This window comes from Falco rusticolus, chromosome Z (assembly GCF_015220075.1).
Source record: "Falco rusticolus isolate bFalRus1 chromosome Z, bFalRus1.pri, whole genome shotgun sequence".
Taxonomy (NCBI): domain Eukaryota; kingdom Metazoa; phylum Chordata; class Aves; order Falconiformes; family Falconidae; genus Falco; species Falco rusticolus.
The window spans coordinates 66,460,187-66,604,365 of NC_051210.1; the positions used below are offsets into that span (position 1 = coordinate 66,460,187).

At 37.8% G+C, this 144,179-nt stretch overlaps 2 protein-coding genes and 2 long non-coding RNA genes across 5 annotated transcripts; 2 read left to right on the plus strand and 2 right to left on the minus strand.

The window, feature by feature from the left end:
• Positions 1-547: 547 nt before the first annotated feature.
• On the minus strand, positions 548-81,279 carry ITGA1 (integrin subunit alpha 1). 2 transcript variants are annotated; one of them, XM_037374610.1, is made up of 30 exons: positions 81,069-81,278; positions 52,258-52,378; positions 49,284-49,396; positions 48,250-48,338; positions 48,043-48,157; positions 47,261-47,388; positions 40,398-40,546; positions 34,227-34,377; positions 32,484-32,649; positions 28,360-28,433; positions 25,830-25,974; positions 24,513-24,655; positions 23,102-23,245; positions 21,529-21,783; positions 20,966-21,096; positions 19,375-19,538; positions 19,048-19,184; positions 17,942-18,052; positions 17,314-17,399; positions 16,974-17,109; positions 15,906-15,986; positions 14,300-14,376; positions 13,501-13,590; positions 12,380-12,482; positions 10,780-10,893; positions 8,981-9,085; positions 7,740-7,844; positions 6,781-6,873; positions 5,176-5,292; positions 548-4,414 (listed from the first exon to the last, which is right to left on the minus strand). In XM_037374610.1, exons 1-30 carry the CDS (start codon positions 81,094-81,096, stop codon positions 4,370-4,372), a joined length of 3,516 nt encoding a protein of 1,171 aa, XP_037230507.1. In that variant the 5' UTR covers positions 81,097-81,278; the 3' UTR covers positions 548-4,369. The 2 variants fall into 2 exon arrangements, with proteins under 2 accessions (XP_037230507.1, XP_037230508.1); XM_037374611.1 differs by lacking the exons at positions 548-4,414; positions 5,176-5,292; positions 6,781-6,873; positions 7,740-7,844; positions 8,981-9,085 and adding an exon at positions 9,624-10,416 and having other exon boundaries at positions 81,069-81,279.
• PELO (pelota mRNA surveillance and ribosome rescue factor) lies at positions 71,822-75,526 on the minus strand. Its single transcript, XM_037374612.1, has 2 exons — positions 74,646-75,526; positions 71,822-73,450 (listed from the first exon to the last, which is right to left on the minus strand). Exons 1-2 carry the CDS (start codon positions 75,369-75,371, stop codon positions 73,019-73,021), a joined length of 1,158 nt encoding a protein of 385 aa, XP_037230509.1. The 5' UTR covers positions 75,372-75,526; the 3' UTR covers positions 71,822-73,018.
• Positions 75,659-80,198, plus strand: LOC119141915. The gene is made up of 2 exons (XR_005102084.1): positions 75,659-78,922; positions 80,033-80,198. It is a non-coding gene; the product is annotated as an uncharacterized LOC119141915 (long non-coding RNA).
• An 11,317-nt stretch (positions 81,280-92,596) lies between the features above and the next one.
• Positions 92,597-136,695, plus strand: LOC119141840. Its single transcript, XR_005102055.1, has 3 exons — positions 92,597-92,943; positions 132,585-133,095; positions 134,412-136,695. It is a non-coding gene; the product is annotated as an uncharacterized LOC119141840 (long non-coding RNA).
• Positions 136,696-144,179: the final 7,484 nt, after the last annotated feature.

The following is a 144,179-nucleotide window of genomic DNA, read 5'->3' on the forward strand; positions in this document are numbered from 1 at the left end:
ACTACAGAAGTCAACTGACTGTTTGGGTCATAGGAGTAAGTTGTACAGAAAAGTCCCTGGATAGGAACAACAGTTAGATGAAAGAATGTGTCTTCAACTTTTATGTACGTAATGTCATGAAAACAAATCTGTGTCAGAAAGTTATATGGCCCTCTGAAAAGCTTTTGAATGTGGCTCTAAGTACAGAATCCATACAATTAATGGCAATGTAGTTCTGACAGCTTGACCACACCCAAGCTTTCCTTGACCTTAGGCTGTGCAAGAATGCTTATTTCTACTACAGCTTTCTATTGACAGGCAGATGGATTTGAGATGCCTTTATATTATTCTTATTTCAATGAAAAGCAAACAATCGACAAAGGAAGCTCGCTAGACTTTGATTTTTTTTTTCTTTTTATTCAATAAAACACATAGAATCATTTTACAGGAAAAAGAAAATACTGTGCACAGTGCTATGATTTTCTTAAAAAGGATGCAAATTTCCTCTTATTCCTGTTAAGTGGTATAATTAACAAGGGTACGTTCTCATCCTCTTGCTCTGCTTTTATTTTTGAACGGGATCATCATCTATACAATAGTTAATTCCAGAAGTTAAAACAATTAGACTATGTGGAATTCATTAGATGAGTGTGACCCTAACTCCAGCATCTTGGTGCCAGGTGAGATGAAAACCCTTGGCTCCAGTTGAAGGTGGATTCCCCTGACTAAAGCTGTGCAGGAAAAGGAACACCATGCTCAAAATGACTCAGCACAGGGCTCAGGTAAGGAAGGGTCAGGACAGGTGGGTTGTGTCTGTGGTAAGGGCTCATAGTACAGACCTAGAGTGACACCAGACAAGCACAGGAACGTAAGCAGCAGCCCAGGGAGATTGCTCTACTGTAGGTGCTGTTTTCTAATATATTCTAGCTACAGGATCAAGAAACTCTAGAACAGCCTCAAACTGAAGCAGGACTGATGGTTTAAAGCTCTTGCTCCTTACTGGAAAAGTTCTATGTTATAGAAATATAGCTTGTCCATTCCCTCAAAGACTAGCGACTTTCAGCGCTGAAGTTGGGAACTGAGCAGGGCCAGACTCCCTCTGTTGCTTAAGCTTTCATTATACACCAAATTATTTTTTTTTACAGGCTTGTATTTGAATGAAAAATATTTTACTTGTTAGTTATTAAAATCATATTACAACCCTAATGTGTCTTTTTATAGGAACGAAACAGATTGTGTGCTGTACTGATATTTCTGTGCCTGCCAAATTTCAGTGAGATGTTCCTGATGTTAACAATATTGCTTTCAGTAGGCTTTTCTGTGGTGTATAGTGAAAAGCAGTAAAAGACTGCTCTTGCAGGGCTGTGTGGAAAGGCTCTTACAGATAAAAAATAGTGATTTTACTAATCTAGCTTGTGTAAGAATAATGTGCTCTAGTGGTATTTCCTTTACATATATTTTAAATAGATATTATAACTGAAAATCTGGTACTGGGACAAACATGAAAAGGGACAAAGCATTGTGACAAAGAGGAAAGCAGTGTGGTTATGTAAAGCTTATTACTGTTTTCACAGTGCAAAGCAAGTCTAAAAAGAATGGCATGCTGATCTCAAACACACTTTGCATTGACAAAATACATATTTTTGCATAGTCTATCTAGGGAGATAGACTGTTCTATTGACTTATATTTTTTCAGTTAGGCTGTTGCTTTAAAATAAGACATGAAATGTCATTAGAAAATTAAAAACCTCTGATTAACAGCTTATTATAACTAAAAAGTGAAACACTTAAAAGTATGCTGGGTAAGAATGATGTGTGGCTTGCACAACTTGTGAGTAATTTTATGAAGCCAGGAAAAATTACCTCACGGTTAACAAACTGGCTGAATAATAATAAATATAAGTATTCCCTCTGCTACCACAGACTTTCTATATGTGCATAGGTGAGTCACAATTCCTTCCTAATTCTGTTCCTTTACAAAACTGTAATAGGATAACAGTACTGTCTATGCCTTTACATAGACAGCATAAGGAAAAACCCCTCACATTTACAATTCTCAGGCATTCAGATGCCATGGTGACAAGTGCCGTTTAAATCTCTCAAACAAACTGGCAAAATCATGCATCTTTGTAAAATAAAACCCGCATCTCACATGGGACTAAAAACACCTCAGCACATATTAATTTCTTTACTGTACAACAAATGGGCTTTTGCGTTCCTTTGAGGACTGTTTAACTTGCACGACAAATGAAGCAGGGATTCTATCCGCAACTCCTCTACGTCATTTTCTTGCTTCCATTCAAGGCTGCCTTTTGTGCTCAGGAACACGGCAACTCACCTCATACCCTTTCAGACAGGGTGCACTTGCAGGCGTGCAGACAAGCACAGCAAGCAAGTCCACCAACTCGGTGGCTCTCCCAGGCTCCACAAAGCACAGCCACACACAGCGTTCCCACAGCTGGCTTTGCCCTCTCCTCTGAGTCATGCTGCTACCTTCAGCAGACTGCTGTTATGAAAAAAAACACCTTTCCCACAGACACAAGGGGAAACTGCAAACACTTTCAAACTTAATACTACTTGCTTCATTCACACAAGTCTCAGCCTTTCCCAATAACTTTCTAATTTAAGAAGTAAAGAGAAGGGACTTGATAGTGACAGCATCTTTCAAACAATAAAGCACCTTTTGGCACACTTACAGATCTGTGCTCGCCAGCATATTCAACCCAATCTATGGTCTCTTCTTAAAGGTAAAAAAAAAAGTCTTTATAAAATATCTTACTGCTTTTTACATTATTATTATAAAGCCAGTGCAAAGTTAAAACCTTTTGGAAAACTTCAATGATTTTTTTTTTTTTTTTTTTTTTTTCACTTCAGCAACATTTATACCAAGAGGAACAAAAAATTTCCTGGCTTCCTCGGCAAGGCAAAGCTGTTCTGCAAACTAGTATGTCTTACAGAACTTAGTATGTCTCCTCAACATTTTCTGATCTATTGGCAATCAATACCAAGTCATCTCATGCGGAAGCAACATCACACTTTGCCAGCATGCCTCCATTTTCTTCTGTTTAATGTTGTGTGGCTGCAAGTAATATATAAAGCTCTCAAGGACAAGGCACAGCTCAAGAGCCCCAGAGAGAGACCCTTGTGGAAGGAGGATAAGTGCATGAAAGAAAGGAAAAAACTGAAAAGAAAAAATCTTAAAGAAATCTTTTGCTATCTACATTTCAGTGTATCCCCATATCAACTTTAAGTCTTTGACACAAAATAAACAACATTTGTTAAGTGCTTATTTAGTACGCAAATTCTTCATCACTTCTTAAATTCAGAAGTAACAAAGATGAGGTGTGACTTATAATACTAGAAAAAGCTTGCCAGTGCTGAATTTCCTATTTGTGCTCTTTTGTTAATTATCATTTTGCACACTTTAAACTCATTGGTTTAAATAGCTACACAATACATTTACAGTGACAGTTTATGAAGCACCCTCCTGGCTACTCCAAGATATACAGCAAGAGTCAAACTTTCAGGGTACCTCTAAACATTTTCTGCATAAATATGGACGTTTCACTTTGCAGATACAAATTGTGCCCCTGCTTATTTGAGTACAGTGTGCAATCAGATGGGCTTGAATGTTTTGTGCATACATTTTTAGGCCTGCCAAGAACCTATTCCAAGTTCAGTTACGTAATTTAATGGATCAATCCTTTATGGTCTGCTTGACCACAAAAATACCTTTCTTGGGGTATCCTGGGTTCAGCTGGACACACTAAAACAAGAAGAAAGAGAAGTTCAAGGTATTTCTGTAATTTTTACCCAAAATTCTGCAGGTGCTTCTCTCTTCTGAATTGTCATTACATCAGTTAGCATACAGTATCTGGTGCATTCTCGAAGTTTGCACATTTTGCTTCATGAACTGACAGTCTGCTTTCACAGAACTGACATAAGGAGCAAATTTTGAAAATGATGCTTTTTCATTTCGAAAATCATAAGGTGAAAAAAAAAGATGGGGATTGCTAGCTGCAGGCCGACTTGTTGCATAATTTAGAAAGAAAAATGACTCCACATACATAGGTATATAAAAATATGATTCTGCATTTTCTATATTAAAAAACATCAGAATCTTTGAGCTCAGTTACTCTCAAAAAACAAGTAACAATTGAAAGTATGTCCTTAATTATCACAAAAAGCCATAAAGGTGTTTATTATTCCTTTGCATCATCCTTTTGCCAGTGTGTTCGATTTGCTTCTTGTTGTTCTGCTTCTTCTTTTTTTAATGCACCAGAGTTTAGAAAACATTGTGACCACTGCATCTAAGTTTATAATTTTACAGTAACATTTTTGAGGCAGACCTGAGCAAAAATTTCTGCCTCTTTTTTTTTTTTTTAAATCTTTACTTCTCCATTTTCTTCTTTAGTGGTCTCTTGAAAAATCCAGCCTGCAGAAAAGAAAAAAAGTGACTAAGAACTGCTCAAAATATACAACCTATATTGGTAGCATTCATGTGCTAGTTCTTACTACTATTTTACTTCTTTCGATACAGTAAAATCTCATTTAATATTTTATCACTGAAGTACAACATTGTTTTTCCTGGAATGGACAAACTAAAGAGACGTGATCAAAGCAGCAAAAGGAGTACAGTTAATATATAGTAAGCAATTGCTGAGTCATTGTTATGCTCACATAATGCCAAAGGCTAAACCAATTAATAATATTTGGTACTCAATTGAACATATAATACTTTATTTTATAGTTGTGAATTTTTTCAAGAGATTATGCATTTTCAAATTTATAAACTGTTAGAATCTAATGCAAGCATGAACCATGTATTTTATCTTGGAGAAGAGTGCCCACTTGTGGCAATACTTACACCACTTACTTATCATGCACAAAGAGAAAACCTGGTTATCAAAAGCCACAGCCAAAGCTAAATAAAAACCCCTTAAAAATCCCTTAATCATAGTAAAATATCTTTTTGGTTTTCTTTTTATAATGTACTGGAAATACAGGTTTCAACTGGTTAGCACTGCATGTTACACAACAGAATAATGTAGCGTTATTATTTAGTAATTTCTACAACATTTCACTCTACTTATTAGATAATAATATTGTCTGTGAGATTCTTAGTTATGAGAAGGACATGGCAGAGTATTTAATCATATTTGTTTAATTTCATGAAGACAAGAAGATGCAGCTTACCTTCCACAAAGCAAATATAAGCAGTGCAAGAATCAAGAGTCCAGCAAAGATGCTCAGGAGGATAACCCACAAGGGGACTGTCCCTGGTGGGAGTTCTTTGGAAATCTTAACCATGGTCTGCAAAGTGTTCAGAATGTAAGCAATAAATAACTTGTCCTTCTAAAATATCAACGAAGCATGAATGTTATCACTATGCAGTGATTTTCCAGGGTACCACTGCATTCTAAGTATAAGAATTTGTAGGAGGAAATTGAGAAAATAATCTCCAACATGAAACACTGTATTTACATAATATCTTGCACTTTGTATACCCATTAATTTCATGAGAGTTGGCCTGCTATAAGTTGGTAATCATTGTCATGAAGCATACAGGACCAAATCCATGAGTAGTCAAAGTATGTTAGGAAGTCTTTTCAGTATATTCTTTATCACTCGGTGTCTGCCTCCCTGAAAGGTGGCAGTGATTAACATGCTTCCAAACCAAATAAATAAAGTAAGAGTAGAAGGCTGTGTAGATACTAATTCTATTTTAAATCAGGCATATCTGGTGTAAAATAAACTGAAATAAGGAATATTCACATTTAAATAGATATGAATATATAGAAGTTTGAGTTATTTTAACTTAAGAATTTTTTAGAGGAACAACTTTATAGTTCAAAAAAGCATTGAAGAGCTCAACACTAAACATTCAGTTTTAAGTTATGTTTTTAAAAAAGTTAATTCTGAAATTTCCTGGTTTGTAAAGGCAGCTCTCATTATCTGCAAACATTTCAGCTGTGTTTTCACGCCTAGATTGAATTTTAATCTATCACTTAAAAGAGATGCCTGGATACAATAACAGATAATTGTTGACCTGTGATGTTTGTATTTCCAAAAGTATTTTGCACAAGATGTAATTCACACTGAATATTACTTTGCTCTAAATTTTGGGGGTGTTAACAATAATGACACATAATAAGACATTTACTTAAAAATGAACAGTGTTATAAATAAGCTCCTGCATGTACAAGTTATCACAAAAAACCAATGCATTAACCACTATAAATGTTTTGGAATAAAGAGTATTAAAAATAAATTAAATTTCTAACAAAATTAAAGACATTTGTCTTGATACTTGACACCACTGCTATGTTGTTATATACTTTCTTATCTAAGAAAATGACAGGGAACTTCTGAAAAATAAAAGATCCTGTTTCAAACTGATATCCTGGGTAATGAAGTGGAAAGAAATAATAAATAAATAAATAATAAATAAAATACAATGTACTTCTAAATGACCCAGGACAATTTAAATAATACTATTCATTCCTTAAAATACTTTAAATTATAATTTTAATTTATACAGATGCAAGAAGCATTTATCCTGCTACAGGCAGAAGTACTTCAGACAGTACTTCTCACCCAGATACACTGGTTGGCAATGGGATTTTGGTATCATCTGACTAATTCTGACATTTCTACTGTAATATGAAATCACTTTTATTTAGAGTAGGATAATACATTACAATAGGTAACAATCAATTCACTAGTAATAAATGAAAACTGATGATTCAGTAGCACAATAAATCCTATGAAGAATAAATCCATGAACTATCATGTTATTACCTCTAGTTTTTGATGGTCATTTCTCAAAATCAGTGATGAGTTCTCACTCCTAAGTAACGCTTTCACAACAAGGGTTAAGCTGTGAATACTTGCCTGGAAGAAGACAGACATGGCTATGGTTTACAATTAGATAGTTTGAGGTAGAAAGCTTCATAGAAATGAGAAGGGTGAAAGCAAAACTTAATGCTAAGGTTTTTGGAGGTGCTGAGAAATGTGAAACTCAATGGAGCTGTTCACGTGTGTCACCTTCAACACACACAGATCACTGTTTACAAGACAGCAATAAAGCTTTCAAAGAACAGAGAGCAGAGATTTTGAAGAAATAATAATTAATCCTGGAATACTACTTTGGACCCAGGGACAGATTCAGGCTTCCTAAAATTCTGCTGTATCTCCACTCCTGTCCTGTTATTTTACAGACAAAACCAAAGAGACAAACCAGGAACTCAGTATCAGAAATCTATCAGCTGAGAAAAATGGACCACAGCCTGGTCATTGTTGTAACTATCAGACAATATTGAGGTGTGCCCTGAGATGAAGACTCTCTCCTCTGCTCTTTTTGATTAAAAAGTAATTTCTAGACTTGAAAAATCTTTCCAGATTAAAAATCGCTTAAAAATTACATGCTTCTACATACCTCTCCTTACATCTGCTGAATTAGAATTTGTAGATGCATCAGTAGCTATTAAAAAAAGGACCATCAATACAGGATAAGTAAGGGGTTTCCTCTTACTATGTTTTGAAAATCCTGCTAAGTTCTAAGTACTTACTTTAAGGATAATAAAATACATGTAACTTAGTATTGAGGAAATTTTAAAATAGCAAGAGAAATGATTTCAAATACTAGGGGACTGTGGAGACTTAAGAAAATGAAATGTGCCATTTTAGTAAACATTAGAAATGTTGGCTTAAGTTTCTCAAACCCAAGAGTATTCTGAATACAAATGGGATTTACTTACTTTTATGATGGTAGGTTTCCATACTCTTAATGAAACATTCACTTGGTATATGTCAGATGGGACCAGGGCACAATTAATAGATGCACAGCTGTATGTATCACAGTCCTATTTAAAAGGAAATAGCATGAATTAATAGGAAGAGACTTTCACATTACTAAAATAAAACCATGTAAACTATGATATATACAGATCACAGACTTGCTGTGACACCAGTACTAAACTGATATTAATCACTGAGGCTTTTTGTGTAAAAATGACACTGTAGTTTATAAAATGAGTTGAGATATTCATACTGTGGTAGAATACACTCAGTTTTTGCAGGCTTCCTTAGCCTTGATTACTGTAGGTACGCAGCAAAAGGCATCAGCAGAGTTCATAAAGGAGGTACAGCCTATAACAGCAAGCGGTTTTTTGCCAGCACAGCTATGGCTTCCCTGCAGTGTTTCTTGATCCTTTCAAATTGTGGGACACTTGTATGTTTCAAGCAAGGCAGGATAAGTGTGTGAAGAAATAAGCATCTTTACTTCCCAGGGTCACTTTCTATCTGGGAGGGCAGCAGAATTATGTTCAACACTTCAGAAACATTTGCTTAGCTTAGACCTTTATTACTTCTGTGAAGGACTGAAGCATGGCAAAATACTCTTCTCATGGAATAGTTTCATCTGCACCAGAAACTCAGCTTGTACTGCTATGCTGAGGAGGTTGTATGATGGCTTTCCCTCTGACATGCCGTCATAAGTACAGCAGCAAAATTACTTTGCAACTCTTCTGTTGTGTAAACGTGAGAGGCCAATCCCTTCCAAATAGGATCATCAAATACATTTCTACCAGTTGCATGGAAAATCTATCAGATCAGAGGGCTAGCATTTGAAAGTATTTTCAACTGGATGTCTAGAAAATTTGCAAGGGAGATGAGAAGCTTTTAAACTATTACCATTTATTAATTGCAATGGGAATATAGAAGGCAAAGATTTACTTAGCTATCAAATGTACTACTATTATTTATACATGTGCTAGACCTAAAAAACCCTCAAAACAATCCACCCCAAATACAGTTCTACATACAGTTTTGTAGCTAAATAACTAGTCTACATAAAGATGAATTTTCAGGCTATGAAGACAAAGTGACTTTCCATAGGATACAGCTTTAGAGAAGCTTTTATATATTTATTGCAGAAGTACTATGCTCCAATATCTGGGTTAATATCTGGGATGAATATATATACCATACATAGGCTTACCATAATTGTATCCTTTGTAGGTTCTTTTATTTTTGGCAACACAAATGGTTTACCGGTGCCGATCTTTAAGGGATCTACAGGGTAACTAGTTTGGCAGACGGCATTCTGTTAGAAGAAGTAAAAATATTATTCTTAGTGTCTGAATATGCAATCAATTTACAAAAAAATGTTCTGGAAACAAGGCAACATTAATAATATTTAGTAACATTATTAACATTTACTAATCACTAAATGCAATAAACCTGCATATTGCAAGAGTGAAGATTAGGAAATTCAGATGGTATAGGTATTTTAAGTATAATTATTCAAACAGAAAATGAGTTTTTTATGAGATAATTGAACCTAAATTCTATTCAGCTACTTAAACATCTGCAGAAGGAAACAAGAACTTCTTGCAAGATGACCACTATGTGAAGCAGCAAGGGTTGTCTATTGAAAGAGCTAAATAGCTTTTGCATGGGAATCCACAGAGGTTCTACCTTAGCAGTAGGTTAAGTGACAGGCAGGTTAAGTGCAGGATTCAGGAGCCTCTGCTGCAGTACTCGGGGAAGGGCAGCAGGTGCTGGAGCACTGTTAGACCTCCATGTCTCCTTCAAAGGCAGCTGGGAAAACCTTCAGTGTCTTTGGTGAGGGGGCAATTTGGTTTTTTTCGGTCAGGCCATTCACTTTCAGATTGCTAGCATGAAGAGGATTGCAAATCCCCTGCAGTGCACTTTGGCACCCTACTATCACTGGGGTGTAGCTAGCCATAGGTGAATTATACCTATAGAAAAAGCACAGATTTGTTGATTTTATATGCAAACTTGGGTCAAATATGGTGATTGCCTAGGAATTAAAATAAGGGGGGAAGGAATTTAGGAACAGACATAATTCCTTTGTATTCTAAACACTAAATATTTTGGGGTTTGGGGATTTTTTTGGTTTGTTTTTGTTTTAAAGTGAACACTGAACTTTCATTTAGAGCATTTGGTTTATTTTTCAGTGGTGCAACACCTCAAAACTAATTGAAATATTTGGAGAGAGGTGCACTTGTGTGTCTGTCTCTGAGTGAAAGATAAAATAATAAAAAAAAAAAAAGAGGTTTGGTCACCACTTAGTGATATTTGGGTTCTTCAGCCATCCATTCATTGATATAGCACTACTTTTAATGTTTACATATCTGGAATCAAGGGCTTTGCTGGAATTGTGATCTCCTTCAGCTGCTTTGGAGTAATGAAATAGAAAAACTCTGATGAGGGCTGCAGTGAAAAGCATTTGAAAGATAATGACCTACCATCCCCTTCAAGGTGTCTCAGAGCCCCAGAGAAGGAAGAAGCCAGAGTGCTGGAGAGCAGACATGCAGGAAGGCTAATTTCAGCAACCAAAAGAAGAGGACTGAACAGGAGACTGAGCTCTAGATGTACATAGCAGGACTAGAGCATTTGCAATAGGCGCTGCTGACAATGGAGATAAACAGGCTCAGTAGGCAAAACTAAGAAAGAAACTTGTGTCACTCATATCTCAGTCTGGACCTCTCATCACTTGGAAATTTATAAAATTAACCTTGTTATAACCTTGTTATAGTCCAGTTATTGTTCAACACCATTTTAGATTTGTTTCCTTTTAAAAAAACTTGTCTTTTTATGCACATCTGTACATGCTCTTAAAACACTAGCATCTTGTCTTAGCATCTTAGATACTAAAAGCAGTATCTACCTTGAAGAGAGCCATAATCCCAAATGTTTGCATTTTGCAGTTCCTTCCAACAAAGGAATTTCCAAAATGTAAATTAATCACAGAAATATGAATTTCTAGCTTACTTGAGAATGTGACAATGCAGTAAGGTAGAGAAGAGTGTTCTTGGCTGCTGTTACATTGGGAAATAAGATCTGCAGTGTGAGGTTTGGCATTGGAAAGTGTTCACCTTTTTCAATCTACAAAAAAAAAGAAAAACGTTTTGATGAGTACTTTCCTTATTTTGTTGGTATTTGGTTGTGAGTTTTTCCTTTCCCTCTGTGGTTTTTTATGTTTCCACAATCAGTTATGCAAAACCTGGTTTGATGTACTCTTTCCCTGAGAACAGCCTGTTGTGAATAAGCAGACACATTCTTCTGTGGTCTTTGGTAATACAATGCTCTTACTGAAGGAAATCAAATGAACAGGATGAAAGGGGCCATTCTGACATAAATGCCTTCTTGTTATCTTGTTTACTGTATCCTTTTATCATCTGGGACTTCTAGCTAAGGCAATTTCATCTCAATTTTTAATAAAGCCTTTATTAATGTTTTTTCATAAAGCTTTAAGATGGGAGAGGAGCCATTGCAGTAGCGGTTGCTCCTGCTGGTTCCTCCTTAGGTCTGCTTAGGCAACAGCCCTCCTGCTCATCTGCTCCTCTTCCCTCTTTTCCCTGTGAAGATCACAGGACATATCTGTAAGTTGCTGCTCCTTCTGAACAGGCTTGCCAGGGCTGAGGATGGAGAAAACACCTAGGCGGAATTGCTCGTAGGTGAATTGGTGATCTTTTCTCTGAAGTGGATGAGCTTAATAAAAATTGAAAAACCTGTTTAACTTTTTTCTTCTGACTACTCATCTGTGACAAGCTGGTTGTAGAGATGAGTTTTGCTCACAAGATCGTAAGCGGTATGCTCTGCAGTTTACCAGCTTTCACATTCAGAAAGCAAAGATTTTGAAATTTGATGAATAATGCCTTAAACATCCACAAAAGCTTTGAGATTACTGGATTTGAACACTTCAACTAAGAACAGTCGCTGAGTAAAACACTATATTTGGGCTAAAAAACAGAAAACCCCCTTTGCTATTGCTATTTAGTGAAAGCAAGAACTTTCCCATGCCCCATTTTTTACAGATAGAAGTTGATACAGACTTTTATTCTTTTTATACAGGACCCTTGTTCAGCTTTGAATTTGACACTGGGGAACAAGGCTGCTCTCAAGATAACTAAATTCAGTCCTACTGCAACTTGAGGCTGGGCCTGTAGTCCATTAAATATCTCTTCCAACTGATTATAGCTTGCAGTATTCCTTCCATTAGGAAGACAACATTCTTGGAGCATGGCATTTGCCTTTTTCAAAGCTGATTGAATTTTAGAAGTACCCGTTCTAAACTGCAATGAACATAGGTTAAGTTCTCATGTAACATGCTTTCTTTCCCCTGCTGAGGGCAGCAGATCTAAAAACCACCAGAACTATTCTGCAGAGGTGGACCACTCTGAGAACCTCTGACTCACCTTATTCCAAAGCAAGCAAGAAAAAAAAAAAAGGTGTTAAGCACAAAATACCCATGTACAAGGTTTAACATATTGCATAGGTGCTATAAGCTATCACATTAAGCAATTCAAATGAAATGAAAAATAAAAAATTAAGCCAGTACCTATATCATACACTTTTAATCGTTTCTTACCCTATAATGCAGAGTAACTTCATCCCCAATCTGCTCTGTTGTGTTAATAGCAGTAGGGAGAGTATCATTTGCTGCAATTATAACATGGTGCTCTTTGAAAACACTGTGGGTTAAAAGAAAAACACACAAAAACCTCAATAAGCACACAAACTTCATAAAAACTCCAGCAGTTAATAATATAGGTCTTTTCCAGGACTAGTCTTGCAATTAAAAGTGCACTGCTACTTCCACTGAAGTTCAAATCATCCGTTTTCTTAGTAGTACTCACTTTTTATTATGTATGTTTTAAATGTTTTGTTCAGATAAAACTACAAAATGAGCAAATACTGTTCCCCAAAATAATACTTCAGGGCCCACTTTTGCTGTTCTTATTCTAGCTGTGCAGTCCCTTATCCTGAGCATTGCCATGTGAAACAAGCAGGGTCCTATAAAAGACAGAACCAAGTAAAAGCAGAATAAACCCAGCATGTTCTAATTTCAACCTTATTCTTTATGGGACAAACGAAGACTGGATTTGAACCATGAAATGCATCCAAAATTAATTTCACTTAATTATTTACACCTGTACACTATGCAATGCAGTCTACTAATAATATTTATGTTTTTCAGGGGTGGAATTTAACTGAATTCTGGCTATTTCTGAAAATAACGAGTACTACAAGACCTACATTAATGTTTATGTCTGAACTGATTAAAAAAAAAACCCCTGAGAATCTAAGTTAGGCTAATCTTGGAAGCTGGAAATCAAACATCACACTGTGCACTATTATAGTGATACAAACTCATGTCCATCAGGAAGCAGGAAGCATTTGCTTTCTTATGTGAAATGCCTTTGAATGAATAGAGCAAAGTACAAGAATCAATAAAAGCTGCTGTTATACTTGCAAACTGGAGATCAAATTTAAATAGACGAAACGGAGATACAGCAAGATAGGGACAGTAAATCACCATCATTTCATGTATTGCTCTTTTCAGTGAAGCCTGTGCTTCCTGTTCATCAGACTAGAAGCTGTCATTTCTAGATACTGAGCACAGCTCAACAACAAAACCTATACGATGCCCTCTTTAAACACCCACTATTCACTGTGTTAGCAAATAGAAGTACAAAAAAGCATCAATACCTTACAAATATTAATCCTACTTCATATTTTACTGGAATTGTAACATGTCCTCTGTTGTCACTCAAGGTCTCAGGTGGTTCTTCACTGTCACTAAAATAAAACAACATATGCCACTCAGACCAGAGTGTGCAGATGCAACATGACTACTAGGTGGGAATGGATCTTAAGAAACCGAAATACCTACATCTCTGGGTATGAAAACACACTATTATTTCCAGTTAATTACTATCTCCTAAAAAGAAATTCAAAATATTATTTCCACTAAATAAAAAGTTAAGTCCTGCACCAGTTCCAGCTCAGAAATGCATCTTTGTTAAATATATAGATTGCAGTTGACTTAATGAAAATGGATCAATTAAGGGCCACTATTCTCACACCATCCCTGGATTTTGCAGGGGGAGCAAGCACTGAGGGCAAATGCATTCCTTTATCACAGATCACTTTTGCAATGCTCTTGCTCTTTGAAGGCCAGACCTTTTCATATAGCATAAACTGTGATTCATGCAAAAGTATTCACTGATTTTGTAAGAGAATAAACCCTTTCTGAAGGTAAACCTACTGGAAATTGTGACTAATTTGTGACTCCCAGGCTTACTATAAACAGCTGTTTATTTAGTCCATTCCATCCACTGTTGGACCAAGTACATCTGTAAAGATGCCAGCTATATAGATTGTTTAGCACTTCTGAGTTCAGAAAAGTCATCTTTGTTTTACTATGAAACAAAAGCTGTAGACCATTCTAAGGGGAAAAAAACCCAATTAAAAATCTGAAGGTAAGCAAGTAATGAATGCAACTAACCTTGTTGCATACACATGAACAGTAGCATTTTCCAGGAGATATGATGCATTGAATTGGAATGATATTTTGAAGGAAATCTGTTTAGAGAAATACATTACACATTTTAAAAGGGAAAAAAAATAATAAAAGCACAGTAATAACGTTTGATCTGATGACAAATGAGCAACTGCGCTACTTTCATCTATGGAATCTTTGTTCACATTTTAATACTTTTCTATGAATGAATCCACTTTTTTGAGTTTGTCCCAAACAAGAAGGAAATCTAATATTTATCGCTTATTAAACAGAAGCTGAGATTTTCAGAATTGAGAAGCCTCAGTAAAACTTACTATATAGTATATTAGAAATACATAGCTAAATAATTCTTAACAGAAACCAACTGGTCTTGCAAGCAGTTTATCAAAACTTTTTTTTTTTTAATCTATTGAGGAAGAAACAAAGCTTTAAAACCTGGCAATTTGCAGTGGAAATGAGCTGTCTATAGAATGCTGCTGGAATCTCAATACATGGTAAACCACCTAGAATACTGAACATAAATACATGTTTATAATGCAAATAAACAACTACTATACAAAAATTCCCTACTCATTATATATATTATATATTTTTATATATATATATATATATATAAAATGTATATCTATCTATCTATCTATCTACAGATATTTCTTCATATAAAAAAAAAGAGCCAGGAAGATGGTTTAAAAAGGAATGTATTAGGCTTGCTTATAAATGAGTCAGAGATTTATTGATTTCTGATTGCAAAGGCGAGTATGAAATTTCTAAATTTCGGGATCTATAGCTACAGATGAACTAACAATCAAAGCACAAAAGGAAAATGTGAAATACTCAGTAAAGCAGGGAGTGGAGCATTGTGGGCACTGACATTGGTTAGAATGTTTACTTGGCTGCAAGAAAGTAGCAGTTGACTTAACCCTACAAGTTCAAGACACAAGCTGGAATGTGTATGTGGGAGGGAATATAAGGGGACGTCTCTCCTGATGGTCCTTCTGTTATGCATCTTCAATACAGAGGTGACAGAGGAACATCTGTCTCTGTTTCAGCAGGAGATACAGACTTATCAGTGGAGCTGTTCAAGCTGGGGCTTGATTTTAAGTGCACTGCTTGCTGTGTACTGAGCAGAGGTGAAGTCTTGATGCTTGGCTTTGACAGATCCAGGGTAACATTTCCATATACCAGCGTATTCTCTTTTCAACTAATGGACTGAATTTTACATACAAAATAAAGTCACAGACTCCATCCGGTGGAAAGCCACAGTATCTAATGTCTTATCAGTACATCCTAACCAATTATCCTACACACCTGGAGCAGACCTGTCTGACCAGGTGTGCCACTTGCCTTCTGACAGTGTCAGACGGCAATAGGCACCTATTACCTCCTCACATACCGCAGCTGACTGCCCACGTACTGAAGATCTGATATTTCCCTATCTGCCTTAGTGCCGTTTATGTCAAGGATAGCTTGGGAAACATGCATGGACAGGTTTTGGGGTGAACACAACAGAAAAAATATTCAGAAGTGATAGGGACTGCCCTGGCCTTAGAACAATATGAAGCAAAGAGAATTTGCATGCAGGTCTTTTTACCTCTTCTTCAGGTTTTAGAAATGGATATCCCACTTTACAGGTGATGTTGTGACTAGATTCACAGCTATCTTTCTGTATACCCTAAAGCAAAAAGAACGTGAAATCATGACCTTGTGCAAACTCTCTTTAATTTCGATTAAGCAACAATGGCATGTTGAACATGTGTACCACTGCTGCTTTTCATCATCAAAGCATTGTAAGACACAAAGCCTTAATTGAACTGGAACAAGAATAGAAACCCACAACTACAAAACAATTTTCACCTATGGACATCTGCATCAATCAATTAGTAGCAATTATTCCCTTCCAGTGAACGTGTTTGGAACATTAGCAATTATATACAAAGTGGATGCCATGCAAATTAGTCATGGGGTCTAGCAGATCAACGTATGTATGAGCACACAGTTTTTACATGTGATTTTGTAAATGTGTTCCTAGCTTGACAATAAAAGTTATTGAAAAAATCATACTCCGTAAACTCTTGCCGCAGGGTCAGCAACAGTCCTATGGATCCCTGACTTCTAATGTGCAACATCAGGACTGCTCATAGAAAACAAACTTCTCCTAATGTTTCCCACCTGAACTGAGGTGCATCCATAGTATACCTGCTGAGGGAGGCAGAAAAACAGCTACTTTGGAAATGCTGAGATACGGATAAGACATGCACTGATCTATGCTACCCTACCAAGACAGTGCTTTTTCTATACACATGCAAAAGGAGAATTCTAGAGGCTCAGGAGCTGTACTGACAAATAACAAAGCATTTCTGGCTCTACAATTGTACAAATGATTCATGGTGCTGATGTTCATCTGAGATGCAGGCACTTGCTGTCTAAATGTCATTATGAAACTTTTGTCTGTAGTTAACAGAGGCTAGGCAAGAGTGTATACAGGTCAAGATAAATACATTCTTTTAGAGGCATAAGTGAGGACAGCACTCCCAGGGAATCTCTTCCAATCAACAGAGATGACGCCCGAGCAGTGAAATTCAGGCTTACTAAAAAGGCTTCCTCAGATCTCTCTAGCAATATAGGTTATGATAAATATGATAATGTGAAAAATTCCTACCTCGATGCCAGCAAAAATAATATTTGGAGAATATTGAACCAAAACTCTGGTATTATAGGCACTGTCTTTTTTGTTCTTCACGGAGAGCTGGATGGTAAACTTATCATTGCGTGACTTTACAATGAATGGAGAAGAGCTGTAAAATAAGTTAAGAATGTTGGACCCCTCAACTTTTGAATCTGTTTTTAACATAAAGAGGAACTTCTTTCAGTGTCCAGAATATATTGTTTCTGATTTAGAAGTTATGACACAGCATTACCTTATTAGACAAGAGAATTTATAATGTAACATATGAATTTTGTACAGATATCAAATGATATAATAAACCCAGTGTAGTTACCTGTCTCCAGCTATGCTTGCTTTTACATTCAGAACAAGATCTGAAATGCATTTATTTTTGGCTCCACAATCTTTTGTGAAAGGAATCTGCAACAATAGTATTTTTATTATCAATTTATTACATTTAGGATTCAAATTAAATATGTGAATTTTAATTCATTATCTAATTTTATATAAGGTCTCCTGTTTGACAATCAAGGAAGTCTTCCCTAATATTAATCAGCTAAACATGCCAACATCCCATAAAACTCACAGGTGAAACATAAGCTTTCTACTCATTCCCTTCAAAGTGGTTCATTTAGGTTAGAAAAAGAGGCAACAGTAGAAGTATGAATGATGCCAAGCACCATCAAAGTAAATGACTAACATTCTCCTGCTCTAGTTATGTAAAAAATGACAATAAAATTGCTTGTACTCTCTTCTATCTTCAGTTAACTCTCAACAGCTTTAAAACCCCAGGCTGGTTCCCAAGCTTCTCACTCCCAAAGACACATTTAGAGGAGACATCTTGACAGGCTCAACAATCCTCCCTCTTTAGCCAATTTGTGGACAATACTTTCAGCTCTTATGTGGGCTATGAATTTTACCTTAAATAATTTGGTTATTAATACAGAATCTTGCTGACTTACATATTCAGATACTGAATTTGGCAGGTTGCTATCGAGAACTGGCCCACTCTCTGGATCAGAAAAATTGAACTCCAGCAAAACCTTTACAGAGTCCTGAAAGTCAGGCTTATCCTAGAACATAAAGAAAACAAAACTGCTGTTATGGACATTCACATTAATATCTAAGGAGGTTAAAAAAACCTAAACAATGCTGAGGTAAAATATTTTTCAGTCACACTGTCGCCATCCTTGCTAGAGAAGCATTTGCATGCTTGCAATTGATGATAAAGCATTTAATGTGCAAGCCGAACCTTATAAATCTCTACTAATGCTTTTGTGTATCTCATCTCATCATAAAAATGTCACATGGCCTAAGCATATCCAACACAGCTTCATTTAAGAATGTCTCAGAACAGTCAACTCATAGACTTTACTCTTTCAGTTGTGCTTAAAGGATCAATAAGACAAACAGCAGTGGTGTCACATCATGTGAGGTCAAACCTAGGCCTGCTGCTGGATGTATATTCAACCAAATTCTGCATCATTCATCATGAGTTTTGAACTATGACACAACTGTAAAGTCACTAAACTTTTCAAATGCGGGTAGCTTACAATATACATCTCCATTCACTCTGCACATTAGTTACAATCTGGGAAACTTGGTTCTCAGTTTCTAATTTAATTTCTGTTTTGCACTGGAAAAGTCTACTCCATCCCAAAGCTAATTTGCAAGGTTTTTAACTATATTTTAGTAGGAGAAATTGTGCCAATATGCAAACTATACTTCTCGCACACATGCCTCTGCTGAGTTTTGAATGCACCTAAACTACTAGCCACAATAGATGCTTGCTTCCACTGAGTGTGTTATGCTTTTTCTTAAAGACAGGCACAAAGAGACAACAGTAAACAGACTGTACATGTAAGTAATGTTTTTTTGTATGTGTGTATATATATATATATACATACACATATACAAATTTATACATCCTAAGTAGTCAGTAAATTTCACATACACTTCTTAAGATTAATTCAGGATGCAGATTTTGTTGTCCAGTTTACAATTAATGGAATACATTTGGGTTATTATAATGATAACATGAGAAAAACACTTTAAATGATTTACTTGCCAACATGTAGAAGTTATGTTTAATACATTCTGACCCTTTGACAGTTATATTTTTTTGCATTTTCCTCTCATGGCTTTCTGCAAACAAGCTTCGAGGTATTTGCCTTTGTGAGTCAAGAGTAATCCAATACTGCAGACCTGCAAAGGAAGTTGAGATCAATATTATGAACCAATTTGCCTCTATACATTCTTTTTTCCTGAAGTACCTTAAATGCACTTTGAATAGCGAATTTAAAAGAGTTGATTTCTACTTCCGGAGAAATAAATGAATGCGAGCATAGCAGTTTTGTAGCGTAAAGATTCCATAGCTTAGCACTTATCTACTTACTGGATTCAAATGTATCTTCCTTTGACTTTAGTCTGGTCTTAAAACAAATAGTGGCATTTATGCATATTGTTTTTCTTTTATTTATCTGACAATTTTGTTGTTGGATATTGATGCTTTTGGGTGTAAATTGCATGGAAACATTTACTTCAGCCACATCACGAGACCTTAACAAAAACATGAAGAAAGAAAGTGCTTTGGAAATGATAGCAGCAAGGTTTTTTTTAACTTAAAATGAACTTATAAAATGTGCAACATTTTATATAGTACAAATATAAAATTCAACATTAAAATACACACATGTGATGGTCTAGACAAGTAATTAACCATAGCACCAGTGAAAAACAAATTACAGAGAAAATGGTCACAGGGTTTCTCCACAGTGCTGTACTTGTTTCAGAACAGATACCAGAGGAAAGGAAATATTTCCAAAAGCATTTAAGCAACTCTGTGGAGTCAGTCCCATTTTAAAAGGGACTGAAGGCCCAGACCCATTGTTGAGGGTATACACAGATGAACATATTATTATACATGAGCTGGAGGGTAGTGTGCCATCTCTTAGGCTATGGGTAAATAAACAGGCTGAGATTCACCACCAATTTGCTTCACGTTAATTCCCCTTTGCCCCTGTTCCTGCAATGCATTCTTGCCTCTCTCTTCACTCTGGCTCAGTTCCCTTTGGCCTCCAGAGAGATTATATCAGCCTACTAAACCAGCAGAAAATTTAGCTGGCAAAATAGCTTTCTTCAGATTTGTGATCAAACAATGCAGTGAAGGGGCATCTCATTGCTTTCACACAAGGACCTTTTAGAAAGACAAACTATCAGATGAAGGTGAGGGGTAGCTGGCAGCTTGAGACTGGTAGCAAAACTCGACAAACTTGATCACCTAGCAGGTGAGTTGTGTGGAACAGCAGGACAGGGAAAGCAAGGAGCTGGCTTAGCAATTGTCTTATGAGACAAATAAATAGTTTTTGTTGTGCTTTAGAAATGAGGGCTTACTTTTACATTGTTTATTTATCTTATTGGTATTTTTCTCTTCCCACTTAAAAAAATTATATATATATTGCCCATTATGCCATCAGAATCATGCTCTTTTGTAAAGCAAATGAATCCACTGTTAACCAGAAAGTTAAGCTAAAATTTTTCCAAGACTTAAGGAGTCAAACTAGAGTTTTCATATTGGGAAGTCAAATGCATTTTTTTAGTGAACTCTTTACATTTGAACCTGTCCTTGATATTGCTAACTAAGTGAATATGCAATATAGTGTGAAAAAGGGAACACAGAGTTTTTTCTATTTTACTTAGAGCCACAAGTGGAATCAATTTCTATCTTGAATATAGTCTAGAGGACAAGCTCTTCATACTAGGCTAACAAGGTTTCTAAAACATCCCTATATTTATTACCAGTATCCATTAAGTTTTCTACTTGTTCCTCCATAGAAAAAAAAAGATGAGGATTCACAGCCAGTGTCAAGGCATGAGCTGAAACCAGTATCCTCACAACAGTCCAAATAGTAGGGCATGAAATTTACATCGGTATCCTAAGACAAATATTTATTTTCTGGCCTGACAGCTGCTGTGAGTATCCATACCAGAAGAGGGCAGCCCCACCAAGGCCTCCAATGGTGACATCGATCAGACCATCATTGTTTAAATCCATTTCTCCATGCACAGACTGGCCAAAAAATTTCACCTTTTCGCCATCTCCACCTGATGCAATACGCTGTGAAAAGCATTAAGAGGTTTATGCAGTTCATATTGAAGGATTTTATAAGGACATTTAAGACACATTTGTTGGCAGTTAGATGGCTTTTACACTCGTTCAATATATTAAAATTTTCTTTACAGTACTCCTAAAAGAGTTACCATAGTGATGAACATGCTATAAATTTTCAGAATTGCAAGACATCTACTTTTCTGTCTGTACAGAACATTTCAGAAGGTTTCTAATAAAAACATGCAGATATATTTTCTAACAACGTTAGAGTCACATTCAGTTAAATCAGTATGAATTTAAAAGTACAGAGCTTTTTAAAAAAGAAGCTGTCATGAGAGGGCAAGTCACAGTTTGATACTATGTTGGGAAGAATCAGGAAAACGGTTCGTGCTATGTACTCTTAGAGCAGCTGCCAATCTGTAAAGTTGTACTTCTTACCTGCGAATATTTTTTACTGATTGTGTTGCCATGGCCATGATAAATATAAACAGCTCCCCGATGATCATCCTCTAAGGGAGAGCCTATTACGATGTCATTGTATCCATCTAGGTTGAGATCCTTCACTGCAGCAATCGCAGTCCCAAAGCGTGCACCGCAAGGCTCGTTCTTAAGAACTTTGCAGGTGTCCTGTTTTAATGGCGAACAGCATGTTTGCTTTGTAGGTTCGAGACTCATCTGATACTCAAACTTTGTCTGTGAAAGAACAGATTTAGTTTGTGGTTTTCCATCAACATTTTAGCAACACATGCTTTTAAGAGCTCCTGTCCAGATGACAAACTGATGAATTAAAGTAAACAATTACATCCCATTCCTAGTGACTGTAACTGCAGAAACTGTGATTCTGTAATTACAATTCAAATGTTCTTTCTGAACAGAGGGTGGGAAAGACATTTTTGCTCCTTCTCTTTTTGCATCTAGATGCTTCTGCATCTAACCTCTTGAAGTCAGAGGTTCACAGGAAAGCATAATATCAATATTTGGATGTTACTGTAAGTAAACTACATTCTTAAGATAGTGTAAAGAGTTCTTCCAAAGGCGTTTTCTTAATCTGAGAAGTAAGCCAAGTTTCTGATGAATCACAGATGGCAATACTGTTATTCTGGAACAAAAGACAGCATTTCTCTTATATACATACAGTATAGTATGTAACCAGTATTTCCATGAGATTGGTCCCATGAGCTCCATGTTAAGAGATTAGCAGCAGCAAGGAGTTGTTGCGTGTCCTTTAATGGGGGATGGATAAATGGAAACACAGGAAAAACAAATTTCAAACTTCACATTACTGGGGAATATGGAATTCTTGTTTTCTCACCAACCCTATTTACCAGCAATTTGTTGTTAGCAACAAGCATGTGAAAACCAGAAGAGCTCCTTGTCAAATAGATCCTGTCTCTTCAGGTCCTTTTCTTGCACTAGTATTTTAGGAGACCATCATTGCTAGGACATATTTTGATAACTGTTATAACTATACACAATGGTAGTGGACTAAAAGAAGAAAGAAAGAAGAAAAAATATGCATAGACATTGGAAAGAGAGACTTACAAAATTAAGAAACTGTGTTGTAGCTGGTGTATTCCTCAATCTAGTCGTGACATGTTTAAAAGCTGTTGGATGCATAGGGTTTAGCTCTAGGTTTGTAAGCAAGTCACAAGGATACTGAAGCACACAGTTTTAGGATATGATGAGCCCTACTGTTCCCTAAGCCATTAAAGCAAAAAGAAAATGTGCTAGGAAATTAATCCTATAAATTTGCATCTATGCCATATTGCACCTTGCAGGATATAGTGCTTATCTATATAATATACTTCGTTAGAAAAAAAGGTGAGAAAACAAGAGTCTGGGAAGAAAGTTATCGAAAATAATCTGTATTATACTCTCAACTGTCAAAATCATGTTTCTCTGTTTTCAGCAGGTCATCTTCCCCAGCTCAAATTATCACATTTCTTTAAAATAAGAATATAAAGTCAGTAAGGAGCATGTTCTGTTCCTGCTTAATAAACATCATCCTTACCTTGTTCAGGCCATAAACATATACTTTCCCCTGCTCCTCTTTCTCAGTTCCCATATACATAGGAGCTCCAACAAGAAGAAGGTCTATAAATGAGTCCCTGTTGATGTCGATTGTGGTAATAACACCCCCAAAGTATGACCCAATCTGCAGGAAAATTTAAGATATAAATCAGAGACAGAGTCAGCAACATCATCTAACATTTCCAATTCAAAGACCTGTTTTATAGTTGCTTACAACAATACCAAATGGTAACTATTTTCTTTGCTACCTAGAAGATCTTTTTGGTCTGTCTGTCTTTGAAGCTTGTTTTCTATTTTAGGGTCTGTTGTCAGGTTTCTTTAATTTTATTTTTATTTAAGAATGGTCCATTCCACTTGAAAGTTCATTTTTCAACTGTTCTGAGTTTGAAAGGTCTACTTGCTAAGAGGAGTAGGACCTCTTAGAGCAGCATTCGAATAGAAGTGTCTTGGGGAAGCTAGTTTTCTCTTCAGTCCCAACTTCACCACATAGGAGCAGAATCAATGGTCTTAGGCCTGACGGGAAAAATGTAGAAGAGTGGACAAAAGCTTTAAGACAGCACAGTGCAGGCAAGTGTCCAAAATTACCACGTTGCCACTAAATGGAGAGGAAGAAGATCTGCACAAAGAGCTAGCTACATTCAGAGACTGGGTACAAGGTGTGAGATTTATCTGTTTACATTCAATTCACAGCTAAGCTAGACAGGCTGCATTTCCTTTACACTCACACGAGAAGCAGTATCTGCTGGTGGGAGATGCATCTCATCTAATGGAAGATGGTTCAAGTAGGCCAGATTCCTTAAGCCTTAAAAATGCTTGCTTCATTACCTCTAAAAAGGACTGATTGATTAGTTGAGTTGCAGGCATCAGCTATAGGTGAAAATCAGGTAACCTGAATTCTCCTGAAAGAAGCTTGTACTGCAGCCTGGGGAGACCTGCGTAGGTCTTCTAGCCCTCATGTGCAAAAAATTATACTATCATCTTCAATTAAGTCATTACATGTTGACAATTATAACAAGCAGCTAGTCAAGATTTCATGCTATTGCAGCTGATGCTCTTGCACAGAACTCTGCTTATCACACCCATTTCCTGCCAGTGACATATCCCTTCCGCTCAGCAGACAGAGAAAATTGCAAGTACAGAGACAGCTACAGCCACTTTGACACTGGTGACAGTTTAATCTTCAAAGAGAACATTTGCAAGGGTCTCTGACTACCACAGAGTCCACTTTCCATTACTTCCTATACCAAAGCATCTACCTGACCTTTCCTTCTGATCTTGCTTACAACTCCTAGTTTAACTTGTTTTTTTGATGCAGAGTTCTCATTTGAAATCATTACTTCTACTTCTCATGTCATATTCTTCTCATATATTAATAATGAAAGTATACTTACTTGCTCTCCATTTAACCTCTGAAGTACCTGTACCTCTTTTCCTTCCATTTTATAAATGATAACTTGGCCAGTGTGATTGTATCGTGGCTGTCCTGCTATGTACAGTACACCTTCAGGTGTCAACGCTGAATTCACAGTATATCCTAGGAAGCAGAAAAGTCAAGATGCAGCACTACACACAGAATGCATCAGAAATACTTGCTGTTATTCAGAGCCTTTAAAAGGCTTATTCTCAACTAGATGTTTAGCCCCACTTAAGCTATAGAATAATAGCAGTTAATTGAAAGGGCTACAGTCTCCGAGTCACGAGCACCACTGTATTATTAAACCCGATCACAGGCTGGTGAGTCATGTTCACTTTGCCATTCTCACACAGTGTAAGAATATGATGGTACTGATGAAATAACTTGTGCATAGCTGGTTGAAAACTACTTTTAAAGAACAGTTGTCACTAGCTCACTGTCAAACTGATGGAGTCTTCCAAATGTGATTCTGTGGCACTTTGAACATAGCTCTATTTAATATTAACAAGAATTTAACAACCTTGGTGAGGGAAGACTAAAAAAAAATTGCAGATGAATCAGAAATGTGGCAGGGTTGCAAGTATTATGGAGAATAGGATCTAAATTTAAAATGACTGTACCAAATTTTATAAATATATATATATAAAATAGCTAATGGCACTCTGTAAAGAAGACAGAATGTATTTAGGGGGAAAAAAAGAAATTATTCTAGTGTTGACTCTTCATCAGTGAAAACATAGCTTAAACAAGGTAACAGAACAAACAGAACCGTGAGGTGTAGAAAGCAAGACCTAGAGGAGGATAGAGCAAGGCCACTGATGCTTTTTGGTAGAAGACTGAGATGAAAACAGTAGCCTGCCAATATGCAAAACAATATTATAAAAAAGACAGTGGTAAACTCTTGTTCTTGTCTACTGAGTGACAGAAATCAGCTTGGTTTTAAGCAAAGATTTAGACCGAATATTTTATAAAACTTTTTTAGCTATCAAGGCATAGAAAAAACTTGATAAGAATACCATGAGAATCTGTGAAATCTTTTCTGAGCAGATTAGATATCTCTGTTGGGGAAAGTCTAGATACACTTAGGTCTCTAAGTATATCTTGGACTAAAAGTCATAATATTTTTGTTTAAAGAACAAGAAAATAATACAGTATACATGTCCATACATTATAAATTTTCCCAAGTCTCTAGAATATAAGATAATATTCTGTAAGATACTCTTTGTGAATGAGATTTGAGAGAGGCCTTGTAGCACTTGTTGAAAAATGTTCTAAGATGGGCTATTTCTCTTACCTAGGTAGGCTGCAAGAGGTTCATTTTTGTCTGAAAGCCTGTCACGAAAAGTGTCATTAGTTGGTATTGAAATACCACTGTCCTTCACCATGACCACTGTGCCATTCCAGTCATAAGCTCCAACTGCTCCAAGCATGATCCAATCCTTATGGAGAGAAAAACAAAAAGCCTGTTCTCTAGGTTCTCTAGGTGAGCTATCTTTAGACATTCATTGATCATGATGCTCACATTTGGGTAACGCTTATTGTATACTTATATATTTAGCCCTGCTTCTATTATAGTATGGCCGCTACAATCACAGAATGTCTTGTACTTTTTGTTGGGGGGGAAAAAAAAAAAAGAAAAAGAAAAAAAAAGGGCCATTCACGAAAAGCCGCAGAATGAAATTTAAAGCTTCTACAACTTCTGAACTTTCATAAGCTTGAATCTTTCTCTGCTGAATCTGTGAGTCTTCTACATTGTGCAAGAGCCTTTAGTCAATGACAAATGGTTTGCTGACCCTTCTTTCCTGACGGCATGTATGTAGCCTTCTAGACAAGACAATGTCGTGGTTTAACTCCACCTGGCAGCTAAGTACCATGCAGCTGCTTCCTCACTTACCCCCCAGCCCTAGTGGGATTGGGAGAAGAATCAGGAAAAAGGTAGAACTTGTGGGTTGATATAAGAACAATATAATGTTTAATTAAAATATAATAGTAATAATAATAACAACCACAACAATAACAATTGTAATGAAAAGGAGGAGGGGTTCTCCTTACTCGAGGAATAAAACCCAAAGGGACAAAAAACAAGTGATGCACAATACAATCGCTCACCACCCGCTCACTGATTCCCAGCTGGTCCCCAAGTAGTGGTTGGCCCCTCCTGGCCAACTCCCCACAGTTTATGTGCTGAATATGACATTCTGTGGTACGGAATATCCCTTTGGCCAGTTTGGGTCAGCTGTCCTGGCTCTGCTCCCTCCTGGCTTCTTGTGCACCTGCTCACGGGCAGAGCACGGGAAACTGAAAAGTCCTTGACTTACAGAATAAGCACTACTTAGCAACAACTAAAAAATCAGTGTGTTATCAATTTTATTCTCATATTAAATCCAAAACACAGCACTGCACCAGCTACTAAGAAGAAAATTTAACTCTATCTCAGCTGAAACCAGGACAGACAGACACCAGAGACCCTGAGTCTGTCAATGCACTATGGACTGAAAACCCACTTCTGAAGTGAGGTGAGGTTCTGATCATAGCAGGTCAGTTGTTCGTGAACTTCAAGAATATGGTCTACCAAATAAATAATCTTATAAATAATCCTCCTGCTCTCTATCAGGATAATATTTTTTTCTAAGGTATGATACACAGTCTGAAGCATCACGTGTAATGCAGTGCAGAGTGTAAAAATAAACCGAGTACCTCTGCAGTAATGTATTTATGTTAAATCATACTATTTATTCTGCTATTCTCTTTTTTACCAGTGATATGCTGAGCTCTATAAAAAGCCATGTTGAAGGTTTTCTTATATATGTAAGTTTGTCTTGGATTGCTTGGTGTTTGTTCTGTTCAGTTACTCTCCTATTGTGCTCTTTTCCACTGTCACTACTTTTTCATATCTTTGAAGTGTAACTCTTCCCTGTTCTTTTGATCTCATCTTAAATTTGTTTCATTTGTGTACACTAAGCCGATCATCACAATAAATATTTTTTGAGAATAAATAAAATATGTAGGAAGTGATTTTCTGCTAATAAAAATTCCCAGGGATTTTTGCATCCTAGTTTAATAAATATTTACTCCCTGAGGACTGAAGTATTCAACGTGGTAACAGAAATAAGAACGTGCTGTGTTACTAATAATGCAGATCATATCCATGACAGAAATATCATTTTTATGTACCTTTTGTTTTGATTTCAACAATACAATGCAGTATCAATGTATACATTAATATTTAGAGACAACAGTTTTATACTTCATAACTCACGGAATGGTTTGGGTTGGAAGAGACCTTTAAAGATCATGTGGGTTCAACCCCCTGCCATGGACAGGGACACCTTCCACTAGACCCCATTGCTCAAAGCCCTGTCCAACGTGGCCTTGAACGCAAGGGGGGATGCACCACTTCTCTGGACAACCTGTTTCAGTGCCTCACCACCTTCATAGTAAAAAATTTCTTCCTTAGATTCAACCTAAATCTACCCTTTTTGAGTTTAAGACCATTGCGCCTTGCCCTGTCACTACAGGCTGCTTGGTAAAAAGTCTTTGTCTGTCTTTCCTAACATATTACAGACTATTCTTCTGATAGAAAGTGCTATGGGAGCATTAAATGTAGAGTTCGTGTGAAGAAGGTACTTACTCTCTTAAGCTTTCATTGTTTGTAATAATTCTTCAAATAGATTTTACAAAAAAATAACTGCATTACAGGGAACTCCAAAACTTCCAACAGCAGACAGGACTGTACGAAGAATTCTGAAACACCCATTCCAAATTCGTGCCATCACCAACAAAAATCAGTTTTGTAAAAGAGCTATCTTAAAACAGTTTTTTACCTCAGAATAATGAGCACTGAAACCAGCTTGAGACATTTCCATTTCAAATGAGGCAGCCTGCTGGTCTGTTGTTGCTATTAAACAGAAAAAAATTAAGTTTCAAAAATAACTTAGTTCCAATCTGAAAAAGTATCTGAATAGTGTAATGAAAACACTCATATGATAACAAAGGATAGCATAATTAACTAGAATATTCAGTGAATATAGTTTGCTATAGATTTTTATGATAAATACAGAAATTAAGATCTGTGTTAAACGTCACCATTGAGTATGAGAGTTTGCATTTTAAGATCATGTCTCAGAACTTGTCCAACAAATATTTCTGGGCTAAAACTGACCAGACTTGACCTCAGGCTGACTGTAAATATGTTTGGAATGTTTGATTAATATAGTTAAGCCATTTCCCTCTTGAGCTAACTGAACAATAAAACACCAGCCATGTAACCCCAGCCTTGTATTCAAGCAACTAAAAATTCATAGGCAGCTGGAGGAACTTCAAATGAAAAACACTTGATGTTTGTATGAACCTTTGCAAAAACAACATAGGAAAATCTCAGCTGTCCGAGATTCATAAGGCTCAGGGAAGGGCTTGGGAACTATAATCCTGCCCAGAAAGTTACATGACAAATCTTCCTGGTTCTTTAAAGTGATTTTGAATAAAAAAGGTATCAGTGCTAGTTTCATTATCTTGTCAGGTAGTCATATGCTAATTATTCAACTCTGATGTGCTACTCTGCTTCCAGATACACTTAAAATATTATCAGGGAAAAGTTCTGCCTTTTCCTCTATTTAAAAGCAATACTCAAGGACTATTGTGCCACCTTAAGTGGTCAAGTAAGGTAACTATTTTCTGCATATTAGTTCCTTCTTCAGAGCAAGATACAGTAACGGGCAGCAGAGGGGAGCTATGAAATCTGCTCTGATCTTGTCCAGTAAGAGTTCACAACTGCTACCATTTGAGTGCTGAGGCGAACCTCCAGCTGTGCGATGAAACTAAGGCATAGCAAGCCATGGCTGCACGAACTTCAGCCATCTGGACTATTAAATAATACTGAACTTTTGATACTCAGCAGCTAAACCACAGAGGTTGCTCCCTGGGACATGATGTCTTTGCTAATTTTTTGGATTTATAGTCAGTCATAGGAAGCAGACATGATCTCAAACACAAAATGTTTGACACAGAAACATATGCCACCATGTTTCACAAGATGTAGCTGCTAAGTCTGAAAAAGTCCTTTTGAAGCATAAAACTCTTAAGTTGCACATTTGCTGATAAGCAGTGTTCTCATGCAGTAAAGGATGCTCCCTAACAAGCTGAGAAAGACAAGACCCTCAGTCTGAGGCAGAGGACAATGCCAGTACTGTTGGTGTGTGCAGCTCTGAATGCTGCTTAGATAATGGGCCTCAGTCTAACTTTCCATTCAGTTTCAAACTGCCAAGCTTCCTACAAAGGATATTTTGTGAAAAAACATTTGTGCCCGCCTGTGGGTTGGATAAAACATAAAATTGCTGTTAAAGCCAGAAGTCCATGCCATGAAACACAGAGGCATATGAAGAAGATTATGTGTAAAAATCCACTGGCTATCAAGTATGGTTTTTTGTTGGATTTGATTTTTCAGTTCTCAATTTTTATTTGCATTTTTTAAAGGCCAAAGACAAAAAAACCCCAAGAAATCCAAGAAAAAAGTTTGAATGTACTACTGTACTAGCAAGAGGCTTTTTAGATTGAGAATGTAAACAGATTCTGATACAGATTTCAAGAATTCTGTTCTTGAATTTCAATACTCAAGGTTCCCATGATCTCCATGTTGTGCACAGAATTTGGCTCCAGTGTATGAACTTAACTAATCTTTTCCACATTGCTTACATCTAATAAGGTGGATTGTCACCAGAAAGCTGGATGGGACAGATTAATCAACTTTTCTCCTCTGTCACAAAAATGCATCCATGGACATGGTCTAGAATAGCCCCTGAAATGCTTTCGAAGGGGACAGGAAACCATTCCTGAAGAATCAACAGAAACTGATTCAGTTAGCATCTTCTAGCTCCATTGGAACAACTCAGCCTTAGTACGTTTGGACAAAAAGCTAAAATCACATTCTCAGTTTCTTTTCTGATTCCCTTGCAGCCAGATTATGTGATTTCTGGGACCTTAACAGGTGGAGGTGGCAGCATTTCTTGACTCGTATCACAGGTGTCTTACACAGAAATGTTAGCACACCTCTGAGTTCCTACTGAAAATCTGGAAATCAAGAAACATTTTGGGAATGGTGAAATTGCCTAGCTTATTTCTTACAGTGTGGAGGAAAATATTTTTTCACGTTTTTTGTTTAAAATATATAGATTTTGTGATACAAGCAAGGCTATATAGAATAAAAATTGAAAATAAAGCGATTATATCAAGGCACAAATATCTTAACATTTACAATAGGTTTATGTTAAAAAAAAAGTAATAATATCCAAGAAGTACATATTTGTTACTGCATCTATTGCAGAAAATTAAAGCTGAATTCAAGGAGTACTGCAGAACTTTTTGATGATTAATATGCTTAAAGTACCAAAATACTGAAGGACACGATGACAAGGATTAGTCACCTTAAGCAAACCCCACCAGCAGGGAGTTAAAGCCAGCACAATTTACTCCACTGTATGAAGGCTGGCATTTCCTGTCACAGATAGGCACTACCTAATGGGTACTGATTGCTAAAAGGGACAAAGTGGAGTGTGACAAAGTGAGACTGTCTCTTCCAGTGGCATCTGGCTGTTCAAAGGGTTGAGCTATGTCATGAAGCCTTGAATTTGAGTACACAGATATCCAGAAACTCAGTCATGTTAGGGTCTTACATCCTTTGTCTGTTGCCATGACTCGCAGTTGATTTATTTTTTTCTATATCCATTACATTTAATAGCTATAACTAACACTTTATTCTACTAATGAAAGACAATGTTTTTTCTCTGTTTTCTAGAAGTACAAAGCACAAATCGAAAACTAAGTTTCAGATTTCTGTTTGAACAAATGTTTTTCCTCTGAAAGTGAGTTTTTCCTAGTAAACAGGGACTTAACAAAAAAGCCCCATATTCAATGAACTTTGAAGTACTCAGTGAGCTTAAGTAGGCTAAACACTGGGCTTCAGAGAGATTAAATTATCCTCAAATTAATTTATTTAAAAAGTGAGAAAAAAACATTATCCAGAGAGTAAAAAGGTAAGAACACATGAACTGTAAAAATATTTAGTAACCATCAGCTGAAAACAGTAATCTTTGGCCAAGCTAAATGATACACTAAAAAAACCCAAAACCTAAATATGTCTGACAAACATAGCTCCGATGTAAAAAACTTTAAAATACTCCCTCATGTTTGTACTATTTCTTGACATTCAAGTCAAGATTTTTTTTTCCCCAGCTGTAAACTACACTATTCCAGCTACTGGGAAAGCTGAGATGTTGAAAAGAGTAAGTTCAAATAGATGGATGTTTTCTTTGTATGACACAAATCCCTTCAGAGTTGGCCAGTATAATTGATAACTAATAAACTCAGTCTTCTGTTACCAGAAGTGTGCTTGAAACAAACACAGATTTGGACAGCATTGCCTAATCTGGATGGAGAATGTAAGCAGACATTATGAGAAAGAATGACTTTTCTGTGCTAATATCTGAGTATCGTGAACGTTTCCAAATGTAATATGTCTTGCCAACTCTTCACACCGAGTTCCCGTCAACTTGTATAGCAAAGTAATACATTGTAACTAATAACTAACCAAAAGAGAACCTAAAGGTACAGGCAGAAGAGCACACGATCATGGGGTAATCAGGATATGGTCTGGCAAAGGTTTTTTACCTAAGGGAAGGCAATTTATGTTTATAAAGCCAGCTAAACCAGTAATGGTCACTTACCCTTTTAGGCTATTGTCTCCATAGACTTTAACTCATTTGACTATATTTCACATCACTATCTATGTTTTTGATGCCTATTGTAAAATATTTTTCTGATCAGCATGAAAAAAATACCTGCATAATATGTTTTATGCAGCACAATACATTGCAAAGAGAGAGAAAAGCAGATGGTTTTCTATTTCTTCCAGTTGTACTGCAGGCATGAAGTAGAATTTTAAATAATGTCATACCTTCCAGGGCAAATATTCTCTCTCCGAGTGCTTCAACAATAGTTACAAGAGCTAATTCATCTGAGACATTGAAGAAATGCTTTTCAGTAGGCTTACTGGCAATTGATTTGATTTCCTCTACAAATTTCTCAGTACTTAAATTTCCTCTGCTGTAGCTGCCAAGAATCTAAACAGAATTTAAAAAAAAAAAAAAAAAAGGTCAAGGATGTATTTTATAACCTGTTTAAAAAGACACCTTTGAGGCAGGTTGTCAAAGAATATTGGGAAATCATATGCAAACTTAATTTGTTCCATTAAAACCTCCCTCAAATTGATTTGAAACCATCCTTTTCCAATGTGAATGGAAATGTATGAGGGCTCAGTTATTTTTCTGAAAATACCAACAATAGCATACAAAGCAACTGTAGAGTGTAATGTCTGCTATCCTCAACTGTCCTTTTTTTCCCTTCTTCACAAAATTCTAGTGATTTATTTTATGATTCTATGATTTGTTTAAGTAAGCCTTAATTGAGGAAAAAACAACAAAGCAAAAACCAAACCAGAATACACAATTGCACTGGCTTCTGCATAGATATCACCAGTTCTCATAACACATAGATGACAAGTTAATTAGGCATAGAATAATTTCTTTCTGTGTGCTGATTTGCCCTATAAATACATATAACAATAACACTTGCATTCAGTGTTAACAACTCCATCACAGTATAGATTTGGTTTGCGGTTTTAACATCACTGCTGTAAAAATTCAGTATGCATCAGAACAAAATGTCTCTCTTATGCAATTCCCAGACCGACAAGTATTTTTCATAGAAAAAAGTGCCCTATGCACTTAACTTGCTTTGAAATAAAAAAGTAACTCCCATATTCTAGCATTCCTGGACACTGCAGCAACTGAAATTTTGTTCTAGACAGGGATTTTATTGCAAAAACTTATTGGAGCTTCAAGGACAATTTTTCCTCTAGATCTTTAGCTTTTTGAAGGAAACCACTGAAAACTTGTGTGCTGCTGGATTCAATTTTTGTTTTATGTCTCACTTTAAGTTAAAGATAATAACATCTTTCTTGAAGTTGTATGGTTGCATGCCACCTCATTGTACCAAAACAAAGAAAGGTAGGAACAGAAAAGCAACAATCCAACATACTTTCAAAATTAACAACAGAAAACAAATTATTTGAGTATAGAATGCACAAATACAGTGGAGAGTTCACATCAAATCTATCATTAATGTTTCCATATTTCTCAATATGGGTTAACCTCCATTACGCTTACCCTCTCATTTGGCTACTAGGTTTGTTCAACGTGAAAATGATAACTTCAGAATGCCAGCACACACAATAGCTATAATAAACCTGGGTTTTGTTGATGGCTTACGTTTGCTTTTTTTTTAGAAGCAGGTAATGTGTCCATAGAAATTGCTCAGGAGATTTGAACTAATCCACGCTGTTCAATATTGCTCTTAATAAAAAGGATTTGATTTTATACTGCCCCTCAAACTCTTCTTTTTATTCACATGCACACACACCTGTCATCACCATGAAGACAGACAGATTGCTTTTTCTTATGTGCTGTAAAATCAGAAAGCAACTTTTAAAATGTATTTTTCACCTTATTTCTTTTTTTCCTTTCTGAAATTATTATATTTCCATAAAGATTCTGTGAAATTAACTTTTTAAACAGAAATTACATTTGGAAGCTGAAACATCCTTTTAAGATTCTGAATTTTCCCATTAAATTTCACTTACAGCAATAGCAAATCTCTGAATGTTTTCATCTTCACAATTATCAATCACTTCTTTTAATCTGTAGTTGTCATGTGATTCCCCATCAGTCACAATAACCATTACTTTTTGTACTCCTCTTCGTGCGCCGCGAGCCTCAGTAAAAGCCTCTTTCCTAAAGGAAGCATAAAATGGTTGGAGAAAGGCAATGTCAGCATTTAGCACATGCATAATATTTGCATAGTCAACCGTACACTAAAAGATTTTATATTAGCTAAGAAACAGGAAAAGGAGATTAATATTAACCATGAACAAATACAAACAACAACAATTGGAACTTAAATATCAGCTCACAGCCAAAGGGTTTCACAAGCATTCATTCATTATTCACTCATTTGAGAGCAACAGCAGAAAAGACAGTGCTGGATAGTGAAAAACTCTCTGCCTCTCCACATAAACTGCTGGCACCTTAAACCAGCTTTTGGTAGCTTAATAAAGGCCCAGCCAACACCCATGCCATCCTGAAATCCACATACTAAAAAACACCCTACGGCAGCACTTCAAGAAGTCAAAGCATTTCCTCAGCTACCAGCACACCTTTGCCCATCTACGGTACAACTGGGTGTTGGCAGTGTGGCAGAAGTCGTCTGCAGGTGAGTGAAGGCAGGATGGGGTGACCAGCTGAATTCTACAGCCACAGATACGCAAACAGGCGCTGAAGTTTTGGGCAGCTGCTCACCCACCCAGACTCTGAAGGGAACTCAAAAAGGCGAGGCTGAATAAGGGCTCTGGAGGAGAAGGAAGGAAGCCAGCCTTCCTCCTCTTAGAACAATGCAGGAGGGGGCCTGGAAATCAGGACCATGGTAGCTGAAAGGGTAGCTGAAAGGAATGTGCTCGAGCCTGTAGGCCACAAACCCTGGGAGGACAATCAACAGGGTGAGTGATGCTGAGAGAAGATAAGGGAATGAGGAATGGATGGCACCAAGGAAAGGTAACACCTTGCTGTTAATTGCTGGTAGTTAACCACCAATCGGGGATTGCCTAGTATGCAATGCTTAGCTTCAAGAACCAATCTGTTTAAAACGCGCAGCTTCTGAAAGTGTATATAAACTCGTGCTTCTGTACAATAAATTGACATTTGCTTGCGTCAAGCTGCGTCCCGTCTCTTCATTTGCAGCAAATTGTTGACCCCGATGTGATGCGTTTAAGGATCTAACATAAAGGGCTCTCGAATCGCCTAACTGAGCGACTTGCAGCGAATCCCACAGAACTTTGAATGAACCACTGAAAGTGAACGGGAGCCGGCCGGCCTGAAATCTCTCCGGAGCTGAGAGGTGAGCTGTGGGAAATCCGTCATGGGGAATCAGGCTTCGTCCCCAGAAAGAGACGTATATGGACTCATAAAGGGTCTTCTAGTCAGATCCAGGAGTCCGTGCCTCAGTCTCCTCAAATGGTGACCCCTATGGTGGTGTTCCGAAGCCTTGGAGGAATAAGGACGGAACTGGTCAATAAAACGACAGCTCGTGGAAGAGGGCTGCGTTCTGGAGGAGGCGGCTTGGCTGAACGATCGGCTGGCTGGCTGGACCAGGCGGACAACCTGCATCGAGACAGGTGAGCAGCCAAGAAACTTTAGAGACTTTGAAAGAAATGAAAGTGTGTACAGACAGCAGCCAAATGTATGATGCTGCCACGGAGGGGAGCTCCGTGTCGGGAATGCATTTAGCACCTTGGTGGCAAATTCTGACTACTCTTTGCCAAGTGTGGACTAATTCTACTAACGGTGCTAAACCAGAGGAAGCTGTAAATTCCGCCAACAGTGTAAGCACTGAACTAGAGGAGGCTGTAAATTCCACCAACAGCGCGACTCTTCTCAACACACTGTCAACAATGCCGATTCTGTCCACACCACCTCTGCCCCCAAAGCTTCTGTCACTGATTGCAGCGACCCTCACAACACAGGACCAAGCACGGGAACAGGACAACTCGGGAAATGATTTAATTGACACTGATAAACCTTTTGATCCAGGTCCTATAGATCTGGAAGAGGAGCTAGACCTTCCTCCCCGTGCCCCCCCCCCCCCCTCCCCGAGGCATTGGTTGTATTTTCGGGGAGGGTGAAAGGGGGCCTGAGGGATTGGTGGCAGGAATGCAAGTGGGAAGCGCTTAAGTGACGGGTTTTGGGAGTTGCTATGGCATGTTCAGTATTTTGTCAGACAAATCAACCTCAAGAGTGGCAGCCTGTGCAATACGAGGCTGTTAAAGGGTTAAGCAAAGCAGTGCGGGAAGGGAGGATTCATAATACATTGGCTATGTCCCTTCTTGAAGTGATGGCAGAGCCTTATACGCTCACACTGCATGATTGGAAGTCATGGCTTTGTATGGTACTAACTGACACAGTATATGATGTGGTTATCTGATTTTTGTGAGCTATGTGTAGCGGCCTTGACTGAAAACCTTAATCGGGGAATTGCTGTTAACTATGAGCAGTTAGCTGGAGCAAATAATTGTGCCGATTCTGTGACTCAGGCAAGGTATCCCAGGGACAACCGTTTGCAAATGAATGAGATGGCTGTTAAGGCAGTCAGGATGCAGGAGTCTTGCCACAGTGTTGCGGGATCCTAGAGAGTCACTAAGTGTAATACTAACTTTATTGATTGGCTTCAGAATATTTTGCAACAAGTCGAACATGAGGAAGCTCAGGGGTTGCTTTTAAAACAACTAGCTATGATAATGCCAATGAAAATTGTAAACGGGCAACTTTCACAATCGCAACCCCAACATGTGTCAAATGATTGTAATGCAGAACTCACAGCAGACTGTAATTCTCAGGCTGAGTTCTGGAATGCAGCATAACAGATTTTTGCTTCTCTAATCTCTTCTGTAAGAATAGTACATGCTTTTAACTTGCTTAGTAAATTAGGCTGCTAGCTTGCTAAACAAAGTAATACTACAAATACTGTTCTTTTTTTTCTGGCTTATTAACAGATGTTGATTCTGTCCGTCATATGTTGCTACAGAACCGAGTTGCTATTGATTTTTATTATTAGCACAGGGACATGCATGTGAAAACTTTGATAGGATGTGTTATGTGAATCTGAGTGACCACTCTGAATTAATTTACAAAAGTATACAAAACTTACAAGCCTTAAAACAAAGACCTGCAGCAGAGTCACGGGTGGGATGTCTTTGGTCTCTTCTCACAGCTGGGAAACTTTGGGCCATGACTCCAAAGTACTACAGGATTATAATTATCTTTAACCACCTTATTGATGTTTGCCTTTTGTCTCCCATAACTTTTTTTTCCTGTATTCAGTGTTTAGTTGATTGTAACATAAATCAGGCCATGGTCACCCAGCTACACACACCCTTTGCCTCATCGCAATTAACAAGCAAAAAAGAGGACAGAGAATGTCTGAAAAGAGATATAGGAGAGGAAGCTGGAGAATATTTGACCTAACAAGAGATGAGAGAACAGCTAGGTATTGTGAAGGAGAATAGGAAAGATAAACATGGTTATCTAGTGTTTAATAGGTGTCTGCATGCTTGTAGTGATATATAGCTATGTAACTACACAAATAATTTCTGCCCTGAGCCTGGTGGAGCATACAGCTGCGGTTTGTGTCCGGGCTCAGAGACGTAAATAGGGGCTTCTCTGTTATGGTAAAGTGTCTCTGGTTGCATAAAAAAAGAGGGAATGAAGGGAATGACCCCAGAGGTATGTTCAGAGAAAGCACCCTATGTATTGAACTTTTTGACTGAACCAGTTCTTGTTTGGTGTGCCCTTCCACCTATGTATAATGTTAATCCAAAAGAAGATGATATTGTTTACACTTTGAATGTCGATAATTGTCTTTCTGTAGATGCTAATGTAGTAGGAGGCTATGATGGGAACGTATTGCAGCGGTTCTTCTCTTGCTATTATCCGGAGTAACAGCAAGTAAATATATAAGAGTTAAATCACCTTGTTTGTTAGGCAGTTAAGAATGTGAGTCAAATTTACCACTGCTTTCTGTTGTTGGCTCAAGGACATGGCTGTGAGGATTTTGATGGTATGTGCTGAATGGATTTTAGGCATCCCATTGCAGCAACATGTTATCAAAATCTAAGAAAAATGTCAGCCTTTTTGACATCCATTCACTCAATTGGCGGTATTGTTTGTTTGCCTTGGTTGCCATCATGTTTGCAAGGGCCCTGCAGAACATGACATACCTGGTACCAGCTGTTCAAAAACAAAAAGGGGAAATTGTAAAATTGTACAGAATAGAGATAGTGGGTTATTTTGACATTGATAATGTGCAGCTTTGGCCTTGCTTTGACGATGTGCAGCTGCTATCCTGCAGCAAAGAGTTAAATAACTTTGAGGGAGTATGAGAAGAAACACTAGGATGAGACAGAAACAAAGGAGGAATGTGATCTCACCTCTAGAAGACAAGGAAACAGCATGAACAGTAGAGTAGCCTATAGTGAACAGCGCTAATGGAAGTGTTTTATGAATTTGACTGATCACTCTAACTGTATTCATAAGCAGCTCTGAGTTAAGAAAAAATGTACAGACCACAAAGAATGAGAACAGGTTAACAGACTGGCTTTCAAGACTTGGGTTAGGGGGCTGGTTACAAAATATAATCAAAGGAGCATTGATGGTATTGACAGTATTGTTGGTTCTAGTATTATGTGTTCCGTGTTTGTTTCAATGCTTACAACGAGAACGCATGTTGGATTGCTCAAAAACAAGAAGGGGGAGATGCAGGAGGGGTCCTGCAAATCAGGACCATGGTAGCTGAAAGGAATGTGCTCGAGCCTGTAGGCCACAAACCCTGGGAGGACAAGGAATGTGAATAGATAACAATCAACAGGGTGAGTCATGCTGAGAGAAGATAAGGGAATGAGGAACGGATGGTGCCAAGGATGGCACCAAGGAAAGGTAACACCTTGCTGTTAATTGCTGGTAGTTAACCACCAATCGCGGATTGCCTAGTATGCAATGCTTAGCTTCAAGAACCAATCTGTTTAAAACGCAGAGCTTCTGAAAGTGTATATAAACTCGTGCTTCTGTACAATAAATTGACATTTGCTTGCGTCAAGCTGCGTCACGTCTCTTCATTCGCCGCAGAACAATACCACAGAACTTTAAGACTGGCCACGCAAGTGAAAGCTAAGATCAACCGCTGATGATGGCCAAAGTGGATGGGTAGGAAGACTGCAAGAACAGAGGAAGCTTTTGCTGACAGTTTCTGCATATACAAGCCTGCAGCAGTTTGTGGTGCACAGGGACATTCTGAACCACATGTAGTTTCTGAGTATTTGGCAGTTCTCAGCTGGCTGTGCTTTTATGAACTTGTTCAGATTCCCTAAAGCTTCTTCTACTTGTATCTAAGGAAAACATTACTGCTGAATATGTAAGAATGTCATCGGATTTAAGACCTCATAACAACAAAACTTAGGTCAGACGATGAAACAGAACATTAGAAAGATGCTGCATATTTGACTAAATGGTTGTTGGGGAAGGATGAATGCAATAAAGTCATGCTGTTATGAGGGGAAAAAAGGTTGAAAAGAAAAAATGTACCCGGACAACATTGTACAGTTTGAAAGTGCCTGAAACATTTTGCATTTACTGTTTGTTCTATGAAAGTCAGATTTCATTTTTGTTGTAAAGGAAGCATTTCTAAATAATGCTACTACTACAACTGATCTTTAATGTCCCAATGACCCAGAAGCTTCAAAGACTTTGGTATAAAATTTCTAGGCTTTCTGATAAAGATAGGCTCAATCCCCATAATAATCTTAACTTCAAAATTAAGGCAAATTAACATTAAAAAGTTTTATATTTTCCTTTTTTCCTCTGAAAAAACTTACTTTTCTTCACCCCTCTACACACACAGTTCCTACCCACTCTGTGTGGACATCAAAGGTTGTCAGCTTTTTGCTTAGGACTACAACTTTGCTCCATGTCTTGTCTCTTTCCCTGCTTCTTCAAATCAAGAGACAGATAGCTGCCTTTCCAGGATGTCATATACAACTGCTCTAGATGCTGGAAAGTCTGTTTATCCACCCTCCTCCTAAATTTTTTTTACTTAGCTAAAAAGAAGTCAGATGTCAACCACAAAATTTTTAATTTATAAAATCAGAATTGTCACCAGGTCTGTTTATGTTTGTTTCTACTAGGTGCAGGACAATATTTTGTGAGTGTACCTTGCCGTATCTATTCCCAGGGCTGTCATAGTTTGTGTGCCACCCCGCTGGCGTATTCTCGTGGCTGCGGCCATCACATCTTCTGTTGTTGAGTATGCATTCAGGAAAAATTCATGGACTACAGTCTGTCCATATTGAACAATTCCAACCTGAAACACACAGTTCATGTAAAAAACCAACTCTTTTTAAAGAAAACATCTATGTCTGCTGCAATGGGGTAAATTCTCATTTTTACCTACAGCCAGGAAAAGAATTGAACTATGTGCGTTTCCCTCATGTCCTGGCTTTGGCTGGGATAAGAGTTAATTTTCTTCTCAGTAGCTGGTGCAGTGCTGTGTTTTGACTCTGATGTGAGAACAATGTTGGTAATACACTGATGTTTTCAGTTGTTGCCGGGTGATGTTTATACTCAGTCAAGAACTTTTTGGTTTCTCTGGCCTTGCCAGCCAGAGGGCTGGAGAGGCACGGGAAATTGGGAGGGGACACAGCCAGGACTGGTGACCTGAACCAGCCAGAGGGGTATTCCATACCATGGGATGCCATGCCTGGTATATAAACTTGGGGGGTTAGCTGGGGCCTGGGGATCACTGCTCAGGGACTGGCTGGGCATCAGTCAGCAGGTGGTGAGCAGTTGTATTGTGCATCACTTGGTTCCCTTTCACCCTTTCCCTTTGGATTTTATCCTTTTCCCAACCCTTTCATTATAACTGTTATTATCATTATTGATATTATTGTTCTTTCATTTTTATTCTGTTTCAATTATTGTTTCCATTATAACTATTATTATTGTTTATTATTGCTTATTAGCATTCTTATTATAATTATTATAATTATATAGTTATTGTTGTTATTATTATTGCTCTTTATTTTTTCTGTTTAAATTATTAAATTGTTCTTATCTCAGCCCTTGAGTTTTACATTCCTTTCCGATTCTCTTCCCCATCCCTCTGGGTGAGGTGCAGTGAGCGAGTGGCTGGTGGTGCTTGGTTGCTGGCCGGGGTTAAACCACGACACCTCAGTATGAAACATTTGTAAGCATTTCAGCAAGACTGGTTAGAAGACACTCAATCTCATGAAACATTTTGAAGTTTCTGAATTGTTTTTATTGAAAATAGGGACAAAGCCAAAAGCAGGCCTTGCTCCTTGCACTTCCTGACCTGCAGTGATCTGTGCTGCAGTTTTTCTCTCCTCTAGGCCAAGGCAGACCGATGTCCTAAGCACCAGTCACAACTTCTAAGAATAGTTTTCCTTGTAGCGCACAAGGCCATGATTCACTCACAACTCTTGTCATTCCATCCAAATATAATATTCCTACATCTGATAGTTTATTTTCCCTAAAGCTAGCCTAGAAACAACACTGCAATGACAAATTTAGGCCCTCAGGATGAGAGGAAGACCCAGGTACCCTTATCTTGATGAAGACGGCAGGGCAGTCCAGGAAACAGCTGTTCTCCAGCAGGAGGCAAGCCAAAGAAAGACACCTGACAAGTGCCAGTGGGGACAACAGGAGTAAAATGTTGGATTCTGAAAAGGGGAAGGATGATGGAAAGGCTCTAGATGACCTCAACAGGACAAGTCTTTGCGTGAAAGATCAGTGCATGGGATTGGAACTCCACAAAAAATACCTGAGGAAACCTGCTGCAAAAAAAAGTATGGAATAAGATGAGCAATATTCTTAAATATTAGTTAATTTATTTCATTCATCTCTGTCAGTTTTAATGTTCTGGCAGTTTTCTGACAGCTTTTACTGGGAAGAAATCCACACACTGTTCCATTAGCATATTTCAATTTTATGTTACACATAGCAATTTATAGGTGTTATTTAGGATAATGCAGTATTACATGGCATTCATGTCTCACACATCTATTATTAAAAGCACTTTAGCATTTAGGTACTGAAGATCAGTAAGACCTCTGGGATAATTATGCCATTATATTATTTTAGAAGTGGCTTAGTATGTACTTTGCAATTGCTTTATGGGTGTTTTTCTCAGGTACTTTCATAGCCTCTCAGATTCTGCACAATGTTTGCTTGTAGTGGGGGTTAGAGTTGGATAAATATTTGATACTAAACATCAATGAAAAAGCTAGTTACATATGATTATAAGACTGTAATTGTAATGGTATGTAGCAGCAAAATCTATCACACTTATTTTCTGTATCCTTTTGAAAATATAACCAAATCTGGAAAAACTGATGTATGTTCAAGGTTCCAACAGGTTGCTCCATTTTAAGATGCTTTACTTCTCTGTCGAAGGCATGCCCTCTTCCACCCACAGCCAAGAGCATGCAGAGGCTTCGTTTTCTCATGGGCAGCAGTGAATATTCCTCAAGAGTATTCACACAACAAGTTGGGGCACAGGCTGTATTGCCGCTCAGGGAAATCTTGTGGCATTGACTAAACCCCAAGCTGAAGATGAAATTTTTAAGCTGTTCCCTCCAAAGCAACTATTTTGTAGCACACATCTAAAGTGACATACAGAATAATCTGAACAGGATGCTGCTAGACATTTAAAAAGACTGCCAATAACTAGTGATAAACAAGAGGCTTTCATTATTTTTAGTCTTTTGGAGCAGGAGGAGTGCCTTAACAGTATTCCAGAACCATGCAGAACCATGTAGCCAGGGACTACTGCACGCCAGGGAGCCTGCCACTGTGGATTCACAGGCTTCTGATCTGCAGCCTTGAGGATTTTATTGATGCCAAGGATTAAATCAACTATTGACTACTGCCAGTGTGAAAAGTACCTGCCCATCTTTCATGATTCTAGAGACCCATGTTGGTGTTATCATTTTCCTAAAAGAGGTTACATGCTGAGTTGTATCATTTCCTATTAGAAAGGAAACATCCGTGATCACAGCAAGTAAACATTTTGAGCATTTCCTTCTAAGGAAGTGAATGGGAAGAACATCTGAGTCTGGAAAACTGCACTGTGTTACATAGCTTGTAAATCAGGAAGGAAGGGGGGCATATGGTTATCTTATGGGATACAATTGCTCTCTGGAACCCTTCCTTAGCACTAGCTTTGAAAACACTGATCCTAATTTTCTACATATTTCATGGCATCAGAGGTGAGCCATTCCTCAGCAAAGAGTAATGATAAGCTTCCAAGAACTGACCAAATACTAAAAGGCATGTTCCAGTCTCCTACTGGGTAACAGAATCAGATCCACTTTGTAAAATTGGAATTATATTCTACTAGATAGCAACGAAGGTTTGAGCTTTTGCAGCCTTTTAATCTAATGGAAAATTACAAATGACACATGTATATTATGCAAATGTGCCTTTATGGGACAATAAACCTATTCAAACTGCGTAACTTCAGCAAGCCCGTAAGAACAATGCTTACAGACACTGTATGTTTTGATTTGCTTGTTATCTGGGAAATGCAGTAGTACTACACAGAAGGACATAATTCTGCTCTACTCCAGAAAACCCAATATTTTTCCCAGAATTACTGACTATAATCTATTGAACATCTTTGTAATTCCTAAGTTTATGTTCCCTTCCCTAACATTCCATGGCTTTTATATTACACAAGGGAATAATTCTTTAATTGTCCTCAGTTCCTGTGAAAAAGCATGTTTGAGAGAACAGGCAAGTAAAGGACCATTCTGCTTTGGGACAAAACATTTCTGAGGGCATTTATTTATTGTTGTTCTATAACAGAGTAAAATCTCTTATTTAGAAAGTACATTCTGGCTTTCCCAATAAATTATTAAGCTAATCTAGTTGATAAAAAACAACAAGAACAAAAACAAAATGAAAGGGAAACCATTTAGTACATGGAAAAGATATGCTAGGATTTTCACCATTGGGATGTGGAGAAAAATCAGAAATATCTTTGGTTGTATTTAAATCTTATTTAATATATAAGAAAAGCAGAGATCCCTTGGGAAGCACTAATGGATAATATATTTGATTGTATAGAGAGCTTGCTAAAGATAACTGAATCAAATCAAAATCGAATTAATGCTGCTACATTTTGTTTGCTACCAGGCACTCAGACAGAAATTACTTGTAAACTATTGCAAAAGTCTTTCTTCATCCTGAATCTTTTTAACACCTCTTTAATAGGCTTCTGTTCTTCCGGAGATAAAACAGATTATAAGATGTGACATGGCATTACTTATTAATACAGTGATACAGTCCCTTTGGAGATAATATAAGGTGCAGGCCAAACACTTAAAACTGCCCATGTCATATATTAATGGAGAAATAAAACTTTTCTGAAAATTTCTGAAGGCCATTCCAACTTAGGTTTAAAGCTGAAATTGAATGTATTCTGCTTTCTCTTTTGATATTCTTCTACCACGGAAGGTTGCTCATATGTAAAGGATTAAAAATAAGCCGCTCATATTAAAAAGACAATTACCTCTACAAGAGTTAAAAAAAAAAAAAGAAAAAAACTACCTTGCTTTGCAGTTACATTAAAATGTGGAATAAGGCCAGGAGAAATATTTTTTCCTACTTGTACCATTTTTTCTTATTTAATTCCTTCTTCCTTTTCAGCTTTTCTATTGTTACTTTTCCTTCTTTTCTCCCTAAGCTCAGGCTATGCATCTTAACCATCAGTACATTGCTGTGGATTTTCTGTGAACAGAAAGAGGAAGGGAAGGAAATACTTCTAAAAAACTATATCATAAACTTCAGGTTTTTACATCTGAATCTTCAGGCTTTCAATATCAAATTTACCAAACATGGAACACTGAGGAATTTCTCTTCTGAGTTGCCACAAATCTAACAACCATTGTTCATGGAGGCAGTAAGTGGAAAAAAAAATATCTCACAAGCCTCTAATCAAAACATGGTTTTGAACAAGTGACATTCAAACTGCTAAGGAGTTATTCTGTAATTACCTCATTCCTTTCCCATGCAAGAGGAAAGGAATCTGAAGTCAGTGAAAGTCCATGATTTCTATGTGCTCAACAATCCACAAAAGATGAACATGGAAAAATCAGTTTAAATAGAGAGAAAGTAAACAATTGTTCCTCTATTTCTATTCTGTGATCCCAGAGGAGAGGAGGGAAATAAGCTTGCTCTGTCATTTCTCCTCTTCCCCATTCAATAGTAATTTAAACACAGTTTCTGAGAAAGGAGACAACGTGAGTGGAGGAGACAGTATAAACTTGTTGCTACCTTTGGCTGTGCCAGGGCTCCCAAGCAGGAGGGCTGGGAGGAGAGGAGAGAGATGGGATATGTTCTGGGAAGGCAAGAGAAACCGAGAAAATTCCACCTAGCTTTGGCCTTCCATTTCCAGATTTTCAGCCTCTCTCCTCCTTATCTCATTCTTATCTCCCTCTCAAATGTTTCTGCTCTGCAGCAACCAGATGCCAAAGCTGACATTCTCAAGTGAGTAAGTGTACATGTGAGAGGAGGGGTAGCTATGCCAGCTTGTGGGTAGAATAGATTTTGTAGGTGGAGATGGCAGGCTGCTGGAGTGCAGGCCAGCAAGGGACCTTTTCGGCATGAGCTGAGCCACACAGATGTGGCAGGATTACAAAACAAAACATAACAGAGGTGTGGCAGTGTAAAAGTTTAGGAATTGCAGTGTGAGGGAAAGGGGTGAGGGTGCAGCAGAGCTGATTGCCCTGTGTGCTATCCCCATGAAGCCCTTTCGGTAGAAGGCAGTGATGATCTCCATGCAGCCATTGCCCCATACTGGGAAGTTCAGGTTTAAGTGTTTTCCCAACATGGCACATGTTTGGGTAATCACCAGCTTAAGGGACCAGGAAGAATTTTTTTTTTTCCTTTCTGTTAAATTTGACAAAGTGTTTTTCCTAATATCTGGAAGAACAGCATGTTTAAAATAACAGGACACAATTGTAAAGTTGACAGTTTACAAGTAGTAATTTTATCAGCCAGTGTTCAGTACAGCCAACAGGGAAGCTGAGTGGTAACTCACAAATCCCAATTAACTTGGAAAATGACAGGGATACTCTTTGCAGACATCTTTACACCTTCTCAGATGCTCCTTTGTGAAGGCAGAAGTTAACGTTAGGAGCTAACCTGAAGTAGCAAAACCACAAAATATTGACCTACAATATATCAAATATTATACAGGATCCCTGAAAATCCTTCATTTTGGGAGGGGAAAAGGGAGAAGTGAAATGAAGACCCAATTTGCTCTGTTGTTGTCAATTAAGCTTTCTGTGTAAAAATGTATCCCAGCGTCAATGTTTCCCTCTTCCCCGAGTTCTGCTGGAATTGCTATTTACATACTCAGTTCAGCACTGTGAAACGTATGTCAGATCCTCAGCCGGAGTAATTGGTTGGAGCTCCATTAATTCTCATGGAATGATGCTGATTTATAGCAGCTGGGAATTTGGCACTCTCCACTTACATAAATGCAGCTTTTGCCATTAATAACATGTGGCTTAACAGCCACTCGTTAATTATGATTTCAAATGTTTAAAAGCTGTGTGCTCAGTGCTCCACAGTACAAAATACTGAATGCTACTCCAAAAAGCTTACAATCAAAGCTTTTTGCTTGTGCACCTCAGAGGCACAGAAATTACTTTTGTGCTATGAAGTACAAAAGAAGACAAGAAGTGGTTGTGGAGAGGAAGGAAGTGGGAAAGGAGGTTCAAATGACCTCACTTAACACACTTAACTTTCGTCTCTAGCTTAGAAAATTTGTTTCTCCAAACTGCCTGAGTGGTGTGGGGAGGAAGAGCCTCCCTGAGTTTGCTACTTGGCAGCAGACATTGACTTAGTTGCGGTTTCAGCTATTTCATTTTAGTACCCTGTTGCCATAAGTCCTTGGAACTGAATTGCTCCATAGATGATGCTCTCATCCCATTTCCTGTAAATTATTTTTTTCCTCACAAATTAAGCGACCATAAAATATCTACCATGTTACCTGTGTTTGCTGAGGACCTATATCCATGTTTTTGAGGAGGCTGTTTAGGAAGGCTGTGACACTTTCCCATGGATAAATGCTGTTGGACCCATCGAGGACTATGACAATGTCCAACTGGTTTTTACACTCTGCAATACAAATTGTCATGTAAGAATTGATACTAAAAAGGATCAAATATATCTCAGTTACTTTTGTGATTGGAAACAAATGCATATCCTTCTGCAATGGTGCTGAAGCAACATGTTTGAAGCCAATGCTGTTCATTGACTTTTGCATTTTATTTCACATGGTTTGTGTTCTGTTTATCAGCAAAGCACTTACTTGTAGGGAGAAATTTAAGAATGGGATTAGATCACAAAACTGAAGTATTTACCAGTGACCCCTACCTTTTTCAATGTCTAGGTGTTCCTCTTTGATTTTTCCAAAGGACCAGGTCTTTAAGATTTTTAGCTATACTACTAAATTGGGATTGTATAAGGTCTTAACATGCCGTCATTACTTAAAAAGAGCCTTTTGGCCAAAAGTAAGAAACATAAGCAACTATTTTTAGCATTTGTGTTTGGATATTACATAGTGCTCTAATGATTGTTTATACTGAGATAAATTCCAAAAGTAGCAAGAATTTAGGTTATATACAGACAATGAAAACATTTACTTAACTTGGTAATGCTGGTATCTAAATTAAGCAGTTCATAATTTTTGGTATGCCTATGTGTATACATTTGTCTTGTTTGGCACTTTGTATTTTCAGACACACAAGAGAATTCCTGTGGCATGCATACCTTGCACAGATGGAGCAATTGCCTCGATGGTTTCAAAAGTGGAGCTGACATTAGAGCAAACTCCAGTTGTGTAATGCAAACGCCCACATTTGTAAGCATAAAGTGGTCCACATGCCTTTAAAAGATGGAAAAAGGTGAAATGTTTTTGTTATGCTACCTGAGGAAAAAACAAATTTCTTTTAAAGTTGGCAAAAAGTCCTTTCTTACCAGAAAGCCTCCTTTTGGGTTTGTTACTAAGGTTGTTCCAAGAGTCATGTTTTCTTTTACTTCCACAACGTTAGGAACTGAAGTAGCAGCTATAAATAGATTAAAATGTTAAGTATTTGGGAACATAAAAACAAAATGTTAAAGTATATATCCCCTAGCATGGAGCTTCCAGCTTCTAAAATAAAACCCAGACTGACACTGGTTTCATCAAATATTTTAGCACCCTTCCTCCTCCTCCTTCAATTGCAACAACCAAGAAAAATTTCTGAGACTGGCTTTTATCCCAGAAAATTTGTCTGGGTTGCTGTCTTAAATAGTTTTCTTGAACCACAAAAAAAGAAAAAATGTACAAATAACAGCACAACGAAAGCAAGGATTCATGTTCACACAGTTTTGTTAATTAGAAAACAAACATTCATTTTTTACCTTGTCCTGCTATAAATGACTTGTCAGCTTTTATATTTGTTACGTTACATTACTGACATTCAGGTTTTCAAAGGAAAAGAGGAGATAAAAAATACGACGTGTATTTAGTGAAATTCATATCAACAGGCAGTCTCTTCCTGTCTACATTTTGTATCTCTTGACCTGAGCAAGAAAATTATTAATATTTACCTGTATCATATTAAGATGCATCAGCGCAGTTCTGGCTAGTTATGTTCTCATCAGAAGCTTACTGATGGCATTATGAAGCCTCTTGTTTGCTTCAGAGAGCTTTGGAAAGGGTAGTCCATGGATCTATGCTCCATGGCCAGGACTGTCAACCACAGTCAACTAATGCCAGCCATAATAAAGTTTTGAAAATACAGCCAAACACCCATTGTAAAATTATAAGCATGTTTTCCACAGCCCAATGAGAAGCTTTAAAAACAAATTAATTTTGATGTTGCAAACACAACTTCACATTTAGCGCTGGAGTCCTGAGTAAGCTTTCTTTATAGAAACAATTCTCATGCATATTTACTAGCTAAAAACCTTCTAAGATCTGACCTTTATTATTCCTCCATGTGACACAGCTTTATTTTCTTTCATACCTGGTAAGTTCAGTTTTATGCAGGGTGATTGGTTGTCCCTTCCTACAGGGCATTTGTATACATCTCCTGTTCTTTTCTCAGGTTGGCCAACTAATGGTGAACCAATAAGTACCCTGCAAATGAAATAAGTTACCTGAAATTTCTTCTTTCTTAAAAGGCACCAAAGTCAGGAAATAAAACTTACAGAGAGAGCACAGCTGCAGCAAGCTCTATACTAGAAGTACAGGATGGAGAGCAAGGAAAGTATCTGTTATGCTAGTTCAGATACAAGCGAAAGCAGCCATTCTGTCTCCTCTTTAATAAGGACACAGAAAGGAAATGTGCCTATATACCAAATTACACAACAGAATAACATTTAAATAAATTCCAGTGAAAAATAAAAGTCATATTGGTGGGTGGATGACAAGTATTAAAAGTAATACAGAAGGAAATATCTGTTTTATTCAATATCTCCTGATCTTAAAAATATTTTGGAAGAAAGTGTATTTTAAATGCTGAGACCAAATGTCAAAGCAGAGGGTCACAAGCACCCAGAACAATTCAGTCTGAAGTAATATGAGACAGCTGTGTAAAATACATAATTTTTCCTCTCATTAATAAAAAAAATGTTATTAAAAGACATTTCAAATTTTTAAAATACTAAGGATTTTTATTTTGTGCATTTTTTTTTCAAAATTTGGTGTGATCAAATATCACTATTATAGTACTTTGTAAGCACTACAAATTAACATCCACTCCTAAATCGAGTTTTCAGCAGGAAATGTTTAGAGATGGCACTGTTTTTGTTCTCAGATGTTCACTAGCTACACTAAATAGCCCAGCATCACCCAGCAGATAAAAACTGGCTCCATGAAATGCATAAGGAAGAACTTGGATTAAATTTGAATTCACAGCACACACTGAAAAGAGAAATCCTACCATTAAGAGTAACAGTTCAGTAAGATTTGCTCCTGTACACTTAGATGACTGTGACATTATTGAGAGAAGCATTTCAACCTTTAATCATAAATTAATGAGTCCAGGAATGAGATATTTGAATAGAATGATGTAGTAGGTAAAATGCAACCTATGGATTTAAAAAAGACAGAAAGCAGACTTTAAACCTAGTACAGAAGCCAGCTTCTGAAAAAAACATACTGGAACAACTCATTGTGATCCATTAAGATTTTTTTCATTTATAATAAAGTAATTAATTCTAAAGGAAAATAAAACACTCCAAGTACATGCTGGATCTGACTGCTCTTTCAAGCAATATGCTATAATGTGTATTTTTTATGCCAAAATGTAGAAACAGGCACCATGGCCTCTCATGCATCCTTGACTTCCATTTAACTGCAGAGAAGCTGAGTGTGCTTGACATCCCACAGGAGGTGATGATTGCTCACCGGGATCATGTCCCTGTGCTGTTCTTTTCTCAGAAAGAGAGAGGCCCGTGAACAGAGAGGAGCGGTCTGAAAGATTTTTTTATTATTTTTTTTTTTTTGCATGAAGGATTTTATTAGGGGATCCCAGTTTTATTGAGAAACAACTGTGGCCATGTTCACTGAACATCTGCTGCCGAAAAGTTCTATCTGTGGTATCTAGGTAATGTCATAGCAGTTGACAAAGCATCACAAGGCTGCTTTGCCTATTTATTTTTAACTGTCAGCCTACAGATTCCCTGCTCTGGATGTTGCTACACTGGAAGCAACTTGAAAGCTTGACAGCAGCTCTGGAGTTTAATTTCAGAGATGTTCAGATCTAGCACACTAGTTTAGATTCCTGTCTTCCTTCAGCTACTGGAAGAGTTACCATTTTCAGCTCATAATATTTTTCTGCTCTTGAAACATCTCCGGACAGTTTATAACAATACAGCTTACTTTGCAAAATCCCAGCTCCTAGAATGGATACCATTTCCTGAAGGTCTAAATTAGCTCAAAGAAGGTCATTATTATTCTCCCATGACCCTCATGCAAATGTGCATTTGGGTAATTGAGAGCTAGCATTTTCAAAAGCAAGCTCTGCAATTTCATTTTTGTGAACATCCCATGGCTAACGGAGAACACTGTGCTGCCGTGGTGGACAGACTCTCAGTCAGATAGCCCCAGTGCTGGTGGGGTCGATTGCTCAGGCACTGCAGAACTGTCTGACCTGCCTGTCATCCCAGGCTGCCCGCAGCAGTCCCCGGTTTACTAAGAATGTCAAAATTACTGGAAAAGCCCTGGGAAAACCAGAGCAATCTGCAAAAAATGATCCAGATCTCAGGGTTCCCAAACCTTTTACCACATAATCATAGTTTCAGTCCTGCAGCCCAGTGGTTAGCTTGTGAAATTTGTTTTACGCAGGAAAAGCACAAGCAGGCGTTTATCAAAAGACCAAGAAGCAGTGATACCAGTAAACGTGCCAAAATACAACTTCTAATTCAGGACAAGAATACAAAGGAAAAGACAGGTTAAGAAAGCTCCAAGTCCCAAATGCAAATATATTACCAATTGCAAGACATAATTAGCCCTCTACAAGGGAAGGCGGAGTACTGTATTAATAAGTATTTTGACAGGGAAATCTTCCCACCAGTTAAAAACCTCAGGTCCAACAACCTCTGCCAAAAAAACTTTGGAAAAAAATACAGAATACATATTAGCTAGGTAAAATAGGAGCAATTTCACTGCCAATATGTTTACACAAGGAAAAGATAAAGATTTCATTTCGTAAATGGGAAAAAGAGGGCTCAGGCATAAACCAAAACATTCTCAGTTCCATCAGCGAGGGAATTCACCCACTTTGTGAACTCATTTATGACTTTGAGGGAATAAATTTGGATTTTTCAGCCTCCCAATCTTTCCAGGTTTCCTTAGGACTGTGCATTAATTTAATAAGTACAACTAACAGAATCTGACCCTTAGACATTGGGCATATTTAAATATAATAGTATAGTGCCTGAGTCACTGAATACCTAAGTTTGGAGTTTCCATTTAAGAAAAGAAAAGCAGCTTACCATTTCCCTTCCTCATTTTCATACTGTTGGACTGTGTACCCAAACATGTCTTCCAGAGGCCCACTGAAGGTCATTGCATTTTTCACATCAACATTGGAAGAGCCAATGAGGTGAAAGAGAGCTTTAAAAAAAAAAAGGAATATGTAGCAATGCATGTCAACCCCAAGATTCTTAAGAAATCAAGGTTCAATTATGACTTAACTGACAGTACAAGATGGGTTGAAAGTGGCATTTTGGGCATATTTATCATGGCTGGTAAGAGACTTAAAATGTACTTTTTCACACATACATACACAGCTGAATTCAGAGATGTTCACAACTGGGCTTTTGTATCCAAAACTTATTTTGCAAAGTGCATCACTCATTTGTAAATCACAATTCAAATAGCATTAAATAAAATATTATTACCTTTAAGGGTAAATAAATTAACTTTTTAGTGATTTTTACTTCTTTTACTCCATGCATTTCTAATGCAAGAATTTTACACAAAATGTTCCTTCCCTCCTTCAAGGCAGTAGTTCTCAAGATTTCAGAAATTTCAAATTAACTAATTTTCAACTGTTTGCAGAAGGCACACATAGGAAAACATGAGGAAAAGCTTTCAGATTTATTTAATTTTAATCTATATTAGAGAAAAAAAGCATATAGTTTTCTCTTAATTCTGTTCAGACTACCTGTAACTTTCATATTTGTAAAAGAACAGAATAAATTTTTAATACAACCAGATGCTGTTGTCTTAAAAGTACACGTATGTGACTACTTGCAGAAACCCAACATTTACCCACTTAGGAAATGTTGCTCTATAATGGTGGTGCTGGGCTATGATGAGATCAGTCATGAAAGCAGGTGCTTCTTCATACTGATTTCCCATACCCTAAAGGTCAGTGATCATCATCAGCAAAAATACTGTAAAAATATGACTGTATAGCAAGTTTCAGAAAAAAGAGTTATACAGGGTAAAAACTCCAGCTTGAAGTGATAATCATAATCCACCATGATGGTCAGTAAGAAGCCAAAATTACTATTTATATATAAAAATAAAGCTATTTATCTTTTTTTTTATTTTTTATTTCTTTGGTGACCTCTTCCATCAACAAATTCTGTTGAATTCAGTTTCAAAAGCAGCCACCGAGTCTATTAATGCAGAGCTGTGTATTTAATTCACAAAACCCCCAAATTACTTGAATTTGTAGAACATCAAGACTGCTTAAAAACACAATTATACACAACTTCCATTTCAAAGAAGCATTTCATGTTCATTTGGTGACATTTAACAGCTACACAAAAATACCCAAATCCATAATACTTACTGCATGTCAAAGCATCTCAATAATGTCCTGTTTCTAAAATACCTCTGCGTTACCATTGAGACAATGATATTCTCATAGAAAGCATGTTACTATAATTAAGCTCCCAAGTGGTCAATGCTGATCTGTCTCTCAGCATTTTATTTCCTGCTTAATGCAGTAAAATTATCACAGAAGACTATTTATGACTTAGTAGGTGTTTCCAGTTTCACTGGACAGCAAAAAAGGAAAAGTTTCATTTGTGTTATTTTAGTTTTCCTTCCTCCAGTCAGAGGCAGGAAATATAAAGAAGTGAACAAACTAAAACAGACTTTATTTTTATTCTTCAGAAAAGATTCATTGCAAGTGATAAGAAAAAAATAATGTCTGACAGTCTGATGGGAAATAAATTGCTGGAAAAGTAATCCATGCAACTTTTGTCTTCCTTAAACATTGATGTTTCAGGAAATTCTGCTATGCCTGTTCACATGCAATAGGTGTTTTCCTTCCCTACTCTCAGTCACCAAAGCATAATTAAAATCGACAAAACTGATTTTTAAAAATTCACTCCAGTTATCACTGGTTCAAATCTTCTTTTGTTACATTTCAGAGTAAAAATAATTGCTGTTATTATTGTTGACACTATGTGTGGGATTCAGGTGACATCATTTAGAATTCCAACCTACCTCTTAAAACAACAAAACAGTTCTAATGAGATCACCTGCTCAAGTAAGTGTCTAAATTCATTATTTAGTTGAAGAAAAAATGGTAGATGCAAAATCTAAACATGTTGACTTGCCTTTTAGAGACCTCCACAAATCTGTTCACTTTAGCCCGTGAATAAGATGGACAGAACATCCTTCTAGAGGTCTCCAGAGGCATGTTTCCCCCCCTTTTTCAACTTATGATGATATTTTAAATGTATTATGATACGAAATATTAAAGGCCACAGATTCCAGCTCATCTTTTCCGATTTAGTTTTTCCTAAAGCTACTGAAGGTTATACAAGCAGTCTGTTCTCCATACACTCCATCACAGTATCCTCCATCATCATTCCATCATCTGCTGACAGACAAGGAATTTCATCACAATGACGCAGTAGTGACAACTACTGTGATTATTACTGCATATTGACTATACTAAATGGTATTGAAGTTTCCTAAATCTGTTATGTGATATACTCAAATCTTGCAACTTTAACAAATACACTTCTAATCCTCATAGCTATAGCAGTAAGTTTGAAAATGTGAAATGCAAAACCAAGCAAACTAGAAGAGGAATAAAAAATGCTGTCTGTTTGCTACTAACTCCCCAAATTCTTGTGTTTCTGAGTAGGGTCAAATTAGAACCAGCAATAATTATAATGTGTTCTTCTAGAAAATAAAGCTAGAGGAATCAAAAGAAGTTAGATGGGTCAGACTAGTCAGAAACAGAAAGAAGATGATTCCACACAGCAGGCAATGGACCTGTAGACCTTGTCGACAAAGGACATTTTGGATCCTAAATGTTATGTACAGGTAACTGAAAAAGTTAATGGAAGACAAACCCCACTGCAGGTTACAAACCACACAGAACACACATCTGGTTCAGGAAATGGCCTCAGCTGGAAATATTCAGAAACTGGAAGAGAAATATTATATATGCTTGCTCAGTTATTTTTGTCTCTAGCTATCGGCTTACATGTACTTGTGCAGACGTGATACTGGACAAAACATGGTCTTGATTTGATCCAGTATGGCTCTCCTTTTGCTTTCTCATCCTCCCCTTCTATCCTAGCCAGAAATCAGATGCTTTGAAGTTTGATTTCATACACAAACTCTGTGGCATATTGTAATATGCAAATGTATTACATGACCTTCTGTGGCTTCCATCTGCTATGAAACGTTATGAACATAACATTTTTTAAATAAAAAAGTCATGATAAGCAGTGTAAGATTAACTTATAAATAATTAATAGATTCAGAGGTATCTTATTACATTTTCCACAGATTCTGTAAATGGAAATCTCACTAGTCAAAGACACATTCAAATCTGCAGACGGTAAATGGAAAAATGGAGTTTACGGTGACCCACATTACACTGCTAACTAACAATAATTTACTGACTTAATGGTAACCTGGCTTTCACATTTTGTTCCATTTTTCAGTACAAAGAACATTGTATTCATGAGCTGACGATTCAGAAGTTTTAAAAATATCACTGATCATGACTGTGAAAATGATGCTTTATATTAATAACAATATCCAGCTTGCACTGTCCCAAACTTCCAGTTTCTGTCCAAGATTCTCATCTGTTTCTAGCAAACTTCTGTATATGAATAAAAAAGACTATTGACAGAAGTAGTGGGAAAAGAAGAACTACAGGGAAGTTGGAGAGGATTCTTTTGAGAGTTATGGGAATTAAGGAGGACAAACCCCCCTTTTTGGTAAGGTACGTACTATTTGACTATATAGTTAATCATAATTAATGTAGGTAAATTACATTTAGATTTTAAACTCATGTTGTGTTAACAGAATGACTAAAAATACAGACCAGAAATGTAGAATATAAATGTTTCTCGAGGAATAAAATTGAAGTTCCAGCTTTTAACTTCATGTTCTACAAGAAACAAGGCACAGCAGAAAACCTGGGACAACATCCCTCTCACTACCAATTTAAACTAATGACACCAGCTGATGCACCCACCATTCTTAGATGAGCACAGTTTGTACCTATATGTGAAAGGTTAACAGTCAGTCACCAAGACAACAACCCAAATATTATTTCTATTACAAACCTGGAGTAGTAGCTCATAGTTGTCCCATTAGCCACTAATAATTTTCTTCTGTTTTTGTTTAATGAGATCTTTTAACCAAACGGTTGTGCTGCCTGCCCAGTTACTCTGCCTCTAAACTGTGCAAAAGTAGATTTCCCTGGGACTTGTCCATATACATACTGCCTGGCCATTCTAACCTTTGCAAACAGATAGGCACCCTTATTTTCCTAGAATAGATGGATATAAACGTAACCCAAACTGTAGAATAAAGCCTAACACCTGGCTCTTTACTGATTAAAAATAGATCACTGCAAATGACCCATAATAAATAACATCATGAAGACTGATTTAGCCAAGAGGAGAGGGTGAATTCTGTTAGGATATTTTAGCTGTGTACAGTCTGTAGCAAACAATTGCATCATCTATAAACAGTAGTTATTCTGAGAAATAGAAATGTTTTTTGCAAAAATGGGAAGGGACAAGTTTACGCTTTATATTTAACAGGGCTTACACATTGGCTGCAGACTACTCCCCACCAGCATGTGGCCAAAGTGTTATTTTCTGTTCCATTTCACACTTAGTGCTATAGCATTTCAAGTGTCCTTACCAGTTCCTCTACATTTTTCAAGAAGAGACTGAAACAAAGCTGGTCTAAGTGCAATCAAGGAGGACAACAAACCGAGTAAAACCATCTTGCAGCAGTATGTACACTGGAAAATTTTGGCAAACTCAAAAAATACTAGCAGGAAAAAAAAATAAAATCAGAGTGCTTCCATCCTGGAAAATAAAATAGGATAGAGAAATTTAAGCTGAAGATTAAAATAAGATTAAGGTTTATAGAGTCCTCACATACCTGGACCTCTTGCAAAAATAAAAATAAAAATTTTAAATATTTAACATATTACAATCAATAATACTGTAAGGATATTTTAAAGACCTGCAAACAACACAGGAGTGCAGTAGGGCAACACAGAACAGTGCACCTGATCAAAATGTGCTGAAAGCTAAGTAATATTAGGAAGGATATCCAAGCTATAAGGCCTTTAGAAGTATTTTATGCTGATATTGCAGAAGATTACCTCTCTCTGTTGTGATCTTAGAAAACATACAAAGCAAACAGCGTAAAAGGCAGCAATTGGTGTGCTGGTGACAGTTACTCAGGGAGGGGAGCAGGACTGGGAGCATTGGCTTGGCCTCCCACAAAAGCTTGTTTTCAAAATGGGGGCAAATAGTATCATCCTCTACAATCAGAAAACTCCTTCACTAGAGGAAATTGATACCACTGCGTGTTGGCATGTGCAAGCCTGTGCTGCTGCCCTCAGATAGCTGGAATCAAGCCAGCAGCAAAGAACAAACTGTGTCTTTCACTCAGTGTGGGGCTCAGCAAATAGAACCTCCTGAAAGCTGGACTTTTTAGCCACATCAATGCAACACCATGGATTTGGGTTCAAGCCTGGACTGTACCTGGCTGGTCGCAAGGGAAGACTAAGCATGCATCTAGTTGCAAAGACATACCTACAAAAACGCTGTTTGTGAAATCATGGCTTAAACACATGCAAGTGGATTCTTTGCAAATGGGAGAATCTTCACATTTTATTTTTTGCTTCATTTGCAATAATGTCACTGCAGAATTATACAGTCTTAATTTATGAAAAAGAGATTTAGTCACAGACTAAGACTAAGAGTGGAAGAAAATATGATGACATGGTACAATTACTGTCTGTCAGCTCAGGGGCCACAGCGCTCTGGCCTTATTGCAGAAGGCCAAGTAGGCGGTGGTAGGAGTTCCTGCAGCACTCAGTTCTGGCTGGCAAAGTATCAGTGCATTTCAAATAAAGTTGTACATTAAAAAAAAAAGTTTCAACTTCTGAAACTTTTTTGGTACTGCTTAAATCAAGCCTTTTATTTTTCGGGGCTACAAAAAAACCTTTGTATAGTTTTGCCTTCAGCATTTTTTCTTCAATCTTTAACTTCTTAAGAGCAAAAGACTGACTTTCTGGAATGAGACCAAATAATTTTTAAAAAAGGACTTCTTATTAGAAGTAGATAAATATCCCCAAAAGACCAAGAAATAGAAATTTGTAAGTAGCTCCAGATTCAGTAGCCACATGCTTTTCAAAACCAATTAAATGCTTTGAACAACCCATTACATAAAGCTTCCTTTGCTGGTTTTGTACTAAATAATTTGTACTGGAAAATAGCTTCATAATGCACTGTCAAGCCTGAAAATATACTGAATCAATGTTAATGTGTTCCTAAATGAGTAACACAATGCAATAGGCAAAACTTTTGGAAATACAGTAGCAGAGACCAGGAATATGTGCCTCACTCGGTTGACAGTCATCAGAATAAAACTATTTTGTTCAAAGTTTGGAAGGTCAGCACAGTTCTTAGCACTTTGCAGTTTCTCACAGAAGGGAGAAAAAGCCTCAGAATTATGCAGTCACATACAGAAAACTTTGTGAGGTCAGCTACTAGACTTGTACAGATGTACAAAGGCTTAGCAGATTTAGCAGCCTGATGGAAGTTAAACAACTAGGAAATGTTTCAGCTTGTCTGCAGTGATGTCCAATCCATCTTTGGGATGTAGTTCTTCTGTCAACACTTAACTCCATTCAGGTCCCTACAATCTTTATGTTCCTCTCTAAGGCCATCCTCTTGGCTATAAAAGACCATTTCCTCCTGAATATCCCACTATAACTTGTTTACTACCATCCAGCTTTATCTCTAAGTCCCCAAGACCCTTTATCACTTGACCTTTTTTTTTTTTTGAGATAGAAGATATTTGTAGTCATCTACAATTAACTCAGATTTCACAGCAAAAGCAATTAAAATGAATGTGTATGTTATTTTCTGAAATAAACCCCAGAAGCTTAAAAAGGAGCAAGACATTAATTTCATGTGAAAAGTGAATAAAGAAGGATTCTTTAACCTAAAGATAAATGTGTTCTTCACAATACTCTCCAAAACTGCTCGTGGACCTCTAGGTTTTCCTCTGCACAAGATTCCTCTATGTTGATAGGTAAAGAGTGTTTCTTTCTACTTGCTTAGTTACACTGAATCCCAGTTTTGCAGGCTGATGTCTTGCTGCTGTAAGCTTTCCACAGCATAGCCTTATCAAAACCAGCATGGTAGGTCTGGTACAGCTACAGTTGCGGAAAAGACACATTAAAATCCCCAGCAATCTCCAAAGTCACTTCTGTAGAGATTTTTCATTTGACTTCACACTGTTAACTGGACTGCTTTTCCTACACTAACTAGTATACTTCACATATTTCCAATTAATGTTGCTGCTCTTAGGCTAAACGAAAGGCCAAGTAGATCCAGTCAGAATCTTACAGTTTCTTTTAAACAAGTATGACCCTTACTGAGTATCTGAAGTGCTACCATTTTTATGATGTGAAATAATTCCTGAATTATTCTAAGTATTCTTTTCCTAAGAAACTAAATTCTGTAACACTTGCTTAATGGGAGGAAGGAAACCCAATCCTTTTTCATTCTTAAGCAAGTAGCTCCCAGGCCTTTTCTAGCTTACGTAATCACATAAATAGCTTCACTTAAAGCAATAGTTCCTTCAACATTGTGCCTATGATTCAATCCAAAGATACAGCTGGATTGTGCGTCAGGTAGCACAACTGGTTAAGGTCAACTTATCTCTATGTGGTTTAAAAAAATGGTATGACCTATCCATACATAGTGCCACTCTACTATAGTTAATGATCAGTTAAACACATCTTTGAACCAGAGATGTATTTTACAATATCAGCATTGAAGCTTATGATAAAAACGAGAAAGCTAGTAGAAATACATGAGAAATTTCAAGGCAGAGATGTTAGTCTAATATGTGTTCAACAGTAAGTGTCATGCTTATTCACCAAAGGAGGTTTATTTTGAGATGATGGAGACTGGTAACTTGTCATTATGCAACATGCCCTACATCTTTTGTAATTTCAGTATACTAATAATGATTAAAGAAAAAGAAAGCACTGAATACTCATCACACTGGCAAATCCTGGGAGTTGGAGTAAATTGCTACTTGTCAGTGTTCAGATTTTAATTGAAAATGCTATTGTCTACATATTTTTAAGTTTCTTTTTAATCCATGCTTTGTACTTGTGTTTTCTCTTGCCAGCTAGCAAGCTATCTTTGAAAAACAAAATATTCTGTCAACAAAACCAGAGTAAAATGCCAAACACTGCAGACAAAACAGTGTACTTCTGAGGGTGGATATATTGCCACAATACTGTTATTTACACATTAAGAAGTCTATTTTCCTTTAAGAGAACATGAACCACTGCGTGGTTCTCTCTATCTCGTAAGTTTAGACTTCATCAGTCTACTCCATCAAATTTTAAATCACCCATCTATAAAATGCCCTGGGACAGAAATTCCTGTTGAACATTCTGGGAAATACGATGATCAGAGAACTGATGCAAAAAAAGATGCCTAGCTGAAAGCTCATGTTACTATCTCCCTACTAGGACAAAGGACATATTTCTTTTTTTCCCCTTCCTGACTTGGTATCATTATTCATTCATTTTTCCCCTAATTGTTTTCAGGGTTCATAGGGCAATTTTTCTCAAAGGTCAGCAGTCTTTAGGCAAATAGCTGAGTAGAAATGCTTTGGTGGCAATCCAGGCTTTCTGAAAAGCAGCAACTTTTCCAATTTTTTTATTTCATAATGGCTACAAACTCCTGTCTTTCAATGCCTTATGCTGAGCAGAATCATTGGCTCACTCTCAACTGAATCACTCAAGGCTTCAGGATGAGAAGAAATCTACCAAAAGGAAGTGCAAATATCCTGATATGACCCTCTCACACCCAGCTAGCCAGAGACCACAGAACTTAATCCAAGACAGTTTTTATAAAGTACAGCAAAAATATAGGCATTCAACATGCATGCTAGAAGCCAGCAGTTCTTATTTTATGTCTATAAAACACATTAATATCAATTCAGCTGTGATCCAAGAAACTGTAATTAAGTGCTGCGAAAGCGTAAAGATGGAAGCCTGCAAACATCTGTCTCTTCCTTTGGTCCCATTCAACTCTGTTATGCAGTGATGGGGGAGGGGGACACACAACTAAAAGCGGGCAGAGCTTGACCAGGCAAAAATCCAGGAGCCAGGTGGAGATGGACACACTTCAGAATTAAATCTCATACATGTATATTAAAACAACACAAAACAAAGTATCAACTTGCAAACTATACTGAAATTGTATAGATTTCCTATTATTTCTGATAATACAGCATCTATGATAATCTTCATTGGAACAGAACAGGACATTAATTTTCTTCATCTGAGCCATCTTCCAGTAGAGTAAGAGGGAGTCACTACGTTGCTCTAGCTTAGTCACAGCTACATAAAAAAAAAGAATTTTGTCTTTCCCTGTTTACAACATGTACTCCTGTACTTCAACAGGAACTTGAAAACTCTTAAACTGCTTCTTATCACGAAGACTTACATTATATTTCAGACAAACTTGTCATATAAAGCTACAGGTTCCATTACAATGTAAATCAAAAGGATATTTACAAAACTGAATTTAAAAGGTGCAGGGAGATGCTACAACAGTCTAAGATGGAAAACACTTCTACAAATATAAGTATCCGAGTAAAGTTTAAACTATTTTTGTTTGTAATTAAATAATCATAGTTGCAGTTTTCTAAGAGCAGAAATGAAGAGCAAGGGATGAAACCTACTGTTGCTAAAAGCAAATTTTGAAAGGTTTAAAAATGCTTGATATTGAGCTTAAAGTGAAAAAAATGAACCATCATCCAAACAATTCCTTTCTCCTATTGTACTTGTTAATTCTTTGCAACAAATCAACTGTATTTTCAATAATATTGCTCAAGATGATGTTTTTTTAAACTTTCTTCTATCACTAACAAGAAAAATTACCTCAGTGAGAAGATACTTGATAAGAGATTGCTACAGGCAGTAATGGAAAGTCAGTCATATTTGTTGAAATACTAGAATTCCACCATGAATTGTCCCCAGATGCTAGTGCTCTTGCACTGCAAGGTCAGATGGAATTGCTTCTTCATCCCCAACTGCAAAGCAGCAAAATGCTCACAGGAAAAGCCAGCTCTGTCCTGCAAGAGCACGCAGGAGCAGGCACTGCCTGTTTGCACAGGCCAGCTCTATCTGCTCGCTAAACTCAGTAAGCTCACTGCTCACAAAGCTCACGGCTCACCAGCATAAGTAAAGCACAGCATCAGCTCCCTACCACAACATACAGAGCTTTTCTGATTTGAAACTTGTGTGCTCACTGTTAAGAGAGAATATAATCCTCAGCCAGCATGTGTCCTTGTCTTTACCTGTGAATGAACTGTGATAAAACTTTTCTTGCACTGGACAGTTTATAGTATATGGCTCCATGATGGCAGGTATTTTACTTTACCTGAGAAATCCAAGCAGACGAGAACATGGGACTGCAAATGACCACAGTGGTCACTGAATCCAACCTTGCGTGAACATCAAAGTCATAAAACAGCTGTCTAATCTAGAAAAGTCTACAAACAACACCACCACATACACATCACAAAAAAAACGTGCACCTGGAGAAAACCTGAACATCAGCAATACAAAGGTTTGTTGATTTGGACAAAAACCCCCACCAGAACAACTGCTATTGCACCAGGCAATTCACAGGCTGCTGCATATTTATTTATTTTACTTAGCAGCTTTACCCATCTAAAGACAATCACAAGGACTTCCATGGACTTGGGGCTTGCTGTTTTTTATGTTAGTAGCTATTTTCCAGTCTACCTGTGCTGTAAATGTGTTTTACAGGCAACAAATAAAATCAGACTTTCTGTAAATGAAAGTGTTCACCTGAGATAATCAGAAAAATCAACAAAACCAAAATGCCAATTTCACACCAATATTGCTCAGCTGAAACGAAAACAAAAGATACCCCTCTAGTGTATGTTAGAAACTTACTTGCTGAAATAATCCTGTGAGACATGTTTGAAGTGGAATATGATCAACATTGGTGCCTCTACCATTGTTACTTCACAATGCAGTTTGAGAAATAATTTTAAAAATTGCAGTAAAACTTTATGGGCATTTAATATTCTTCTTTTATGTGGTATATTTTTATAGCCAAGATACTTTTTTGCAATTAAAAAGTTACTAAATTCTCCTAAAGGCAGTATATCACCATGCATTATCAATATTGAATAGCATCATACTGAAAACTTCAGCATACTAACATGCATCATCAACTGTATCTACTAATTTTTACAGACTGAGACACTCAAGTACCAGCAACAGCATGAGCACCTCTTTTGCTGTATCGTTGGTGTAGGGATTTTTACTGAAAGCACTACAGAATTAATCCCAGGTCTTTTTACTGCAAATGTTCTTTTTTACTGGTCAATAAACAATTCAGGGAAATTTGGAACTAGCTGTGAAGAGATTGTAAGAGGAAGGTTTTGTTTCCCCCCCAAAAATTAAAGCTGGACTCCAGAGGTCGAAAAACATCCTGTTTTTTAGATGCAGTTTAAGATAGAGCTTTCTACATGAATTACTGGCACTAATAACTTATATTTCCCACCCACAGAACAAGAAGTACACCTGTGATTTTAAGATATCTGTCTGGCCCAGGCCTGTTCAGAGAGTATTCTGGTGTTACCACGAGTTCTGTAAGGAAACTCTTTCAAACATCTGCATCAACTTCACAAAACCACCATGGAAGCTTAACAGTGAGGAGATTTTATTTTCTTGTGCAGGTGCCACTTTTCCAGGCTAAATGGAAGTTTGCAAAGCTGTGGTCCGCTTCAGTGTTACTTCAGAGTGACTCAAGCCTCCTGAAGTCAACAGAGGCTGCTAGCGTTAAAAAAGAACCTCCTAAAAAGGCACCTTGTGCCACCACCTTATTTTCCACAATACTCCTTTTGCAAATACGTGCTACTTTATCATAGACTTGACACCAGCTTTTTGCAAGTAGCACCTCAACTACAGTTTCAGCAGCAGGGCATGACAATGGATCACTGCCAGCTTTCCAGCCCAGCTACCGGGCAGCACAGCAGTGCTGATGCTGGGCTTTTCATTCTTCTTTGGTCTATAGCTGTTTGGATACCACAGTTGCCCTTGTCTGACACAGACTTTTCTAAGCTGTGCTGATATACACAGAGGACCAACTCACAGCATCTTGCTACAGAATCGCTGAAGAAAACATGTTGTCTGAAGAAAACACATTTAATGATGAATTACTTGAGTCTGATACCTGTTTACAAATAAAACACTTACAAATTATTTTTAATAGATCTTTAAAGCTGCTGGAGGACATAAAATTGGCAGAGATCAAAAGGAAAGTACTCATTAAACCCGTGTCAGGTACTTAATCTGGGCCTCTTTGCATCCTCGGCTCAGATGGCTAATCCGTGTCTGACAGGAGGTCAGTATTGTGGTGCAATCTGATGTGTCTGTTGCAATGTGGTGTGAACATATGCACTAAGAATTGGACTGATATAACCCTGGCTGGTGACAAAGCCAAAACACAGTGCTGCATTAGCTACTAAGAAGAAAATTATCCCAGCTGAAACCAGGACAAGGAGGCAACACAATGCTCCATTAAATTAACAGCAAGTGCCCTGCTTCTGTATTCAGAGCACTGAGTACAGGATTGCTGAACTGATTCCTATCTAGTGCTGGAAACTACATTATATTTTTCAGGGTAAACAAATCCTGTATAAAAGTGACCTTTTGCTCTGATTTTTCTGTCTGGAAGACTGCTCAGACTTCTCATTTTTCCAGTAGTGGGAACCTTCTGCTCTCCAACATTTGTATCTTGCCAGTTCTGACGTCAAAACAAAAAGTGCTTAAGGTAGGGTACAAAACAGTTTTAAAAACAGAACAAAAAAATGTTATAGAAGCAAAAGTGAAAACTTCAATTTCAAAATTCTACTGCCTAAAGCCCTAAATATTTTTCAGGGACAATTTCGATACTACCCCCTGAAAATAAAAAGACTAACCTTTTTAGGCTAGAAAGGCAAGTCTTCAAAATTAGGAGAGGTTAGACTCAGTTGTCAGCATTAATTGTCAATATTATTTTGTTCTTTCTGAACACTTAATAAGACTTTTGACTTGTAAGAAAAACACTCAGGGCCATGCAAGTTGACGTGGATACAACATAGGCAGACGGCTTGGAATTGCTTAAGCAGATATAAATCTGTTGTTTACCAAGATCACAATGCCTGACTGTGTATTAATAAACTTTTAATAACTGATATCTGATGCTTTTAAGTCTTAAAAACTTGCACTTTGACTGACTTACTACTCTGGTTATCTTAAAAAACAATGCTTTAGTTGAAACAACCTGAAAAACTGTTAAAAAACCCAACAAACCTTTTACCACTTTTTTCTTGTTTTCCCTTGATGTTTCTTCTCACTCAGTGTCTCTTCAAAAGCTCTGGAAGATTTATTTCAGTCATCCTCTGTAGTTTTCTGGGTTTTTTTTATGGCTGACTAGAATTTTTTTCCTTTGCTTATCACACCAGTTGCCAACGCAACACACAGAAGTGTTTGTTGCTACATGCTACTTTTGAAAAAGATGGTGACTTTCAGACAAGTATGAAAGGAAAAGAAAGTTTTTCACAAGCCTCAGGTACAGCAATGACTCTGCATGTCACAGTTTTGTAGCAGGCTTGTCAGAAATCCATAGTAACAGGATTAGCAAGGTGTCAGAATCTCAATTTCAATTCTCAGCCTCTGGCTCAAGGCTCCTCTCCCTTGGACGCAGGTTTCATCACATCAGCTGGCATCTCTACCCTCAGCTGAGGATGAGCTGTTAGGACTGAGTAAAGGTATTTCAAACATCTACTGAGGCTCTCTTTTGGGAAGAAGTAGCATGCCCAATACAGCATCTCAAGTTTTCCACTGAATCACAGCTTTTCATCTCTACTCATGGCTCTGGAACTTGGAGGAGGTCCTTCATGAGGCAGCTGCTCCTGTTCTGCCTCTCACCACTGCTGTGGTGGTGAGCTCCTAGGTACAACCTCCCAGTGAGGGCAGCCACAGCCCCAGGAGGCACAGCTGTCCTGGCAGACAGCTGATGTTCTCCCAGCACCATATCTGAAGAGAGTCCATTTCAGCTTCTCTTAGCCACCCTATCAAAGAAAGGCAATTTCCACTCAGGAGAGGAATACATTATATAGGACAAACCATTCTTTTTACCTAAGGGAGTGGAAATGATCTTATAGCAACTATTCAGTCAAGATAAATCCAACTAGTTCATTTCTCTCACACCTGAACTAAAATACCTATACCAGTATTAAACACTTGAAGTCACCAGGCTGAACAGCAGGCAGGCCAAAGAAAGACAATTCTCTTCAGCAAACCCTGCTGCAGCTTTCAGAGTTTCAGAAACCATTAAAGGAGTCGTTCATAAGCACTCAACAACTGTCAGACATCCTAAATGCAGCACTTGTCACCAAGCTGCTCCTACCAGGAACAAACCTTGAGACCTGCTGATAACTGTAAAGCCTGCATCCGGAGTCATTCCTCCAGCTACCAAAGCAATCACAAGATATAAGCCAAGTTAGCTTTTTTGTTTTGTTTTGTTTTTTACATAAAGATACCACATTCTTTGAGGATACTGCATCCTTATACACACACTTATCTCTCTTCACATTTGTTTTGTGTTTCATTTCTTCTTCTGAAATCTGTCAGTAAAAATTCAGCTGAAACATTTTTTCTAAGTAAAGTAAATGTCTAAATCTTTGTATTGAGGCTGCATGGGAAATAAACTGCCTGCTTTCAAAAGTAGACTTGCATGGCTGCCACCAAGTCCAAAACGTTTTTGAAACATGGAGCCTCACTCAGGGCTTTTTCCTGAAATGTGAAGACTACAGCTGGAATGTGTTAGGTTGGCACGGTCCCAACTTTCAATCACCTTTCTGTCCCATTTGGAGCAGAAAACTGACAATTGTCTCCCACATCTTAAGGGATACCTGTGTCAGTTATGCTTAGCTACCTCAGCCAAAATATAAAAATATTTATTTGCTCATACAATGTGGAACTGCACTTACCAAAGACACAGAAAAAGGAGTGTCTTTAACGTAATGTTAACAATGAAACAGAAAACGGTCTTAAACTTTGTATCTTCTCTCCCAAATGGCTCCTTAAACCCCTAGACTTTTTCTTCGCTATTCTAATCTTGGCTTTGATTAGAAATTCCATTCTGGACCAGAGAAAACACTTCGCATCAAGTCTGGTATGTACATTCCTAAAAAGGAGGACTGCTTTCAACTAATTAACATTCCCTAATGGAACAGCTATTTTGTCAGAGAATTAATGATCAGCTCTAATATGACTTCTAAGTAATTATTAGAGCAGCATGACAGTAATCACATTAGCTGTGAACACAGCATTTCCCAAAAAGACAGCAATAATTTAGAGATTGATAAAGTAAAATCTGACAAGGGCTGGCAGGGCTCAAAAGCTGCTGCTTCGTGTTGCATTTCCCAGAAGATACTGACTTGGAAGCAAGTGCTGCTCTGGTATCAGCTCCCCCTCTGTTTCTTGTACAGCTCTCAAGTGGGACAAGAGGAAGAATTATTTTCAGAGAACAGAATAAACAAGATGATGTCAGAGACCTTTTCCTCACACTCTATTTTAGGCTAAGACACTTTAGGAGACTTTTTTTTTTTTTTTTTTTTCACTGAAAAGCTATACTGCATTTCGAAAACAGTCGAGTTCAGAAGTTCACAGAGAATATGCACTACAGTTTGGTTGTTAGACCAGCGAAGTTTATTTCCTTTATATTCTGTATCATGCAAGCAGTTACCCTCAAATCAAAGTCAATATCCTACTAGAGTCAAGCATAAAAAAATGTGGCAGGCCTAAACATCACACTTACTAAGCAAGTCTTTGGGCAACTGTCACAGAAACAGCTCCACAGCCTATGTTTACGCTTTCCACAACAGAAAAAGCCCAGGCATGACGCATCAGAGCCTGAATTAAGTATTGTAACAATAATAAAAAGACCCAAATGGTTAGGTATTTCCTTAACTCTAAATCAGCAGAATATCAAGTTTTCAAAATGCTATTTTCCTATATGAAATCTGAATACAACAGTCTCTTAAAGCAAGCTGTGGCTGTTGTAGGAGAACCACAGATACTGCAAAATCTACTGCAATGCCATGTCTCTCTTCTCTTCCCACCACCTGCTAAAGCAAATAAAAACCTGAGAAAACTGAAGTTCAAACAGTATCAGAACTGTATAACTCACTTTGTAAAAAGTTGTAGGTCTATATTGAACTGAGAAGGGAATGCCTCCCGAAGACCTATCTTTCCCCAAATTAACACAGCTTGAAGAAACTTTGTCATCAACATGAACCACTTCAGTTACATTCTTAAAATGCAGAGGTAGATGTAATTCTAAAACTTTTTTTTTTTTTTTTTAAGGGAACAGATAAAGGCAACTGGTACAGCAGAGAACAAGAAAAACAAGGACACCAAGTTTGAAGTTTTGCTTCATTCCTTAATGACAAAAAAATTATGTGTCTTTCAGGAATTCGTTTTAGGGTATAAACACAGACTCCTAACTGTAGACCTTCTAATTGCAGCTTCACATTTTAAAAATTGCTTTCTTAGATCTTTTGTAGAAGCAACAGACCACACACTGCACAAATGTGGCTGCAGATAAAACAGCAGCATAAACACTCTGAGAACATGTTTTTTCCTGCAAAGCTAGACATCTATGAAACAGGCTTGTTTTATTTAAAGACAGTTAAGACATATGAAAATCTGAGAATCAAGTGAATGGACTGGGTGACTAAAAGAGATCACATGCACATGATTACATCTTTTATCCCCACTTTGCTTTTATGAAACCGAGCTCGTTTTCTGGATGGTTAATGCAGCTTCGAGAAAGAAATTAAAGAGAGGCTCAAGCTATATAAATCAGTCAAATTAGAAGGTAGCTATACTGTACCTTCAGAGAAAAAGGCAAACCCAAAGTCAGCAGCTCAGAAGTTAAACGAAGAAATTTTCAGCGGGCATGTAAGATAGCTTTATTATTCAGGACTACTTAACCTTTGAAAGAACAGTAGCAAATGAAAGGACATTTACAGGGCTTTAAAAACATCAGGCTAGTTACATCACAAATTAAGCTGACAAGCAATGGGCTCTTGTTACACTGGTGGTCAGGGAGTGGTCAAAAGATCATTTACCAGCATTTTACTCATACAGTGTACAAGGGTGAAGACAGGAGGGACTTGAGGAATTCCCTAGGTTAAACACAATTAAATGCTTTACAGTTTTACCAGAAGATTTATCTTTTATTTTGCTTTATAACTAGTAGTATTATTTTGGTCTCTTGCTGGTGGTGACCTCATGTTCTGCACCCAACTTTATTACATAAACATGAATATAGTAACAACTGGATTTAAATGCCAGAGATGACAAAATTAACGCTGAGGCCTGCTCCAAGTATTAGTTTGCAAGAGGTTTAATGACCTAAATTAATGAATTTATTTGAAACTTTGAAGAGCACAGCAGGGTTCAGGATCAAGATGATTTCATGGAACTTTTTAAAGTTTTCTTCCTACCAAATGTAACAAACATTAGTAAGTCTTACCATGTGTATTCATTTATTTTGAAAACTGAAAAATTGTAAGACAAACTACTAATTCACAGAATTATGCCAGAATATAATCAAACTAAACTAAGACAGTGAACACTTCATGGTGCAAGAGAACTATTTTCATATTGTGGACAGTCTTTAGTTCATATATGTTTAGTTGCAAAGAAAAGGTGCAAAAAATATTTTCCCATGGCTCCAGCACATTTGATCGAATCAAAGTCATTTGATCTGCAGACAACATGCATCTTCTGTGCCTATACACAGACATTAAGGCCTGCATTAAACAAGCATCTTTGTCAATATGGCCTTTTCAAGTATTCAAAATGACTTTAAATGTAAAAGATACTAGCAACCCTGGAACTCTGCCAGGTCAAGCATCTGCAGCTACTGAACACAGCTTACTTTCAATACCAAGCCCTTAAGCTGTTTCCTGAAACAGGATGCATTTGTCTACATAGTGATTGTGTATTTATTTTACTACAAAAATGCCTACCAAACAAAACAAAACTAAAAAATCCCACCCTTCCATACTTTGGGCAACTAGATGTGTATTTCCTTCAGAGACTTTATGCAATAACTTTCTTTCACAGACTTAACGCCAAGATAGCAACAGCTACAAAAAGAAAAATACTCATAAAGTCAGTGAAGAATTTTAAATGTAAATAATTTAAGAATCATTATGAATGTACTTTCTTAGCAGATGTTTGCGCTCATTGTTATACCTCAAAAACCCCCAAAAAACCAACAAAGCAGCAAAAAAGAAAAAGCAGCAAAGTGGCTGCTTCTTTTCCTTGGTGATAACTACCACAAGCACTAAACACAGACTTGCTGAATTGCCATTATAATCTTACAGTACACAGCAAAACCTCTTCCTAATTTCTTGTTTAAAATGGAATAACTGGAATCCATCTGGTCTAATAAAATGTCAAACCATTCCACAACAGCAGAACAGTTTGATTTGTCTGTCTCACAGTTTGCTGAGAATTAAACTAAGAATTTCTGGGTGTACTACAATTTTGAATGCATGTATCATCTGTGTGCAACTGCGGCAAATTGGCATTGCTTAAAAGACGGGAAATACTAATATACCAGCTTATTTTAAAGGAATTAACTCTGTTTAGACATTATGAGCTTGTTTAAAGCCACAATTTTCTGCATTTAAGTAATATTTATTGAAGGTTAGATTGTTCTACTCCATATATAGCAGAAATCAAGGTGCTTTCTAACTGGCAAAGTGTACAATCAGCTTAAGCAGATTTTTGAAAGAAAAAAAAATTTTAATCTAACCAGTCCTAACTGCTGAAGCAATTTTACCTAAGCACTATGACTTGTGCCACTCAACACCAAGATAAAAATGTGAACTTCAAGTAAGTTTATCTGTGCAAGCTGACTCTATAAACTGTCTTAATGTACTTGCTTGCCTTCAGTGAGAGAAGAATCAGTGCTCAACTCCAACTCTAATGTAAGTTCTGTTCATGCGTTCCTTTGAGTGGATGATGGGAAAAGGGGAGATGGCTTTTAACTCAAAAGAACTTCTCTATCAAGGAATTTAAACTGATGTTTCAGCTAGCTAGCTAGTATCAAATTCACAGGTGTGGCATCCATCAACATACAGGCCTACCATCAAAAATGCTTTTCCTAGAATTATTCTACTCCAGGGGTCCTCAAACTACGGCCTGCAGGCCAGATACGGCCCCCCATATTTACAGACACCTCCCCCCTCCCCGCTGGGGGTTGGGGGGAACCAAGCAGCCGCAGATGACTGTCTGCCACTTCATCCGCGTGCCAGCCCCCTGGTTAAAAAGTTTGAGGACCCCTATTCTACTCGGACTATAAGCTTTGGTGTTTTTATTTTTAATCTTCCATTGTTATGTCCTTTTCCATATTTCAGAAGTCTTCCCTGGCTTTCTTAAAATAAATTTATTTTTGGCAAGTGTCTCCTGTTCCCCTGCTCTCACTGCACTTAAAAAAAATCCTTATTTACACACACAACCTACACCATCAAACACCGGTTTAATCTGAACAATCCCCTTGCAGGTACGTCAGAATCTGAAAGCAGTTTCTGCTTCCTCAGCCTAAGATTTATTGTCCAGCAAAGAAACAAAAGTCATAGTGGCTCTCAATACTTTCAGCAGTTCAAATAACTAAAAAGTAATTCTGATTTTTACCACTGTCATTACCCTATGCCCAAGTTAAGATTTATAAATTTGTAATCTTTACTTCTGTTTATATATGTTTTTAATAAGGTATACAAATAGAAAAATACTGTATTATAAACTTAACTTAAACTACTCCTTGTCAAAAGATTCCTCATGGGAACTAGGCTCTTGATTTTGTAAGCCTTTTCATACCTCAGAATTCAGTGCTAAATAATCCCAATTCAAATTTATCAGAACACAGTCAATGACAAGATACATCATACCTTGGTAGCCCTCAGACCACCTCCCAAGCATTCAAAGAGGTAACTGAAGTGGGTGCATGGAGCTTCACAATTTTTCTTGCATCTACTATCATATTAGGGAGGAAATGGTTAATTTAAAGGGTCTGGTTTCTGAATGATTGCTTTAAGATTTTCACACAAATATTTAAGTGGTTAGACTCGTAACACCACAAAAAGCCCTAAGAGATGATGTTGACCCCAGCCCTTTGCCACATCTTACGAAGTGGTGAATTCCTTAGAAGACCAAGCACAGTCTTGCATCAGAAAGTTCACATTTGTTTTGCAGTACTCTTTTCAAGCACCTGAACAGAAATAGACAGTCTGACATAATTTTCTCCTCCTAGTTTGTTTCCTTTTCATAGAAACACCTTCCAAAACACTAAGCTGCCCATCTGCCTTAACATGCAGAATAAGCAGCTTTAGGGAGTCAAATTAGTTCCTTGTACTGCTGGAAGTCCAGGATTTAACTTGCAAAAATAGTCAAGATTCAATCCACAGTATACCAATGATCCTTACAATAAAACAGATATCTATTAATGTGATGAGCAGAGCTATATACTTTATGAAATCCTATCTAAAACTTGATTACATGGCATGGCACATCTGCACATAGTATTAGGAAGGGAGGGCCTTTAATGTCATTTCAACATGTCTTGGAAAAGAAACTGTGGAATGAAGTCACTGTTATCAATCCTCTTCAGAGCTAGATTCATCTTCCTGGTCAGAAAGCTCAGCAACAGGAAAGCGCAGGATGGCTGCGATCCCTGTCAACTGGCCCAGCTGCTCTCCAGACACATGAAGGCTGGAGAAAATGCGTACTGTGCCCATGTTCTCCCGTACACTATCTACCAATTTAACATATCGAGCACGTGTTGCCACATCCTGGTGCCGGAAAAGCTCATCACTGATCAGCAAGGTATCGATGGCCATGGCTTCATTGGCCTTCTCCACATGTTTTAGGCCATAAAAAGCCCGGTCAGGCTCATGCTGCAGCATTTTATAGAAGTCATCTAAGGCTTTGACCTCACCAGCTGCCTTAGTGTCAGAGAGGCGACTGGTTACAGCTGGGTCACAGAGGGCTTCCTTCAATGCGTATTTATGTCCCGAGGAAGAGTGGACCTAGAGTAAAAAAAGTCAAAGATTTGGGTTTTTTAAATAAAAAGGACGAGTTTTTTGATTAGCCAATCACATCCAGCTTCCACTATACATAATATTTACCTTGATAATCATTCAAGGAACTTACCTCTTTCTTGAAATCTACATAATTCTTTTCTTAAAGGATCCCTCCTACAACTCAAGGGCCTACACCAAATCCCTTAAACTGTATTTTAAGAAGTGCAGGAAAGCTGTTTCTCTTGTTAAACAACTGGGTTAAATATGCTCTTGCATACAGTCCCCAGGGTAAGGCCATGTGAAACTACTAAGAAAGTAAGACTTAAGCCTCTCCCTTTTAAAGCATTCAATAAGAGGAAGACCACTTAAGACAAGAGAGATATAGTACAAAAAGCATCAAGTCCTGCACAACTACTGCAAAGCTGTGAAGTACATTAAAACTTTCCACACTTACTATTACCTCTTCATTATAAAAGCAAAAGAAAGATTCTTGGTGAAACGTGTCTCCTGAATGTTGTGACCATTAAGCACTGGGCCATGCTTCCCACCCCCACGCCCCTCCCCCCCGCTACCCCTCAGCCTTTTGCAAACACAGATTACAGGCCTACTCCAGTTAAAAGAATGATACAATTGTCCTCCTGAAAATGACAATTTATTTTAGGCTCTAAGTTTGCCTATTTCAGTGAAAGGCAAAAACCCCCACCCATTCAATCAATCAATGAGATAACTAAAGAACAGGAAAAAATGTTATGGTCTGTGTAACCTTTAACTATGTAGGACAAAGCTAAAACCAAAATTAAATAATTTATACCACATGCAGGTACTTTAAAAAAAAAAAGCTTTAGAAAGCTGTTATTAAAAATGGATGCTATGCAGTACGACATATTAACACTACAGTTAAAATATTTTCCAACTTGTATTTCACTCTTAATTGAAGATTAAATACGGCTTTATAGGGAGTTCGAAATACCTAATACTTTCTCTACTCCACATTAAGATATCCTACGCAGGAACTATGCCTGTATCTTGCCTAACTACCTCATAGTTTGGTAGGCATGAGAATAATTTCCTCATGACACTCAAACAGATAATTATTTTCTTTAATAAGCAACTTATTTCCCATCATCATTGTGATTATCTATTATCACAGGCAGCTCTTAAGCCTCTTTTTACCCTCTCTGAAGACTATTCAGCTGCTTACCTGTAGGAACTTGGACTTGTTTTCCAGCAGAAGCTTGTTGTCAGTCTTGACTGCCTGCTGGAACATGTAGTCACAAAACTGCTCCCGTACGAAGCCTGGGCTAGCCACCAGTACACACTTCACCACCTCAAAGTTGATATGCCGCTGGATGGCTTGCACCACCTGCTCGTAAAACCTTTCCAGGGCCCGGTCGTGCTGACTGCAGTTTCCCTTCCGCTTACGGGGGATGTTCACCTCCACCTTGGCACGGGTTAGCGTCATGCTTGGAGTGACCAGGCAGACATGGGCCAGCCCTTCCTGCATGACCACGGCTGCCACATCAGCGCTCCAGGCTGGGTCACAGGCCTGCTCGATGCGCTCCAGCACCACGCTGTCCCACTGCTTCTTTGCCAGCGTGAACTGCCGGTTGGGCTCCAGCTCGATGGTGTGGTAGGCTCCCATCTTGACGTACTCATTCTCTTGGATGTTAGTGCCCTTGACCCGCAGCTGGCAGGCTTGCGAGTCGAAGTCGATGGTCTCCACAGAGAGAGTGAGGGTGGTGCGGATGCGGTTGCTGCCCACGCTTCCTGTGGCCGTCTCGGTCTGCACCTTTCGGATGGTGGAGGCCCGCAGACTGTCACCCACCTGCAGCAGGTTGTAGGTGTGCCACATGTCCTCTGGCTCCTCAGGGATCAGCGTCACCTGTCCCGCATTGTCCTTCTCCAGGTCCTTCCTCACCAACCTCATCCTGGCAGTTACTTGCGCCGCCGGCTTCCCCTCAGCGACAGCGGCCAACGGCCAGCAGGCCGGTCCGGGAGTCAGCGGGCGGCGGGACCGGCGCGCTCCCGGCCGTACCTCGGGCCGCCACGCACCCACTTGCCCGCAACGTACCGCGCTGGCCCCTCGTCCCGGCCGCCGCGCATGCGTCGCGCCCGGCCGCCCCAGCGCGCATGCGCCCGGCCTATGCTGAGAGGCGCAGGAGGGACTCGAGCCGCCCGCGCGTTCTGCTCCGCGCCAGACGCGCGTGCGCACGGTCGCCCCACCCCCCCCACCCCGTGCAGCCCCGGCGCATGCCACAGCTGGTACGTGAGGGACGGGGGGGGGGAGGGGGCGGAGAGGGGGCTGTATGCGGCGAGTGGGACAGGTAACCTGCCGCCTCCCCCCCGCCGGGAGGAGAGCGCCCCAGAGGGGAAGCCTTCCGAGGGGGCCTGGGGGCAGTCGCGATGCTCTCGTGTGCGGTGAGGGGGGAAGAGGATACTGGCGTGTAAACTGGCGTGTCCCCGCTACAGCCTCTGGGGGGTGGTGGTGTGGGGTGTCTGGGCCTGCGCTAGTGCGTCCCCTGTAGCTTTTTACAAGGACGATTCAAACTACCAAAGGCTTCTAACACAGTCCCTCACGCTTGAGAAAAGGAAAAAAAAAAACCAAACCAAAAACCAAAAAACAAAACCCAAGAAGAAACCAACAAAACCCAAACCTCAAAATAAGTAGTTGTGGGACGTTATGGTTGCAGATGGGGAGATGAGAAAGGTATGGCTAAGCAGCCGGTTTCTGGGTGTGGTGAAACGAACGCCCCGGTACCTCAGAGCGAGCCGGTACCTCGGGGCTGCTGGGGCGGGAAAGGGGCGGGAAAGGGGCGGGACCGGCACCGCGCGACATGAAAGCCAGACCCAGGCAACTTCAGAAGCGGAACTGTTACTTTGACGTTGCTCTTTAACCGAACTTCAGCGTCAAAGTTTTTGGTTAAACTTTAAAGTTACAGTTCAGCCTAAAGTGAAACTTAACCTGCTTCCTGGATCTACTAATTACTCAGAATGAGGCAGTTCTGAGAAGCTTCAGAGGCAAATAAGCACATTTCATTTTGATGTTGATGGATGTAAGTAACGTGCCTTGCAAAAACACCGATTACCTCGATGATAGTTGCACAGAAAAGGGACCTGAACAATAACTACAGATTTCAATTGCAGCCTAGACAAACCTAACAAGCCAGAAATCATATGAAAAAGGTAACATCATTGTGCAAGTACTACAGCTTATTTTGAAACAATATATGACACCAAAACCTATTTCAGAATAAATGTTGCAGATTTAGAAAGAATGAGGAAAGGGAGAACAGAAAAAATGCTTGTATGAAGAATGATTCAGAACAAAAAAATAACTGAGAAAGCAGACAAACTAATGTGCCATGATAAGTGTATCAGGGCAACTGAAACAGATACAGTAAGCCTGGAATATCTACACATTCTGTCTAATAACAGAAAAGCAAGAGGTCATCCTCTTAGAGATGAGGAAGTGGCAAATTCAGAATTGTTAAAAGGAACTTTCTGGTTGCTTTTAGGTTTTTTTTTAAACAAACAAACACTGTGGATTATTGAATTTGCTGACCCTGAAAGGCTTTGGAGGCAAGGATTTAATGAGATAGAAGGTTACTGTGATGAAAAATCATTCCATCTCTCCTCCTACAATGTACATACACATTTCTCTCAAGTATCTAGCACTAGTCAGTTTTGTGACAGGATACTGAACTGAGATCTGGCCCAGTAATGTGTGTTCCTTGTTTCTAAGCTTGATACTGATGTAAAAACAACTTTATCAGATATTACATAATAAGATTTATTTATGAGACCTCAGACTCTCTTCCTGTGAGTACACATGCTTAACTCTGTTAGAATGAATAGTTTCACAGAAGGAAGCTGGACGACCCAAGGGAATATAACATAAGCACAAGTATAAATAACTGTTTGTTTAATTTGGACTTGTATATACTCATAATTTTCTATTACTGTTTTGTGGCTTAGGCAGAGAGTGTGCATTCAGCTTTTCTTTAGGGGTTCCTTTCACTTATCTATATAAATGTTGCGTGGTAAATTTATGGTTCATTCTCTTCTTTACGTTCTTAGCGATTATTAAATTGCAAAGGTTAACCTCAAGCTATTCTTTCAAGAAAAATTAGCTGTAGTCCATATTTACCTTCCATGTTAATATTTTTTTTTCTTTTGCTGCTGCATATATACAAACTTTACTCTGCTTGTTGGTTGCAGTCTTAATTTTTTCACAAGCAGCCTCACATCCCTGGAGATGTGATATATTTCAGATAAAATTTGCAAGTTAGCATCCAGTAGAAAATGATCATTCAGTTCATGTATCCAGGTGACTTTCTGCATTAGAAAAACCCAACCCAAAATGCCGCTCAACATACTAAATTCACAGTTCTCATCAAGACATTTTGAGATGCACTGGAGTCCTTTCCCAAACAAAAAGTCATTAGATTTTATAAAGTTATGAACAGCCATCCACAAGTATTTAGTGGCAGCTGTAAACTTCAATGATGTATCCACAATTAGCAAGACCATTGTCAACTTATGAAGGAAAACATTTACTTTGCCTACTCTGGTAAAAAGTAAAGTACTGGATATTGCTGTTTGTTTGAATATGTCAAAGAATGAGCAGTAGAAGAAAACCATAATTTCCAAAAATTTAAGAACCATATAACTCTATGTTTGTAAGACATCAGGGAGAGAAATGAATTTGGCCCCAGTTGAGCCAAAACAATTGGATACTTTTAACTCTTCCTCTTAACATGAAAGTTACATGGTCTATTGCAGTCTTGGTAAAATCTTAAGACCTTGTGTAGAACCTGGCAATCTTGCCATTTATTACTTTTTAAAAACAATTTTGCAGGCACTAATAATTGCAGCATTTTGGCATCCATTTTCAGACCTTCCAAAGCACAGTACAAGGCAACATAAAAATGGTGAAAGCACGCATTCACGGGGGTTTTGGAGCCATGCTCTTTTTGCAAGATTATGATTTTGAAAACATTTGAGACACACTGTCCTGCATCTTCAAGTCTTGATCAGCTGCTTTATGAAGATGGGTTGTGTTCAGATTTTAGGCAAGCAGAAGTCATTTTCATAGGAATGCTCCCTCACCCATATTATAGCCATTTTAGCTAGAATTCATGCAAACATGCTCCAGTCCTGAATAAGAAAAACTAGTGGGAAAGAATCTCAAATATAGGGGGAAGTCTGCCGAGAAATGTTGGACATTGCTTTTGCAAAACCAAAGGAAGATAAAAGATAAAGAGATGGAGAGGAAAACATGTTTTTTTTCATGCTTTCCCTTTATCCTGTGTCCTTCCTGCCTTTGCAGGTTCTGGACAGAGACCACTTCATTTTCTGCATACAGTTCTGTCTTTACTGGTATTTTCTGTTACAAAGATGAGTACTCTTTATCAATACCAACATGATCATCACCAACGAAGAGAGAATTCCAGGAAGGAAAAGGCTATGCAGAAAACTGTAAGTGAAGAAGCATTAACAAGTAATGGAACCCTTTGGATTGATTTCTTCCTTCCTTTTCTGTTGAAACATACGGCTGCAGAAAACTTAAGCAGATCCCTAGTCAAACCACTCTACACTGAGGCCGGGTGAAGTAAACCTCTGCCATCTCTGACAGGTGTTTATCCAACTTCATCGAAACTTTCAGTGAAGGAGATTATGCAGGGGTAGGGTTTTTTAGTAGCCGGTTTTAGCAATTCATTACCTGAAAAGTAAGAAAGTTCTCCTGAATAGTCCCTAAGTTTTTACGGAGGGAGTTACGTTGATTTTCTCTTGTCCTTTGCTGGACATGGAGAATCAACTATTCATCAATCTGTTTAAAAACCAACGTATGTGATACAGAAAGTAATGATTGCGTATTCTCACGAAAACAAAACAAAACCAAACAAAAACCCACCATTGACCTTTGGAAGAATATTCTCACTGATAATATTTTGGTAAATATTTGAAATGCTCAACACTTTGCCCTTAGTCTTCTGTCTTCTAGAGAAACAAGCCTAACTCATTCAGTCTTTCTTCATAGATAATTCTCCTCAGCCCTTGCCAAGCTTGTTGCTTCTCTGTGCACTTCTACCTGTTTTGTCTGCATCTGTCAGGTCTTCTTGTACTGGACTCTCAAAGGCCTCACCAATACCAAGTTGAATAAAAAAACTCCCAGAACTGTATAAATAAACAAATGTACACCTCTGTGCACCTCCTTTATTCCAGATTGGTTTTGTCTGCTAGTGCATGCCAGGTTGCCTGACCTTTTTTTTTTTTTTTTTTTTTAAGAAAGAGGAACACAGAATTAATTTTTTTTTACTGTAATTCTGAAACTCCTTGTATTTATTTTTATAACATTTTGACTTGTTTATGTAGAATTACTTCTCTATCTAAGACAATTTGAATCCCATTCCTGGTATCTGTAATACCTTTTCTTATTTCTAAGCATTTCTATTCCATACCAACTTTGTAAATAAGAAAAAACCAAAACAGTAAACCAGCAAAAACTAGTAAGTCTCAGATCGGTCTGAATGGGACCCACCACTAAGATGTTTTCCTATCTGACAATAAACCTTTCTGTCATTACAGGTTAAGTATCTGTCAGCAGTACCAGTGGCAACTTCACAGCTCCAAAGGGAAGTTGTGGCACAGTAAATTGTTGCCACTTTACAAGACCTCTTTCTGTGAAAGAACACAAAGAAAATCATATTTTTGGGGAATATCACTGTGTAATAAAAGTAGTAACATCTATGAACAAGGGCTACATTTAGCATTAAGTCCTACATTCAGGTGTTCAAGTTTTCCTGTGTCCTCTTTCTAGCACAACAAGCAGAGTGAAGAGAGAAAACCCCTGGTCTCGCCTTTTCCCCACTTGCTGCTGCCAGCATTTTGAGGATTCTTATGAAATTGATTTCTTGCTCTGTACTGCCTCAGGTTCACTGCATGCTAGTTGCCAACACAAGAGCTGCTGGGGAGCTCAGTGTCCAGATTTGCTAACACATGAATCCCAGCGTTGCCTTAGCCTCTTTCCCACTTCGTAGATTCCCGATTTGAGCTCCAAAATGTTACTAAAGATTGACTAGCTAAAGAGACTGTCATTTTGTTACTGGCTGATTTGTTTCACTAAAGAAGCAAGTAAGTCCCTAACAATAAAAGAAACCCCAAAAGGAAATATTACATATTTCATCTCCGGATGAACTCATCTTTCTGAAGTTAGCTGGGTGCCGTTAACCACTTCCTCACTTCCACTTTTACCACTCAGAACATCTGAAAGCCAAACGGAGGAAAACAGAAAAGGTACCCTAATTTAAAATAAAAGTTGTTTTTCCCAAGCCAGATTAAATTACATTATTTCTTCTCACCTTCGTCTAGTTGCCCACTCCCTCGGGTTCTAAAACTGGTTTAGGGATTAAAGTTCCCACAGAGAAGCAAACCGAAGTCACTCACGGGCTCCAGCTGGAGGGCGGCTCCGGGCAGCACACTCCCGCCGCGGCTGGCGGGATCGGCGAGGGGGCACGCCGTCCCCCGGCCGCCAGCCCCAGCTGCTTCACCCCCTCCCGCGGGGAGCAGAGCTGCTTTCGGGACCTGGGTCTTCCTAGCACGATAGAAAGGGGGCTTTCCTCACCTGTCAGCATCCAGCAGGAGGCAGCCATGCCTGGGCTGCGGCGAGCCCGGGGCCGGGAGCCCGGGCGGCGGGCCGGGGCGGCGGGAACGGTGCTGCGCTGCGAGTGGCGTTCAGCGCTCTGCGCCGCGCGTCCGCCTCGCAGCGGAGTCAGGCATTTCCTGTTTGTTATTCGCTCTTTACGTTGTTTCTTCGCACCAAGAAGAATTTAGCTTCCTCCCCCCGCACACAACTTTCCTCCCGCCCACCCCCCCAAAGACCTCTGAGCTTTGGAGACCTCCCCGTAAAGCTATCCTAACGCTAAAATGTACAAATAAAGCCAATTCTCCCCCAACAAGCCTCCGGCTGCAGCCGTTGGAGAGCACAGCAGACCTTAAAGGGACATTTATCCGCTCACTATTAATTACTAAATGCCTCCCACCAGCCAGCCCCCCTCCCAGTAGGGCAGGAGAGAGCTGGGCGTGCTCCACGGCCACCTCTCTCGCCCTTCTCAACAGGAGAAACACATCGTTGAAGTTGGGGGTGTGTTTGGCTGCTCACGTTTAATTTCTCTGACATCACCCCTTAAGAACGCGCTCTATGGCCGGTAATCTGCCTGCAGGAGTAAGCCAGCCACCCCCTGCCCATGCTCAGCGGCCCTGGGGACGCGGTCACTCTTGAGACAGTGGACGGTTCTCTTGAGTCTTTGCGTCTCCCTGTGCTTTGCTGCGTAGAGGAAATACCAGACGACTGCCTTAGCCCTCATCCACCGATGTTTACATGGCATCCCTTCCCCCTCTTTCCCTGCCCCCTGAATGACTTCACTAATAAATAACTGAATAAACCGGAAAGGTAATAAATAATCAACCAGATTCAGGCTTGTGAGCAGGGATTTTCAGGGTTCATTAACACTCAGTAAAAGAGCAGCTTGCAGGACTTTTTGTGTTTACCAGAGTGATGCTCAGGTGGAGTGACAGCCCTCCAGCGGTGTGTGGGTTCTTGCACTGTACCTGGTGAAAACTCATTTTGTTATTCATAAAACAAGAGAACCCAAGGTTCCTCAAGCAAGAAAAGGAGAAATAAAAATACTCTATAAGGATTTGGAGATCTTGGTGCTACTAGAAAAATCTCCTGGTTTTTCTTTGAATTGGAGCAAAAAATGTAGTGAGTAACTGGAAGTTACTGGAATTTTTGTAAGCTCTTCTGAGGCTAATGAATCATAGCTGTTAATCATCACTATAATAGTTAAATTAATCTTCCAACTTCTGTTTTAATTTTGTGAGAACAGTTTGTGTGCAGCTTTACTTGTAGGTCTGTGGAAATTTTAGAAAACAGTGCACAATTTCAAAGCTGGATTTAAGAGCAAAGGTCCTCATTCAGTAATGATTTATGCATATGCTTGCCTTTACACATTATGAAATATACTTAATTACCACAGTGGGACTACTCAAAATTGATGAAATTAAGCACATGTGTAACTTTTGCTGAATGAGGAACTGAGCTCTGTTCGTACCAGTTAAAAAGACTAGACACATTTTTCCAGTTAAAGGTTTTATGCATGAAATCAAGGGAAATAAAAATAGCATTCAAACTAAAAGAAGACCAGTTTGGAGAAAGCTGTAACTTCATTTTTTTGCAAGTGAAGGGTATTACTACTGCTAGTTTAATCCCAGTTTCAAAGACGGCAATAACTTGCAGTGTTGTCTTTTCGTAAACAAATCTTTGTATTCCCTTTCTGTCACTATACTTCAATTAAATGCACATGGAGGAGTTGAGCTTGCTTTCAAGTCATAGTGAAGGATTTCTTTTTGTGATACAACTAACTATGACAGAGGAAGAAACAGGGAGACTAAGGACTTTCACATGAATTAGAATGATCAGTTCAAATCTGTTTGAAGTATGTGTGATATGTGGTACACACATAGGGAATGTACATCATGCTGGAGAATAAGACTTCTTGAGGATAAAAATCCTGATGTAGGGTTATTCTTAATTTCCTGCAAATTGTTCTTGGTATTATTGCTTATTAATTTTTTGTTGTGTTTGGGGTTTTTTGGGGTGTTTTTTTGTTTTTTTTTTTTTTGTTATGTCTTATGCATCTTGCATCAGACAATGTCAAAAGGAAGACATTAGAAAAGATGAACTGCTGGTCTGAGCTAGCATTTTTTATTAATTTGCACACATTCCAAAATTAAAATACATTACAGACTTACAGACCATTACTTATTTTGGAATGCCATGCTAATTCAGAAAAAAACCAACTTCTGTGGCTTGTAGAATAGCTTTTGCGTCTTTTCAGAGTTTTTGTTGCTTTGTATGCATTCATGCAGGCAACTGTTCATAATATATCACTAAATGCCCTTGGAGTTTAAAGTTTTATACATTAGTAGTAAGGAACACACATATATTAAGCAGGAGTCCCTAGATGAGGTGTACTTAGGGCTGGAGGTAGTTAAGACATTAGGTGATTTCAGTATCTGCATAACAATTATTATTAGATTCAGTGGATTTTAACATTCATAACATATAGAAAATCATTACCTATAATAATGGATTAAATAAAAAGTTCAAATTAGTTTAAAAGATGTAATTACATATTAATTTATGCCTTTCTAAAGTGCCACAGAATGCTGAGGATTTTTTTTTCTAGTGCTATGAATTAAACATGATTTGTCATTTTGAACTCTGTCTCCTAATTCAGTTTCAGCTAAGTATTTTATAATATGGGTTATAGAATAAGTACACTAGTAGTTCCATGGAACCTGATAGAAGTATTTGTGATTAAAGATTAAAAGACTTTAAAAGATCAGACTTTGAAAAGACAATAAAAATTTAAAATGTCAGCTTTTCCCTTGAAGAGAATGTTTTTCCTGCAGAAAGCTGTGGAAATATATTGTCATAAAGATGTGGGGTGAAGGAACAGGAACCAAAGCTTTTCAAGCTCAAGCAGTCTTCTAAATAATGTGACTATGTACTCATTTTCCATGGAAATTTTTCCTTCATTCTTACAGAGGAATATGAGCAATTTTAATTTATTTTGATTGTTAAGTAAAAAGAGTGTCTAATCTGTAGTATACGAGCAATGCAAGACTCTGACTTCAAATAGGCAGGAGCATGTTTAACTCACTTCCATTAAAGGAACAGTAAGACAACATCAATAATTGTGAGAGATGCAACATGTTTCTGCAATGTTCACTGTTATTATTATACTGTACCATGCACTGCATGGAAAATACTACAGAGTTTGTTCATATAGCTTCTAAGTAAAGATTTATCATTGAATGTCCTTACTGTAATCTGTGATGGGTTACATTATACTGTAGATTAGTAATAATTTATGTTTACATTTTTTTCTTACACTTGCTTATTCACAGTCTTCAAGATGTCTTTCACCTTGATTACTCTGTTGTTCATTTTCATAGCTCCCATTTTTTCCTATCTGATCCTAGGACCATGATTCACTTGGCAGAACTTGTGGGTCTGTAGTCTCATTTTTATTATGTCTGAGATACTCAAGGGCTCTTTCTTCAGCTACCAGAACTAAGACCTTGCAGGGTTTGGTATGGTTCCAGCAATACTCTATGCATAAATCTTTTCATGTTTTACAGCTCAGCTTTTAGCTGATACTTGATATTCTTGGAGAATGCCCATGTTTCTGCTCCATCTGTATTAACCAGTGGTACAAATGTGCCAAAAATCCTTTTTATGGTACAATGGGATCTTCATAAAAATTTTGTTTTGCAGGTTGTGTTAGTTTAATTAATGTTTGTAGAAAACATTATGGAAAATGCCCTTTCTGTTCTGGGTTAAATTTTTTCCCTACAGTACCTTTTATGTCTTTGTTGGTCTTTTTTGGATTACATATCAACTATCATAGAGTAGTTGTGAACTAAATTAATATACAGTCTGTATTCTTACTGAAATAAAATAGCCTGATTTTTCTCCTTAAGTGATTTAAAGTATCTCACATCCTCAGTCATATTGTTTTTCTTTCCACAGGTTTTTTTTTCAATATTCATCCTAAATTTGTTGAGATCAAAACTAGCTGTATCACAAAAAAACCAGGAAGACCAGGAAGGCATGAGTTTTTTGTGCCATAACTTACTGTTACAAATATTCCACCAATCTATTTTATGATTGTTGCTTTATACTCATGTAGAAGGGTTTTTAGATTGGAATAGAATTTAATGCAGATTATACCTCTACTATTTTCATATTTTCTTACATTACCTCTATTTCCTTTGAGTCAGCTTCTTACAATTTAAATTCTGATTCACAGTTTTTTCCTGCAACTTGGAGTTTTTCTGCTTGCTTATTTACTAATCTATTTACTATGTCAACAATATATCTTTGAACTCTGTAGTATATTACCAGACTTTAACATGAATATGTATTTCTTCAAATTATACACTATAAATATGGCTAGAAAAACACAATCTATTCAACTTGAATGAGGTAAGGATCTCTCTGGCTTGACTATTTCAGCCTTTTTTGTGCTGAAACACTTCTTCTGTAGCACTGAAGTCATTGGAGCTATGGCATTGAGTCTGAGTGGAATGAAACCAGTAACTTCAAGTGCATGGAGGTGAAATAAATAAATTCATATTTTATTGTACAAATAAACTAGAACTAGAAATGGCAGTATGCTTATAAGGTTTTTTGACTAAAGGTACATTTAACATCCCCACTAATGTTGGTCCATCATTGCATTAGCTCCACTGCATTGTACAAATGAAATTATATGAAATGAGGCCAGAATTCAGAAGCAGAGGATTAATTGATTCTTATTATTACCTTGGGCTTTCTGCACTCCATCCACACTTATTTTCATTATAGCTTCTTAACAATTAAGTGCCCTTTTTTTTTTTTACTGTGCTGCTCATGGTATATGGCATAACCAGTATTATTTATTGTTCAGATAAATTTCAGTTATGAAACTGTATAAAAGAATAACTTACTGAGAGTGTGCTGTGAAGGGAGACTAAGAGATAACAATAATTTCTCACAAGAAGCACATAGTCTGCAGAGTTTGACATTGTATTGCATTGCACTGCATTCATTACTTTCACAACTGGTCTGCATAATATAATTACTTATTACTGTTTGGTTACACAAAAAAGGTAGCTGTGGCTGCAATAACCATGGTGAAAACTCTCAGTTTTTTCTATTTTTTTCTTTCTAGTCCACACAGATAAAAAATTAACTGTTTTCCTTTTTCTTGATGCATACACACATTCTTTTTCCATTTCTAGTATTTTTCTCAATTAGTGAAAAAGCAACATTTAAAAATAGATCACTTCCCAGGGTTTCTTTTAATCTTCATTATCAGGAGAAAAGCCTTGCTTTTTGCAGAAACATGAGCCTGGTGATGATACCGGTATATATTTTATGGCATACATTAAAAAAACAGAAACAACAAAACAGCACTCAGACAAAAAAAATACCCCTGTGGTGCAGAAACTTCAGCTTTTGTAATGATTACCATTTTATTTTTCAACTACGTGATTTTGAAACTAATGACAAGTTCGTAACAATCCTTCTGTAACGAGCAACACATTACTGCTTTTTTAGTGGATGTTGCAGAACAGACTCCTGCTGGGATTCCTGCTTCTATAGATTGCTATAACTCCTTGTTTCAGGGTTGCTACAATAATTTTTGCCTACTGAGACCTATAATGTAGATCCCACTGCTCCATCTACCTGTCCATGTGAATAATTTGTTTTTGTGGCCTGAAACCCTTCAATGGTTTTGTGTTTAGGTCAGTCTGGTAAGAAGGTAGTCCTGGGCTTCATATAGAAATCCATATTGTTGCATTTTTTCATCCTATATTGGGTTTTCCAGAAGTAAGATGATTATCAAACATATAGGTAAGTCTGAAATTCAACCTCTTTTTCAAGCCTAGGTAATTTAGTGCAAGACAGAGGCAGATAGGCATCTCTAGCTACCTCCAGGCCGGAGTCTGGAACCTTCTGGATGCGAGTTGTATAGATACAGTGCACAGCTAACAAAAAGGTAATGCACATCATTTTGTTGGCAGACTAATAAAGCAGTCAGGTTCAAAGTCAGAGTTATAAGTTGGTGTCCTTTTTCACATTGAAAGACTCAAAAAAGCATTTCCCATCTCCCAGAGTCATGTCAAAACCAGCAGGCTTTTGCCTAACTGGCTGTAGTGTTCTGTTGAAACTAATACTCTGCACCAGAGAGTTAAGATTTCTTCAGGCCAGAAATGGGTAGCAGAACAGTTAACTCTGGAAGCTGCCACAGTGAGCCTTTTTTACCCATACAGGCTGAGTTACATAGCTCTTTGTGTCATGAGATGTGCTCTCCTCAAGTAACCAACATGTTAACATGTGATGGAATACACATGTATATGCCCTATCAGATGAGTACGGTGCAGATATTCCATGACATTGTGCTTTTGCATATCATGCCTTATAGATATGATAGGCATACGTGTGATCATGTGATGAAAGAGGTGATGCCAGGCCCCCATGGAAGAGGGTGACAAAATACAAGGCTATCAGGACAATCAATTTAGTACGCTGCCTACTGTGTCACCATGTCCAAGCAGCCTTCAGGTAGCCAGGAGGGGGCCCCTGAATGTGACTGATGGTCTGGATCTACTCGGTTATTTTAGGTTAGTTCACTTACACAGGAGTTATGAGTATCATATAGAATACGTATGGTCCTAGGAGAAGGAACCAGAGATCAGGACTCTCATCACCACAAAGACAACTTGACCATTTTGTCAAAGGACTCAAAAGTTGGGACATTACCCTTGGGGTGTAAGTCACTGTGAATCTGTCCAGACTGGAAAGTGAAGTGAATACAGTGAATGCTGTAAACACTAAGCTATTACAGAAAAAGTGGACAGTGTCTTCTTTCACCTATGTCTTAAAAGATTTGATGGCAACTGCGTTTTGTAAGGAGACCGATCCTTTCAATCTGTGCTAAGCATACTGAATGTGTCTACAGAATCTGGCTTTTTAGGAAAATTGAGGGGGAGAATGTCTGACCTGGAGGTCTGGTCCAGACACCAAACTGCTTTGGAAGCCACAGTTCTAGTCATGCAAAACCAAGGCGCTATGTGTCTGAAGAACCTTATGGACTCAAACAGGTTAACCCCCAAACAGAGTAGTTAAGAGAAGTTCAGAGAAGAGGTGAAAGAAAAAGTTTTAGATCATGATTTAGATTTAAGTACCCAGTTTAATTTAGGAGTTGCTCTACTAGTAATCAGTGGACCTAGATCATGAGGCAAACATAGCTTTGGGGTTAATTTAAAAAGAGAGAGATTTCTTAAAGTATTTTAATCAAATGGTGGCCATATTTGCTCATAAGAAAGTAAAGAAGCTGTGTTCCGTTTCTGTAAAATGATCCTTGGGTATAACAAATTTAACTTTAGCACTTCCTAGAAATTGTTTAAGGTCTGTAGTCACAATGAAACAGGAAGATCTGGTCTGACAGTATGAGTTTGTGATTAGTAGCTTTTTCTTAGTCTGAAAACTCATTTTCTGTGAAACACAGCAAAGGTGCTTATTCTGTATTATTCTTCTGTCTAGCTTACCAGCAACAGAGCTAGAAATTAATAAAAGTTATATTATACATGTGTCATTGTTACACCGTTTGTGTGATGTCTAAATATTTTCTGTTTGTTGCAAATGTATAATCTGAAAAAAAGAGAAATGCATGTATTTTCTCCAAATTGCAGGAAATTGTAATAGGTTTTAGAGACCAGAACTAACTCAGAACTTAAGGGACAAAGAGAAAGTTATTTCCTAGATGGAAATTTGCAGAACTGATGGTTATCACTGTCATAAACCAGGAATCCCATAGACAGATGTGCAGTGTTTTATGGAGGAGTAGTCTTAACTCAGATGATAAAGAATTAATAGAGGCAGCTTCAAAGTGACCTGGGTTTTGTACACGTGTGGAAGTAAAAAAAAAAAACACCTTATTTTGTACACATTTGTAAGATTTAAGGAAACAATTTTCATCCATCCTCAAGATATTCTCCAATGTAATGAGCATGAACAAATCAGCCTGTTTCTCCAGACTACATAATATGCTTTCTCATAAAGAAATTTTGTCACTTTCATCAAAGATGATTTATTAGAGTATTGCAGAATCCAAGCATCAAGTGACCACAATGGGGTTGTTAAAAAACCCAACATATCTGCCAGAGGCAAAGCTAATTTTATTAATAATAGTGTGTTTATTGGTGAGTCAGTGGATATGAGTGTTATGCCTGTATGAATTTGTGTTTGCTGTCTATAGAAATCTTGTTTCTCCAATAGCACTGGGCTGAGAGCCAAGACCTTGGTTCAGGTCAGCACCCTTTGCAGTGGCTTTAAAGCTAGCTCAGCAATCCAAATAACTTCCTGTGCAGCAAGTCAGGAGAACATTCTTCCCAAACTGCAGCTAAACTAGCCTTTCTGACCTTGTCCAGTACTCATAGGTTGCAGCTTCTTGATTAACTCAGTCTGGCACCATTATCAAATACTTGCGCACCTAAGATGCATATATCTGCCTGGGATCTTTCAGGCTTTAATGTAAGGTCTTGTGTCACCAGCATATAGTTTAGTTTCATGAGTGCTCTTTGAGTACTCCTATGAAAGTAACATGAATGGTTATGTCCTTGACCATGTTTGTTCTCATTCCCATCCCACGGCCTTTTTTGGAATTTTCTTACTCAGGGTGGAATACATATCTCACAGATGTCAAAATGTTATTTCTTCTAGGAATCTATTGCCTCAGTTGTCAGCTAAGTCATTATGGCAGCTGTAAAGCTGAATGAAAAATCTAGAATAAAAATGTTTTTGGTAGGTCTTTGCTGAGATTTTTGAAGTATTCTGCAGATAAGATATTTTTTCCAGGAAGGGTCCAAAGTTGGTATATCACCAGCTTGCCCACCTGACATTTGCAGCCCACTTAGTAAGCTGATTTGGAGCCAGCCATCACAAAGCTCCAGGAGCTGTATTTTGTAGATTCTGAGCACCTTGTCAGATGTGGTTCCTAGGTTCCTGGATTACTGGTCTGACAAGGAGCTAAAAACATTAATCCCAGCTTCCAGGTTTGTATTTTCTTGAACACCATGGATACTAGTGTATATAGATCCAAGCAGGCTGCTAGGCAGACTGCACCAATTAGGAAAATGAGGCCCATGGTAGTATGGAGATGTGGGCTGGTCTGCCTGAAGTGTTTCACCTGCTTTATGCAGGAGAATAAGAACTGGGTGCTGAATTTGAACAAAAATAACCCTGTGTAATTATACAGGAAAAAAACCACCTCTACATACAGCTGAGTAGATGACACTGTCTGCACTGTAGCCGTTCCTATAAATCACATAGACACACTTGGAATTATTTTGTAGCTAGTTTTATAGTTACATTTAAACTAGCTGTATTGGTGTGTTTGAGCCGTGTAGCCAGTTAGTACTTAGAGAAGCACGGGCACACTGAATAGCAAGGTAAAGAAAGAGGTGCAGAAAAAGGGGAATTTAGACTACAGTGATGAGCATGCTGCCGTGCCTTGTAGTCACAATATCTAATTTAAGACAGCCATCTTAGCTGCAGCTATGGCAACAAGGTTCATAGTAGTGATTTAAATGCTGAATCAGCATTGTGTGTTTCACGTGGGAAATGGCAAAGCTGTGGAAAACAGAGCCTTGAAAACTCACAGGGGTTTTAGTTGTCAAAACAAAGCTGCTCAAACTATAAGGTAAAGAAACTTTGAGACTAAATTTTTTTACTGTTACTAGTCATATGTACAATGTCAAAGGAATTTATGCAGCTAGGTACATAGTAGTAGCGTAGGTACTTTTTTTCAACAAAGATTGAGCTTTCCAGTTATATGAAACCCAGCTTGCTGTTTGGAATTTTGTCCGTAGTATCAGTATGTGTTTTCTGTGAAGCAATAAAACTATGAAATAATGTCAAGAACATTCTGAACTTGGTGATTTTTTTTCATTTACTGACTTTTCCAAAATTTGTCTGCATACAGAGCTTAATTGGCAAATTACAAGGGATTGGTTTGTGAATCAGACTGATAGTAAATGCATGCATTTAGTACAATTAAAATTAAATTAGGTGGTATAATAATATAAGATGTATAAATGATACAAGGACATTATATAATAAAACTGACTTCTAATAATTTGATCTAACCCTCCTTGATATGTTGTATTAGATTAGTTGCTTGCATTTTTTTAGTACTGTTTCAACTTAGAGACTATTTTGGTGGGGGGAAAAAGAGTTTTTAAATTCAGATAAATGCTCTTATTTTGTGCCTTTGTCAAGCATTCAAAATCCAATATATAATATAATTTTAAATAATCCAAGCTATTGATATTTTGATATCATGGTGTCTGCAGTCTTGAGATGTTGTTATTCTGCATCACAAAAGTACTTTACTGCATGTGTTTCAAGACATATTTTATTGACTGCCTTCAAATCTCTAGGCCTGCAAAATACATTAGTAAACCTGTCACAGTGGAGGGATTGTATTTCCAGTGGAATGGCCAAAAATTTATTTCAGAGTGAATAGACTTTAAGGCCAAGGGAATTATTATGGTTGTTTGGTCTGACCTACTGTAAGGCCCAGAGTTCTGGTTTAACGTTCTGCTAAGGTCAGATGAAAGTAAAAAATACATTTGAATAATATTAGACAAAATGCAATTCCACCAATTTAATAGAAACATTTTAATAATTATTTTGTCTTAGCTCTAGCCATCCCATTAACAGTTGCCTTTTCCAACAGAGCTGAGAATTTTGAGATGGGTCCAGCCAGTGGGGTTGGATGAGAAGTCAGAGAATCAAAAAAAGGAACAGAATTAGAAATGATAACTATTCATATCCATTTATTAAAATCCGTGCTCTGAATGTTGCCAGTAACTTTTGTCTAAGCAGGCAGTGGGTTAACTTCACTTAAGTCTATTTTTCAACTTTTTCATGGACTTCAGAGGGCAAGCATCAGCCAGTTTATGAGAGCAAATATATGCTTAAAAATATAACAAGGCATGGTATGTTCTTGTTGAAATGCAGATTTTTACATGAAAATGTTACAACCAGTACATAAGCTAGCTCAATATGTTTCATGCTATTAACAATTGAGTTCACTCATGAACTGGCTTTAGGAGGTATGTTGCAAAATCAGAATTTACAGGTATAATGAGTGGACACTGTATTTTGAACTACAAGTGTAAGTTGATTGGATTGGAGCAAGTCCTGGGGGTTTCAAGAGGGAAAGTGAGTGGGGCTTAAAGGATAAGTTTTGGAATATCTTCAAAATATAAGGAATATTGTGAAGAAAAGGATAGAGCAGTATAATCTTATATAGCAGAAGGCAAAGAGTTAAGCTATAAATAGTAACATCATTAGTCCTGTGTTTATTATGAACCTAGTTTCCTGTTAACAATCTGCTTTCTGTCTACTTCCCAATATAAAAGAAAAACCGACAAAACTGTAAACATTAACTTAACCTGTGTTAATCTTTATCAGAGTTCCACATGTAAAAGAATCTTATGAAAGCAGCTGAGGAAACAGATCAGCAGACATGCATGTAACAGACAGTGAATAATTCTGCCATTTTCGGCTGTTGTGGCCTTGCAAAATGAGTTCCTGAAAAATGAATATTTACACAGTCAGCATCCAACAGAAAGGATCCTTCTTAGTCCCTGTAAACTAGAATTCTGTTTATTTTTTCTTGTATTGGTTTGTTTAAATGACAAAATTTACTTAGGAATGACAGTTAAAATGATGTTGCACGAGGAAAACTGTGGCCATTTTATGTGAAGAAGGGAAATACAGCCACACAGAAGAATACACTGTACATTGATAATGCTAGTTGTACTTCACAAGGAACTTCTTAGTACTGGCTGTCTTCAACTGCAGCTGAAGTCCTGTGAGTAAAATTTATCTTGAGTAAATGGAGATACCTTTACCCGAACTAGTAATTCTAGGCTTTTCTTATAATCAGTGAAGAGAAACAGGCATTCCCAACATGCAAAAGATGTCTTCTTGTAAGAGGTCTAAAAAGGATTAGATACCTGGTGACCTGAAACATCCTTTTTCTGTGTATTGTCTATAGGGCACTCTGGTGGTTAGCTGAAATCTAGAAGTCTATACTGTGGACATATGAACTAAAGATTTGAATCCATCCTGGGGATGAAATCCTTAATTTAGATAAATTCATGACAAATCTTTTGATGGATTTGTAAGGAACGGAATGTCCACGTGTGTTCTGAAAGAGTCATACAGACTGTATGGAAGGTAGCTAGGATTACAAAAACTGGTTTTCTACTTCTAATTTTTGATCTACACAATTGATGTAACTGTCAAATGTTCCTTATGTGTTCATTGGCAGGGAGAAAATCTTTCTGTTAGATTATAGCCCACATAATAAATACATGGAGATTTCCCTGTTCAAAGAATAGTGAAAAGACAAAGAAACCACTTCTGACATTTTATTCAAAGAATGCCAGCATGTGTTTTCAGAGAGCTAAGTCAGAGTTAAAATGTGCTTGCTGTGGATCTACAGTAGTTACCGATCTTTTCTGCATATGGTGATGACAAGAGAAGGTTTAACACCATAGTTAGGAAGGGAGAAAAAAATCCACCTGCTTTAGGATAGACTAGGAAAAATACCATTTTCACATATCATTGTGATGGCCGATAGTACCAGTTTCATTGTTTAGAATACATGGATATTGATCAAATGTTGTTTTGTAGTGAGCTCTCCTGTCACAGAAAGAGGGGGGGCGGGGAAAGAATGAGTAATGAAGATGAATAAAGGGCATCATGTTATGGAAAAGGCATTGGAAATCCACCAGATAGATTTTCCTTTCAACTTCTCTTACATGTTTATTTGGTCTATATTTCTAAACTGAAATACATGGCATACACAGAACTCACAGTCATAGTGCCTAGCCTTTTGCTGTCCCTTAAAAATCCCTTAAAGGAGATTTCTTTCCATTTTCATTTCTTTGTCTGAGAAGGGCCCTGCTAAAATGTAAGAGAATAATTATGAGCAACTGTGCTAACCTCATTTGGTCAAGAAAATGGTGTTTTCAAAAGATGAGAAACATAGTCCTTTTTTTTTAGCTTTTAATATGCTGATTTTAATCATCCGTCTAGAGTTGAAGATTGTGCAATTACGCTGTCAGTTTATCAGTTCAATGGCATATGTGACATTTTCCCCAGTAATCTTTGAACCTAGCAGTCAGTTTCAGCTGATTCCATTTGAGAGAGAAGCAGGGGCTGAGTATGGTCTTACAGGTCTGGGGAAGTGTGGGCATTAGTCAGACCAGTAGCAGTAAATTAGAGCTTTATCTTCTACACCTGTTCTGCTGTAGGTTGATGTTAGAGCCTTGATCAAGCAGTATATATTACACCAGATAGCTAATTATCATGCTTAAAAGTTCAGTGTAGCAACAGCACTGTTGTCTCTTGTGGGGGGGAAAGTTGTTGGATAGGGGATGTAGGCAAAAGGAAGGAAGGAAGGAAGGAGAAGTTGAAATCATCACAATGGGGAAGAGATTTACAAGACAAAAAGAAAAATAGCAATTTTTCATTAATATTGTTATTCAAAGAACTTTTTTTTAGATTACGAATAATTCACCTCATTTGTATTTAAAAGTTTAATTCAAAAACATAAATGTTTTGGTCTAAAATTAACATTCAGTTAGATATTGAAAGTGAAAGAATTTTGTTCCCTTTACAAGAAACCTAATTAAAAACCTGAAACTTGTGGTAAATGTACTGGAATTCAGTGATGACATCTGGGAACTGACTGGGCACAGCTATTTGCTACCAAACAGTCTAGTAAACTAATGAAAAGAGGTATTGTGACTTTCCAGCCACTGTTGTGGAAAAGAAGACTATATTGTAAAATTTTGAAGATATATCAACATCCTGTTCTTTGTACAGACAATATTTAAGAAAAATCATGAACTTTGAATGCGCAGTTCTGTCTGATAACATTTTAAAGATACTATTTTGAAATAACAGTCATGAATTGATACATGATTCTTTCCTGGGTTTTTTTATTGGTATTATTTTATGTTTATTTTTTCATTGTGAAATAGGGAGCAAAACACTACGAAGTCAAAAAGTACAAGAGAATCTAGGATTAAAAGAATAGGGTAATTGTAACAGGGTGATTATAGTATGATTTTTTTTAATAGTTACACAATTTGAAGTACTCTTACTATTGAACTACAACATCTATAATTAGAGGTATAACTAATGGATTTTTTTGTTGAGTCCAACGCATAGTTATATATTGTGTGAAGAGTTGTATCATATTTCTAAACAATATTCATGTACTACTTGCTTACCCAAATAAGCTGATGAAGTAGTTTTGTAAAGCTAATTTTTAAGTCCAGCTTAACACCTTCCTTCTCCAGCAGCTTGCATATACACACAGAGATTTTCTCCAGCACCTTTCTGCAGCAGGACTGTGTGAGTTATATTGTGACACAGGCCACTGAGAACTGCAGAGAAGCCAACACAATAGCAAGAAAGCAAGATGTTATTTATAATTTTTATCACAAGCTTTATTGGGTCACTTGTGCTCTATTTCCTGTTACAGAGGTCAGTATAAAAGCAGATGCTATAATAATTAATAGATGGTGTTTTCCCACCTGTGAAAGGCAAGGCAAATTTTCGTACCAGCTTAAGTTCTACGTAGAACAGAAATACTTGTGGGAAAACAACATACTATATTTTGCCATAGGAAATAAAACTATTGGGAGATGTATATTCTCAAAAGAACAGTATTCAATAAGAAGTGGAATGAATTTAAAAACTTTATAACAAACAAATTCCTTGTAAACATAGTTTTCAGGAAATTTCGTATGCAAGTTCTCCACGCCTTTTCCTGACAATGCATTGTATGATATCTCTGAAAGCACAATTCTTTATCCCAGGTCTAATACTTACAAGGATTTTAGTTATCTTAGACAAATAGAGGGTCAAGGTTTAGTCTTTTTTGTTTAAATAAAAATCTCTGAGGAGTTTTACATGAAAGATAGGTGGATTTAAATGAATGTGTAGAGGTCAGGGCAGAGAGTGCCTGGAAGTTTGGTGGAATTTGTTTTCCCAAACAGACTGCTGAACAATTGTATTGATATCTCAGACAATTTACATCTCCTCATATACTGGGTAGTTGAGGCTTGTCATACTACTTGGAATAAAACAAATCCTGAATTAAATTTGTACAATATCTCCCATAAGGTATAAAATCAGTTTAATCAAATTTCTGGCTTTGTTTTTTACTGCCAGATAACATTTTTTGTCTTATTTCCCCAGAATTATACTTTAGCTTTTAAAAGCCCTCTTTCTATTGAACAGTTAAGTAATTTTTTGCCTTTAAAGAATCAATTGTCTCTATAATGTGCACTATTTGGTTGTTACAAAGTTTCATTTACATTTATTTTTATCTGGCATGATAAAATTATTTGACAAAACCCAGAATTCTCATATGCAACCGAGTGAAATAAAAATTTAATCCTTTGAAGGCTGGAAAAGGGACATAAAATCTGAAAGCCAGGCACAAATAAATTAGATTCAGTGTTAGATGAAATCTAGTGCCAGTAGAGTACATCTCAGATACAGGGGTTTTGATCTTCATTTCTGTTACATTTCTAAACAGCCCTGACCCTGACATTCAGTATTGGAGAGGATTCCTTAGCAGGTCATACCACTGCATTTTGTGGTAGGATACATGTTCTGCATTTAAAATGTGTCTGTTTAATCTAAGCCATTTGTCATGGCTCGCTTTACAGTCAATGAAACGAAGTAACCTCCTAGTCTTATCAAGTCTGCTTTTCTCAGAACAGCTACAGCAGCTCTTCTGTACTTTCTTTTCTCGATCAGCTCTAGAGGAAGCCTACCTGCCATCTTAAGCTAAGAGCATCACATTTAAATGGTGAAAGGCAGGGGAAGTGAAGTTTACCTTCCATTAACTTCCTATGCCTCTAAATAATATGGAAGTATTACCATTGTTACTATTAGGAAGATAGTATTAGCCAGATCATGATTTGATAAGTATGGGCATTTTTCTTTATTGCTTGTTTCCTCCTCCTCTAGTTCCCTAGCTCTGGAGTGCTTTTTTCCCTCTTCACATCCTTTTTTTGGTATCAAAATTTGATTAATGTTTTCTTGGAAACTTTGTAAGTTTGGGTGTGTTTCTTTTTGTTCAAGTTAATTAAATTGCAAGTGAAAGTAGCTAAACAATGCCAGACCTTGAATAAACTAACATGATTTTAACACAATGTGAGTCAACCTCCCATTCAAAATAAACAATGTGGTAAGTTCTTGAAATGATATGACACGTGCTGTTAACCATTAAAAAAGCACTGTATGATAACTCCATATTTCAGCATTCAGGAAAAAAAAAAATTTCACACTTTTTCCTGGGTGCTTCAACATTCAGGGACACAAAAAAGCATTTCATTGCTTGACTCTCAGGAGGAGAGCTGCAGTGATTTATAAAACAAAACCAGAGCTTCTTACTGTCAGGTTTCTAGCTGGGCAAATAGACTGAAGATCAAACGAGATAAAAAGTGTATATGCTGAGGTTTTGCCTGCAACTATAATTTTATCCATGAGTGGTTAGAAGCTGGACTGACCTGGAATGATGGAGAGCTTGAGGGGTTTTCAAGCAGCTAAGCAGGAGATCTAAACTGGAATTAAAGGAATTTCCTAATTTAAAGTCAGGAATTTGCAATATTGTCTTTTCTGTTTCAGTTCTTAGATAGGTCTGAAAAGATTTTTCTGACACTGATTTGGTAAAATACTACATTCTTTGATCCTCAGGTTTGTTCAGCCTGAAACCAACTCAAATGTTCTATGTATATTTTGCCAAAAAGCTGATTGATTTTTGGCATATGAGAAAGTGGCAAAAGCTAGTTTTTTATGCTTCCTCTATAGTTAAATAGGAGGGAGGGTTTCTCCAGGAACTAATTCTTCCTATCTTACAATAAGTCTTATGAGAACCTATGGTCTTGAGATGCTCTCTCATGGAAGTGTTGTGCAGAAGAAACCTAAATAATGAATTGGATTAGCCATCTAATATATAGATGGCTACATGTCGTAATTAGCCCCAATTATAACTTGACAGTATGAATCTTCTCCTTGCCTTCAGGAAATAAGTCTGTTTCACATGTAAATATTGCCCTCAGACTAACCCAGTCCCTTAGCGAAGTTATATTCGGATATAAAGGAATCTTATTGGAGACAGCCATGCCCTTTGTCTTCCTTGAAAACTGCCAACAGCTCTGCTACAAAATTATTTTTAAATTGGTAAATAATTTCTTACTCCCTCTGTGAATAGTTCCATGGAGGACTATAGAGTAGGAAACTCCTATTAACATGTTCATCACGTCAGCCTCTGACATGGCCATCCCATGATGTATCATTAAAGTCTCTGACAGATCTTCAGAAATCAGTGTGCATATTCAGAACAAATGCACATTTCAGAGATGAAATACTTACCTGTGAGGGTTCTCACCCAACAGAGCAGAAAACTATTGTCCCTGAACACATTTCACAGAAACCTCTGTCTCAATATGAGTAGGGATTCAGGACTGGCATCATAGACTATATTTCTTGCAGGAAATCATGATTTGCTTCCACTCTGACAAACAAGTGTGGGCTGTGTCCCATGTTCAGAAGCTGTTACAGTTTCCATTGTGATATTACTGTAAAGAAAGACATGCTTTATATTTCAATAGCTCACATTGACTGTTGCAATTTCAGATGGACTTCCTTACAAAAGTGCATGAAAAAGCAGCTCGATCTGTTACAGCTTGGCTGATGATTGATTTCTTCTGGGGCTTGCTAGGAAATTCCAGTGGTTTTAAGGACAACTGCAGTACAAAAATTTTTCCTTAGTTATTTTTTGTTTGTTTGTTTGTTTGTTTGTTTTTGACAGAAAAAAAGCCCCAACCCCCCACATCAACCCCCAAAAAACTTTAAGAATTGGTCTTGTTATTTCTGCCAATATGACTACAGCTCTGAACGTTAAGCAATGGGGCCACCAGCCTTCAGTCTTCCTATTATGTCACATCCTAAGGAGCATGGATATTCTAATAAGCAGACATTTTGTTTCAGCCCTAAATGAACTTTTATTCTACAGAACTGTAATAATAGTTTAATAATATATTCCTACATAGTTGAAAATACTTAGATTATTCAAAAATAATAGTTTGAAATAGCATATGATCTTTAAAAACAAGAACATTTTAGCTGACTGCTGACTGCAGCGTGGGAATCCTCTGCTGAGTCAAGTAATGACCTCTAGTTTCCTTTTAGCAAGAAAGTTCATAATAGATCAAGATAATTTTTGCAATGCTAGTGTGGAAAAGACAATTTGGCCTTCAGGCTTGCAACAACAATATACTTCCTTGTCATTTCTATTGTGCAATTAACAAATATTTGTTCTCAGAGCATTTATACTTAGAAGGATTACTTCTTGCTTATGCAAGCAGTCCTTTCAGACCAATTGAATTTATTCACTTGAGTGAATAATGTTTTAGTAATGGAAGACTGCAGGACTGAACTCCAAATATAAAATGTTTTACTTAGTTTGGATCTATACAGGATATAAATCAAAGTAGAATTTCTGTGTGAGTGAAGCACCATCAGCTACAGTTAGCCTGAGCTAAGAACTATCCAAATAGCAGAGGTTGCTTTTTAATTGTGGTGCTCACAGTCAACTTTTTGACCCCAAATGAGCTTGTAGTGAAACGGGATGAATATGGATTGCTAGATTCTGAATGATTTTATCACCTTTCTAATCTAATCCCCTACTGGCATGATGTTTTCATGCCCCTCTAAGTAAGGAGAGTGGTTAGGGGCAGTCTTCAAATGTCACATGTCCTCTCCCTCAGTTTTTCCTGCTCTGGTGGTTTTCCCACTTTTGTAGCTTTTGCTCTTCTGATTGCTTTGCTCAGCTTTGCTGTTAGGGTTGGTGTTGATAGCTATAGGCAACAATACAGTGTACTAAGGATATATAGGACCTCTAGGACTGTCACACTAGCTACCTTCTTTCCAGAGTCCTCATGTACAGTCACTTCCAAAATGCAATTTCCAACCCCATCAGCCTAGCACCTGAAGGAAACAAGGAATACCAGAACACATTGTATAGAGAATTCTATGTCAGACATACCCCAGACAGACCTGGGGTAGCCTGTGGACGTGAAGTAAGAATAGGCTTTCCATGATGAAACACTGCTCCAGTCCTGTGCCTTCTGCAGGTACAAGACCTAGGTGAGGGTGTACTACTCCTGATGCAGATATACTGAGAAGCTGGAGAGTGATGAATGAGATAATGGAAGTGGATATTTCATTTGGGATGTCTTCAGGTCTGAACCTCCACCTCTACTTCTTGCTGTAGGCTCTGTCAACAAGGAGCAGTCTGAGTACCAGAAGAGATGGTGACTCCTCTAAGAGACAGGATTGGATGATTTTGTTAGCTGTGCAAATCTGACCAAATTTGTATTGATATGTGACCTAGTAATGGATAGAACTGATACAACAATTCTCTGAGTGTTGCTTAAGCCAAATTAATCACAAGCTAAGTGAGGGATATGTACCACAAAACTGCATGAAATTCTCATGTGTATTTAAAAATTGGTTGCTGGAGGAAGAACAGAGAAAGTAAGCTTGCAACAACCTTGTGATGCAGGATGCTGGTTCCTCTTTGTTTACTCTGAGAGTAATACACTTGCTAGGGTTTTTTTTGTGAGTGGCTTTCTTTGTTGGTAATGATATTTGCTGTTTTAACACTCAATTTTATTTCTGGCAGGCCACTGGCAGAAATAACACACCAGCAGTTGGAACGATGGAAGCTGTAATTAAAAGTGGTTCTGAAATTAACTGCAAGGGCAGGCAGCATCATCTTAGTGAGGAATACATGTATTAAATCAAGAAATAGGTAATGTATCATTTATATTTGCTTCCCAAGGCTGTGCAGTAACTTGAAACAAAGTAGTAATCCCTGTTGTCCCAACCCCCTTCTCATAGCACTGTTAAAACTTTTCAGACCTAGATACACAGCTCTAGATATTGCTGATAAAAAACAGAGGGCCATTTTAATGAGAAGAAATCATAAATCTAGGATTTAGCTCCCAAGGAAACAGATCAAAAGCTATAGGACAGCCAGGCTGTTTCTAGTTTAGCTAGCTCTAACAGAAAATAAAAATGTAATGCTGTTCCACCTCTGTCCTTAGCCAAATATCTGCCAAGACAATACCACTGCATAGAGGAGAGAGCGTTTTGTCTCCAATGAGGAGCTGTGCAGGTACTAGGCCTGAGGACAACCATTGTGCCAGCAGTGGTGCAAGCTCAAGTCCATTCCTTAGGGTGCAGTCTGTGTTGCAGAATTTTTGCTGTACGTCTGGGTAGGGGTTTGTGCACTCTGCTTGTCTCTCCTTCAGCTCAGAGATGAATAGCAGTGGTTCCATCCTTTGTCCTTTAGCCTAAAGTAACCTGTTGCAGTTCAAGAACTCTGTCAGGGGTTTCTGTTTGATGTTATGACACAGTGATATTATGAAGTGCCCCAATGTCTAAATCTACTATGAACTGAAAAGGCCTACAGAAGTCAATGATTAAGCCTTGCAATTGCCTAATCTAGAGGAAATGCCCTGGGAAAATAGGTGGCTAAAGATGTGGTGAACAAGGCCAACCATGTTCCTCTGCAAAGGTAGCTCAGCAGAATGGAAAATCCCCAAGTCAGGCAAAAAAGGCTGATGTAAGGCTTTCCGAACCAGGGACTGGTTGGGTCAGCAATGACTGTGATCCATAGAATATTCTTAGGTCAGGAAAGGGAAGGGGTGGGGATGTTATATGATGTAAATGTGCAGAAGTTCTTGTTTGACAGTTGGAGAGCTGAGGAATAAAGAAGGGGCTGGGGCTGGGGCAGAGAGGCAGAGACAGAGAGGAAGGACCCAGGATTCTGAGGAGATACCACAAGCATGGCGACATCCTGACTGCCTCATATCACTCAACTGTTTTATTTTGTTTGGGTCTCCACCCCCCCGCCCACCCCCCCACCCCCCCCAATTTCTTTTTATCATGGTGTGGAAAGAAGGCAAAAAAATGGGTTACAGTGAGATTTTTTAAAATGTAAATTAAATGTAAATGAGGCATAAACATACTTTTTTATAGAATCCTAAACAAAGTTTCTTCTATACTTGCCTCATGCCCCTGCTTATTACATTAAATACAAAGCACTGGCATGGTGGCCTGTATGAAGAAGGGCATGTATCATTTGGGGGAGGGGCAAGGACTGACAGAGAGCTGTGGACTCCCTGTTCTGTGAAGGAACATGTTCCAGGCTGCTATGAGAAACAGTAAAGCTTCCCTTCTTGGCCCATGGAAGCCTCAGAGCCCAGAGGCCCTGAGTGTGTGTATATGTGTAACAAAAAATCCAGTGGGCTGTGCAGTAGGACAAATATAAAAAGCCCTTTAATCTAGCAGGACAAGATCTTTTAACCTGAGCAGGACCACTGCTGCTAGTAAGAGCAGACAGCTCACATAAACTGGAATGTGAATTTAGTACTGAATGCTGGGCTTTTTTTTTTTTTTTTTTAATAGAATTATCTGGGGTTTTTTATTTTGAAACATATATATACACTACTTGAGTATAATAATCCATAATGTAATTTAAAATGTAGATTCCAATGAAGAAGAGAGTGAAGGGACAAAATTCCATTAAATAAGTTGAGTAAAATGACTCCTTTTATCATTACTGCTAGAATGACAATAGTGTCTATAGCAACTCAAATATTTCTGATGTTTCTAGATGGTCTCAGACCAGATTTTTAGTGACATTAATGGGGGCTGTATTGACTGATGGTGTCTGTGAGTTTGTTTCTCTCCAGTTACGCTATGAAAATCTGAGTGTGCCTCCAGGTAAACCGACATATAAACCAACATTCTTTTTCTTTCGGTATTTCTTCTTCACTCTGTTGTCAGTAGGATTCCCAGAAAAATAACACGGTATTGTAGGCCTGATACCAAGATTGCTGACATCTAGGGAATCTGTGCCTTCCCTCTCCCCTGCCCCCCCAAACTGGCTTTTAGATCAAGCCTGTAACTTAGGAGAGTAGTATAATTTAACTGTGAGTACCTGCTGGGTTGTACTAACTCTTGTTTTGGTTGCTAGCAGGAGAGTTGGATTTTATAAACAAATATAATTTCCATTACTTAGTTGTCTTCATTGTCACATACAGCTTCTTTTTCATTTAGGCTCAGTTATAAAGTCTAGGAGTTTCTATGTTCACTTGCTAGATAGTGTTCAATTCCAGTCTGAACAATAAGTTCATTAGGAAACATCTTAAACACCAATATGAGTTTTATTATAAGCATTCTTGCTTATAGTAATGTATCACCTAATTCACACCTTTTGTCCCTCTGAGGTATGGGTTGAGGCACAGGTGGGTAATGCTGAACACTGTATGATGCACGCAGTATTCTCTGAAACCCCTAGCAAAGTCCGCTTTGTTCTCTGAAACTCCTACTCTTTTCTGTTCTTCCCCATCCTTCTAGGGAGTCATTCTGACACCCTACTGTCCCCTATCAGTATCTTGCGCATCCAGAAGCTCCCTCAAGCTTTCCCAGCCTTTTCCTTTACCCTGACCTCCACTGAACTCTTACCACCTGTTAAAACTCTCACTGACATTTCCCAGGCTCCCTCCCACCTCCAGAACTTACTGGACCCTTCTCAGCTACTTGCACAAGAATACTGCACTGCTGAGCAGGACACTGGCTCTGTTCAGGCAGATCGTTACCAAGGTTTAAACAGCAATATTCTGGAATGTAAAATTTGGATTCAGTAACTTCACAGACTGCAGGAAATTATGTATTTTTTACAAGTTCTTCCTGGCTTCCATTAACTGAAAAGCATAAGACAAGGGAATTCTGTCAGGATTTACAACAGGTACTGCCATACCCCAAATCTGAAAAATAGAATAAGAAATATATATTTTGCTGGATCAGTAAAGACTCCTTAAAGATGCATAGCCAGAATCATTCCAGGGAATGAAAGTCAATATGCAGCTATTCTTCAAAATACGTGGCTTAAGAAACAGTCCCTTTTGAGTTACATCTCCAGACCATGACATGATTGTATAAAGCAGTTGCAGAGCTTCTTTAATGTAGAAGTTGAGAAGTCTTTCTGAGATGGAAGAATAGTGGTTTTCAGAAAGCCCATGAGGCCTTTTCTATATGTTGTCTGCACTGCTACATGCTGTGGCAAGCTGAACATAAGATTGAGATATAACATCTTACATTCAGTTGGCTTACTGTGGTACTAGTATAGATACAGGAACACTAATGGACTTTCCACAGAAGACAACCATTTACAGCCTGGAGTCAATGGGAAAAGAGGAAGAAATATAAGGGTGATCAGAAGCTATTTGTCAGCTGGACAGTGAAGTATTTTAAGCACACTAAATATTGTCCTTAATAGAGAAATATTTTTTTGAGATACAAAATCTCTGTCTTCAAGATATATACCAGTAATAAAATCAGCCATTTTTTTTTTTATAGTGGATAAAGTCATTCAAATATTAAATTATTAAAACCTATTGATAGATTAGGAGAGAAATAGTAAAGGCTTCATTTAAATGAGAATGGCAACTGAATAAAGGAATAGAGTAAGATAATGAAGCACAGGCAGAACAGGTGTTTAAAAGCTACAAAACTGTATGAAACATTGTAAAAATTAAACAGATCTAGCCAGAGTATTGAGTAAAATATTTTAAGATATATGAAAACATTACAGTAGTGTCTTCTTATTTCTGCTATATGTCTGAAAAGTAGAACAAATGAACAACAGAAAAAAAATAGTTCTTGTTTGGATATTAATAATTGAGGAGATTATATACTGACATAAATATACAGTGGATAAAGCAAACCTTTCCATTTATAACACATGAATGGATGAAAAAAAAAAAGGCGATATAGTACAGCGTTCCTTCATGTTGTTAAAAAGCTGCTACAAGTAGAGTTTCCTGCTTTTCTGTGATCAGTGAAATTAGTTCTTCATATGTTCCTTCAGTCATAATACTTTGCTGGTTGAGAGGTAGGGCAAAATCATGTTACCACAGCTTGAAAAGTTATTTTGTGTCATGGAGACTTAGGGCTATGGATTTGACTTCCCATTTGCCTTGTTTATGAGTATTTACGTGGTCAAGTGGTGTATCTCTTGTAACATTAAACGGAAAAATTTACATGTGTTCAGATGTCAAGAGATGAAGCTGATCAAATGTATTTCTTTAATAAAAAGCCTAGAAGCAAGAATACTGCTAAGATAATACTGACATAAAATTCTAGCCTGCGTAAGTTCCCCAACTTCATATTATGCTATTCCTACATTGTCATTTTCAACTATGATGAACCTACAACAGTGATGCACACATCAAAGGTACTTTGACATGAATTTCAAAATGCAAAGTCTCATGCCTGAGCTTCTGGTGTTATTTTAAATAATTTATCGAGATTTTTTATTATAACATGGAAAGTTTAGGATTTCTGCTAATGTGTATTCATGATCTGCTAACCATTCCAAAATAAGTATGATCAGCTTTGTCACACATGATCAGCTTTGCACACCACCCAGAATAAGCAAGCAATAGTATTTAGTGTCCTCCAGTACCTTTTGAAATGCATTATGTATAACATTACAGTTTATATAGACATAGTTCACTATTATCTGGGCTTTGAAGATAACAACAGATTAATATAAAGGGCGAATTTTTCACTGCGATGGAACTTACATCTTAAAAATGGCAAGGAAGGACAGAAAGAAGTAATCCTGTAAAGGAGGGAATGGAACTTTACGATTACGCTAGTCACTTGTAGTAAGTTGTGAGTGAAGTTCAGCATGAGGAGGAATGGAAGAGATATGTGAGCTAACAAATGAATGTCATAATATTGGGCGTTTTTTTTCCATTCAAGGAGGTGGAAAAGAATCAATAGGCTGTTGGAGTTACTTGAATTAATGTTTTGCCTATAATTCATGCAAATGTATTGGTTTTATATTCTTAGACCATGTAAATTTGTCCTGCTTCAGAGATAGACTCAGCTGTGATCCTAATCCAGAGAAACTGAGTAATTTTATCTGTCTTTAATATTATTGAGTAACTGTGTTTCCTAGAATCTCGAATAATGTGATAGTAACAGTGAGATTCTCAGAAGCCTGCATTGGCAGGAAATAGTATACCAGCTAACTACCAAATTCTTCTGTATGTGAAAAGGCCAATTAATTGCACTGTGTTAACAGGCGCCACTGTTCTAACAGGTATGACAATGCTAAGTCAAGGCAATGTGTCTAGAGTTTGTCTGGGATGATGTGCTTATTTTTAGGCACTGGCCTGTTCTCACTCCCGTGTTCTTGGGGCCTGTTCTAAATCATATTAAAATAACTGGAAATTAATTGAACTTTTTGACATTTTTTTTTCATTGCAGCCATGTCAAAATATGTCTCCTTAAGAAATGAGTTAAAGTGTAATATAACAGTGGAGAGCTATACTGTAAGTAGCAAGGCCCAGTTCTTTCCATGTCAGTTCCTCTACAATTTATAGCAGAAAAGAGCGTTCAGAAGTATGCTTATTCTTAGCTGGTTTTCTTCCACAATTTGTCAGAGAAACTGACTGCAGTTACAATAGTTTGTGCTTCCTCTTTTTTACCTGTTGCAAGTAACTTTCTGAGTTGTAGATTTAAAAACTAAACCAAAGCAAACCAAATAGCGGAATGGCACTTCAGTGGCATTGCATTACCCTGGAATGGCAATGGGGGAGCTGAGGTCCACCCTAAAACCTCAGTTATGTGTCTATTAGAATGTGTGTATGTCAGCCTTGTTAACTCAGTACTCTGCCCTTACTTTTACACAGAGTCAGTGCTACAACTGCAACCACATCCTGTGCCTTGTGTGCAGGAAAATACTTAGACATGAATTTGAATTTAATTTCCTGGGAATGCAAAGAAAACACAGATGCAAAACTAACTAGAGGAGTAATACGATGGATACTTCATCTGCCTTTTAATGTCATTATATCACTGTATCCTCATTAGTATAAGGGGAACATCACTACCTTATTGAGGGGATAGTCTTCTTTTTTTGTAGAACATATGACTCATATATTTCCCTCTCCTGCCTCTCAAACCTATTGTTATATGATAAACTGCTGATGCAAGTGATGGGCAGCAGCAGACTTTTCACATGGGAAAGTGCAGGAACCAAGCTGGTAAAGGATTTTCAGGTACTGTTGTGTAATAGTTGGTATGATTTTATTTGCTTTTGATTTGTGTTTTGTTAATAGAAATAATATATTCAGGAATCATGCTAATCCTTCCATGAAAATGTTGACCCAGGAGATGACAGATATGACACAATTACTTATTCTTCTTTCAGCTTTACATGCTTGTCTAGTTACTTGTGACTTTGGACAGGGAATAAAATAAAGAATATCCTAAACAGAAGTACTCTGGGCAGCTATTTAATAGATCTAGGCTTCACGTTGATGCACAGTGTATATCTAAAAGACTTAATATAGTGGAACTATTATGAATGACCCTGCAGTAGTCCTTATTCATACTGACATCAATTTCAACAGGGATTTTTTTGGGTGAAGGTTTTAGAATCTAACAAAAAATGTTTCTTGCTGATCCAATGCCAACGCTAGACCATTGCTATTAGTGTATTGTGTCTTTTTAAAGTATTTTTTATTCTTACTGAAACTGCCCTAATATTTCTTACATTCTGTCTACTCTCTTGTTTTCTGCACAGAAATCTATTCTGCAAGAAAAATTACACTAATGCAATTATTTTTGAAATGTTACAAGGGACCCTGATTTGTCATGTCATACATCATTGTGTTCACTGTTAACACAGATCCCCAGGAACTATTACAATTTTTATTCTCAGCCTTTCAATAAACCAAGAAAATGGTTGTGGGAACTATCATGCCAAACCAGACTAGTGCTCCACTGAATCCATGCCACTGTCCAATCTCTAACCAAGACCAACTGGTTTAGAGTAGGATACATAAAACCTACATAAAAATGATGATTTAGCCTGTCCATGTCTTCTTGACTATTTAAAACTCACTGTTAACATTAGTAGTCTCTGCTTGACATCTAACAGCTCTATTTCAAACACCCTCTATAAAGCAGTTTTCTCACTTCACCTTTCTAAAATAGAAGCCAGTAAAAATAACTGAGAATTAAAGGGGTAAAGAAATTAAGATAGTATTAAATAAATTGTGTGCCTAGACTTAGAAAATCATTAGTTACTGAGTACAGATGCTCTCAGGAGCTCTAAAATATTACAGACTATGCTGTTAGACTAGTGAGCAGTAAAATGCTGTGCTGCGTTTCTGATTAGACACGGTTTTCCCTGATCATGGTGAAGTACCATCTAGCTAAAGTGCTTTAGGTGAGTCATACAGAATTAGATATGTAATTTATTTTGTTAAGTTTTTTTTTGAAAGTTGGTATAGGATACAAGACTCCCAAGAACATGCACAAGATTTTGAGTGAAACTTCTAGAGGTAGTTAGTGCCTTTCCAAATAGTAACTGTTTGAACAGATCTAACATCCATGTGTATAGTATACCTTGTTATAAATACCACTGCAGTACAAAATAGCTTGTTCAGCAGAACTGCATTTGACATTTCTAGTCACCCTGAATGACATGGCAGCTCTTGCTAAGGTAATTCATGTATCTCCGAGGAATTGCAATGAAAATCAAATTAATATTTTTTATTTATTCAGATACAAGGGTCCCTGTAATAACTCCACAGACAAAGATACAGATAATACAGATTGCCATCTACTGGTTCCCTTTTTACTTACGAACAATGAAAATGTTCATAGAAATAATATATTCATATTATATATATTACTTATAATTTTTTCGGTACATTTTCTGTGTAATAATTTTTAGAAGTTGTAAGTAGAAAACAGTTGTCATTTTTACTATATCTGTATCTATACTGTATCTATAATCTATATAATCTACATTTAATCCGGGCTATAAGATTCTGCAACATTTTGGTTTTAGTCACTTGATCATTGGTAATTATAATCATGTCCTTCTAGTCAATTCAGTATTAATTTCAATCTTATTCATACATCACCAGTTCTTCCTAGATATCTTTATAAGGTTATGAGTTTGGAAAATCTGCCATGCCCTTTCTTTACAGAACAGGGATCAGCAATTCCATAACATCAACTAATGTAGTAGGAAACCTGCTTTCTGACCTGGCTGAAATGGTAATTTATGCAGTGTTCTGACTGTATGAATAGGCTTAGAAAGAGAGAGGGAAGAGGAGAGGAAGGGAAAGAAAGAAACCAAAGCCTATTGTGTACATCAAATGCTAATTGCAGCTGAAGACAAGCACCTGAATTTTTGCCACAAAGACAGAATAGCGTTGCCAGGAGCATTGCAGTGACCACTTGGCATTTTAGCTGTCGGTCCTGCAGCATATAATCACAGGGTGTATTTAAGTTCTCCAGCAATTGCAAGTCTACTAAAAATGTAGTATTCTGACATCTGTCAAGCTGAAGGAATGACAGGTAAAAAAATACATATGGATATAAATTGTGTTCTTTTCTAAGTGTGCTTTTTGTATAAAAAATGATTGATCTTGTATTTGAATAAGGGTTTTCATTCTTCTTTGCAGTCCTTGAAGTCATTTGGTAACAATGGCACAGTGTAATTGTTTTATGAAACTGTTAGGAATATTTAGCTTCATAACTACCTGTGCATTATGCAGAGAGAAATTTTCCAGGGCTGCAGTATAAGTCTCGGTGATTTTGAAAAGTGCATGCCATTTCCTTCAACATCTCTGTTTTAGGGATGGTTGTGTGGGATTTGGAAACAACTTTCTTTCTTTCCTGCTCCTTTGGAAGCTATCTGTGCTAACCTCTGTTCCCTTCAAGTGACATTCCCAGAAAAAATGTCTCTTATGCATTAGCTTCCAGGTCATAGAAAATAAAAGTCACTGAGTGGCCCGTGTGGCAAAACCTAAAGAAATGGAGTGAAATACCAGCTTGGTGGTGACTTAGGGTAGAAACCCTGTATCACAGGAAAGTAGCAGATAAGGTCTGGCTTATCTCTGTCACTGTGGGCATCTGGTGGAACGCTTATCTTCAAGACCTAAGATATCAAGGTCCCTGCCCAACACAGCACTGATACGTAGGCTTGATGTTAAATATATTGATAATTCCACTGAGTCAACAATAGTCTTCATGTCATACAAGAGCTTTCCAGTTAAAACTCAAGTAGGTAGTGCTATACAGGCAGAACGTAGAAGAATTGAATGAAAAACACAGGCTTAAGCCACTAAATCAGGAACCTCTTTTCCACTGTAGACTGAAACATGAGTTTTCTTTCTTTTCTGGAAATACCTTCATTGAAATATATTTTCTTCAGGTCCATCTAAATAGTGGCAAAGGGCCAATTTTCGAAGGTCAGACCTTAAGAAGATCCTTTATTTCAATTCTTGCAAAGGTATTGAACAAAATAAAGCTGTGCTGCAAGTCAGTCCTCCAATTTAGAGCACTGTGGACACAGCTAAATGGGATTATTGGCAGCAGCCCGAAGTCATTAATATATTCATTCTCTCAGACTGAATATACCTCGCTTACCTGGATAGAAGCTTGACTTTTTCTTTAGGGTACTTTGTTGGATCTTGGGAGTGTAGTATATACAGCAAAATCTTAGTTTCTTATTGATTTTGTTGGAAGCTGTGTCTAAATAATGACACAAAAATGAACTTTCATCTGGATTGTTCACCCAATTGATAAAGCACAGAAACTGTCCACTTGGCCTGGAAATCTGGTTCAACATTACACACATTTACCTAAATTTGCAAGTAAATGTACAGCTAAAATAACGTCTCCATAGTAAACTACTGCTGCAAGCGTTATGAGAATAATGAATATATTCTCATATATTCATGAGAAAAATGAGAATATGAGCATCAAGGCATGTCAAAATGGTGACTTGGGACCATCTCCTGTAATGTTTTCCTTGAAAAGCCAGAGGTTAACGAAAGTGCCCAGCCTCCAATATACCCTCCAAGATTTGCCTAATGGCAGGAGCAGTTGAAGGCCTAACAAATTTTAGGATTACATGCAGTGAGAATGTAAAAAGACATTTCTTGTGTTTTAATGCTCATAGAGTCTTGAGAGCAGTCACAGCCACCACAGACCTGGACTGAGGCCAGACCTGGGGGGAAGATGTGTTAATTCAGTGTAAGAGCTAGAATGCAAGCTGCAATGGAGACGTAAAAGGAATTTAAATCTACATCTCTGATAAAAAAAAATTAAGCAAGATGATATTAAATGCAGGGAAGAGGCCACATACAATCCCACAGCTGAATATTTGTGAGAGGAGAAAGAGCAAGGAAAACAGGCCCACATGAGGAGATGCCCTTAAATGAGTCTTGAAGCAAAAATCTGTGGTGACCACTGATCTGAGATCATTTGTTCCCCATCCCTGGCTGTTAAGTTTACAGATCTCAGCTGGGCCTATTTGGTATTTATCCTTTCTCTAGGGAGAAAAGGGAAGAAACAGTGTACAGACTTCCCAGTCTTTGAAAGCCTAAAATAATAACTGTTACGCTTCACATTGGCTGACCTTTGCGAGTGAGGACGTGCCTCCAACTGGCTCAGCTATTTTCTCAGCAGAGATGTCAGTGTGCTGCACATATTCCATGTTACTGAAGGAAACTTTAGGCACAGCATAGTAATCAGGACTCCAGTAAAAGCAGCTTTCATTTACTTGAGAAGATATCTTCCAAACTGCACCTGGCAAATTAAGAATTGTTGTGAGTTTACTGTGTTTAGATTGTGTGACACTCCTAAAGCTAACAAATGGTGTTACTTCATAAACTAAGCATATGTTTCATTGTAGAAATGCATCAACAAACGAAGATGGAAGATAGTTCTTCAGATAACTCTGCAGGCACTATAAAATGATTACTTCAAAATATGAAAGTACAAGAAAGACTGTTCTTCATAGCCTGTGCTATAGACTTTATGACCAGGTTTTTAGCTGCATCTGGTCTAGCCATTTTCTTTGGACTTCAGAACTGTGACAATGAATGTGGCTTAAAAACTAAGATTGATTTTTGTCATGATAAGAACCTGCCTAAGAACTCTTTTCTCCTTGATGGTGCATCAGCTACTACAGTAAGGGCTGGGATCAAGTTTAATAAGACTGTATCGTAAAAAAAGAGGGGAAAAAATTATAGAAATGAAATCAGCTCCAAAGGAAAAGTACTTCTTACTCCAAAATTCTCCACTGCCTGGGCCATAAAAAAGATCTCAAAGTAAAAGGAGGTCAAATGAAAGAATGTTCGTTCTTGTTCTTCTGTGTCTGATACCAAAACCCTTACTATTTAGGCAGCAACTTTACAAGAAAACAAAGCCCTGAGACAATATGAAGCACTGAAACTCACGGATAGGTTTCAAAGTGTGAAGAATGATGGAAAAGACATTTCTAATATTGGCTTAATGTAGGTTATATTTTAGGACTTAATCCACAGGAAGTTAAGAGAGACTTAGAATCTCTATTTATATTTGCATATGGTGTGGGTGGGCTTTCGACAAAAGTGCTAGGAGCTGAATAAATGAAGTGGAGCCTCTTGATCTTGGGGGTGTGTGGCATCAGTTTTTTACAGTTATTGGTCAAATGAGTAAGTTCTCATTTGCAGCTGCCATATGGCCACCTCATATACATTTCCAAGTTCTGACAGCAGTTGGTATGAGGTTCAAAAATATTTTTTTTCAAGACTTTCTCTACTGCAGTTGAGATTGTAGGGGCCAGAACAAGCGGGTACTGAATTCTTTCAGCTCCAACCAAACACAGCAAAAGTTGAAAGGATGCAGATTGGACCTTTTGACGACACCAGTTGAACATCTTGTGGGAAAACTGTGCTTACGTGATCATGCTGTTCTGTGTATTATGCATCTTGGAAACATAAGATTAATGTTATACAGGAAATACTGTAAGAGACCAGAAAACCAAACAAACAGCAGTCATTCCTCACTCTCATTCCCCACTCTCAGCTATTTCATCAACTAACTTTGTGCTATTGTGACAGATGGCTTGATCAAAGCCAGAAGAAGTTAGTCTGAGCACCCCTCCTACAGGAAAAAAACTGCAATGCAGCATAATGTATAAGAAAATCTCTGCAAACTCTGTTAGAGGGTTTTTAGTCATTCCAAATGGGGAGGAGGCAAAGTTTGCTTTCCTGTAAAGGGACACTGCAAATTCCAGAGGATATCAGCTACAGTCTGATGTTAAGAGTGATCCCAGGCAATCAACTGCAGAGTAAACCGTTCAGACATGAAGGTATCTAACAAACTTGCACAAAAGATAATCCCCAGGGAGAAGCCTTGGGAGTAATCACACACATAATCCTGTTATGAAAGAAGCCCCTTGTAAGCTTCACCGGTTAAATGACATCAAGCCCTTCCCAAACTAAAACCAAAACACATTATCAGGGAAATTGTTTCAGATTGTTAGAATATCAGAACAGTCTTGCCAGTTCAAACACTTTGAAGGACATTTGTTTGAAAAACCATATGATACAATTCATCAGACAATGACCTGCACACGAAGCAAGCTGCTGTCTAGCTGTTAATACTGTGGTCATGAGGAGGAGAAGAAAAAAATTGCTATGGAAAGAAACCACCATAGGATTGGAGGCAGAAAACTGAGCAAATGAACTGAACTCTTGGGAACTGATTCACAGAAAGATAATTTCTTTCTTGTGTTAGAGACTAGGAGAGGTGTATGGATTCCTAAGACCTGTTAGAGTTTCAGGAACATATGATGCCTCTGCACTGAGAATACTCCACAGTTTACTGAGCATGAAGAGTATTCATGGTATTCCTAACCAGTCATGGTTTAGTGTGTGAATTGTGTTTGCATGGCAAGGTTTTAGTCGTGTGGGGCCACGGGGACAGCTTCTGTGCAAGGCTGCTAGAAGCTTCCCCTGTGTCCAGCAGAGGCAATGTCAGCCGGCTCCAAGACTGACCCGACACTGGCCAAGCCTGAGCCCATCAGTGATGGTGGTAGCGCCTCTGGGACAACATATTTAAGAAGACAAAAAAACCCCTATGCAACACCAGCAGCAGCACTCAGAAAAGCAGAGTGAGCCTATGCGAGAGCAATACCTCTGCAGACACCAAGGTCAGTGCAGAAGGAGTGGAAGCAGGTGTTCCAGGTGCTGGAATGGAGATTCCCTTGCAGCCTGTGGCAAAGGCCACAGTGAGGCAGGCTGTCTTCCTGTAGCCCATGGAGGACCCCATACTAGAGCAGGTGGATGCCTGGAGGAGGCTGTGACCCATGGGAAGCCTGTGGTGAAGCAGATTTGTTGGCAGGACTTGTGGACCTGCAAGGGACCTACGTTGGAGCAGTCTGTTCCTGAAGGACTGCACACCGTGGAAGGGACCCACACTGGAGCAGATCATGAACTGCAGCCTGTGGAAAAGACTCACATTGGAGAACTTCCCAGAGGACCATCTGCCATGGGAGGGATCCCACACTGGAACAGGGGAAGAGTGTGAGGAGTCCTCCCTCTGAGGAGGAAGAAGCAGCAGAGAGAACATGTGATGAACTGACCACAGCCCCCATTTCCTGTCCCCCTGTGCTGCTGCAGGGGCAGGAGGTAGAGAAAATCAGGAGGAAAGTTATGTCTAGGAAGAAGGGAGGGGTGGGGGGAAGGTGTTTTAAGATTTAGTTTGTATTTTCTCATTATCCTACTCTGATTTGATTGGTAATAAATTAAGCTGATTTCCCCAAGTTGAGTCTATTTTGCCTGTGATAGTCATTATTGAGTGATCTCTCCCTGTCCTTATCTTGACCCATATGCCTTTTATTACATTTTCTCTCCCCTGTCCAGGTGAGGTGGGGAGTGACAGGGAGCTTTGATAGCCACGTGGCATCCAGCCAGGATCAACCCACCACAGTGTGTCTCAAGCAGGGTGAAACTGGATGTCTTTGTTTAGAATGAAATAAAAGCTGCAGTGTGACAGGCAGTTCAAAAAGAAAAATGCTTGCTTGAAAAGGGTGGACATGAGAAACATGCAAACACTGGGTAAAACAAATGAAAGCAAATGTATTTTAAAAGAAAAGTTTGGCTGCAATGTGAATACTTGTCCTTTCATAACATACAGCAAGGGACTGCGATAAACCCAGTGTTATTCTGCCTCACTGATGTATACATTTTAGACTTATACACAAGTGAGTTCTTCAAGTTGTGTCATAAGCCTTGAGACTGCTCATTTTGAATGTGTCGATCTGGAACATGTAACTGTTGATAGCATATCTGTTTGTTACCTTGCTTATTTAAGTAGCACTTGCATCTTCCAGAAGAAAAACAGAACAATTAAGTTGGTCATCAGGCAGTTCAGTTTCTGCTGTTAGAATGGCAGGGGGTTCCACCTGAACACCCTACAGCACTTTACCCATTGTATTATATTTTTTGCATTTGGGGTGCTTCTCCTTACCTTTGGTTGCCCCAGAATTTCAGCTGCCATTATCCTGTTGTCGACATTTCAAACAAGCACTGTTTCCAATCCTGCCATTTTTGTTTGGAAAGAGATTCCCAAGACAAGAATGCCTCTATCTCCAGCCAAACCCATCTTATTTTTGCCCCCTGTGATGGCTACAAAAGCTGCTGCAATTGTTATGTTACTGACATGCAGAACATTGCTTAGAATGGTAAGACAATATCTTTGTTGCCTGTACTGCTTCATCTGGATCTTTCCATCTGTTGATTCCTGTAGCCTGCAACACATTTTCAGCCAGGATTGTAATTTTCTTCTGTATTTGTAAACAAAGCAGAGCTGGGACTCCAGCAGGGATCTTAACCCTGGTAAACAGCACCAGCACCAGCCAAAACCAAAAGAATGCAAGTGGTAGAAATAGTTTTGTTGGTTGACTATCTGTTTAATGGAGAAGACAGTAAGTATTTTTCTTACCTTTTTTTTTTTTTTAAATGAAGTAAATGGTGTTCCTGGAGGCGAACACTGCACAGAAAGGATTTATGGCCATCTTGACATCACAGGCATGAAGTTTAGGAGTTGCTTGAAGTTTTTTTGAGGGAAATAGCTAAATGGAAATCATGGTTTTCACAGTGAATTAAATGACAGCTGGAATCTGTGCAAGTAGTCTTTAATGAATGGGAAAGGAAGTGAAGGGACAGGAGGGTAATATATATGAGTGAACACAGGAATGAAGAATTGTCTAAAGTAAGCAAATGGTTGACAGAAAGATAGTTATATTAAGTAGTGAAACAGACAGATCTAGGAAGAAATAAAAAAAAGAAAGGGTTTTGAGGGAAGAACAATCAGAAATTAGAGACAGGTATTGGACAGTTAAAAGCATCAAAATTTGAAAATGTTTAAGATGCCTGTCTTTTGAAAGAAAACATGTGAAATGAAATTAAATAAATTGAACGTACAGTACTAGCAATACATTAAAAAGCAGCATAAATAAAACAATAATAATAGAGATTTTTTAAACAAAACAGTCAAAAAAGTAATTTTTTTTCTTTCTGCAAAGAAAAATGTGGAAAACCCAGAGTTTTACAATTATTACTGTAGGTTTGTATTAAAAATATAAGAAGGAAACTGATTGCATTTTACAGTATTGTAATGTGGAAAATGTTCATCAGCTAAATTGAAAAGATATAAAGTTGGTAAACTATTGGTGAGAGCTGAAGCACAATAAACAAGTGTGAACTGTGTTACACAGAGGACTATTTTTCAACTTACAAAACTATCCCATTTGGTGGCACACGTGCAAAGATGCAGTTATTCAAACACCTTCCTTTGGAAACATTTATTCAAGATTGGATTGACCATATCTGTGGGGGATATTAACTTGGTATATAAGAGCATGGTAACAACAGTTGATATTCTGCACGAGGTCCATGATTCATATAATCCAATCTCTCTGAATCATCACCAGACATTTAGTTTAGGAATATTAGAACTAAAGCAAGCACTGAGTAATACTTTTTATATATGGATACAGCATTCACTTATTCACTAACATAATGCTGTTTCTCCCTTACTTTCCATTTCTTTCCTAACTTTGTTTTTATTTTGCTTGTTGGTTTGTTTGTTTTTTAAATTCTATTTCATGCCTCAGCCAATCATTGAACAGTTCTCAGAGAATCTAGAATGGTGGTTCTCTTTTCTGAGAAGTAACAGTTAATTCAAAGGCCAGCTTTTTTTTCCCTGGATACCCTTGGGAAGAATTATGAAATGTTTAAAAAATACCCCCAAACAATAAAATGAAAGAAATGAAATAAAATGATATAAAAAAATGAACAGTGCCACAGGAATGCATATTTCACTCCCCCAGTAGCTTTATTAAGAATCTCATAAAATACTCATAGTTGGGTTTTTTTGTTTGTTTGTTTGCTTTTTTTTTTTTTTGGAAACCTTGTTAAAATGAGTTTGTGACAAGGGGCTTCCAAAAAGTAGGAATAAATCCACCAGGCTTATTGTATGGAAGGTGCACTGTATGTGGCACAATGACAGTGTAGCAAGACTATATAGAGTTTGTGAAGAATCTCTGTAGTCTACCATGTAGTGCCTATTCTTGCTTTTGTGATGAAACAGCTGGAGAGGACATGTTTCAAAGAGTTTTGCTCCCTTACTCTGAATTTTGCAGCTGAAAAGGTCAACTGAACGTTTAGCATGGGCGATTATACACAAAAAAGTGTTTACAAAGACAAAGAAAACAGGGATATAAACACAGAGTAATTTATACATTTTCACAGGGACAAATTCTGCTCTCAGTTATAGCTGAGAAACAACCTTGTTAATCCAATTAATATTACCCAAGGGCCAAATTGGCCTGATGCTGAATTGGCCCCTTCTTTTTTAAATAACATGTTTATTTGGAGAGGCAGCTGTAGGGTAGTCTTAAATCAGAGGTTAATAATCTAATTGTGTTACATTTCAGGCTAATAAAACTGTAGCATCTGAGTGTGATGAATTATTGAAGATGACAGAAGATCCTGGGTGAAGTAATAAAAGACAGATCATAAAGACAAACTTATCACAATCAGTATCACTGAGGTGATGCATGGTAGCTTATGATTAGTTTTCTGTGAGGGAAATTGGAACAGCTACAGTCCGTAAAAAAGAAAAGTGATAAAGTGAAAAAGAAACATACCGGATTTAAATGAATACAAAAGGTCAATACAAATAGTAAGGTGATTTATTGAAAATTGCTTTGGTTAAGGATCAGTGGTGTCACAAAGAACACTTAGAAATCATATTGGAGTTGCGGGTTTCTGGAGAGACATTGTAATTTCTGCTAGCAAATCAAGGATTTACTTCCATTTATAAAAGCAATAGGTGCATTGTGAAAATGCATATCATTGTTGCAGTGGCTTCACATTAATTATTTTTACAGGAACAGGTTTCAAAATTGCCCAGCAATAAAAGAATATAGTAAAAAACCTGAAATGCTTCCACAAGACAAGACAGTACTGTATATAAGCCCGAAGAATTCAGAATACAGTAACATTTTGTAATGCAAAAGATATTAAAAAATGAAATGGGAATTTTGGGGAGAACTAAGGTGTTTGTTTTATTAACTTTAGTGGGTTTGTGATAGGCCAAAGTTTAATTGTGAGAGTAACTGCATGCTAATGAAAAAATAGCAGAAGCAATTAATAGAAGTACAAAAGCTTTTGCGTGACAGTAATTCTGTCTCAGAAATTAAAGTCTTTTAAAGACTGTTAAGAATTGTCTGCTTCTATCTTGTAGGGAGAACTTGGTCAGATTTATGCTTTAAAGACATCCTTCTCACCATGAATCCATATTTAGGCAGATTCCCAAGCTGATGGTTTTCTTGAGAGAAAAAATTATCTCCAGCTGAAGTGATTTGAAAGATTCTCATTAGGAGTTGGAACAGGCTATGTGTATGTAATAAGGTAGCCCATCATATCTCTAGCTGGTTAACTCATCTCTGCTGCTTTTTAAATTAAGTTTTTGAGTGCTGCCAGATCAACCAGTTTCAGTTGCTAAACATGCCATCAAAGAGATTTCTAAGCTAGATGTGCGAGAACAAGGCAATCTGGTTTAAATAGCTGATGCTGAGCAAAATGTAGTAAAACAGAGACAAAACTCTATAAACAAAGTAAAAGAGCATCAACTCAGAATAAAATTAGCCTCACATCCTATCTTGCTGTTGTTCAAAGTAGCACTTTGGCAGATGTTAATGAAAGTTGATTTCTATCAGTATAGGGAGGGAATTTTAATACAGATGAACAGGGAGGAGCATTTCACTCTTGTGGTGTGACAAACTATTTCCTTTTTGTGCCTCCCCCTCCCTCAGTTCTTGTGTATAATGCTATCCTTTCCCCACTTACACTATTAATGCTGTTTTCTGGAATAGAAAACATCTCCTGGATTTTTTTGCCTTCAAAACAATAGATAATATTTCCAGACATTAGGAAAATTGTATGTTAAACACGTTCTATAGCTGAAATGGCCTCAATACATTTATTTGTGGTGCAACAATACTGTAAAAATCTTGATGCAAATAGCAACACAAAGTTATGGGGAAGCAAACCAAATGATCATGGATCTTTAACTGGTACACTTTGTCTCAGTGTCCTACTGTATGCAGGATCCAACCACTGCAGTGGCTACCAAGCTCTGTAATTTTGGGTTTGGAGATTTTCCTACTTCACCACATTAATTAATGTCTCTCAAGCTTCAGTTTCATGTAGTTCTGTTCCTAGCAATGATTGAGGTGGAGGACTAAGAGAATCATTCACAGAATTGCTATGCTTTTGCAGAATGAATTCTCAGATATTGTTTTCATTTACATTTCTTTTGAAATAAGTGAAAAAGGGTTGGAAGGTTTCCTGAGAAAGGGGATGTGTCATTTCTTCATTATACACCTTAAAAATTGGTGTATAATCATAGGTGAAGAAGCAGCCAATTTAGGAGTAGTTACAATGCTCACATATTTACATTCGTATAAAGTTTAGCTATCTTGTTTTCTGCTTCTGAAAGATGAGAGCAATCAGTCCTTAACATCTGACATGTGTAATAAGATACTGTGCTGCAGCTATGTTATGTATTATTAATTAAGTTTTGATAATGTTGTATACTGTAGATAATGCTGTAGGATACAGGGGGTGATGGAAGTAGGGAAAGTTCAAGCTAAAACCAACCAGAATCAGTTTCAAAGCACGTAAAAGAGGTAGTTCTTCATGCAATGGGTAGTTGATTAGTGCAACTCCCTGCCAACAGACGTGGATAGCAAAGGTCTATAGAGATTTAAGAGGAAAATGGAAAATTTAATAGAACAGAAATTCATTGAAGCTTACTTAATCTATAGAAACCATTTATAGCTCATGAAAAGCTGAAAATACTTGAAGGCTAGAAGGTTTTAGGAGAGACAATGTATATCCTTGCCCATCCGTACTCATACTTAGGCACCTGCCTGTGATCCTTACCAGAGAGCAGGCTCTGGGCTTGACAGGCTTTTCCTGTCATCTGGGGTGGCTTTCTAATGTCCCTGTGTTTTAGGAATCAAAGTTTAATGTTTACTGAATACACCAAATAATGTTCATTTACCATATATTAGATGTAAGATATTACTTGCCTGAAAAAGAAAAATACTCCAGAAGTATATGTAGTCCCTCATTTTCATCTAATGTAATATTGAATGAAAGAATACGTGAAGTCATTGTGTCACTGTCTGTCTCGCTGTAAACCATAATTTAATTAGCAGGAAAGCTTAAGCTGAAGGTGCTTAGAAGTAAGATTTTTGTATGGGAATTTGAATGCTCTGCTTTGTAGTGCTTTCATTTGCCCAGAGTGGGTAATTAGTGTTCTCTAAATGCCAGGTTTTTTTACTGGGACATCTGAAATAGAAGCATTAGAGAATTTTGATGACATTACATATGCTTTTTCTAAAACAAAAAATTTCTTCAGCTGAAAACGTGATACAAGTGGACAAATCCCAAGTGCCTTACAGTGATGATAGTAGAGGCAGAAGGGTCCACCCATAGATAATAAACTGTGGCACTGGATTCCAAATATGTAACCCCGTCAGCTCCATGTGTAGCACACTGAAGGTTTTCCAAACATGAAACATGTGGTCAGTGATATATCATTTTGAATGCCTTTCTGATAGCATCCCATAACCCCATGAGCAATTTTTCTGCCTTGATATGATAAACAGTGCCATGCATTATGGGGTGAGAACTCTCTGATTTATGAGAATTTCAAAGGAGCAATGTGTACTTGTTCATTTGGTGTATCATATGATCATAGAATGGTTTGTGTTGGAAGGGACCTGAAAGGTCACCTAGTTCCACCCCCCTGCCTTGGGCAGGGACACCTTCCACTAGACCAGGTTGCTCAAAGCCTGGCCTTGAACACAGCTTCTCTGGGCAACCTGTTCCGTTGTCCCACCACCCCTACAGTGAAGAATTGCTTCCTAATATTTAATCTAAATGTACTCTTTTTCAGTTTAAAGCCCTTCCCCCTTGTCCTATCACTACACATCCTTGTAAAAAGTCTCTCTCCAGCTTTCTTGTGGGCCCCCTTTAGGTACTGGAAGGCTGCTAAAAAGTCTCCCTGGAGCCTTCTTTTCTCTAGGCTGAACAAGATATGCAAGAAGGAATTCTAGAAAAGCTTGTGTGTCTTTTGCTTTTGTTTGTTTTGCTGAAACATTACAAAACTGATTTATAATATTTAAAACCTACAAGAAAAAAAATGCAGCATTTCGTTCTTTCCTGAAGTCTGGTTCAGACTCCTTAAAATTAATGGGAACTTTGATTTTGTTTTGGTTGGTCTTGGATCAGCCTTTTAGTTATCAGAAAATAAAGATAGGTTCTTTTATGGTCACAGAATATTAGCCCAAAATTTTATATTTGCCTCTGTACTTCAATATTATGTTTATCTGTCTTAAAACATATTCTATTTTAATGCTTATTCTGCATTCTGCATGTTTAAATGAATTCTTTTACTCTTTTTTCAATTACTCATCTCTAATGTCTACTAGGGTTCTTCCACTTCATGACCCTAATTCCTTTATTTGTGATTTATTCTCTTCTTAAAAATAGTTATTCTTTTTTGTCCCTGTAATACCTTGCTTATGTGTAGAAACATTTGTAGAACGCTGAACTTATTTCACTGTAGTATTTATGCATGAGGAATTATGTGGCAGTGAAGTAAATGGTGAGTAGATGGAGGTCATGTCTTTACTCTTTCCTTCTTTAAAGCAGGATCCAGTGGGTGTGATTAGCAGCAACTTTTAGTTCAGCATCTGCATTTAATCAGAAGTGATTTCCCCATTTTCTAGACTGCTTAGTGTAACACTTCACCACTTCATCTCTCTTCCCTGTCAACTAGGCAATAAATGAAAGTTTTCTAATTTTTTCCTCCTTTTTTTGGCCAACCTTGGTAAAACATAAATATCTGATTTTATGTAAAAAAGTGATAACATAAGTAAAGCAAACAACTAGACAAAACTTTTCAACTCCTTAATTTTTTGTACAGCATGGTGCAGTAGTGACTCAGCAACACGGAATCGGATGAAAATGTTTAAATAATTACCTACATTTAGTTTTAAGTTTAAGTATTAATTTCAGCCTACTGTAATTAAAGGTGCAAAAGAGCAGTGTTTTCCTAATTTCTGGCATAACAATGACTCATGAGTTTGCATTAAGGAATCCTCAGCCTTGCATCTCCCCTCCCCAAACAAAAGTGCTTAATCTGCTCTTCCATACAAGCAGTGGATCAAAAGCAATTCATATAACCATGGGAAATCACACAAAGCAGTAATAATTTAACTATATAAAGCTGAAAGAAATTTTTGCCTTTTTTGAAGAAAAGAACCCTTCCTTTTCCTGTATAAGGTTTATAGCCACAAAAACTTTGGCATTCACATTCAAATGTAGGCAGTTCTTCATAAGGTAGAAATGTGATTTTATTTTTTTGTTTTGTTTAGTTTTTGCAATCGGACACTGGACATGAGTTTGGTTATGTTGAAAGTAAAGATGGATAAAATATCTTTTAAAATGATCTTTTGCACGAAAATCTGCCAGCAGGTTTTAGTATTAGGCAATTAATAAATTAAAAATTAATTTCCTGTTGCTTTCTTTGAGTTAGTCTCACATGAGATTTGTAATTACATTCTGTTGCCCTTCTGCTTCCCATGTCTTTGCTTGCCAATCATGCCCAAATACTATGCAAAGATTTTTGTGCTATATGTAACACATATAAAATATCATCACCACAAAAGTCAGATTGAATGGGCCCACCTGGCTCTACCCAGAAGCTGCAGATCAGAAATGATCAGTGAAAAAATCTCAGCAATTCTTCCTTCCTGTAGGTGAGGGGTTTGCATGATCCTGTGCAGATCGATACCAGACTGAGGTTAATTGCCTGGTCACTTCCAGATCATGGGAACTGGGGAAGTTTCCAAGAAATTAGTAAAATAGGGAAAAAATATTCAACAAGTTTAGAACTTGAAAGTTCAGAATCCTGTGTCAAATAATACAGTTTTAATAGATCTGTTGAAGAACTGTCCTCTGTCCATGAAAACAAAGGATTTTAAAGTGAAGTGCAATAGGAACATGAGGTAAGTGTTCCTTACACTTAAGTTAAAACAGTGAAAAAATACATGCCAGCTTAAACAGAAGTATTTTTCACTCTGCAGTATATTTAAACAAGCACAGACAATAAGGCAGCTAGTATTCCTTAAAGTCTAGCACAGAATTGATTGATAATCATATTCAGCACCAAAATCTTTTTTTCTCTCTGAAGAGTTTAAAAAGGGTAAAATAACTGTAGTTCATGGTTTGTGAAATACAAATTTTAAGTGTTGTCTTTAATGAGATTGTGTTACAAGCTACACAGATTTTCCCATCACTGAACTTAGAGGCACAGATGAATGTTAATATTTACGTTAAGGAATACCTGAGGGCTGTTTTTAAGGGTGGGAAGAGAGAGGTATGCATGGTGGTTTCTTTTATTTAATATATAGTTTTCTTATCTTTTAAGATACTCATTACATCATGTAAGTGGCTCAAATTAAAGTTATTCTGCTACCTTGTGCCTGTAACTTGAAATACCATATCCTCAGTTGTTTAATTTATTAAATTATCTATTATATTGATAGTCATTCCACTTGGCATTTGTTAAAATGCATCTAGTATACTGTATCCTGTTTTAGACCCCTCTGCTGTAGAAGAGGTAACTCTTGTACCAGAAGCTGAGGTCAGATATGAGAAATTCTTTTTTCTTTACCTTCTGTCTCACCCTTGAAGCATTGAAACAGAACATGGAGGCGAAATTTGCACAGCTGCTGTTCTTGTGCCTAAACATATTTCAAATTTTGATGAGAGCAGCCCAGGGATGATGAAGAATGTTGTATATAATCCAGAAGAACAAAAAAATATGACGACTCTAACGTTTAGATGACACAGAAACTCTATTTCTGTGCTTCAGTGTTGAATAGATCCCACCTTAGATACCCTTTTTTAGCTCTTCTTAAATACCCTCCTTTTGAATGTGGTTTTTTTGTTTGTTTGTTTTTTTATTTACTTTTTTTGAAATGAAAAAGGCATTTAGTTCAGAGGAATCATTTACTAGGCACTTGCAGTGACCATGTGTGCCATACTTGTTTGTGACTCGTTGTTCAGTCTATGTGAATAATTGACTTGTAGCTCTCTTCGAGATGCTTCTAGAAAGGTCCTCCTGTGGACCTTTAGACATGAGATGTGATATTGGAAAGCTGAACTCTTCCATTAGTCTCTTCTTTCCTGAGGGTTTTGTAGTGTGATGTCCATCACTTGCCCAGACACACTGTTGTCTAGTAGTAAAAGACTGTATAACCCATTTTAACTGAAAAGTTTCCTATTCTGACGTAATTAAAATGAGTATAAATGGCTTATCATAAGAATTATTATACTGAGACTTTGAATCTCTGGGCCTTCCTAATTACCTAGTTTTGATCAGATTATGTTATTTGAATTGCTAAGTGCTCAGAATTCCCAATTTGTGGTGTCTGGGTTTAGATATGTTGACATTAAAGCATCACTGATTTTATACTTAAATAGGATAGAAATAGTGAGATATTGTCTAGTCTCAGTGTAACCATAATAATGAAAACAGTAAGATAATTCAAATACCCAGGATCTCATTCTGTTTCAAGTATTTTGAGAAATGCTTTATATAGCTTTATTTGCTACTCTATACTTCAGATGACCTCAAAAGACCTATTCTCATCGAAACTAGCTTTAGATCTGTCCCTGTATTTGTACTTGTATTTGTAGCTATTCCTAGCAGGAACAGTTTGAATAACTCAATTGTTAATGAGTTATTAGCAATTAAGTATGCTCATAACTCAATTAGCTTTTAAAATCATGTAAAATATGGGCAGAATACCATCTTAATAACATTAACTTTCAAGCCATATTCTACAGCAAAAAATTATTTGTGCTAATATTTATAATAATCATAAATTACTGCAGTGAATCATTATTGTTTATGATATGCCAAATATACAGACAAACCATTCCTTCATAATCTCCAAATTGCGTTGCACTGAATTAGTTTTGCTGGATGAACTACCTTCATCTTGCATTTTATATAAAACCACATTAACTAAACTTCCCAACGGTGTTTTCCTGTGAGTACTTTTTTAATATTAAGAGATATCAAGGGTCATGCTGGATAGAGACAGCTTTAGAAGATGTCTGTTTAATATAAGAGAATAAAAAAGCCTTCATTTTTGACTTGGCAATTAAAAATTCCATTAGAGGCCTAAAGTACTGGTTTCAGTACTATTTTGTATTTTGAACAGATTTTTGCTTTTGAAACTGAAGGGCGAAGTCCCGCTCTCTATTGACAGAAGCACGTCTAACACAGAAGTAAGTACAGATCAGTCAGACAGTGAGAAATATGGGAACCATTATGGAGCAGAAGCTGTTTTAGGAAGTGGCTGTGTCTGGGGAAGCTGCTGATAGAAAGGAAAAAATTGTCCATTCATATTACAGAATTCATAGGCATTCATAGGTACGGAATGACAATATCATGTAAAACAGAAACCAAATAATTTGTATGGGCAGAAACCGAACACCATATTTGTACAAGAATATACATTTGTAAGCATTTTCTTACATTTTTATCCTGAGGAGATGCTCAGCTGGCATGACACCCCTTCCCTCCAGCAAGTTGACTGAACCACCCAGCTTTGTTGTTGGCACACTTGCTGAAGGTGCACTCACTCCCAGAGTCTATGTCACTGATAAAGATGTTAAACAGTGCCAGTCCCAGTATCAGCCCCTGCAGAACACCACTTGTCACTGGTCTCCACTTGGACATTGTGCCATTGACTGCAGCTATTTTGAGTGTCACCATCCAACCAATTCCTTATCCACCAAGTGGTCCATCCATCAAATCCATGTCTCTCCAGTCTAGAAACAAAAAATTTACATGGGACAGTGTCAAATGCTTTGCACAGGTCCAAGGAGATGACATCAGCTGCACTTGCCTCATCCACCAGTGCTGTAAACCTGTCATAGAAGGCCATCAAATTTGTCGGGCAAGACTTACCCTTAGTGAAGCCATGTTGGCTTTCACAAATCATCTCCTTATTTCCCATGTGCCTTAGCATAGTTTCCCAGAGGACCTGCTCCATGATCTTGCTTTTTAAAATGGGGGTTATGTTTCCCCTTTTCCAGTCTGTGGGAACTTCACTGGGCTCCCATGACTTCTAAAATACGATAGTGACTGAGACAATTCATCTGCCAGTTCCCTCAGGACCCATGGATGCATCTCATCAGGTTTCATGCACTTGTGCATCTCTAGTTTCATTAGATGTATCAGCCCTTGGTGTCTATATTTCAACAATAGCTGGTGTAGAAAGACAGGACCGCAGGAGCTGCCTCAGGCTGAAGACCATTATATCTATTGCACTGTTACAGATGTAGCACACTTACTACCTCTAGCAACAGTTGCGTCCTAAAGATATAAATATTTATAATACAAATAATTGTATTGAGCCTGGAAAAGAAGGCTTATGTAATCAACAGTTTGCTTATATGCCCTAGGATTGGAAATTACTCGCTAATTTCAATCACATTTAGAGGAAGGGAGAAGTCTCAAAAATAAGTGTGTTTCTATGAATTTTACAAATACAGCAGCTGGATGTGACAGTGGAATTCCAGTCATTGCGTCCCCAGAACAAAGTGGAGACAGAACTCAACTGTTACATGTTTTATTTGGAAAAAAGATTGCTGTTGGCCAGTCCTTCAGACCAGCCCCGGTACTGCTGATTCCCTGGTGAGGATGTGGAATACGTGTGTTGAATAACACTGTTACCGAAATCTCGGAATGAAGAACTTATCGACACCAATGTGATGTAGATAAGCAGACACTTCTTTATTAATGGCCGGGTGCGTGAGCGAGTCCTCTCACGATCAACGCACGCCAGGTCTCAAAATCAGACACCATATATAGAACTTATTCATACATATTCATTACATATTCATGCATAACCATGATATTTCCCATAAATCATTAACATATTCTCTTCCTATATCCGATTCTGCGCAGTAGAGCTTAGAAAGGTCTAGAAATGGGTCTGGGGTACGATTCGGGTAGGTGGTATATGAGTCGGTGGTCGCGATCTCCCCCTGCCAGAATTACCTTTTACTAAAGTTCACGGTTTCTTGGCAGGTAACTACAAGCTGTTCCAGTCGACTCTCCCCAGTTTCCATTAATCTCATATTCTGACATTTCAATACACTTCTACATACAGAAGACTGGTCAAATACAAAGAAACCTTTCAAACCCTAAAGTTATTACCTAAGTTTTAACAATGGTTCTAGCCCCTTCTTCTAGCCTTGGTACAAGACGTACAGAAGATCTCATAGCAGCTTTTACTGTGCAACTATAAGTTTCATTAAAATATTTCTTATCCTTCTATTTTTCAATTTTATAAAATGATTTTATAAAATCAATTAATCAATCAAATAAAGTAAATCAATCTTAACTTATTAACAAATCGATAACAATACAAGGGAGCAAAGAACACAAATTTTTCTGCAACAAAACTTCATTAGTTCTGCTGACCACTAAAACAGATCCTAATTTTTAAGGTATCTTTCTTAGCCAATAGTCAGCAAGTAAATGATTAGCCTCAGTTTATCTTTGACATCACGTTGGACTAAGGTTATCTTCTTGGATAGGGATATGGTTGATATGATTTCTAATGATCTTACATGAGACTAGAACAGACTGGCAGAGAAGCTACGCAAATTGCCTTTGAGGATGCTGTATCTATACTCTAGACAAATCACTGACTTCTGTTTACAGTGTTTCTTGATGTGACTCAAGCTCTATTCTATTCACAACATTTCATATAGCATTAAGCCTAAGCTCTTAAAATATGCAGTCCTAGTGAAAGGGACCTCTGCAGGTGTGGCCTGTTGCTCAGTGCAGAACTCAGGTCAGGCCTGAAAGCAGGACTTAATGCAGGACTCCCACCACTTCAGGCTCTTGCTCAACACAGGTTAGATCAGGTTGCTCAGAGCCTTGTCAGATTGAGTTTTGCAGCCCCCAAGAAAGGATGTTCTACACCCTCTCCAAGCAACCTTTCACAGTGCTTCAGCACTATCATTGAGAAGAATTTTTTCTTCATGTGCAATTACAATTTCCCTTGTTGCACCTTCTGACCGTTATCTCTCCTTCTTATGCATCTCTCTCAAGATATGGCTAGAATGCACCTTTCAGTAGCAGAATCTGCAATTAAGTCTCCTTCAGGCACACACACGAAGTCTCCTCAGCTTCTCTAGCAGCATGTTCTCCAGTCCCTGACAGTCTTAGTGGCTGGCTCTCTTCTAGATTCTCTCAGGTCTACCAGTACCCCTTTTGTACAGGGTGAACTGTCCAAAGCTAACCCTACTGCTCCATGTGCAGCGTCACAAGTGTCTAGTACAGCAGCATAGTCACTTTCATCAGTTTGCTGGACACACTTATGTTAATATAGACCAGCATATTTTTCATCTTCATACTGCAAGGGTACGCTTCTCATGTTCAAATATGATGAACATCTCTTATGCCCAGTTTAGTTGTTACCAGACACAATTTTCAATAAGCACTGAACAGCTTCTGTCTCAAAGGGAGACTTTTTTTTTTCTTTTTTTTTTTTTTTTTTTTTCACTCAAGCTAAAGCATACCATCAAACTGAAACACTAAACGAAGTTGCTAATCCTTTTGAGGTGTTTTAGCCTGTGTACACATAGATTAATGTAGAGAGCTGAAGACGTTATTGCTGCTGCTTTTGCGTATTTTGTCCCTTTTTAGAGTCTGTACGCTATGTATATGGAATTTTATTCATCTGAGGCTGACATGCCCTGACTTCATAATTTTATATGAGTGTTCCCTCATAATTTTACACTGCTTTGGGGGTCTGGTTTACGAGTAAATTTGCAGACAGAGAACTCTGTTCACCTGAGGAGTTGTAAATCCTGGGTTAGGAACCTTAGCTGAGCACTTCTGTTGAGACATTTTGCCAGCAGGCTTGTTAGTGAACAATTAGAGCCCCCCTGACTGGTTGTTGCTGCCTTTAAAAATGCACTTCATGAATATTCTGCTTTGAAATGTTACATCTGCCATGTCTGTTGAGCACTGAGCTTGCTCTCAAGGCCAGCTTCACCTGCTGTCAATGCTCTTAACTGGCAGGAGCGTTCAGTGTGTTTCACCCTTTCCACTTTGGTAAGACAGATTCCCTTACTGCGTGCATAGATCACTTATTTCCCAGTAGCCCCATTTCATGGCAGTAGACAGGGCCTTGGTCATATGTCAGTAACATGGGGAGACAGGTGAGAACAAAACCTAGTGTTAATGAGCTTCAGCCTTAGTGTTTCCTAAATCTTTTGATTCTATATATTTAGTTGTATTATGTGAACTGGCATATTTAAATGATGTTCAAGCTTCCTTGGAAAGTTTTTTTCCTTCCGTTTTTGATTCTTCTCATTAAAATGACAGTACCTGACACATCATCTCTGTAATTGTCATCCATTCCAGCTTCACAATCATGCTTCCAGCTGTGTTTCCACTGAGAGCATTATCTTCTGAAACTGTATGTGTGGCATTTCCCAGGAATTGGCTATGTACAAACATTAAAGCAAGTAACTCAGTGTCACTGTCTTCCAAACAGAGCAGAAGCACTCTTAAATTGGTATTGACATTAACATACATCAGAAATTGTCACTATTTTTACTTTGAGATGCTTATCTAGGATCAGGGAACACTCTATCTTAGGACTTGTATGGGTACAGTGAAATGATAGAAGAAACAAGTTTATTCAGCAATGATTTGTGTAAGTAAGTGGGATATATGGGTACCTAACATAGGACCTGTATAGGACCCTTAATGAGGCACATCAGCCACATGCTCTTCATTTCAGCCTTATACAGATAGATAACAAATCAAGAACAAAAATCCTTTGGAAGACCTAGGAAAAGCAAGGCATGCCCCTGCTTCTGAGGCTTATAGAGTTGCAGAAATCAGAGCTGTATCAGTTTCATCCAGGTGCTGTGAATGAACTGCTTCTTGCTGCTCCATCATGTATTCTTAATTGCTAGTACTACTTACTGCCCCACTGGCCTGTGGACATTCATCACATCCCTGCCTTCACTCAGAAACCATTTCAAGTATGGCAAAAATGAACTTCATTCTCCTAATGTCCTGCAATTAGGAATTTGCTACAGGAACTCCATGCCCTGTGGCTAAGTGTGTATGAAAAAGAATCTACATCCTTTTATGAATAGAAAATTAACAGTTCTAAGATCCAGATTTAATTATGACATGGAAGGAATGTTATATTCAAGTATTTTCTTATTTATATACTGTCTGCATGAAACAATTTTTTCATTTTTATTTAGATATGTGCATTTTCGTCATTAGCCACAAGATGGGAGTATTGACCTTTAAGGCTGTGTTTTACTTTTTTTTTTTTTTTTTCTTTTTCCTTCCTTGTGCTGTTCCAGGCAGACTTTGAGAAAATGGTTTTGTTCCCTCCTGAACAAGTTTTCAGCAATGAATTAAACTGTAGAGAGCTTCTGGAACGTTTAGAAAATGTTAGTCAGCCTTTTTCACAACGTGAATCAAGGGGCAAATGTCATGTGTACATTAAAAGAATTTCTAGTGACTAAGCATCACATTTCTCTGATATAAGTTTCAAAGCAGTTATTTTTCAGTTCTGCACTGACCTGACACCTTTTCAGATTATGGGTTCCCTTTAGTGGTCTCACTAGGTTGTAAGGATAATTGGAGTAACAGATCAAAACACTTCATGCTGCATTTACAGGTCATATGTCTTTAAGTCTGATAGAGCACAGCTTATGTGATAAAATGACCAGTTCTGAGTAATTTTGGGAATGAGAACTCATGTTAACAAATAGAAAATCCCACAGTTAAATTTTACTACATGGGTAACTGGAGGACTACTTTTCCTGCCTTTAGGCTTATGAGCATGCAGTGATGTTCTATTTGTCATATAGTGCCTATGAAGGCACTAAAAGAAGATAGACCAATCCCAGACTATTGATTCTAAAATTTCTGAGCATTGAGGAAGTTCAGATATGAACCTCCTTGGCCTGTACTCAAAGGATTCAGAACTTTCGGTAAAATTTTACCTGCACAGAAGCTATGTGACCCATACTGCTTTTACGTCTGAAACACATCATCTCCCAAGCTGCCCTTTTTGTTTGTTCAGGTTTTTTTGTTGCAACAGCAATCCTCCTCTTCTCCTTCAGTTAAGGAGGGAATCATTTTACTAAGGAGTGTGTAGGAGGTACTTGCATACATTGTTACCTCTTAATGGAGTTTGTATATATATACAAATGTTTCTGAATAGCTTTGAAAAAGTGTAAGCAGGCATGTGTTTATTTTAAATCATCTGTGGAAAGGGAAGAAGGAATTAACTTAACCAGTACATGGTGCGTGCAGGTATTAAAGCAAGAGTATTCAGACAAAACATAATTTCCAGTTTGGCTCATTAGATGAATGTTATAAACAAGAGTTAATTGATGCATTTGAAAGGTAATATCCTAATACATTTTCCAAAGAATTTGGCCTCTATTCAAATACTGAAAAGAAAAAGTGGATCTTTTCAGAAGCCCAGTACTTGCCATTGAGAAATTTTTATTCAGATTATATTGTGCATTATTGTTCTTTCAAAAAAGTAGCATGCTAAATTTCATTCTGTTTTGTTCTTTTCCTTTAAAAACTCTTACAACTGATGCTGGCTTTAAACTAGTTTATTGATATTAGGGGAGAAGAACCCCTTTATTTGTATAGATAATACTGGTAAAAAAAATGGATTAGGTAAATGCATTGGTAAGCCCCATCTTTTCAGGGTTTTTCAACTGTACCTACCCATAAATTGTTAGCCGACTTTTGGCTGCATTTTAACAAGCTAAAATCGCGAATCTTCTTGCTCCTGTATTGCAGGTACACTGAAAACTTTTGGACTTCTATTCCTTCCATATCTACAATAAGGAACACAAAGACTGAGTTGACTTGTGGCAAGCAGTAACGAAACTGCAGCAGATGTATTCATGCTCTCCCTGTATGCCTGGGCCTCCTGTTAAACCTGAAACCTTGTCTTCCTTCACTGTGATCCTGCTAGGAACTTGCTATTATGGACTCTCCAAGGATAAAAGAGACAAGTCACGGATATATACAAATAGCTAAGGAAATATGCCTTAGACATAGTGCTACATTAAAGAAATAAAAAGAAGTGTCACTAAGAGGAAGAACGGACATGCAGCATTTCCACGGCAAATAGCGTGCTGCTCCTTTAGCAGAAGTGAGCTTGGAGGAATATGCTCTCTGCCTCTGTTCTACAGTTTTCTCTGTTTTCTCCCTGAGTGCACTCACACTATGAAAAATGGGTGATACCTTTTTTGTGCTACGTCTTTACTCCTCCTGTATATTCAGAAAAAGACCTGTTTGCCCTCAGGTCAGTAAAACATTTATTTTTGTTTTCCATTTCTGTTAACAGTGTAAACTGTACAGTTATTTGAGAATCTTTCCCTTAACGTCCTAAACCGTCACAACACAGTTTACTGACTTGCAGTCAGTTTAATCCTCTCCAGTCTCTCACGCAGCACTAAGGTAGCTTCTGAAAGAAGACCCTAGAGACAGCAGGTTTCACCGAGTGGTCAGTGCCTCCCGAATGTGACACTCCTCTGCAGTGTGCTCGTTTAGGCTTTCCTGAGGCCCTCCTAAGTCATCTGGTGCATATTTATGGAGGATAGCTCGATGAGTACAGAAAATTTAAAATTAATTGATGCCTGGGTTAATTCCTTAGCTGGGAACTCCTGAAGAAAAATAGAGCTGATTTTCTTTCCTTTCCCAGTGTATTCTAATGGGGACTTGGAGTTTTTAGATATTAAACTGCCTGGTAGGAAGGCAGCCAAAGACCTTTTCCAGCTATGAATTGTTTTGATTAAATGAGGACTCCTTTGATGTACATGTGAAAAAATGGTTCAGACAATATGATACTGGAGATGCCACTTTATTTAAAAATGCTATCTGGGTGAAAGAACCACCTTATAGTACCAGACTGTGTTACTTCTCTAACAATTTCAAGTAATATCAATGGTTTCTACATACAGTAAAATTGTAAGTAATCATAAAAATCATGCTCTTATGAGCCCACAGCCCTGAAAGGCTGAATTCAAGTCTATTTCCATTCTCTATGATAAGATGGGAGCAAAAGGAAAATCGCAAGCTGGTGAGACAGGAGTGGCAACTCTCTAGGCGATGTCTGGATCAATAGAGAGTCATGAGAGGTTCAATGTGCATCTCGTTCATTTGGGGATTTATTAACGTGCTTCTCATTGCCTCATGTAGAAAACTTTCCAGTGGATAAGTTGACTTTTGTGTGTTGTATTATAAAGAAAACAATTCCATGCAAGCATTTTGTAGAGGTCCCTCAGCACCTACCTCAGAGCTCATGAGACAATTCAGCCAGGTATTGGATTACTTCCATCTTTTTGCTCTGTCTTATTTAGAAGCCCATAAATTTCAAATGCACTGGCAGTCCCAAGGAAGCCAATGGTCCTTGTCGTATGTGCTTATAGGCTTAGTATCTAAAAGGGTTTTCTTTCTGTATTCCTGAGATGTTACCCTAATGTGAGATATCATGCAAGGACAACACTGATGACATGTAAGGTTCCTTACTGCACTTGAATTCACCTGGTTTATTTAGTTATCTTATCACAGCAAACTTTTTTTTTTGAGTAATATTTGCCCATGGATTTTGTTTTTCAGTATGATGACAAAGTATGTTAACAAAGCAGCATCACAGAGGTGTGAAAGAGAAAGGCATAAAAGCATGAAGAGCTCCAGAGGCATTTCTGAATTCAGTCTGCAGTAGTGATTGAAAAGTGGCAAGAAAGAATTCTCTTCAAAGGTCTAACAGAAACTGCGGCAAAATGCTGGTAGCATTTTTGATTCACTGAAGGCTGTGGGTAAACAAAAGTATTTCCCATACCTTGAGGAAGCTCAGGAGGTGTTGGCATATTTTTCCAGTCTAAAGTAAAGCAAGAGTCTCACTTGATATTGTGTATGTTTAAGATAACAGACTGTTCTTCATTTAGAAAGATGAAATTCTTTATCACAAGTCCTTTTAAAAAGAGTAAAATTATCTTATCAGAAGTATATTTGATATTTTTAAGCTTAAGCAGCCATCAGTAGAAATTAATCTGACCAGTTTCTCCACAACACTTTTTATGCCATACACTGATCTTTTGGGGTCTCCATTAAGAGTAGCTGTTGTGGTTTTCTAACAGTGGCTACCATAATATTATAATAACAAATCTATAATGCACACCTTGTGGAGGTGAAACAGCAACATAAGGTGTTTCTGGTCTTAGTATCTCCTTTACAATGTTGTTTCATTTTTTTTTCTGTCCTCAGGTAGCAATCTGGGTGTAGCTGCACTGCCCAAGAAGCTTATCTATATATACAGAGGTCACGTGTCATGTGCAGTGATGCCTGTTGTCTCTACACCTCCCTGGAACAGTCAAGGCACAGCAAGGGAGGGGACAGGGAGAACGAGGGCTGGAGTGGAATGGGAATTCAATTACCTTTCTTTTGTAGACCCAACCTCATCATAAAAACTGGTCTGATAATTTTAGCTTTAATCATCCCTATCTGAACTCTCTTTGATGTTAAAGATGGGTTACTCATGGCCCTTTCTTGTCATATTGCTGGCAAGCATCACTAAATCAGGTAGCAAGATGCAGACCTTTCAGGAAACCCAGACATGGAGAGAACAGTTTTTTCCAGCCCTTGAAAGTACATGTGATTGATCTGTTTGCTGTACAATTCCCCAGCCCCAGGCTAGGGATAAAATTTCTTAGAAGAGAAGCAAACTAAATCAATTCTCTTCTGTTGCTTGAGTAAAGTTGGTCAATAGCTGATATTTTAAAGCACCTCCATCAACAATTTATGAGATTTATTCAGTTTATGCGAAAGAGCACTCCATAATCATCAGTACACAGTGATGGCCCAACAGGGTGTTGCTAACTGGATATCATTTAATAAAAGTTTTTCAAGTGCTCAGCATGCTTTCATCAGAGGGTGATTTTTGTTTTTATCCTTGTTTTGTATGAACATTAGGAGGTAATCAAGAAGTTATAAAAGTTGATGATTTATGAAGCTCTTGAAGTGGTGGGTGAAATTGTAGGCTGGATGTAATGCTCATATTGATCACACTGTTGGTAAAAGCACGATAAGACTGTTGACTGAAAGTACTATTAAAATAAATTTTATGACAGGTTGTTAAATAGAGATTTAGTATTATTTTCATAACTGGATTTTGGTTAATAGAGGTCTTGGTCAACAGTGGAGTGCACCGTGTTGGTAGAGGCATAAACCTCACAAATATTACCAAAACTGGTGGATAGTCCTGGAGTGTTTTCAGAATTAGGAATGTAGTTATGTAGTTACCAAATCTCCTACACCGGTTCTTCAGTTTCTTAGATTGACAGAAGTATTCTTGTCTCTTACACTAACCTTTTGAAATTTTTGTTCAATGATCATGGGTTCTACCCTTCTGCTCCTTTGATACCTCAGTCTCCTCTTGCTTTGTAGATAATTTTTTATACAATTCTTCTACTGTTTTTTCCTTTTCCTTTTCTCACATCCTGAGACTACTTTGATTATTGCCTTTCTTGTTCCAGTTTTGAAAACAGAATGGAAAACAAAATCATGATTTGTCTTTTTGCATATGTAGCCTCATACCTGTTCGTTCCTTTAGCACTTTACCCACTATATGGATAAGACATGTTGGAAGTACTTTCCAAACCTACAGGTGTTGGTGTGTCTCTATTCAAAGGTTTGGTTCCAAAAAACCACAGAAAGAACAGACTGGAAATATTTTCTATAAGCCTGTTACATACACAGAAATTCTACTGTATATTAAAACTAGACTAAATTTGTGATTAAAGAGTAAGAATAATATTTATGTGTGTTGCTGTTACACTTTAAATATATTATATAGTCTGTCCTGAAGCATGTAAATAAGTACAAAAGATTAAAAAGTAAATTATTATGTAAATAATGTAGGGTGTTCCACAATATATAAATTATTAAAGATTATTCTTATGATAAAAATAAGTTACTTGTTCAAAAATTAATGCTCTTTTAAAATGCCAGATTTGCCCATCTTGTTTTAAATCTGAGATAGTAATAATCTTGAATACATTTGTATTTAATGTAAACTCGTTCCTCTTTTGATAATGAAGAAACAATAGTGAAGAGTAACTTAACTGTACAGAATCATCATATAATGGTTTGAGTTGAAAGGGGCCTGAAAGATTATCTAGTTCCAATCCCCTGCCATGGGCCCCTAGGGACACCTTCCACCAGCCCAGGTTGCTCAAAGCCCCATCCAGCCTGGCCTTGGACACTGCCAGGGATGGGGCTTCCACAGCTGCTCTGGGCAACCTGTGCCCGTGCCTCACCACCCTCACGGTAAATTTCTTCCTGATATGTAATCTACATCTATCCCCTTGTAAGCTCTTCCCCCTTGTCCTATCACTACAAGCCCTTGTAAAAACTTCCTCTCCAGCTTTCTTGCAGGCCCCTTTGGGTATTGGAAGGCTGCTCTAAGGTCTGCCTGGAGCCTCCCCTTCTCCAGGCTGAACAACCCCAGCTCTCCCAGCCTGTCCTCACAGGAGAGATGCTCCAGCCCTCTGATCATCTTTGTTGCCCTCTTCTGAACTTCCCTCGATGGGTCCCTGTCCTTCTGACACTGGGGGCCCCAAAGTTGAGTGCAGTACTCCTGGGAGGGTCTTATAAGAATGAAGTAAAGGGGGAGAATGACCTCCTGAGGGAGAGGCTGAGACCTGCTGGCCACACTTCTTCTAATGCAGCCCAGGATCCAGACAGTAGATATTCTGGGGTTTGTTAGGTGCATGCATGTAACGTCAGTTTGAGAGCAAGAGACCTGTGAGTTAAAAAGCCAGAATGTTTCAATCCTTGGGTTTTCTGAGAGACATACAGTGAAAGCCTAACAACACAGAGAAAAAACTGTAGACATTAGACATTAGAAAAAAATCATGAAGAATAACATAAAGAATTGGGGAAAGATTGGCTTAAGAATGACCTTACATAATATTCACTTAAATGAGCTTTAAATGGCTGGCTGCATTTATGGACTTTAGACAATTCTTTGGAAACTCATCTAAGCAATATGGGAGTTCTCATGTTTTTATTCATGATGACATAAATGATAACACTGATAAGCCTAAATATTGAAGGGGAAACTAGGAAAGAGTATTATATCATTGTTAGATTATTATTTTTTCTTAAATTGTAACAATTAACTGAACCATGTTTTATAAATCAACTAAGCCTTGTCCTCTGGATCATTGATATAGCTTGAGTCTTTACAGGTACAATGACCTGTCAGAGAGTTGCACCATGTTCTCCTTCTAAAGGTCCTTTTTCTCACCTGAACAGATGTGAGAAAAATCTTTTGTGGTGTATTAGAAAATTGGCAAAAACTTTTCTATGTTTATGCACTGGACACGGATCTTTTTTAGCATGGATTCCCACATGATACAAATCAGGACAGCTATGTTGAAGCCAGTGGAGCAAATCAATCAATACTGGCTAAGGGTTTTGTCCCCAGTCAGTGTTTTGATGGGAAGACAGAAAAGGGACACTTTTCACTGTCACGTACTGAAAAACATCATGTGTCTTACTGGGTCAGGCTAAAGACTGCCCTTTGGAAAAAAAAAAAAAAATCACTGCCTCTTGGCTAAGCAAAAGAATTGTGCAGTTTTGAGTACAAACAATAGAGCCTTTGAACTAAAGATGTGCAGGCATGAAACTGTTTATTTACAGGGAAAATGACCCACTTCTCTAGGAACATGACCCAGTTTAATCTGCTAGAAAAAAATTGAAAGCTATTTGACCTAAATTTTTTGAAGCAAAAGGTGTGTGGCAAACAGAGAACTGTCCGTAGAGTTCATGAGGCAGCATCATTTACAGGTCACTTGCTCCAGAAGTCAGACAGGATTTTGTTTCTTTCAGTAGGCTGTGATTAGGAACATTACCTGAAGAACTTCCACAGAGCTTTGATCTGTGGTGTCACTCTTTGGCAGCTGTCTTAAGGATGCAACCATGCTGTACACACCAGTATCACTTAAGTTCGTTCAGAGTTTCAGGACAGGCTGAGATAACATTTGGTGATAATAAAGTACTTTCCTCAGACGGATGTGCAGAGACAGGAAGACCTGACTGTTGACCTGTCAGATCTGAGATACTTCAGTTAAAGATTGATGTTGGTATGGTTTTCCCAAAAGCTTAGCCTACAATGCCACTGCCTTTAGAAATGGGTACAAAAAATTGTACTTTGATTAGTTCAGATGGTCAGTATGGTGGAAATCTCATATGCTTATTTGGTCTGAAGAAATTCATGCTCCCTTGTCCATGCAGAAGTCTTTCCTGGGAACAGACCTGCTTTGACTTTGACCTATTTCTTGCTCTCTTCATCAATGTACTGAACCATCAGAGACAGTCAAAACTGAGTCACTACAGAAGTATTTGTTCACAATATTCCAATGGCAAGTCTTTCTGTGCACTCTTCTTGATGTGAATAATCTGCAGAGAATTGTGACTGGCATGTGGTATTCAAATCATGTTGGTGTTTTTATTAAAAGTCTAGATATGTCTGCTTCTCTTCTCAAGTAAATCAAAAGCTGGATAGAGAATGCGTGATGGACATTTCTTTCACCCCACAAAACTGAAAATGCAAAATGACTCATAGCTGCTTCCTACTCTTTTGTGTGACGAATTATGAAGGGACCACTAATTTGGAAAAAAAGAACAGTATGAGCACACTATCATTCAAGGTTTTGGTAAAGCTGACTGTGAGATAACAGTAGCAAAAAAAGATAGTTTGATACTGTGAGCTTCAGTGCTACTGAGATCAGTAAAATTAGATGAGGTGTGAAGTACATTTCATCATGGGGATTTCAGCATTTACTCCAGAGTAATTTCTTCGTGTATGTGTATAGACAATGTGTGACAAAGAGGAGAATGGATTTTTCAATTCATGTTTTCGTTCATTTGTTATTTTAAGGTACTTTGTATTACCTCTGTTTGATACTTTGTATCTGTATTCTGCCCCTGGATGGGCTGCAAAAAGTCCCATGTGAACTTGAGAAACAACTGAGAGGTGCTGGAATATAAATTAAGACTGGACCATACCCTCAAAGTATATGATGGCCAGAGGTAGGATGACATTAAAGTATTTTATCACATCCGAGTGATTCTGCCTTTCTCAGTGATTTACCTTACTGCAGGTAATTCTCGTGGTGTCATAAAACTGCAGCTTTAACAGCTTGAGTCAGTGGGTATTGGGATTAGGTATAGTGGGTACTGGGATTAGGCTAGGATTTTCACTGCTGTCATGATCTAAAAAATCAACATATTTTGTAGAAGGCATGGAATAAAATGTGGCAGAATGCTGTAGAACAACAGATCATCACTCTGCACAAATCTCAGTTTTCTCTGCTTTCTTTCACAAAGGATGTAGTGTGTGGTTCATTCAGGCCCTGGATATGAATTCATATAAATGTATAAATAGGGCTATGTGGCATATGCAGGGCCTGAACTGGCTTTTCCAGTTACCCCTACTCAACCCTATCTATGCTGCAGAAACGCTAATACAAGTAAAGTCAGTCTGTTGAGCAATCTGGGAATAAGTATTCATATATATATAAAACCTAGTAGGATAGGTAGAAGAACTTTGCAGTTATCTCAGGCACAAACAATGGAGCAAACAGCAAAATTCTCCCAGCCCAGGTGTGCATATGTTGTCAAATAAAAAGGACTCATGAATGTCATCATATCAAATTTACTCCTTCCATATGCAAAGGTTTTCAGATACAAAATACCTTTCAATATCTGTCTAATCTGTCCAACTGAAATACTTGCTCATTCTGATGAGATAATTATCCAGCAGTATCAATTTTGACAGTCATTCTCAACAGACAAATGGTTTATCACAGAATTTTTCAGTATCCGTAGTGAATGCAAGTCAGTAAATTTCAGATGCAAGGTTTAACTCCCCTAAACTGACCAGAGCTCTCCAACTAGTGTTTGTAATTATTTGCTTGTTTTCTTCACAATACTCATCTTCAAGTTTTCCACTTTTATGTTTGCCCTTGTACTAAGTGTGGTGCTAAGCACTACTTGTATGTTAGTGACAGATTTACAGCCTTGATTACTCCTCGCTTTCTAGTCATCAACAGTGTGCATTTGAATATGAAACTTCCACAACAGACTCATCTTATTTACAGACAGCATGTGGCTTACCATGGCCTTTTTAATGTAGTGAAGGAATTTAACATTAGAAATCAAAGCTAATTAAGTAAACCTAAGAGCACTGCCAGTTATTGTACAATGGAAATGAGTAACTGAGGTTGGTGACAAATCAGTGGAATACTGGATTGTTTGAACTAAGAAAGTTTTTAATTTTAAAGGAATACTTCAAAATTAGTAAATTAGCTAATGTAACTGCTAAAACATGTTTAAAATTTCCTCTGAAAAACTCTACAGAAGATGAGAGCCTTGTGGTTTCAGACATGTTTTGTATCGAAGAAGTATTGTCAGAAGTACCTGCCTGACAAAAGCCCCCATCAAGTTCACTTGCAGGTCCATCCTACTTTCCTCCTGTTTCCCTGCCAGCAGTTCTGGTCCATGTGGTGCTGCCACTGTGGTACAAAACTGCTAGAAATTATGAATGATGAAAAATTCCTATGAGCATTATTAATATCAAGTATAATGGTACAGGTATTAATTTCCTTTAATATTAGGTTTATTTTAAATCAGAGTTATTTCTTTACCATTAATAAACTTTATTCCTACTCACAGACTTTCAGCATCAACATTTCAAAGGTCAGAATTCTGGTAGTTGTTTTGGGCATGCTTATCTAAAAATAATCTTTTTTCTTTGAAGAGTACCTATGGTCTACAGAGTATTAGTCAAAAAAATGCATTTTTCATTATTTTTTATTTTAAAATATTTCTTGTGCTTATTAGCAGCTGAATTCTCCTCCAAGTTCTGCAGAATTTTTTAAAATGTAACTTCTGCAAGTGAAGCATAGAGAGTTGTTTTTATTTAAGAGAAAAAATGATTTATGCACGTACTAAGTGCTTCTGGAAGAGTTTGCAGATTCAGTCTCACAGTGCTGCACAATTTGTTACAGAGCTGTGATTCAGCCCTTGGCTTGGGAGTAAGGAATGAAAGACAAAATATGGAAAAAGGAGACTCTTCTCCCCCCCATATATACAAAAGACATAAAAATAATTATAATTTCCTATGTTTTCTAAATCACCTTCTAGAATCTAATAACCCCTTTGGTAGACAGAACAGCATGACTGCGTAATAGCATTTATTTCCCATTGTTGCTTTAGTGTCTTATTTTTGGCCAAATCCTGGTTACCAGACAGCCCAGATAACACTGCTTAGTGTGGAAGCACACTGCCTTCCCAGTTTGCCATTTGGGAAGAGAAGTGCTGTAGAAGTTGCAGTAGTCTTTATGGCCTGCATCTCACTCAGTTTATTTCAGGCACTTTGCATTTCCTCCTGCTGAATGAAGCGTTCCTCTACTTAAAATAATCATCTGTCTTATGGTGATTAATTCAATTCTGCAGGTTCTGTTCTCCCTGTTTTTGGAGCCTACAACCTCCCTAAGCATTTAAGCATCAACATCCATTCCTCACAACTCCTTCTTTTCCATGCAGACGTTGGCCATCTCTAACACAGGGTGGATATTCAGAGCAGTACACCCTGCCACTCAGCAGTCAAGAGGTCTGTCCATCACTCATCCTGTCTGGGTTTTAACGATCTGTTACGATGTAACTGTTCATCCCAAATTCAGCTTGTTCCAGTTCATTTTCCTGAAGTATGCCATCCAACACCTAGCTATCTTTATTCCAGGTCCTTATCCCAAGATTTTCCTCTCTAAAATTATTTTTAGCCAAGTCCTGGTTCCAGGACAGAGCCCAAAAAATCAACAGTTCTGACTGTTGTATACTGGGGAGGAAATGGGATCCTTTCCCCAGTTTCCATCTGGGACGAGAGGTTCTATTGGCCCAAGAAATTTCCTTTGTCATTTGATGACCCTACCAGCAGGTTATGTGCTCTGCAGATTTCCTTCACAGAGAGAAACCCCATTTTATTTTAACTGTCTTCCTCCTTTCCAGTCAGCCTCACTATCATCAATACAGTTCTTTTTGCTTTTGGCAGCTCTCCCAGAATGCTGGGCTGAAAGCAGAAAGAAACCACACTGATTCTGTGGTTTCCAGAAGAGACCAAGGCTCCTTATTACATATTTCATGCAGCTGTGCTTTCTTGGCCATCTTTATCACTTCCTCAGCTAAATCCCAGCCTTTTTTCTCCATTAGAGCTTATGGATTTATAAGATGATCGAGTCAACAACTCATTGTACACACTTGTTAGAGGGGATCATTTCAGAGGTGCTTTGCAGTGAAGTGATCTAGTTCATTTTGGGTGTCTTGGAATGCAGAATTACTTCTGTTGACATTGGAAATAATAGGTTCTTCTATTATATGTCTTCTTGAACATCGATAGGCAGCTTTTCACACCAAACCACACTAATTTACCAGTATCCAAACTGTATACATCACTATTAAATCATCTTTAAATATTTTCACTTTTAGTAAACCTGTACTTTCTTCTGGGCTCCATCAGGGTGATCATGGAAATATGGATTTCATCTGTGTGACTGCATATATGTGTGTCAGTATATATGCATATTTTCATACACATGTGTAAAGAAAAAATACTGATGCTTTAATGTATAATTTTTTCATATGTAATTATGATAACTTGTAACCAAACTGCAGTGTAAATTCAAAAAAGACTTTAAATCACTATTACAGTGTGTATCAGATAGAGAAATGATACACACACACACACACACAGACAATGGATTTTTTTTAGATGAGTAACCTGAGTTTTATTTGTATTGTACAGTCCAAGGGGGGAAAAAACCAGAAAGGCTGTCAAACCTGTCCATTTAAATTGTAGTAATTTCACACTTCTGAATATAAATTTTGACATTTTGTATCATTAACAACCAAAGATAAACCTTTAGCTTCAGAACTCTTTTGGGGGGGAAAAAAATAAATAAAGTAATTGGACAATATAAGCCAATATGTGGGATAGGAAAAGTAGATATTATTGAAGGTTAATGAAATGTAGTTTTAGGTTTATAAATATATTTTCCTGAGATATTATCTTCTTTTGTCACAATTGCTCTGTTTGCACAATAGAAAGGTGTAGTTAAAACCCCTTAGCCTGCATCTGAAGGTGCACAGAGAGCAACCGAAATGTGTTCATGGACCCTGTAGCCCTGTGAATTCCCAGAACTGGCTCCTGGTGCAGCTCTGCAGATTCTATAGAATCACAATGTTTTCTTTGGGCTAATTATAAACACGTGCTTTAGAAATCAGAAGTCAGATCTCACCAAACTTTATGCACTGAGGAATTGT

Bases quoted from the DNA above. Each gene is read 5' to 3' on its own strand.
- PELO (XM_037374612.1), bottom strand. From the start codon at position 75,371: ATGAGGTTGGTGAGGAAGGACCTGGAGAAGGACAATGCGGGACAGGTG. The intron at 73,451-74,645 runs GTAAGCAGCTGA...TTTTTACTCTAG, and splicing joins ACAAGTCCAAGTTCCTACAG to GTCCACTCTTCCTCGGGACA.
- ITGA1 (XM_037374610.1), bottom strand. From the start codon at position 81,096: ATGGCTGCCTCCTGCTGGATGCTGACAG. The intron at 34,378-40,397 runs GTACACTCACAA...TGCTTCCTTTAG, and splicing joins CTGGGAATAGATACGGCAAG to GAAAGAGGCTTTTACTGAGG. The intron at 25,975-28,359 runs GTAAAAAACTGT...TCTCTCCATAAG, and splicing joins TCAGTGCTCATTATTCTGAG to GATTGGATCATGCTTGGAGC.